The 116,540-nt window shown below is 55.6% G+C and overlaps 3 protein-coding genes across 8 annotated transcripts; 1 reads left to right on the forward strand and 2 right to left on the reverse strand.

The window, feature by feature from the left end:
* The first annotated feature begins 15,837 nt into the window (after nt 1-15,837).
* Nucleotides 15,838-27,307, forward strand: STXBP1 (syntaxin binding protein 1). Its single transcript, XM_041406787.1, has 18 exons — nt 15,838-15,901; nt 16,032-16,113; nt 16,836-16,912; nt 17,118-17,196; nt 17,303-17,406; nt 18,097-18,245; nt 18,596-18,680; nt 18,849-18,979; nt 19,458-19,565; nt 19,676-19,736; nt 20,305-20,370; nt 20,513-20,593; nt 20,689-20,827; nt 20,982-21,091; nt 21,201-21,302; nt 22,653-22,738; nt 23,389-23,543; nt 25,622-27,307. The coding sequence occupies exons 1-18, from the start codon at nt 15,857-15,859 to the stop codon at nt 25,702-25,704; spliced, it is 1,743 nt and encodes a 580-aa protein (XP_041262721.1). The 5' UTR covers nt 15,838-15,856; the 3' UTR covers nt 25,705-27,307.
* Nucleotides 27,308-27,488: 181 nt separating this feature from the next.
* Nucleotides 27,489-42,964, reverse strand: AKNA (AT-hook transcription factor). Of its 6 annotated transcripts, XM_041406978.1 has the most exons (22): nt 42,825-42,964; nt 37,146-37,416; nt 36,115-37,028; nt 35,552-35,626; nt 34,915-35,074; nt 34,585-34,742; nt 34,189-34,248; nt 33,987-34,087; nt 33,691-33,889; nt 33,482-33,609; nt 33,222-33,395; nt 32,850-33,051; nt 32,649-32,755; nt 32,267-32,496; nt 31,915-32,101; nt 31,488-31,661; nt 31,284-31,387; nt 30,960-31,118; nt 30,770-30,871; nt 30,158-30,268; nt 29,793-29,952; nt 27,489-29,537 (listed from the first exon to the last, which is right to left on the reverse strand). In XM_041406978.1, the coding sequence occupies exons 2-22, from the start codon at nt 37,303-37,305 to the stop codon at nt 29,261-29,263; spliced, it is 3,942 nt and encodes a 1,313-aa protein (XP_041262912.1). In that variant the 5' UTR covers nt 37,306-37,416; nt 42,825-42,964; the 3' UTR covers nt 27,489-29,260. The 6 variants fall into 6 exon arrangements, with proteins under 6 accessions (XP_041262912.1, XP_041262911.1, XP_041262910.1 ...); XM_041406977.1 differs by having other exon boundaries at nt 31,915-32,454; XM_041406976.1 differs by having other exon boundaries at nt 29,793-29,949; nt 31,915-32,496.
* Nucleotides 42,965-43,947: 983 nt separating this feature from the next.
* WHRN (whirlin) lies at nt 43,948-94,841 on the reverse strand. The gene is made up of 11 exons (XM_041406694.1): nt 94,115-94,841; nt 79,833-80,048; nt 68,167-68,292; nt 57,770-57,972; nt 56,750-56,786; nt 55,384-55,590; nt 49,114-49,185; nt 47,772-48,354; nt 45,785-45,963; nt 45,022-45,144; nt 43,948-44,383 (listed from the first exon to the last, which is right to left on the reverse strand). The coding sequence occupies exons 1-11, from the start codon at nt 94,712-94,714 to the stop codon at nt 44,201-44,203; spliced, it is 2,529 nt and encodes an 842-aa protein (XP_041262628.1). The 5' UTR covers nt 94,715-94,841; the 3' UTR covers nt 43,948-44,200.
* Nucleotides 94,842-116,540: the final 21,699 nt, after the last annotated feature.

The following is a 116,540-nucleotide window of genomic DNA, read 5'->3' on the forward strand; positions in this document are numbered from 1 at the left end:
GCTCCCAGCTCCCTGCTCTGCTCCCCCATCTCCCTCTGCAAAGGCTCCAGGTAAAGCCCCTGGATTGAGGAGAACAAACCACCAGTGCCAGCAGCACAAGTGATGCTCAAATGGCTTTGTCACACCCTGTCCTGGGCCTGTCCCACATGGTGGGGCTCTGAGGGACCCGGCACAGACGTCCCTCCCATCAGAGGCTGTGCAGTGCTGGAGTTGTACAGAATTGCAGACTGATAAAGTCTAATCATGCCAGCTAATTACATCTCACTGAAGAGATGGAAATAATGCTTATCTGCCTAGAGCTGATGAATTATCTACCCCAGCTTGGAGATGAAGGATTTCCCTGTGAATACAGCTGAGGAGAGTAAACACTCTCCTCATTTCAGGCAGCTCCTGGGATGGTGGAGATGGCAGCAGTGAGGTGAGGTAGTTCCCACATTATTCAAGCCTTCAGAGCCTTCAGTGCATTAGTCCATCACGATGAGCAAAGTGTTCCATACCTGTCCTTCCCCCTCCCAGGACTTCTGGATGATTCTGATGCCACAATCCATGGCTGTGACAAGGCATTATTTAAAACAGTTGATTATGTGGGGTATTTTTTCTGCTCACAGCAGTCAAACCAAGCCTGACAGGGGCTGTGTGCTCACTCCCTGCCCTCCTGCCCCTCAGCTGATCCCTGTGGATTCGGTGCCTGGGGGGGATGATCCCACCTTGTTCCCGTTGGATTTTCCATTGGCACGGTGTAGAGCCTGACCTCTCGGCAGCAGAGGTGCTGGATGCTCCTGCAGAGCGCCCAGAACAGGCTGTTCCCAACCTCTCCCCTCCTCCAGAATCCTGCTGGATTCCTGCAGCCGCTGAACACTGCAGGATAAATCTCCAGCCCGGTAAATGTTTATTTCCCTCTCACCGACACCAGGAGCGATCCGTGGAGTTTTCCTTCCACTCTCACTGACCCTGGCACAGGGATCTATTTCCACCTCACCAGATCACCGGGAAACCCGATCGCGGTGGAGGGGGGGGGTTGAGGGCAGGAGCTGCAGCCAAGGGGAGGTCGTGGTGTCCCTCGCAGCTGGGCTCAGGTCCCCATCCACAGGGTGGGGATGGAAACCCACCTGGGGTCACCTCTGAGGCCCCGACGTGTCCTTGTTAAGGACGCGCCGTGCCCCGGGGTCCGAGCCAGCCCAGGCTGGGCAGGAGGGAGAAGCAGCGGCAGAGAAGGGGGTGCAGGTGCCCTCCTGCGCCGGGCGCTGCTCGCCTTCCCCAGAACTGCTCTCGGTGCAATTAACAGCAGCGTGATTGCAGCAATAAAACTTTGCAGTGCTGATAAAGGCGAGGGCAGCTGTGCCCAGCCCCGCGAGTGGTGATGCCGTGCCCGCGGGCTGCTGCACCCTCCGGCCCGCTGCTGACTCCAGCGCTGCGCTCCCGATAACAGCGTCATTAAACACTGCTGAATCAGGCCTGCCTGAGCGCCTTCTGCTGAATCAGGGCTGCATCCATCAGCTCCAGCCCGGGCACGGAGCTCTGAGCGGGATCTGCCAGCTCCAGCCCGGGCACGGAGCTCTGAGCGGGATCTGTCAGCTCCAGCCTGGGCACGGAGCTCTGAGAGAGAATCATCAGCTCCAAACCCCGGCTCCAGCCCGGGCACGGAGTTCTGAGCAGGATCCATCAGCTCCAGCCCGGGTATGGAGTTCTGAGCAGGATCCATCAGCTCCAGCCCCAGCTCCAGCCCGGGCACGGAGCTCTGAGCGGGATCCATCAGATCCAGCCCGGGCACGGAGCTCTGAGCAGAGGGGTAACACTGACTGAGGGGCACCAGGCGATTCTCAAAGCCCCCAAGCCGGTGCCGGGGGCTGTGACAGGCAGCACAGGGCGGGGGGTCACCCCACTCTCACCCCCGCTGGGTGAGCATCCAGCACCCACCAGCGCCCCAGGGCAGGGAGGGGCCGGCGGGGCCGGGGGAGCGCAGGAGGAGGAGGAGGAGAAGGAGGATGGAGGCTCCTGCGGACCAGCATTCCCCTCTGCTGGTCGGCACTGGGATAACTGGTGGCCGCCAGCCAGGCGTTGGCAGGGAGCCGGGATCGGCTCGGTGCAGCCTGCGGAGGGTGCGACACACTGGCGACATTGGCACCGGCGTGGCACGGGGCGTGGGGTGCGGGCACCAGCGTGGGCACCGGGGTGAGCAGAGGGGATGGGCACGGGGACAGGCACGGGGACAGGCACCAGCATGGCATGGGACGTGGGATATGGGACATGGGACAGACACTGGCATGGGATGGGACATGGGACATAGGACATGGGACAGACACAGGCAGAGGCAGAGGCAGGACAGCCTGGGCACTGGGATGAGCACAGGGAACGGGCATGGGCACTGGCATGGCATGGGTGTGGCCCTGGCTCTGCCCCTTGCTGTGGGACATTGGGAGGAATGGTTTTCTGCCCCACTCCCAAACCCCGGGCAGGTGCAGGGGCTGCTGCTGGGTCACAGCCCTGGCATTTGCACCAGGGAAAGGAAAAATCCCACATTTGAGCAATGCTGAACAGCTGCAACTGGGAAAACCCAGAGCACCAGGCTGGGCCCTGCCTGCAGCTCAGCAGGGTTTGCCCAGCCCCAGCTCTCACTGCCCCAGCACAAACACCGGGCTCCTGAGATGATTAACCCTGAGCAGCAGTGCCCCAGGCAGCTCATGGGGACACAAACAACAGGTGACACTGTGTCCTGGCTGTCCCTACAAGCACCTTCACCTGGGACATGTTCCCAGCCCCGGGGCCAGGCATTGAACAGCCAGCATTGCCTCTGCCTGCACTCAGGGGGGTGGAAGTGCCTCCCCATCCCACATCCCCCGACCATGGATGCACTCTCCCCAGAGGATACTGGATACTCTCACACCCTCCCACGGTGTCCTAAAATCCCAAATATTCCAGGGGAGCCCCCAGGGAGGATGGTCAGCAGGAGCTGCCAGTGTTTCTTTCCCCCTTCAGCCCCAGGACTCAGAAGATTGTGGGGCACCCCCATTTCTGTCAGTTAAACACATGTCCAGCATCCTAACAGGTTTTAACTGAATTTTGGGGGTGAAAAAGTCCAAAATGAGGCCTCCTGGCCTAGACTCCTTAGGAGAGGACCAGGAAGGAGGAATCAGGATGTGGCCCCAAGGCTGCTGGGGAGGCATCCCTTGGTACCACAGACATCCTTACACTTGTCTGTCAGGAAAACCAGCCTGAGTCAGTTCTGACCCCAAGACCCGTCCCTTCTCTGGCCTCCCAGCTCCCTGCTACTTCCCAGAGTTCCATCCCACACCAACAGCCACTGGTGGAGGGCCCAGTTTCCAGACCTGGCCATCCCAATCTCCATTATTTGGACCAAAACAGCACAGGATGGAGTGAGGGAAGCAGCCACCACCTCTCCCCATCCACTCTGATGCTCCTTCCCAGCCCTGTGTGGAAAGGGGGCTGAGGAAAAGCACCTTCCCTTCCCTTCCCTTCCCTTCCCTTCCCTTCCCTTCCCATCTGTTCTGGGGGTGTCCAGCCCTGGCTCCTCACCCACATCCCCCCGAGCAGGGAAAGGCTTCTTGGAGGTCCCAAACCTGTCCTCAGTCCCTGCTTGGAGGGAGTTCTGGGGCATTTTGCACTCCAGGAAATGCCCTGGAGTGGGATCCAGCCTCTGGGTCCCCAAGGCCAGCAGGGTGTCAGGATGGGCTGCCTATGCTGGAGCTGTGTTGGCAGGAAGGCTTTCCAAACCATCCTTCTCCATCCCCACGGGGAGGATGTTCCCATCCCTGCCCTCCTGGCTCTGCCCTCCAAAGCCTCCATCCCCAGGCTGACACCTTCCCCGGGCAGTGTGGGGTGGGGGATGTGGGCTGGGGCAGCTTGGCTCCCAGTTTTCCAATGAGACAAGTGCCCCTCTTGTAGCCATGCACCTGAACAACTTACCAGCCACACTGCTTGTAACTGTTCTCATCAGAATTTTATCAAAGTACTGTAGGATTCACCAAAGATACTAACACATAAACTGTACTAAAACAAGAACGAAGAAGCTGAGAAACTGAATAGCAAGATCACAAGAACTAGACAACAGAAGAGTGTGAAACACCTAAACTATAACCAGTCACAGATACTGAGAAATAGAAACAGAAAACGAGAGAGCAAGACAAAAACACCAATGAAGACGTGTATAATTAGTAGTTTGTAAAATCTATAAAAGTGTGTGGAATATAAACAACAAACAGCTTCTGCTTAATCATATTAGTCAGTTATTCAAAAGCCCCAGACTTCCCACACACTCTTTCCTTATTTATATTTTCTACCAGGTGTGATGGATACAAGAGAACCACCAGGCTGCCAGGGAGCCAACTGTCCCCACGGGCAAGGGGACACACCCTGGGGACCCTGGGGACCCCTGCAGCGGGTGCAGCTCTCCTGCAGCTCCCTGGGGCTTTTCCTGCAGCCCAGCGATGCTGGGCCTGCCTGGGCAGCCTGGCAGGGAGATGGAGCAGCAGTATAAATACCTCGCTCCTAAATAGCCTCTGGTATTTATAGCCTGCCTTGGCACCGACTCCGGCACTCTGACAAACTCAGCTCGGGATTATTTTTAAGGAAGCATGGAGGAGAGCAGGTTTGGAGCAAAGGATTGTGGCTGGCGGCTGCTGGGGCTGGATGCAGACGGGCCGTTGTCACTCTGCTGTCCCTCGGGGCGCTCCTTTGCTGCCCCGTGTCCCCAGGCAGTCGGTGACAGGTGAATCTCTCTGCGGCCACATTCAGACGTGTAAATAAATGCGTGTGCACACACCTGCGGGCACAGCCTGCCTCTGCATCGCTGCCACTGCTCGGTGCTAGCGCCGCGCCGCTCCCCTCCTCCTTTCCCATTTCCCACTTCACACGCAGCCCAGGCTCAGAAGGGGAAGCACAGAAGCACCCAAATCCCTTGGGCACAGCACTGGGAGTCAGACGCAGAGTCTGGCAGCCAGCCCGGAGGGAAAGCTCATCGTGCTGTGCTGGCTGCGGGGTGAACACGCAGCCTTTGCCCCCAGATTTACAGCGCTGCCGTGCCCAGCGTGGAGGGGTGACTGATCCCCTCTGTGTGTGATGAGATTTTACCGGGAAATAAACCTGAGTGACCCCAGGGACCCCTCCCCACTGCAGCCCGGGGGGCGGGAGGGGCACAGCTCCACCGGGGGGTGGGGGCAATGCTTGGCTTGGCAGAGCTTTGGTGGCACAGCGGAGCCTGGGGCGTGGGGAGGGGCTGTGCTGCGGGGGTCATTTTGGATGTGGGGGTGCTGGGGGTGTGTCTTGTTAATTCCGGTTGCGGGGTGTGCCAGGTGTGTGTCTGTGGGTGATTCCTGTTACGGGGGGTTCTGTGTGTGTCCGTGGGTGACTCCTGTTGTGGAGAGTCCGTTCGTGTCCAGCTGTCTGTTTATGTCCCCCTGTCCGTTCGTGTCCTCCTGTCTGTGTGTGTCCCCTGTCCATTTGTGTCCCCCTGTCCATTTGTGTCCCCCTGTCCGTTCCCGTCCCGTGTCCCTGTGTGTCCCCTTGTCCGTGTGTGTCCATCTGTGTCCCTCTGTCCGTTTGTGTCCCTCTGTCCGTGTGTGTCCATCTGTCCCTTCATGTCCCTCTGTCCATTCGTGTCCCCCTGTCCGTGTGTGTCCCCCTGTCCATTCATGTCCCCCTGTTCATTCGTGTCCCCCTGTCCGTGCGTGTCCCCCTGTCCGTCCGTATCCCCCTGTCCGTGTGTGTCCCTCTGTCCATATGTTTCCCCCTGTCCGTCCGTATCCCCCTGTCCGTCCGTATCCCCCTGTCCGTTCGTGTCCTCGTGTCCGTCCGTGTCCCCCTGTCCGTGCGTGTCCCCCTGTCCGTTCATGTCCCTCTGTCCGTCCGTATCCCCCTGTCCATGTGTGTCCCTCTGTCCATGTGTTTCCCCCTGTCCGTCCGTGTCCCCCTGTCCGCGCGCGGGTGCCACCGCTGCAGTACCAGGTGCCGCCTGCCAGAGGGCGCTGCCGGCGGGCGCTGCGCTGCGGCGCGGGGAATGGCCCTGGCTGGGCGTGGCCGGGGCGTGGCCGATGACGCAGGCCTCCAAGCCCCGCCCCGGTCAGCTGAGCGCGCCGCACCGCCCCACGCGCTGTGGGCTGGGGGGGTCGGGGGTGCTGTCACCTTCCGGGGTGTGTTTGTTGAATTTTTGCGGGTGTTTGGGGTTTTTCTGCAGTGCTGGGGGAGGGGGGATTGGCGACGGGGCGACGGTGGAAAAGCGGGGGGGGGACAAGGAAGCCAGAGACGCTCGAGCCCCCCTCGGTTTTATCCCCCCGTGGCCCCCAAACCCCCAAAGGGCCGAGGGGCCTCTCCGACACGGGAGGCTGACCCCCGAGGGGGGCACAGAGGGGTGCAGATCCCCCAAACCCTCCCCAGCGCAGTGCCAGGCCGGGCCCTCCCGCTTTGTCTGCAGCAAATCCCGCTCAAACGCTGGCGTTTATTGCATTATTATTATTATTATTATCATTGCTATTATTATTATTTCCCCGGGTGTGCCTTCGCTCCCGCAGCCCGGGGGTGCCCCTGTGTGTGTCCCCCCCGCCCCGGGCATCCCTTGCCCGCGGGTCCCGCTCCCCCGCGCTGTTCCCGGCCGGAATAACGCCGGGAGCCGCGGGCGGGGGCACGGCACCGCCGTCCCCGCTCCGCTTCCTCCTTCCCGGCTGTTGCAAGGCGATATTTTCCCGGGGGGAAACGAGCAAGGGGGGGTTGTTCTCCAAAACCACCCGAGGATGGACGAGGAAGGAGGGGCGCTCCTTTCCCCGGGGCGAAATTAAGGCGAAAAAACTCCGCATTAAAGAAAAAAAATAAAAATAAGAAAATGAAAGGGCAGGAACCGGTGGGAACTTCCCCCCGCAGCCATGAGCCTTCCTCCTCCTCTCCTCCTCCTCCCCGCCTCTCGCAGGGTTTATTTCCGTGGCACCGTGGCCGGCCGCGGCCGGATCTTGGTGTTTTTTTTAATTTTTCTGTGTTTTTGGGGTGTTTTTGGCGTGCCAGCCGTGCCCGTGGCCGTGCCCCCGCCCTCCGCGCCCGCTGCAGATGGCGCGGCCGGGCCGGTGGTGTGATCGGGTGGGTGGTGATGGCGAGGGGGGAAACGGGGGGGATCCCCGTGGATCCGTGGCCCTGCCACCCTCCCGGTGTCACCTGCCGCGGGGATGGGGGGCTGAGCCACCCCCCCGGGCTGCTGCGGCGGGGACAGAGCCCAAAATGGACGGGAGAGGCAGGGAAATGTCCCGGAGTGGCTGTGCTGCAGGAGCAGCGCTGGGGAGGGGGGGCTCTGCTGGGCTTTTTTTGGGGGGCTGGGCCCCAAGTGGGGACGGGGCTGCCCCAGCCCGGTGGGATGCGGGAAGGGGGGCTCGGACCCGCCGCCCACGCGGCCCCTGGCAGGGCCACCAGCGGTGCCCTCGCCGGAGAGGGGACAGACCAGCGCCACTGCGTGTCCCTTATTTCCATTCATTGTCTCTGCGCCGGAATAGGCTGGGGGAGAGCACAGACACACACACACACAGAGGTTCAAGGCAGCATGAGGGAAATCTGACTTAATCCCCCCCTTCAGGGTTTAGTGACAAACCGCTCCGTTCTTTCCCTGAAAAACATCATTCCCGACTGGAGATGATAATGTGGAGCCGGGCAGCAGCGCCGGAGCCGGGCTGCCGGGGACGCGTGGGTGGCTGCGACGGGGGAGCCGCGTTTGTGCAGGCAGAATGCTGCAGAGGAGAGAGGGGTGGCACCGGGGGGGCACCCTGGGGTCCCCGCAGGGATCGGGGTGCTCCTCAGCACCCCACGGGGAGCTCCTGGGCTTGCTGCATCAGCCTGCCTTGGGGGGCTGTTCCAGCTCCCCCAGAGTTGGGAGCAGCCTGCAGCTCCCCAGAGCCCTGTCCCTGGGCACTGGCACGGGATTTCCTGGGCTGCGCCAGCCTGGCACTCCCCGGAGCTTTTCCTGCAGGAGATGTTTGCTCCCGAGGAGCAGGAGAGCCAAGCCTGGGGCTGACCCCGGGGCAGGACATCTCCTGTGGGCTCCTTCTCCAGCAGGAAGGGAAGGAGGGATGGATGGATGGGGAGGGTGCTGCCGCGTTGCCATGGCTCGCTCTGCCAGCCCCCCCTCCCGAGCTGCATTCTGCCCTGGCTTCCCTCCAGACCCGGATTATTCCTCTGACCAGCTGGTGCCATAACAAGACGGGGGTTGGAGGCCTCTGAAGAGGCAGGAAGCGGCGGGCAGGGGGGAGAGGTGGGCCAGGGCTGCAGAAAGAGAAGGGCAGAAGCAGATTGTCACCCCCCAGAGCTGTGGGGTGTGTGCTGGGGGGTGTCCCTGCACCTTCCCGAGGTGTCCAGCCACAGTGACTGCATCCTGCTGGACTGGCTGTTGTCTGGACAGGGTTGGAGCTGTGTGCTTGTCCCCAGAGGTGATGCCTGAGGACCAGCTCCTCCTGCTGTGTCGCTGTCCCCTCCTGGGGAGGGCTGGCCCCTCTGCCCTGGTGCTGGCTGGGAAAAATCTCACCTGAGCGTGGCAGTTCTGAGGACACCCATCCCCAAATCTTCAGCTGACCCCCAACTGCGTGGACACCATCCCCAGATCTTCATCTGACCCCCAGCTGTTCAGACATCATCCCCAGATCTTCACCTGACCCTCCCACTGCTGGGACATCCTTCCATCCTCTCATGCCCCTTGGATCCTCTCAGGGCCACCTTCCCCTGCCCAACTGTTCAGACATCATCCCCAAATCTTCACCTGATCCTCCCACTGCTGGGACATCCCTGCCATCCTCTCATGCCCCTTGGATCCTCTCAGGGCCACCTTCCCCTGCCCAGCCCAGTGGTGGCTCTCCTGCAGCAGCCTGCAGTGAGGAGGAGGAGGCTGGTTTTACTTCACTGAGCTGTCAGCAGCCAGGAGAGACAGGCCCTGCTGCAGGGGTGACACCTGTGCAGCGCCTGCCACCACGCTGGGCTGGCACAGGACAGCAGGACACGCAGCTGGATGTGATTCCATGGTGGATCCAAACCCTGCACCCCTTCAGCCTCCCCAAAGGCTCCTTCAGCTCCCGGTGCTGTCACAGGCAGGTGGGAGAGGCGGAGGAGCCCTGGGATAAGGAAGTACTTTGCAGAGCCAGCAGGAAAACACCTTTCCCCCAGGCCACCAGGTGATCCTCCCACGGGGCAGCCTCACCTGCACAGCCTCCCCCAGAGCTGCCCGTGCCCAGTGCCTCCTGCCAGGGCTGTGCCCAGGAGCCCCATGGGCAAATCCTGCCTGGACAGGGTCTGACACTGCCCAGTGTCACTGCATGTCCCCAGCTGGGCCTCTCCAGCGTCCACCCCTGCCCCGGGATGACTCAGGGACTCAGGCTTGGGTTGTGCTGCACCTGCAAGGGCAGGGCTGGGGCTGCTGCCAGCCTGGGGCACCGCCTGGGGACCTGCTGGTACCTGACTCAGCCCCTCTGTTTGGGGCACCTTGGGGCTGCCACCAGCCCCTGCTGGGCACAGGGAGCCGTGGAGGGTCAGATGCTGCTCGTGGAGGATGTTCTGAGCCTGTCTCAGTGCCCAGGGGACATTGCTGCTGTGCTGCCCATGCCAGGCCTGGCAAGGGCTGTGCCAGGCAGAGAGGAAGAGGAGGCAGTGAAGGGCACAGGGACCATTGGAGGGGTGCCCCTGCCTGCACAGGGCACAGCTGTGACCTCAGCCTGCTGCAGAAGTGGGTGGGTGAGGAGGAGGAGGTCTCTGCACCCTGTCCCCACCATGGGTGGGAGCAGACCCTGAACCCAGTGGCTCCCTGAGCAGCCCATCCTCCCAGTTCCCTCATTCCAGGAGTCCCTGTGGTGCCAGCCTGGTGTGTGGGTACAGGAATGGGCAAAGATGGGGCTGTAGCTCTGTCACCAGGCTCTGTTTCACCTCCGGTGTTGGATCAAAGTAGGAAAAGCTTGAAAAAATTGTTGTAAAATTCAACGTTCACCATCTCAGGCATTGCAGAACAATTTCAGTCTCCAGACCACAGTGTGCACAGGGGCTGAGAAACTCCTGCCCATATGTGCCCATGGAAGGTGACCAAGAGTGACAAACCTCAGTTTGGCAGGACTGCATCCACCCACCAGTGTCTGCATGTGCAAGAAGGTTGAAAAAGCCACCAATGGAGAGGATTTAGACTCTTTCCTTTCAGAAAGAAAGAAAGAACTAATATCTGTGTCTGATTCCTCTGCACCTCTTGGAGAAAGTAGCCCAGGAGAGATTCCTTCCTTCTTCCCACAGAATCAACACTTTGCAAAGGAGAATCATCACCATCACAAGGCTTTTGGTCTCACGCTGAGGAGCAGATGCTGCTCCCTCCAACTCACAGTGCGGGGAAGGAGCTTGGCTCTGGAGAGTGCAAAAATAGAGCAGGGCTGAAGGTGCTTGAATTTGTGGGCTCCCACATCCCCCAGGATGTGAGAGAACCTGGGAGTGTGCACACACCTCTGGGCACTTGTGCTAGAAGGTCTTTTGTGGAGCCCATCGGATGGTTTAGCCTTGGATCAGGGAGCAGCAAGGATCACTCAGCCATGACAGCTGCCCTCCAGCCTGTCCTGGTGTCCCTGAGGGGCAGGAGACCAGCCCAGCCTGGATTCCCACCAAAGAACCACAATTTGTTGGTGTTTTCTTCCGTTTTGGTTCAAGGCAGAGAAGAACGAGCTCAGAAAGTCGTGGCCACATGTAGGAATGTGGGGGTCACCTCCCCTCAGGGACAATGTGACACTGTGTGGGTGCTGCCCTGCTGCAGGACAGCTCTGGGCTCCTCTGGGCACTGAATACCACTGGCAGGGACAACATCTGCTGGGGATGGAAACATCTGGAGCAAGAGGACACGTGCTGCTGAAGGGTGGTGCCCTCAGCAGGGACCTGAAGGGCTGTGGGTCGTTGATTGTACCCAAACTGGGAAACTCTGCTCAGCTCCCAGATCCTTGTGGAGACCCAAGGAAATTGTCTGGAGTTGCCACAGAATATCCTGAGCTGGAAGGGACCCACAGGGATCACCACAGTTCAGCTCCTGGCCCTGCAGGACACCCCAACCATCACCCTGTGCCTGGTCCTGCAGTGAAAAGCTCATGAATTCTCCTGTTTCTGCAGGGCACTCAGAGGCCTTATGGTGTGATCATGCATTTCATTTCCCTTTTTCACTTCTGGCTGTGTTACTCAACTATTACAGAGTTCAAGAGCTCCAGGTCTCCATCCTCCTCCTCCCTAGGCTGTGCAGCTCTCCCAGGGCTTTGCCCAGCAGGGATAAATGTGGACACCCTTCATGAGAGTGGTGCAAACAGGAAAAGGAGGAATTAAACACAGGTTACCACAATGGCTGGGACTAATCCCTGGGTTCCTGGGTGAGAAACGTGTCCTCCAGGAAGGCTGAGGGCTTCCAGGTGGGCATAATCCAGTGGGAAAAACGAGTGTTCAGGACTTGGGCTGCTGAAGGGGAGGTCTTTGAGACTTATTTGGGTTTTGGGCACAGCAGTGGCCAGACTCAGATGATCCCTGGGTGGTTCTTAGCTGTGCTGAGGGACATCAGCTGGGCTTTGTCTCCTCTCAGTGATTTCCATGTGCTGGGTGGTGCTGGTGCCCATGGAGGGCCATTCCTGCCACACTCTGGTCCCTGCTGCCTGTTTTATTTGGGGTGGCACCTGCAGAGCCCCGGCTGGGGCTGTTTGGAGCTGGGGACGTGCTCCACTCCGTGCTTGGATCAGTGCAACATTCACACTGGCTTGAGCAATTAGTTAATGAACCAGCACAAATGCAGTTGCCAGGCCAACCCAAAGCCAAACGTGTCCGTCTGGGAGATGCAGCCTGACAGCTTTTTAGGAGAAGTGGCACTCCAGCAAACCTCACCATGATTCCATGGATTCGTGGATTTCCATGATCCAGCTCCCTGGAGCTGCCCAGGGATTTGGGATCCCGAGACACAGGAGGGGGGAAAGCTCAATTCCTGCCCAAACATAAAGCATCTCCATGTGCCACTGCAGGTCACCGGTGTGGGCCTGGGATGTGGCAGTGAGGGAGCATTTCAAAGCAGCAGGAATTTCCAGGAGGGAAGGGCTTGGCCGTGGCTGCTGGCACTGGGGTGAGCACTGCAGCTGGGGTGTCCCTGCTGCAGCATCCCCAGCGTGAGGGATGGCCAGGACAAGGCTTTAGCACACCCACCAGGGGAGGTCAGGGCTGCTCATCGGCTTCCAGGCCTGTTCTGAAGCAGGATAATGGGCTTGGAGAAGCCCAAAATGGGTCCATGTCTTGGGGCATCCCAACATGGGTCCATCTCTTGGGGAACCCCAACATGGGTCCATCTCTTGGAGCATCCCAAAATGGTCCATCCCTTGTGGCATCGTAAAAAGGGTCCATTCTTGGGCCATCTCAAAATGGGTCAATTTCTTGGAGCATCATAAAAAGGCTTCATCTCTTGGGGAACTCCAAAGTGGATGCATCTTTTGGGGAACCCCAGCACGGGTCCATCTCTTGGGGACACAGCTTTGTTGGCGTGGCAGGGATGCTCCCTGCTTCCCCAGCTCCAGTGGGACACGTGGGGCTGGCTCTGTTTCCATGGCCAGGGCAGGGCTGGGGGAAGGCCAGGGTATAATAACGTGGGATAAGCCTCTTGGAGGGATGGATGGGCTCAAGTCTACTAGGCCGGCATGTCACCTGCTTGGAAACCATGCAGGGGGCATGCCTGTGCCATGTGTCACCCTGAGCATGAGCCTGGGTCTCCAATGTGACACCTGCCTGGTGGCACTTTCAGGGCTGTGCTGCTCTAGGGGTTCTCATTCACAGCAGAGATGTGCTGCCCCCTGTGCTTTACTGGGATGGAGGTTGTGGAGTTGGGATGGGGTGATGGAGCTGATCCTCTGATGCTGGAGGGGGATCCAGAGCTGTCTGTATTCCCTGTTCTTGGGAGAAATTGTCAGTAAAATTCTTTCAGCCTGAAGGAAACAGATGTGACGTGGTAGGTCCAGACAAGTCAAGTGTTGGAGGCACTGGATGAGATGCTCATGGATTTTTTTTTCCCTCTGAAACCTGGTTTTATCTCCAAGATGAAGAACTTGGCTGTGAGCATCACCAACTGATGTTAGATCCTAAAAACACTCTCTGGCCAGATGTTTGAGGACATGGACAGCGACATCTGGCCTGCTGATGTAGAGTGAGAGAGCACCACTTCTGGGAGGGGGCTGGGCATGGCTTGAAGACCTTGGGGCCTCAGGACCTCCCATTTCTCCTGAGAGTCCAGAGCACTCTCCCTGAGCTGGGGTTTAGTGGCTGCTGCAGGGACACCAGGAGGTGAAATTCATGGCCACACCTCCCTAAATGTGACACCAGTCTCCAGCTTTTGCTGGGGTTTGTGCCCTTTGGCAGGGCCCTGGACCTCTTTGGAGGATGCTCTGTGGATCTTTCCTGACCCTGCCTGGGCTCTGAGCTGGCTCTGGCAGCCTGTGAAAGAGCCAAAATTTACAGTCAGATCTGACCCCTGGTCGGGGCAGGAGAGGACATCAGGGTAGGGAAGGACCGTGCCTGGGGATCAGGGATTTAGGGGATGACACCCTGAACCTACCAAGCTCAGAGAAACCACCCTTAGAAGTGCCCAGCTCCTGCTCTGAGAGGCCCATCCTGGTTCCAGGGTCAGGCTGGGGATGTGACAGCACTTTTTGCAGCTGGGCAGATGCTCCCCCCCTCAAGCATCCTGCATGCAGCCCAACCCATCCCTGTGCAGGAGGGACATGGTGTCCCACAGAGCCACAATGTCCCTGCAGCTGCTGCCGCAGCAAGGACGTGCTGGGGGGGCTGAGGCAGCAATCTGGGAGCCCTTCTTGGGATCTCGTGCCCTTGGGCCCTCTTCCCTCATGGGAACACCATCCCCTGGGCCACAGGATGCTCTTCCCAGCCTCCTTCTGTCCTTCCTTCCCTGTCCTTCCTTCCCGAGCTGGATTTTCATTGCAGGGAGGAGCAGGAATTCTTCCTGGCTGCTGCTTTTTGCTGACCCCCTTCCATGGTGCACCAGCAAGGCACCTGTGCTTTGCTGGGATGGAGCCTGAGGAATGGGATGGGATGAGGATGGAGCCCATGGGACGGGGTGGGATGGGATGGGATGATGGAGCTGATGGGATGAAGATGTAGCCTGTGGGATGGGATGATGGCGCCTGTGGGATGGGGTGAGGATGGAGCCGGTGGGATGGGATGGAGCTGAAGGGATGGGATGGAGCCTGTGGAATGGGATGATGGAGCCTGTGGGATGGGATGAGGATGGGATGGGATGTGGATGGAGCCTGTGGGATAGGATGTGGTGAGGATGGAGCCTGTGGGATGGAGCTGATGGGGTGGGATGATGATGGAGCCTCGGTGCTGCCCTGCAGACAGTGCTGTTGTTGCTGGATGCTCGCTCTGGGGCAGGAGCCACGTGAGCAATGGCAGGAGGAGCAGGGATGTGCTGGCACAGCTCCTTCCCAGCTGTGCCCTGCTGTCAGGGCAGGAGCAGGGAGCAGCACTGGGATGCACGGGCAGCCCTCACTGCCAGCTCTTGTCCACACAGGACAATTCCTGCTGCATTTGGTGGGTGCAGGTGGGCAGCACAGGCACAGGCAGCAGCTTTGCCTGCCCAGTTCAGGTACCCAGGTACCTCCATCCCATCTTCCCAGCCTGGAGCTGCCCTGCTCTCCCCATGGGGAGGCCAAAGGACGTGACCAAGGACAAGGCCAGTGTCCTCCTGGGGCTCCCTGCAGGCAGATTTATTTATTTATTTATTAAGGGCACCTTTAGGCAGGAAAGGTGATGGGTGTGCAGTGCTAGGAATGGCTGTTTGCTCCAGGTTTTGCAGCAGGACAGACAGACAGCAGCACTCAGAGGCTCCTGTGTTATCCCTGTTGGCACCAGTGCCAGCCCTGGACCCTGCTGGGCTTTACCCAGGGAATCAGCACTCATGGGGTGACCCACAGGGAAGGCTCCCAAGGCTGAGGCTGGCAGTGTGACATCCTCACACCTTTGTTTTCTAATTTAGAGACATGTCTTAACTGGATTTTTATTGGGCATTTCCATCCCTGTCCTGGGGACCAGAGCAAACCCTGCAGGGATGAAATCCAGGGCAAAATGCTGTGTGAGGACTTGGCACTGACTCCTTTCCTCAGGCTCAGCTCTGTGAGGGACAGTGGTTCACACACCAGGATCAGAGGGGACCTGCAGAGTTTGGGGGGCACCTCTCTCCCCCAAACCAGATATTTGGGCAGCACTGGCAGCAGGGCAAGGCTTGAACCCCCCTTCCTGCAGCCCGACCTCAAAGGCTGTCCCACTGCCACCTGCTCATGTCCCTGAACTGCATCTCCCAGGGAGCTGGCCCGGGGCAGGAGCAGGGGATTTGGGGGTGGGTGGTCCTGGGGTCCCAGGGGTGCTGCTGTCCTGCCTGGTTGCATAAGCCCAGCAGCCACGGGAGGTGAAATGGGATTGTGAGGGATTACAAGGAACAGGCTCAGGCCGCTTGATTCTTGTTTCTAAAAGGAGCTCTTAAGCTGCTGTTGTTTTCCCAGTACTTTGGATTAGGGCTGAACCTCGTAGGGTGGCCCCCAGGCTCCCCAGAGGGACCCCACAACCAGCCTGGGGTCTGTCTGTGAGTGCCAAGCATGAGAGAAAAACAGGGCTGGGGGGTGACCACCCCTCCCTGGGTACCCCAAAACCATCCCCATCCCCTCCTTCATCCCCAGTTAAGGCACAGTGAGACTGGCACAGTGTGACCCTGCACATGGGTGGGGGTTTGGTGCCCCCAGTGCAGGCCCTGCTGCTGCCAGCAGGCCCTGGGGTGCTGTAGGAGGGGCACTGGGGTCTCACCATTCCCCACATCCTCTTTCTTGCAGAGATTATGCACGATGTGATCCGGAAAGTGAAGAAGAAGGGGGAATGGAAGGTGAGCACCAAAGCCAGGGAGAGCCAGGAGCGGAGGAAGCAGGGAAGGGGGCAGGGTGGGGAAGGTCCTGCTGTGCCCCCAGCTCACAGGGTGCTCACGGGGTGCTCACAGGGTGCTCACCTGTCCCCAGGTGCTGGTGGTGGACCAGCTGAGCATGCGCATGCTCTCGTCCTGCTGCAAGATGACCGACATCATGACAGAGGGCATAACCAGTGAGTTCCCCCTCCCTGCCTCCACGTTCCCTGGGGGAAGAGCCAAATCTCCCTCTGCACCAGGACACCCACAAAGGCATCTCCAGGCTGGCACAGGGCAGTTGGCACAGCCCCCAGCCAGCCCTATCCCACTTGGGATGGAGCCACTCCACCTCCCATCGCCCATGGACAGCTCCTGGTGCCAGGCTGGAGTTCCACAGGTGCCTCCTTGCCTGCTGGGGCTGGAGCAGCCAGAACACCTTGTCTCCTGGCAGTCCTTCAGTTCCAGGAGGGGATCGGGTGTTGGTTTTTATCACCCTGATAATTAAATGGCTCCTTGAAACACTTGGGAAGGAGAAGGAAATGCCAGGCTGGATCCTGGGAGGTGTTGGGGATAGTGGGTTTTTGTCTGGGACAGCAGAGCTTTGTGCTTAGGTGAAAGGGGATGTGAGGATAAACCAAGGAAACAAGAGCAAAGACAGATCCCCTGGGACCTGGCCAGGAGCCCACATGCACAGCTCCAGCAGGGACCACGGGGCTGGGATGGGGTGGGCAGGGGTGCCCAGCTCCTGGGGGGGCAGGGATGAGTGGCTGAGGGTGTTTTGGATGTGGAGGGGCTGCCATGGGAAATCCAGTGGCCGTGGGATACCCAGCCATGACGGGGTGTCCAGCAGCCCTGTGTGGCTGAGTGCCCTGCCCCAGCCCTCCCTGCCATGAGCCCTGATCCCTGTTCTCCCCCCAAGTTGTGGAAGACATCAACAAGCGCCGGGAGCCGCTGCCCAGCCTGGAGGCCGTGTATCTCATCACCCCCTCCGAGAAGGTGAGTGCATGCAGGGCACAGGGACAGGGCCTGTGGCCAGGGTGAGGTGCTGGCACGGGCAGCTGTGCCCATGGGGAGCATCCTGGCTCCAGTGAGGCCGGTGGTGCCAGCAGGATGATGGGATGGAAGCGCAGAGCTTGCCCTGAGCAGGAGGGAGGCTCACAGTGCCATCCTGCCCAGCCCAGCTGCTCCCTCTCTCTTCCAGTCCATCCACTCCCTCATCAATGACTTCAAGGATCCCCCCACCTCCAAGTACAGAGCTGCCCACGTCTTCTTCACTGACTGTGAGTACCCAGAGGGGGGGACAGTCACTGGAACAGTGCCAGCAGGTGGGGAGGGATGAGGGATGGAGAGATGCTGAGCACCACCCTCCTCCTCCTCCCCTCACAGCCTGTCCTGATGCCCTCTTCAACGAGCTGGTGAAATCCCGCGCTGCCAAGGTCATCAAAACCCTGACAGAGATCAACATTGCCTTCCTCCCTTCCGAGTCCCAGGTGAGCTGGGCTGGGCTGCAGGGTGTGGGACAGCCAGGGGGGCTCCAGGTCCCTCTGCAGCCCACAGGGTTTGTGTAACAGCCGTGCACCCCCAGCTGGCTGCTTGCTCTGCCTCCCTGTCTCCTTAGATGACTTCCCGGGCTGATCCCACGGGGGATTTAGCGGGTGCTGTGCCTTGGTCCTGTGCCCACAGCTGTGCTGGCCAGCTCTGCCACCAGCCAAGGACACCAGGGAGCTGGCCCTGGGCCATCTGCCCCTTCAGGGGATGGTGCCAGACCTGCTGGGTGCCATTAACCCTTCAATGCTCAGCATTCCTAGGGAGTGACCTCTTGGCATCTTCACATGGTTTTTACTGGGGCACAGCTGGGGAACAGTGTGTTTCTGCTTGGCCACAGGTCTCTGTTTCCCTGCCTGGGAGCAGGTGACTGCTGAGGGCAGGGGTCTTCTGCCTCCTCTGCCCAGCTGGGAGGGACACATGGATAGGGATCCTACCATGGAGCTGGAGCTGGGGTCCTGGGAGCAGGAAATTCTGAGGGATGCCCTGAGCATGGCTGAGCTCCAGCTGCTTGGTCCCAGGCTCAGCTGGGTCCATCTGGGCATGAATCTGGTTTCCAAACCCAGCTGGGGTAGGGCAGCTCTCCTGCAGGCAGGCATCCCTCCCCTCTGACCTCCCTGCCTCTGCACCCCCAGGTTTATTCTCTGGATTCAGCTGACTCCTTCCAAAGCTTTTACAGCCCACACAAGGCCCAGATGAAGAACCCGATCCTGGAGCGCCTGGCAGAGCAGATTGCCACGCTCTGTGCCACCCTGAAGGAGTACCCAGCCGTGCGGTACCGCGGGTAAGGCCAGCATGGGCAGCCAGGGGCATGGATGGGGCCAGCGTGGGCATCCAGGGGCATGAATGGGGCTGCTGTGCCCAGTGCTGGTTAGAGCGTGGGGTGGCCTGGACAGACAGCCATGCTCAGTTTAAACAGGCTCAGACTTGATCTGGGGAGCTGAGGGGGTTGGAACCCTGAAATCTTAAGTGGCACCAGGGCAAAGTGGAGCTGGTGGAGGAGAGGTGGGAGTGGGCAACAAAACCTGCTCGGGTCCCTGCTCTCCCGTCAGCCAAGGATGTTGCACAGGGAAGCCAACATCTCCTCCCTATGCCATGCCCTGTGGGGCTGAGCTGTCCCCCTGCCTCCCCCAGGGATTACAAGGACAATGCCATGCTGGCACAGCTCATCCAGGACAAGCTGGACGCCTACAAGGCCGATGACCCCACCATGGGTGAGGTGAGTGCTGCTGGCAGCCCGGGGGAGGGTACTGGGGTGATGCTTCACTCCTGCAGTCCTGCTTGAACTCTGCCCTGTGGCAGCCACAGACCCTGAGTGGGGACCCCAGAGCAGCTGTGGGGCTGAGGGAGCCCCAGGCCAGTGCTGATGGCTCTGCTGTGTCCGCAGGGTCCGGACAAGGCTCGCTCCCAGCTGCTCATCCTGGACCGTGGCTTTGACCCCGCGTCCCCAGTGCTGCACGAGCTGACCTTCCAGGCCATGAGCTACGACCTGCTGCCCATCGAGAACGATGTCTACAAGTGAGTGCAGTGCATCCCCAGCCCTCTGTGACAGCCCTGAGGTCAATCCTAGAGCAGCAGCTGGGAGCTCAGCATCCCTGCATCCACTGGGTCCTGCATGCACTGGGTCCTGCATCCACTGAATCCTCCATCCACTGGGTCCTGCATCCACTCTGGGTCCTCCATCCTTTGGGTCCTCCATCCATTGCCATCCTCCAGAAGGCCTCCACTGGGAGACACCAGTGCTGCACTCTGGCAGCCCTGGTAGGCAGGACAGGGACTAAAAGGGCTTTCCCAGCCTTCAGCCCTCAGCCCCTTGCCAACATTTTGGAGTTGAAAGGGTCCAAGAGGGGAAGAGGTCAATCCCAGCTGAAATCACTTCGCTACTGGCACAGCCAGGAAGAGCCATCGTGTCCCCCACCTCCCTAAACCCAGCAGTGAGGGGGCTGTGTGTGCCCTCAGCCCTGTCCCCCCTGTGACATCCCTCCCCTCACCCCAGGTACGAGACCAGTGGCATCGGTGAGGCCCGGATCAAGGAGGTTCTCCTGGATGAGGATGATGACCTGTGGGTCACCCTGCGCCACAAACACATCGCCGAGGTGTCCCAGTGAGTGGCCCTGGTTTGCTGGCTGGGTGGGACACTGGCTTGGCATTGCCACCCAGCCCACTGTGAGGGTCCCCTCCCCACTCACAGCTCTGCCCTCCTCCTCTCTCCAGGGAGGTGACCCGGTCCCTGAAGGAGTTTTCTTCCAGCAAGAGGATGAACACGGGTGACAAGGTGACCTGATGCATGCACCGAGCTGGGGACGGGCTCAGCCACGGGCTGTGTCTCCTGGGGACACTGTGCCAAGGAAGAAGGGTGGTCAGGTTCCTGGCAGGGGGAGATGGCTGTGGGATGCCAGCCCTACACCTGGGGCTGGATAATGGGGTGCTGTGGGAGAGCTCTGCACCCAGCGATCAGTTTGCCCTCAGCAGAGGGTCTGTGCACCTCCTTCAGCAGCTGCTCTGTCCCCGTTCCCTGAGTTGGTGGCAGTGAGGGGACCCTGGTGGCATTAGGCTGTAAAGGTGGCCAGGAGCTGAAAGGACCATCTGAGCCCCAGCCAGGCACATGAGGCTCCCAGAGGGAGATCCTCAGGGGGTTTCACACCACCACAGCCCAGTTTGCAGAGCTGCACACCCCTCCTGCCTCAGCTTCAGGGGAGGAGACCTGGCAGTGACACATCAGGTGTCACCAAACCCCCACAGGGGGCTCACGTGGGGACAGAAGTCCTTGGCAGGGTCATCCCCTCTCTGCTGGTGGCCCCCAGGTCCCTAAGGGTGAGTGACCATGTCCCCTTCCCTCACAGACCACCATGAGGGACCTGTCCCAGATGCTGAAGAAGATGCCGCAGTACCAGAAGGAGCTCAGCAAGGTAAGGGGAGGGGACATTGTGTGTTCAGTGACTGAGCCCACCTGGGAGCAGGAGGTGGCAGCTCTCCCCTGGCCATGGGTGGTGGCACAGGGACCCTCAGCTGCTGCCAGCCCTGCAGAGGTGACCACTCTTGTGTCCCCAGTACTCGACCCACCTGCACCTGGCTGAGGACTGCATGAAGCACTACCAGGGCACTGTGGACAAGCTGTGCCGAGTTGAGCAGGTACCAGAGAGCTCCCCACATTGCCACGGGAACACAGGGGGTGCAGCTCCACCCTCCTCCCACATGGAGTGGTGGTGAGCACGTGTTCCCTGCAGGACCTGGCCATGGGCACTGATGCTGAAGGTGAGAAGATCAAGGACCCCATGAGGGCCATTGTCCCCATCCTGCTGGATGGCAATGTCAGCACCTATGACAAGATCCGCATCATCTTGCTCTACATCTTCCTGAAGAACGGTGAGGAGCAGGGCTGTGGGCAGGCAGATCCAGGTTTGGCCAGGACAATCCAGCTCTGCCTCCCTGACCAGGCTGAGTGTCCTGAGGTGGCAGCAGAGGGGCTGTGTCCCCTCTGAGACATTCCTGAGAAGAACACCCCCTGTTGCATTCCCAGGAATCACCGAGGAGAACCTGAACAAGCTGATCCAGCACGCTCAGATCCCGGCAGAGGACAGCGAGATCATCACCAACATGGCCCACCTCGGGGTGCCCATCATCACAGACGTGAGTGTCCTCCTCCCCTGCCCCTGCCCCTCTGCTCTGTCCCCCCGGGGTGGCTTGGGGTGTCCCTGGTGCTGCTGTGGCTCAGGGTGTCCCTGTGCTCTGTGCCCAGTCCACGCTGCGCCGCCGGAGCAAGCCGGAGCGCAAGGAGCGCATCAGCGAGCAGACCTACCAGCTGTCCCGGTGGACCCCGGTGATCAAGGACATCATGGAGGTGAGCCAGCAGCCAGGACAGATCTGGGGGGCAGGACAGGGAGTTCCTGAGCCACCCAGGAAGGGACCTGCCCAGAGCTGGGTGCTCCCAGCCCAGACTCTGACACTTCTCTGAACAGGTGTCCTCCAGGCTGCTCCCTGCCTGGGCTTGCAGTACAGTTGGGATATTTTGGGAGGCTTTCCTGGCCCCAGGTAGGGTGCACAGAATCACAGAATGTGATGAGTTGGAAGGGATACCAAGGAACATCAAATCCAGCCCCTGGCCCTGCACAATCCCACCCTGTGGCCCCAGTTCTGCCAGGGAGGAACACAGCCTGGGATTAAATCACTGCCTGGTTGGGGACAGGATCTCCACTTGCTGAAAAGGGATGGGAAACTCAACTGGTTCTCCATGAACGCAGGGAATCAGAATATCACAGAATTTCCTGAGCTGGAAGGGACCCACCAGGATCACCCAGCCCAGCCCCTGTCCCTGCCCAAACCAACCCCACCAAGCCCACCCTGGGCATCCCTGGCAGCGCTGTCCAAAGGCTCCTGGAGCTCTGGCAGCCTCGGGGCCGTGCCCATTCCCTGGGGAGCCTGGGCAGTGCCAGCACCCTCTGGGGGAAGAGCCTTGCCCTGATCTCCAGCCTGAGCTGCCCTGGCCCAGCCCGAGCCGTGCCCTGGCTCCTGTCCCTGTCCCAGAGCAGAGATGGGAGCTGCTCCTTCTCTTTCCCTCCTGAGGAAGTTTCAGGCTGCAGTGAGGTCTCCCCTCAGTCTTCATGCCCAGCTTGCCCAGCATCCCTGGATTACAAATGCAGTAACAGCTTGGTTGTATGGTTGGCTGGTTGTATGTGTGCCACTGTGGCCACCAAGGTTGGGTGGCCTTGTCAAAGCCTTGCCCATGTTCCAGCAGAGCCAGGGGACAGGCATGGCTCTGTACAGCTGTGTCTGTGTCCTCAGGAGCTGTCCCAGGAGCTCTGCACTGGGATAGCCCTGGCTCAGACCAGCAGAGCCACAGCTCCCTCGGGTCCCAAAAGCACAGAGCTCAGGTTTTCCTTTGTCACAACCCCCCCACAGGGTGGCTGCACCCCCAGGACACCCCTCAGCCTCACCTCCAGGACAGAGGGGCCTGCCCAGGCCAGCAGCACCTCAGCAAGGTGTCCCAGGTGGCACTGACCGTGGGTGACAGTGACCCTGGCAGCAGGTGCCTCATGCTGGAGGGGGATCCCAGGCTGGAACCTCCAGCTCAGCACCTGCTCCTGAGCTTCTCAGGGGGGGGAATCCTGGGCACAGCCTCCAGAGAGGTTGTGGGGCCTGGGGCTGTGGCTGGCTCCTCGCTGACCCCGGGCCTGTGGCTGTCTGCCCTCAGGATGCCATCGATGACAAGCTGGACACCAAGCACTACCCGTACATCTCCACCCGCTCCTCCGCCTCCTTCAGCACCACTGCCGTCAGGTGGGTGCCCCTCCTGCCCTGTCCGTGCCCTCCTGCTCACTGTCAGCATCCATCGCACACAGCCCCAGGGGCTGCAGCCAGCAGCAGCTCTGGGGGCTGCTTGGAGGGCATCGTGCCTCTGTTTCCCCTCAAGCATTTCATGTCTGCATTCCTTTGAGGCACTCCGGGTCTCAGTTTCCCTCCAGACAACCTGTGCCTCTGTATCCCTTTAGGAATCCCTTGTCTCAGTTTCCTTCAGGCACCCTGTGCCTCAGTTTCCCTTCAGGCACCCTTTATGTCCATTTTTCTTTAGGCATTGTGCTCCAGTTTCCCTACAGATATCCTGTGTCTGTGTTTCCCCTTAGCAATCCTGTGCCTTCATTTCCCTTCAGGCATCCCATTCCTCAGTTTCCCTCCAGACATCCTGTGCTTCTGTTCCCCTGTAGGAATCCCATGCCTCAGTTTCCCTTTAGGAACCCCATTCCTCATTTTCCCTTCAGACACCTTGTGCCTCAGTTTCCCTCCATGCATCCCGTGCCTCAGTTTCCCTCGCTGTAACAGCGAGCAGCACTCGTGGCTGGAACACTGACTTGCCCTGCTGTAACAGCAATGTCTGTGTGATTAAACTGAGATGTGGTACCTGTCCTTCACCCTCCTCTTCCTCTCCTCAGTGCCCGCTACGGCCACTGGCACAAGAACAAGGCCCCCGGCGAGTACCGGAGCGGGCCCCGCCTCATCATCTTCATCCTGGGCGGGGTGAGCATGAACGAGATGCGCTGCGCCTACGAGGTGACACAAGCCAGCGGCAAGTGGGAGGTGCTAATAGGTGAGTGGTGGCCCCGGGGCTGGCCCCTCCCGCTGGCTGCTCATCCCACGCTCCATCCCGCAAGTTCCCGGCTCCAGACGCCTGCGGGAGCTGGAACTCTGCGGAAAGGTTTTGTCCGGACATCTCTTGTCGCCCCTGTGTGTCCCCTCCTTCCCCATCTGGGTCATGTCACTCCAAACATCCTCGTTTTTGCTTCCATTTTTTCACATCTCCTGGCTGGTGTTGTCTGAGCAGGGCTGGGTGAGAGGGGAGGAGGTTTGGCAGCCCGGATTGCTCCTCGGTTCTGGGGTCATTACAGGAAGAAAAGTGCAAAATAAAGAGGGGTGCAAACAGGAACCAGGTTTTTCAGGGTCATGCAACAAGACATGGTCAGGGCCAGCTCCCATCTCTGCTCCCAGGGGAGCTGTGGGTCAGGCACAGAGGACACAGTGGGTGCTCTACCAGCAAGGATCTGTTAAGGTCTCTAAAATTCCACTGGGAAGCACAGCTTGGATACACACCTTGTAGGGCACAGGCAGATGTCCTTCACCATCTGATCTGATGCCTGGTGGAGCCCATCCCCAGCATCTCTTCTGCTCCTTGGGAGCAGCATCCCAGTCTCCATCACCTCCTGCTGGCCCAGATGTGTCCCTGTCACAGGACACCCATTCCAGCTCCATCCTGCCTGTCACCATCTCATCCCTCCAGGGTGCATCCCCTGCATGCGCCTCCGAAGCTCCGGGCTCCACCTGCCTCCTTCCTCTTCCTCCCCCAGAGGCAGCTGCTGGTGGTGGTGGGGGAGCCTCGGCACAGCCATCAGCCCCGCTCTGTTCTCCTGCAGGTTCTACTCACATTCTCACTCCCACCAAATTTCTCATGGACCTGAGGCACCCCGACTTCAGGGACTCCACTAGGGTATCATTTGAGGATCAGGCTCCAGCAATGGAGTGAGCCAAAGAAACCAAGTAAAGGCAGCTTACTAATGAAAAAGAAACTCTTCCTCCCGAAGGGTTTTCTTTGATTCTTCTGTTCCTCCTTTTTAAAATTGTTGTTTTGGGGTTTGTTGGGTTCTCTGATTAGAAAATGCTTGCGGTTCCTCCGAGCAGGTGGAAAAGCACCCGGCGTCGCTCCATCACCCCTCAGCCATGTCCCCTGTCCGGCTCCTTCATGCCATGAGCTCCCCCTCACCAGGGCCAGAGGGGTCAGGGTCCTGCCTGCCCCACGGAGGGGTCCCAGGGCCGGGCAGGGGGACAGAGCTCCCAAATTCTGCCCTGGGAGCGGCTGGAGTGGGGCTGGGGGAGAGGGGCAGCAGTGGAGACCCCAGCACTCATCCTGGTCCATCCCCCTGGGCTGGGCACTGCTGGGACCTCCCAGCTCTGGGGTTCCCTGGGGTTGTAGTCTCACTCAGCTCAGGTTTGCTCTTGGATAGGCAGGAGCCTCGTTGGCGTTGCAGACCCCCAAACCCTGCCTTGGGGTTCAGCTCCTGCTGGTTTCACCAGTGAGTGCCATGCCAGCATGCCCTGTGTGCTGGTGTCTGCAGTGCCAAGGTGACTGTGGGGCTGAGCTGGTGTGGGCAGCATGGTGGGATCCCCACTGGCACCGTGCTGGGGGACCCCCGAGCGAGGGGCAGCGGAAGGCGAGAGCCTTTTGTTTTCCTTGTCCCGTCCCACCCCTCCCGGCCACCTTTGTCCCCAGGATGCTCTGTGCAGGTTGAGGACTTGGGAAAGGTCCCTCCACGCTGGCTGTTCCCTGCATCCCCCATCCCTGCACCCAGCAGTGCCTCCTGCATCCCCCGTGGGTCCTGCGGTGACCCCAATGCCACAACCCCCTGCACCGGCACCTCCGGGCCCCTGCCTCATCCCGCCAGCTCCATCCCTCGCCTCCATTCCTCCTGTCGGTCCTTTTCCCGTTCTCCCTGCCCCCACAGCCCACCCCGTCCCCATAGACTGCATTTCCTCGCAAGCATTTCCAGCGGTGCGGGGCTGGCGCCGCCAGGTAAGGGGGACCCGGGACAGCGGGGACGGGCCGGGACACAGCAGGGGGGTCCCAAAGCCGTCACTGATCCATCCCCTTGCACCCCTTCTCCTCTGCTCCCACAGGGTCCACGCACATCCTCACCCCACAGAAACTGCTGGACACGCTGAAGAAACTCAATAAAACAGAGGAAGAGAGCAGCAGTTAAAAGGAAACGCTGTCACCACTCGATGCCAACCCACGTCCCCGCTGGGCGCCCGGCCCCGGGTGCCACCCTGCACCCAGTGGGCCCAGCTTCTCTCTTGTTCTTGTGTTGATCCCCCCTCTCCCCTCCCAGCGCCTCCCCCATCTCATTTTATCCACAGGGAGGGGATAACAGCCAAAAAAAAAAATAATATATATATATATATTAAGAAAATGGATGCATTGTGTTTAAGAGAAAAAGGAAAAAAAAAATCTATATATTTGTAGCTGCAGCTGTGGGAAGCGCCCAGGAGCTCATTGCTGAGTAACCATCTGCCCATTGCTAGTGAATATGGTGGGAAAAATGACAGAAAACCACATTTTTTTGGGGAATGCTCTTCACTGGGGTCTTGTGTGGATGGGAGGACAGATGGACGGACATCCCACACTGCTCCAGCCACTGCTCAGGCTGGCACCACCATCTATCCCATGGCTTTTGGGGCAGTGGGTGCTCCTGCCAGATGTGCGTGCCAACATCTGGGTGGGATTTTGGGATGGGGGTGGTGTGGGAGTGCAGCCAGGACGCTTCACACCGTGGAAATTCCCATGTGAAAAGGGACCAAACCGGTCAGAACTGAGAGCTGGGGCCCGTCTGCTTGCACAGCCCTGCTGCAGCCCTTCCTCCCTCTGGGAATTCCTTCAAAAATATATATATATAAAATTAAAAGCTATTTTATATATATATATATATATATTTGTGCTATCTCTCCATGGATACCTCTCCATCCATCCCCATGGGAGCTCGGTGCCTGTGCCCAGCTCCGCTCGTGTCGTCCCGTGGTGAAGCGTTTCTGAGCGTGCCGTCGCCCTGAGACCCCCCCAAAACCCTCTGGGCCCTCCCCAAAAACCCTCCGGGCCCTCCTCAAAAACCCTCTGGGGCCCCCAAACCCTCCAGGCCCCCCCAAGCCCTCTGGACTCTGTGTATATTAATGACTGTGTCTTGTGACGTTCTTACGAGCTTGGTGTATAGTGATTTCCCCAAACTCTGATTTTAGTTGGGTTTTTATTTGACGCCCCTGGATTGCCCCCTGTCCCTTGCCTTTAGATGCACTGCAATATTTTGGGGTCTATGGTTTTGTTCTGTTCCCCCTGGAGGCTGTGACCCCCCTTTTCCTACCCTAAAATTGCTCTTTCTTGCCTCGTTGGTGGTTAGCCCCCCCCTTTCCCTTCCCTTCCCGTCTGCTCCTTGCCCATAAAGTTAAATATATATTTTTAGGGCAAAGGCTGTATCATTGCACTGATATTTGTTGGTTCCCCTTTGGTCTCCTAGCCCGTTTCTGTTCCTCTTTGGTTTAGCAATGCAAATGCTTCAGGATCTTGTATGTTGGACATTATTATTATTATTATTATTTTTTCTGTTACAGTTATTTATATAAAATAATTTATCAAAAAGGAAAACTTTAAAAAAAATTAATCTAGTCTGTCTTGGAACTTGTTTACCTTGAAATTACTGGAATCTAAATGTTTGAAAGTGTTGAAGCACAAACATGTATCATCTCTGTATATCTGTTCTTCTGTACTAAAGCACTCGAGTGACTAAATAAAAGCGATCTCCATCCCTAGTGCAACTGGGGCTGTGCTCTGCTGCTCCCTCAGGCCCAGGAAAACAGGGAAAAGGCATGGGAAAATATTCCCTCCAACCCCAAGGGAGGTCTCCTGGTGTGGTGATGCTAAACTCCCCGTAGGAGAGGCTTTGGGAAGGAAAATCAGCACACGAGTCATCCAACTGCATTTATTTCCTTCAAAAATAGGTGATTTCTTCGTACAAAATACCAGCCCAGTGGCTCTGCTGGATGTTAAAAAATAGGGGGTAAGGAAAAAACCCCCAACATTTGGTCCTGGCTACTGCATTTGGGATAATTAACCACACTTTCCACATGCTCCCATCACACCCTGCCTGTGCTGGAGGAGTCACAGCTTCCAGCTTGGAGCACGAGCATGAGCAGAGGCAACCAGAGACACATAAAACCTCTTTAAAATCCCCCAAACCTCTTTTAAATCCCCCAAACCCAGCCCTCTCACCCCAAAAAAGGAGGAGGAGACAGCCCCATTCCCAACCCCTCTGGGCCCATGTCAGGATCAGGCTCAGGAGGAGCTTGGAAGGCTCCAAGACCTGAGTCCCTCACTGATGCCCCCTCCTAATGTGGGTATTTGTACAACAAATAAAAGAAAAATAAATACATTTGACACTGGCACTTCAGGTAGGTCCTACAGATAAACACAGGTTGAGGTGCTGGGGGTGGAGCAGGGGGTTTGGCTGGACCCATCCCAGGAAAAGCTGCCCCAACCACATCCTTTTTCCTAAAAAATAGGAATTAACTCCTTCGAAACCCAGCTGGGAAGAATAGGGGCTCCACAGCCCCACACCTGCTTTGGTCCCAGCAGGTGACTTTTCCTCCACCAGCCCAGGTTCCCTGAGGATCTCAGGGGGAAAACCTCAAATCCTTCATTTTATTTTCTGCCTAGATGATGCTGTGGGTGGCCACATCCAGGGATGACCAGAAAAAAACCCCCACAAATGCCCTAGGGGTTGTGCTGGAAATGCAAATCAGAATATTTATATATATGTATCTGTAGAAAGATATATCTATAGAATCAGCTAGAGATCTGGACATACACAGATCTATTTATATCTGTCTCTCTAGATACAGACATAGAACTAAATATAGATATGCCTATATCTAGATATATCCATTTATAGATACACATATATCACCCATTACAGGTCATCAATCATCACTCCAAAGAGTGATTTAGCTGCTTACTAGCTAAAAAATTCACATAAAAAACATTAAAAAAAAAATTTCCCCAGGGAGGATCCCGCTGGGTTCAAGTCCAAAGGCAGAGGGCACAGGGCACAGCCCCCTGAGGAGGCCTGGAGGCTGGGAAAGGGGTGGGATAGGGAACCCCAGGGAATGCCAGGGAATTCTGCCCACACAGGCACAGAGGTAAACACAGCTGCCAAGGGGGCTCGACCCACACGAGGTCAGAGCACCCCTGTAAGTGCTCAGGGTGGCCACCAGCCTGGGGGGACACGGGGCCACCCCGCTGCTCCCAGGGGATGGTGCTGCAGAATGCTGGGGACTGCTGCCTAGCCTTCCCCCCTCCTGCAGCCTGGGGCGTCCTGGAGACAGACAGACAGACAGACGGACAGGCCGTGCAGGGACTGCAGGGAGAGCGGGAGGGAGATGGGAGCCAGGGCAGGAGCCCCTGGAGGCACCTCCGGCCCTGCTGGCCCCAGGTTTGTCATGGAGCACGCAGTGAGGGACACTGAGGGTCCGTCCCCTCTCCTGGCGGCACGGGGGGTCTGGAGGTACCTCTGTCCCTGCTGGCCCCAGGTTTGTCATGGAGCACGCAGTGAGGGACACTGAGGGTCCGTCCCCTCTCCTGGCGGCACGGGGGGTCTGGAGGTACCTCTGTCCCTGCTGGCCCCAGGTTTGTCATGGAGCACGCAGTGAGGGACACTGAGGGTCCGTCCCCTCTCCTGGCGGCACGGGGGTCCGGAGGGGCCGGCGGGGCCCTCAGAAGAGGCAGGAGCCGCGCAGGCCCCGCGGCCGGCCCAGCTCCGCGGCCAGCGCCCGGCTCATGCGGCTGGTGGTCAGCCTGACGCTCTGGGCAGCCTCCACAGCCCGGCCCAGGGACCAGTTCAGCTCCTCCAGCTCATCCAGGTCCAGGCTCAGGCAGCGGTGGTGGCCCCGGGGCCGGGGGGGACGCTCTGCCTGCCGGGGACCCACAGGGATACCGAGAGGGACCCCGGCCAGGGCTGGGGCTGAGGTAGGAACTGCTGGGGAGCAGTAGCTGGGAAGAAGAAGGGACACGGGCTCTGTGGTGGGGTCTGTGCCACCACTCCACCTTATTTCCACCCCTTTTCCCATCTCCTCCATGCCCACCCCACAGCACCACCCCCTAAACACAGCACCCCCCCAGAGGAGCTGGTGGCAGTGTCACCGCACAGCAGATCCCTGAGGTGGGGACAACCCCTCCTCGGCTCCCCCTCCATCCCTGGGGGATGCTGAACCCCCGGGCCCCCTGCCAGCCCCAGGGCATCCTTACAGCATGGAGGGCACGTAAGGCACGAGGGGGACGGGTGCCAGGCAGACGGTGGCAGCGGTGGCAGCAGGGGGGGCTGCCAAGTACCAAATTCCGGGTTGCTCCGGCTTCTCGGCTCCAGTGTGGGGGCCTGGGGGACAGGAGCCACCAGGGCCACGCTCTGCTGCAGAGAGAAAGGTGGTTAGATGTCCCCATGGGGGTTTGGTGTCCCCAGGGGTGCACATCGAGTGGCAGCCCCAGTGCCATCACCCCCTGTGCCACACTGGGTGGGCACAGACCCCAGGCATCGTCAGGGGGCTGAGGTTGTTCCTTGTCCCACCAGCCAGCCCCCATGCAGGGAGGAGCTGTGCCAGGCACTTGTCACCCACCGTGTGTGGCTGTGTCCCTGCTGCCCGTGGGTGCCCGGCAGGTGGGGCAGGACGTTCTCCTGGGGGTGCTGTGCTGGGGCTGCCGGGAGGTGTCACCTCCCCCAAACGCAGCTGTGGAGAGAGGACATCAGGAATGTCCCATCCACTGCCAGCCAGGGATGGTTGGAAAGAGCTGAGTGATTTGGGGGGGATGATGAGATGGGGGGTTCCCTGCAGGGAAAGGGGGGGTCTGCAAAGGTGGGCTCTGCACTGGCATCTGGGACAGGGCTGGGGACAGGTGACACTGCTCCCGGTGACGCCTGGAAGCCCAGGGAATCCCAGCAATCCCAGGGAATCCCGTGATTTTTCTGCCCACACAGACACAGACAAACACAGATGCCAAGGGGGGCTTGACCCGTGCAGGACCCCCTCGAGGTCAGGACATCCCCAGAGCGGCCCAGGTTGGTCCCCCCGGGGGCAGTGGGGTCTGGCCAAGGGACAGTGAGGAGAGCCTCAGGCCATGAGGAATGGCTTTGTCTGTCCTCTCCCTAAGCCTCTCCAGTTAATGAATTAAGGTCATTAGCAGCTATTAGAGGTGGTAGGGAGGGCTGGAAGGGCCTGTGGGCCACTCACCTGATGCCGTCCTGCCCCTGTGACATCGGGGACACACCGAGGTGCCCGGCTCTTCTCGGGGTGCCGGGGTGGCACGTGGTGTCCCCGCCTGGTACCGTGTCCCTGCCAAACCCCAGCGTGAGCATGGCCAGGGTCTCCATGGTGGGGGCGGCCACCTACAGCCCCACCACCGACCGCCACCAGCACCCACCTGCGTACTGTCCCCGGAATGTCACCGCCCCCGGGGACTTCCCAAGGTGCTTCCGCAGGGCGGGGGGTGCCCGGGGCCCGGCGGGCAAGGGCTCTGACTCGGAGGCTGCGGCGGAGGACAGGGAAGGAGGGTGGCATCCGCTGGGACCGAGCTCCAGACCTGCAGGACCCGCCCTGGGCTGAGCACTGCGGGGGCCGTGGGACCACCAGCACCTGGTCCCCACGGTCCTGCAGCCCCACCACATCCTGCTGCGTTTGGGGAGGGCAAGTGGCACGCAGGGGGAGCGTGTCCCCTCTGTCCCCACGCCGGTGGGGTCCCACTTACCGAGGTCCAGCTCCGGCTTGTCCCGTGGCAGAGATGCCGACCTCGCCCTCCGCGTCGGTGTGACCCCGGGGGCCACCCTGCCCCGCACCGGGGGGCTGGGCTCCCTGCACAGGGGACAGAAATACTGTCACCACCTCCACAGGCTGAGGCTGGGGGTGTCCCCACGCTGCCCCCCACACCCCCCAGGTCTCCCCTGCCACCTACCCCGAGGGTGCTGGGTCCTGCGGGGCCGATGGTCCGCTGGCCACCGGCTGCCTCCTGGCCGAGGTGACAAGAGGAGCGGCTTTTCCCTCGGGATGGCTGCGGGAGCGGAGCAGGCTCTCCTCCAGCCTCCGCCGCAGCCGCCACACCTCGTCCTGCAGCGCCCGGATGGCCTGGCTGCCCCAGGACACATGTCCCGCTTAGGGGGGCTGCAGCCAGCAGGGACCCCAGCAGTGCTGCTGGCCCTGGGGGAGCATCAGCGCCCCCCTCCCCATCCCACCACCGGCACCCAGCAGCTGGGACCCTCCCCAAAACCAAGCCTGGGCTGGATTGGGCTGGGGTCCAGTGCCCTGTGGGTGCCTTTGGGGGCGTCCCTGTGTCACCCAGGGGGGTCTGGCCTGGTTTGGGGCGGTGGGACACAGCCACTCACTCGCGCTCCAGACGGGAGCCCAGCAGGTCACAGTGAGCCGGGTCGAGGGATGGCAGGTCGGGGGACAGGAGGGTGGGGGATGGCGTTTCGGGGGAGGGCAGGGGGCTGGTTGGGCTCCTGGCCATGGCTGGGGGGTGGCCACCGGCACTGGCACAGCTCCTGTCCCCCACCTCCGAGTCCGTGTGAGCTGGGGAGGAAGGGGAGCACAGTGAGCTGGGATCAGAGAACAGAGACTGGCACACACCTCCCTCCAGGGAGGGTGACACCAGCACCACATGGAGGTCTGGGAACCTCAAAAACCTGAGCCAGGGCCCCCCAGATCTCTCTCCCTCGCCGAGTCCTGTGTACTCACGGCCATCAGCGTCGGGGTCCGGCCCCACCTCGCTACCGGCGCTCTCGGCCCAGCGAGGGGGGGAGCTGCTCTGAGAGGGGCTGCTGGGGGGCAGCTGGGCTCCCCCTGTGCCCCCCGGGGGGTAGATGCCCATCAGTGCTCTCTCAGAGGGAAGTGGGGTCGTCTGTCTCTTCCGTGGGGTACGGAGGCTGCTGGGGATGGGGACGGAAGGTCCCAGAGAGCCCGGAGCCCTGGGGAAGGGACGGGTCATGCGGGCAGCCCCCAGGGCTCCCCCAGGCCATGGGCACTCTGACATCTCCAACCCTGCTCCCCACACCCTCAGTGCCTCTCCCACCATCCCTGCTCCTCTTCAGCGCCCCAAATCCCGCAGGCAGGGCCGTACCCTGGGCCGGGGGGATGGTGCTCGGGGGTGTGCACGGGGGGTGACACCCTGCTGGCCTCCGAGCCCACGAAGCCACTGTCGGTCTCTGGGGACACGATGCGCTGCTCCTGCAGAGGCACGGGGACAGCAGGGTCGGTGCCCAGCAGCACGGGAGGCTCTGGGGGGGCTCTCAGGTGGGGACCCGCAGTCCTAGAGACTCACCTTGTGGGGCCCGTGCTGGGTGGCACTGCTGCCTGTCCCACCGAGGGACAGGGGCACCCGTGGTGGCCCAGGGACCCCCAGGGGGGGCTTGGCAGAGGCTGGTGGCTCCTCAGGGGCGGCAGGAGAGCGGTGGCCCTGTATGCCCTCCAGGTTTGGGGGTTCTCTGGGGGGAAGCGTCGCAGTTCTTCTCTGTGGGAGGTGCCTGTGGGAAGGGGATGGAGCGGGAATGATGGGGAAGAGCAACCCCAGACATGGGGAAATGCCCTGGTCCAGCTCTGCCATGGGGGCCGTTAACCCCGAGGTAAAACTGGAGACCTGATGTCAAACCTCCTGCTCACCCCCGCCTGGGGGCCCGACCTCCACAGCACTTACAAGGGCAAGGGCTCGAGGTTGGGCCCCTCCTCGAGTGACCGTGTCCTGCAGGGGACCTTGCTGGGGCCACCGTCCCTTGCCGTGGGTGCATCCACCTCCTCCTGGGACCCGCTCCCCGCCAGGCTCAGCCGCTCCAGGCTCAGCGACTCCGGCAAGGACTTGAAGTGCTTGTACCTGGGGAGACACGCGGACAGGAGCAGGTGGCTTTGGGGACATGCTCCGTGCTCGTGTCTCCCCTGCCCCACTGTGAGGGCACTCACTGCTCCAGCAGGTCCCCGAAATCCTCCTCCACTTGGCGCTGCTTGTGCCAGAGGGGCCAGGGCAGCCCCCCTGCCACCCCCTCGCTGTCCCCTGCTGTCCCCCGAGGATCCTCCACCAGCGCAGGGCTCTGTGAGCACACCACAAGGGGGTGAGAGGGATAAGCCCCCATAAATGCAGTGGGGTGGGGAACCTTCGCACCCCAGCTCACCTCGGGGCGTGAGGAGTGAGCGGCTGGCGGTGGGGATGGGGCTGGGGGGCAGCGGGTCTGCGGGGGGGGCTGCGGGAGGGACTGCGGGGGGGGCTGCGGGAAGGGCTGAGGGAGGGGCTGCCGCCTGCCCCCCGGCTCCAGCCGATCCTTCAGCCCCTCCAGGCGCAGCCCCAGGCGGTAAATCTCCCCTTCCACTGCTCTGCAAGACACCAGCCATCAGTACAGGAGGGACAGCTACTCCCCGGGGACTCTCCGGGGGCTCTGGGGAGAGGGTGGCAGGGGCATCGCGCACGTACCGGTCAGGATCAAACCCCGCCGCAGCCTCCGGGAGCTGCTGCCGGCCCCGCAGGTATTCTCGCTCCAGTGCATCCTGCGCGTCCTTCAGCATCCTCATCCTCTGCGGCACAAGAGCGGTGTCCGGGCCTGTCCGCTGCGCCCCGGGCACCCCCCGTGGTCCTGCCGCCCCCCTGGCTGGGGTCCGGGAAGGGACTGACGCACCTGGAGCTGTTCCGAGGGTGTGGGGGTCCCTGCACGCACCCAGCTTTCGAAGGATTCCACCTGGCCGGGGTTGTACGGGCTGAGCCCGGCCCTGCTGTACCCGCCCCGCACCCCACAGACCCCCCCACAGAAAACACCCCAGGGCTGCTCCAGCGCGATCCCGCACTGCAGCCCCCTCCCCTCCCCTCCCCTCCCAGACCTCCTCCGCAGCTGCCCCCCCAGCCTATCCCTATAGCTCCCCCGCAGAACTCCCCCCAAATCCCTCCCTGCAGCCCCCACAATCACTCTCCCCAAAAGCCCTTCTCCATGCAACCCACTCGAAGCCCCCCTCCTCACAGCTCCCTGTTCCTGCACCTCTCCACGCCCCAGCCCCCCAGCAGCCCCCCCGGTCCTTACCTGAGCCTGCAGCCTGCGGCTCTGCCCCGCCAGGGCCCGGGTGAGCCGGGGGCCGGGGCAGCAGCACGGCCCGGGGCAGGTGGGGCAGCCCCCCCCGGGCGGAGGAGGGGACCGAGGTTGGGGTGAACCCCCCTGCTCTGACGGTCCCGGGGCTGCAGCTGCGAGAAAACACGAGGACAAGTGACACTGCAGCAGCGGTGACACCAGCGTGGGGAAGGGGCTGTGGGGGACAATCCCCCCAGAATAGGAGCAGGAGGGCCGTGAGCCAGGCAGGGGACACGGATCAACACACCTGCGAGGTGTGGGGCTGTGGGATGTGGATCAACACACCTGCACCTGGCGAGACTGAGGCTGTGGCCGGGGCTGTGGCCGTGCCGAGAGCCGCTGTCCGTGCCTGCGGGATGCTCAGGGTCATCACTCGGCTCCCGGTGGCCACGGTGCCCATGGCGAGGCTGCGGCTGGGCTGTGGCGGGTCGGAGAACAGGCTCACCTGGGCAGGGAGAGCGGGTTTAGGCAGCCAGCCTGCACCCCGAGCCACCCACCGTGCCCCGGGGCACCCTGAAGCACCTCACGGGCACAGCAGTGGGTGCGGTGAAGGTGGGGACACGCGTGCGGGGGGCGGTTGGCACAGCCCTGCCTCAGTTTCCCCACCCACGCGGTGACAGAGGTGACACGGGGACGCGCTTCCTGCCATCTCAGAGATGTGCCCCGCCATTCCGGGGACAATCCGGCACAGCCACCGCCCTGGCACGGAGGGGACGCTGCCAGGCGAGGGGTGAACGATACTCTCCGGGCTGCTGTGAGCTCTGCGGTGGCCTCAACCCCCCTCCCTGGGCTAAGACCGCTCAAACGCAGCTCCCCGGGAGGAGGAAGAGGAGGGGGGCCAGGGGACAAAGGCACAGCACATAACCTCAGGGAAGGGGAGCAGAGAGGGGAACCCCCCCAGGCATCCCGAGCCCCCACCCACCCTGGCACCCAGGCGCAGCTGGTCGATGGTGTTCTCAGCCTCGGCGTACTTGGTCAGCAGCTTGTGGTAGTCGTCCTGCGGAGAGGGGACACCAGTGGGGGACAGCACGCGGCACGGGGATGCCCGAGGGGTGGGTGCTAAGGGGGGGAGGCAGCCCTGTGTGGGGACAGCACGGAGGGGGAGTCCCATGGATGGGGTGCAGGAACGCCCCCTCTAAAACACCCGACCCCTCTGTGCAGATGTGACCCCCGTATCTCTGCGTGGGGAGAGCCCCCTCTCCTCCCAGGGAGAAAAACATCCTGAGGGTGACAAGCTCTGTGGGGGTGACCGCCATCCCGGGGGGACACCACGAGCACCCTGTCCCCAGGCTGAGCACTGCCCACATCCCCGCTCCTTCCCTCCTCGGCAGCTCCATGCAGGACGGGGAAGGCGCGACAAGCACCACATCCCCATGGGGGTCCAGAGACAGTGACACCCCCATGTCCCCCGCACGCCCTGCTCCCCCCACCCTGGAGACCCTCCCAGCACGGCCCTGTGGCTGAACGGGGGGAGCTGGGCGTTACCTGGAGCTGCTGCACCAGCGCCGTGGCTTGTCTGGGGGACCTGAACTCCTGCGGCAGCCCGGCCGTGCTGGGGGGCTGCGGGGCCGCCCCCTCCCCGCTGCTCAGCAGCACCTCCCGTACGATTTCGGCCGGGGATTTGAAGCCGATGGGGCCGCGGGGGCGGGCGGGCAGCACCCGGCCCCGGGGGGGGCGGTAGCTCTGGTCGAACTTCACCCGCGCCTCCACCTTGGAGAGGTCGGGCAGGGGGTGGTTGAGGCGCCCTCGGCCGTACTGGGTGCCCTCGGTGCCCGTTCCCGAGGGATCCTTCATCCCCTTGGCACCCGTTCGCCTCCGGGGGCTCAGGGACCGCGACTGCCGTGCGGGCTTGGGGGGCACCACCGCGGGCGCTGCTTTCTTGGGCACTCGGGATCTGCCGTGCCCCTGTGGTGCCGCGGGATTCCCGGCGCCCCGGGGCTGCCCGGAGGGTGCCAAGCCAGCAGGTGCCATCGCTGTGCCAGGGACACGCTCGGGGCTGGGGCCATCGGTGGAGAGCTGCACGGGGAGGCTCCCTCTCGGGCTCCACTCCTGCCTGTGCCCCCCGATGGTGTCCCCGGCCGTGCCCCAGCCCCGGTGCTGGCTGGACGGGGTGCCAGGGCCAGGGCTGGTGTCCGAGAGCGCTGAGGTGTCCCCCCAGTCCGTGCTGCAGCCCCGGGGCTGGCACAGAGCCCGGCCGTCCCTCATCGCCTCGGGGCTGTCGCTGGAGCCCGAGCCCCAGCGGCCCCCGGAGGACAGCTCGGGGTAGGGGTCCCCATCGCTTTCTGCCCCCCAGGGCCCCTCGTCCCCCCCGGAGCTGCCCCGCTCCTCGTCCTCCTCCTGCCGCCGATGCCATCGCCCCTCCTCTGCCGGGGACCCCTCCTCCAGGTCCTCACTGTCACCTGCAAAACACCGGCACCGCGGGGCTGTCGCCACGTACACCCAGCCGGTGCCCCCGGCCCCCCCGGCTCCAGCAGCTCCTGGGACATTGGGGACCACCCCTTCTGGGCAGGACTCACCCCCCGGTGGGCTCCTGGCACCCTCCCCCAGGCCGATGACCCCATCCTCGTCCATCCGCCTTTCAAAGTCGTCTTCTTCCTCCTCCTCCTCCTCCTCCTCGCCCTGCAAGCGCGTCAGCTCTGTTTGTGTCCAGCGCAGCCATGGTGCCGGGCTGGCCATGGCCGCGGGCGCGCCGGGCCCTCACTTGTGTCGCTTCATGGCCCGGCGGCCGTGGCGGCGGGCTGGGGACCTCCTTGTCGCGAATGTAGGTCACAGCATCGCCGCCGCGTCCTGGGGGGGGCCGGGGGAGAGGGAGGGATGCTCAGCGGGACATGGTGGGCTCTGTCTGAGGTGTCTCCCCCACGCTGGCAGGGTCTCCCCTGTCCCCCAAATCCCGGGGACAAAAGCAACCGCTGATGACAGGGGGGACACCCTCGGATCAGACCCCCCCCACTCTGCATCCCACCGCAAAGCTGGAGCTGCCACATCTCTGCCAGCCGTGAGGTCCTCGTGGGGAAGGGGCCCCTCAGGGCCACCCCAAAAGGTTTCCCACCCCGGGAACACCCAGCCCATGCTGGCACCCTGTGGATGTCACCCCAGCTGGGCAGCCACACCCTGGGGACCACCGACAGTGCTGGGGAGGCAGGAGCACCCCAAAGACCACTCTGGATGTGGGGTCAGAGCAGAGACCTGACACAAATTCCCCCGATGATCCCAAAGCATGAGCTCCCCCCTCACCCTCACCCGGGGTTTCCACCAGCAGCTGAAGAAACGCCGGAAGCCAAAACCCCAAATGTGGGGTGTGGCAAGAAAGGCCACGGGGTTTTCCAGCTAGGGTCCCCTCTGCTGGATTGGAGCCCCACAAGCACAAATTTTGGCCTGGGGGGCCAAACCACCAGTCCCATGCAGGGGACACTCACCCTGTACCAGCAGCCGTAGGACATCCCCATCACCGTGACCCCGTGGGGACTCCTGAGCCCCCCGAAACCTTCCTGTGCCTGTGGGGCAGCCGAGCTTTTGCAGAAGGAGGAAATGATGTTTCCTGCAAGTTTGCAGGTGGCCACAGACGTTTAAACCCCATCCTGCCCTGCGCAGTGGGGGCTGAACCCTCTTCCTGCAGCATTTTCTATCAAAACCTTTATTTTTTAATCCAGTTCAGAGCAAAATGCTGTAGGAAGAGAGGGGAGGGAGATCCCTGGGACCATCAGCAGTTGGCCCAAAAAACATCAGCACGAGGATGTCCCAGGAGACCTAAAATTAAGCTTTAAACCCCCAAAATTCAGCTATCCTTGGAAATTCCCCCAGATTTCCAAAGGGAGGGTGCAGCTGGCCCCATCCTGGGATGCTGCTCACACTCCCAGCGATGCTGTGGCTGCACCCAGGCACTGTGGCCTGTCTTGGCACATTCACAGGCAGCCAATTAAGCCAGCTCGTTAATGTGTAATTAGTGGCACACAGAGGACAGCTTGACGAGCTAATGAAACCACAGCACGATCCCGGGGGTGGTTGTTCTTAGCCAGAGGGTGCTGCGGTGATTTTGGGGTGCTGCTGACTCAGGAATGGTGGGGATGAGGAGTAAACCTATCCACAGCACCCACATGCTCTGGGAAAAGTCTTCTCATCCCCTCCCAAGCCTCTGTTCTGCAAATTCCTTGGGTGTTTGTGAGGTTGGAGGTTATTTTCCAGCACCACCTGGAATCAAGGGCATCATCCTTGCACCAAACTTGCACCCAGCCCTGCCTGCATCCTTGGGGCATTCCGAGCAGGAGCAAACCCCAAAGCATCCCTTAGGGTCTTGCAAGCTTCCTGAGGGGTTTGCCTAAGGTTTCCCCCTGCTTCACTGAGTGGATAACTCCATTCCCCACACCTGGAGATGCTCCACAGCTTCTCCTGCCACTGGGAAGGACAGGGCTGCCCATGCGATTCTTCAGACCTGAGCTACTGAAACCAAAGAGGGATTTTGGCTTTAGCTCCACCCTGAGCTGGGATGTTTCCAGCCCCAAGTCCTTACACACATCCCAGAGATCCCCACCAAGTGCCTCCCATCCCACCTGGAGCCCTGTGGGATGCCAGAGCCATGAGGAGCCCCAAATACCACGGCCAGGATTCCCCAGGAGAGTGCTGCGTGAAAGGAGCCTGGGTGTAGGAACGTGCTTTCTGTTCACAGAGTGACCAAATTATTCTTTGCCTACTTAAAAAGGCAAAAAGCCCAAAATTTTCTCTCCTTAATTTGGTAAAAAGACACTTCACCAGACCTTGAGAACTTCACCTCAAACCTGGGGCTGCCCAATTAGACAAAGGCCAAAAAGTCCCACCTAAGCAATTCACTAAAAAAAGAAGAGAACAAAGGAAATAATTGCTTTTGTGGAGTGTTTTAACAAAAACAAAAACCTCTTACCCCTAAATCAGGTTTTCTCTATAAGAGCTTTATTATTTTGCCTTTTATTAAAACTGTTTCTGTTTCCAACAATACCTCAAAAACCATTCTACTAATTTTATACCATTAAAAGTAACGAAGGTATCTCAAGTGTAATAAATTCTCTAAGAGCTCATAAGACCTAACTCAAAAAACCCCATCACCTGGGGGGCCTGTTCTCTTGGGAAGAAGGGGGTTAAAACATTCCCAACCCATTTCTGGTGTTTCTTTAACCCCATCCCAGGCAAGGGATGGGGATTTTGCATCTCTTGAAGGAGGCCATGGCTGTCACCCGTTTCTGAGCAGTGGTTCCCCCATGCACAGCCCACAGCAGCTGCACTCTGCAGGAGCCACTTCCAAACCAAGCCACAGTTATTGCTTTCCCAGAAAATCCCTCTGCTGATGGTCATGGTGGCAAGAGCAAAAAAAAAATCTCAGATTCTTTTCTCCCCTCTAAGTGATTTTCTCACTCTTATGGGAGCACAGAAAAGCTTGAAAAATGATGTGGCTTCGTGCTCAGCAGCCACAAATCAAACAGAAACAATCCCAAATGTGTGTGCAGAAATATATCCATATATTTTAATTTTCCTCTTGGAAAGCCAGGATTTTTGCAACACGCAACTGGGAAAAAAGCTAAAAATAAATTTAAAAACCTCAGCTAGAAAACCCTGAACTCTGCTCTGCCCCAGCCCCTCAACCTCTCTCCTGCCCTACAAATCCCAGCCAGGGCTGTCCCAAATTGTGGCTCAGGGCAGAGGGGTTCAGCTGAGGGAGGGATGCTGCCAGCAGTGCTGGGTGCTGCCAGGGGTCTGTCTGTCCCTCCAAGCCCCCGATCCTTTCTGCAGGCAGCGATCCCATCCCTGTCCCGATTGCATCCCTGCTCTGATCCCATCCCTGCTCTGATCCCATCCCTGCCCCGATCCCATCCCTGTCCCGATCCCATCCCTGCCCCGATCCCATCCCTGCCCCGATCCCATCCCTGTCCCGATCCCATCCCTGCTCTGATCCCATCCCTGTCCCGATCCCATCCCTGTCCCGATCCCATCCCTGCTCTGATCCCATCCCTGTCCTGATCCCATCCCTGCTCCGATCCTATCCCTGTTCTGATCCCATCCCTGTCCCGATCCCATCCCTGCCCCGATCCCATCCCTGCTCCACTCCCTGCCCGCGGCAAAGACCGAGGTGTGAGGCTGAGCCCGCCCAGCTCATCCCGTGTGGGCAGGGGAGCAGCAGCCATCAAGGCCAGCACGAAGCCATCGTGGCTCCTGGGTTTATCAGTGGTGACAGCAGAGGAGACAGGAGCATCCTCCGCCCCAGGGCTCGCTCGGTGACACAGGAGGGGGGGACAGGGCTGCTGTCACTCTGCCTTCACTGCCTTGTCAACCCCGGGCAGAGCAGGGGGGATGGGGGGGCTCTACACCCCACACCTCCATCCCCACATTCTCTGAGTGATGTGGAATTACCTTCCTGCCCTGTGTCCTAAAATCCCTTGCCTGGGATGGGTTAAAGCCCCTCCTGCACATCTGTGCACATCTGGGATGCAGGGGGGGCTTAACCCCGTCCCAGGCAAGGGATGGATGTTTTGCATCTCTTTTAGAGAGGTTTGAAGGAGGCCAGAACGGCCTCGGGCTGAAACTTGGCAAGGGATGTCTGCGCTCCAGGAGGGAGAAATTCCTGGTGTATAAGCCCTTTTTTTAAAGCCCACAGAGCCCCGTTTTTATAGGCATGAAAGAGGGCAGAGAAGCGGAAACGCTGCGTTCTTAGTTTGCATTATTTCCTACTAGAACAAGGGAGGGACCATCACAGCGAGGAAGAGTCTGACGAATCTCCCTCATCCCCTGAAAGCACACGCCTGTCACCATCACAGCAAAGCCCACGTGTCACCCCAATTCCGGCAGCTGGAGGGGCCATGTCCCCCTCCAGCCCCCCATACCTGCACATCCCCACGGAGAGGCATCAAACACCATGGAAATGTCATTTTCCCAGCACTTGCACCGAAGCAAAGCCCCAGGACGTGACAGAGAACTCCTCTTTCCTCCCTCCTCCCTGGCACTTCCTGTCCTCGCTGGGGACACCCCGGTGCACCCCCGGGCCGAACCCCCGCAGGGCCGGGGGCGGATGGCCGCCATGCCCTGAAGGACAGACAGACAGCCTTAATCCTCGTCTGGAGGGCGCTGCCGCTGTCGGTGCCACGGAGATCCCTTCTTAGCACAGGGCAGAGAGGCGGCGGGGACACGGCCGGGGGATTGTGCTGGGGTGAACCAGCCACAGCTTCCCCGTGCCACGGCCTCAACCCCCACAGCAAAGAACTGCTCCCCTATATCCCATCCAACCCTTCTCTTTGTCAGTTTGAAGCCATTCCCTGCGTCCTATCCCTCCATCCCTTGTCCGAAGTTCCTCTCCAGCTCTCCTGGAGCTCCTTCAGGCACTGAGAGCGGCTCTGAGCTCTCCCTGGAGCCTTTTCATCCCCATCTTTCCCAGCCCGTACGGGCAGTGCCTGCCCTGCCGCGCTCCCCGCCTGCCCTTGAACTTTAAGAAGCGATTTAAGCCCTGCCCGGAAGGTACCGAGAGGCTGCGGCTGAGCACGGGACACCCGCGGGCACCAGCGGCTGCCATGAACACGGCTGCCCTTTAAATAAAACACGGAACTGAAGCTGAACGCTGCCCCGGCGACTTCCTCGGAGGAGCCGCCGGCAGCTCCCGGCCCCGCAGCCCCCGCCGAGCCCCGGCCGTGCCTCCGAGCCGCCTCCGCAGCCCCTGACGAAACCCTCGCGGAATCCTCCGGCCCCGGCGGGGAGGAGGCACCGCCAGAAGAAAAGTTCTGACAAGTTTCCTCGGGGCCACGAAGGCTGCGCTGGCGCGGGGAGGACACGCCTCGGCCGGGAGCGGCGTGTCCCGCATCCCCCGCCGTGTCCCGCATCCCCCCGCCGTGTCCCATGTCCTCGGCCGCAGGGACCCCGCCGGGGCTGGGGGTGCCCCCGCTCCGCCCAGGGACTCCAGCAGCTCCCGCCTGCGAGCCAGCCCTGCCCGAGCCGGGCTTAGCTGAGCCGGGCTCAGCAGAGCCGGCAGCTCTGGATGCGGCCCCGGGATGGGGCCCGCGGGCTGCGCCTCCAGCTGTGGCTCCGCCGGCGCCCTGGGGGTCCTCTCCTTCCTTCCAGCTGCGGCAGGCGGCTGCAGGGAGCAGCCCAGCCATTCCCGGCCCCCTCGGGCACAGCTGGGGCACATCTGGCCCGAGGGCACCGCTGGAGCGGCGCCCTCACCCCGCGAGCGCCGCGCTGCCCACCTGTAGGGAGGGCCCGGCCGGCACCGCCTCGGCCGGCGCTGGGCGGCTCCGGTCCCGATCCCGATCCCCGTTCTGCTCCCAGTCCTGGTCCCGGTCCCGGTCCCGGTCCCGATCCACCCCGGCCCGGCCCCGCCGGACAAAAGCGCGGCCCGCGGCGCCAGGGGGCGTGGCCTCCCCTTATTAGCATACCCACTGCACTCCGCCAATCCGCGCGCGGAGCAGGAGGTCGTCAGCATAAACCCTGCCCATCTTTTATTTGCATACCCCGCGGCTGACGGCCAATCAGAGCCGCGGCTGAGGGACTCTCATTGGCATAATTTATGCAGCGCGGGCACCCCCTGGCGGGGCGCTGCCCATTCCCGGGATGGGGATGGGGATGGGGATGGGGATGGGGAAGGGAAGGGAAGGGAAGGGAAGGGAAGGGAAGGGAAGGGAAAGGAAGGGAAGGGAAGGGATCCATGGGATGGATGATCCCAAAGATCCTTGGCAGGGATTCAGATGAGAATGGGGAAGGAATGGGGTAGGAATGAGGAGTGATTGAGATGGGAAAGAATGAGGTGGGATAGAATGAAATGGGGATAGGACTGGGCATGGGATAGGATGGGAATAAGGACTGGATGGGTCAGGGATGGGATGGGATGGGATGGGATGGGATGGGATGGGATGGGATGGGATGGGATGGGATGGGATGGGCACAGGGCATCTCCTCACCATGACCACCACTGCACTCCCACCCACCCTGCCAGCCCTGGGAAGCTCCCAGGATATTAAGGAAAATATCCTGGCACCCCTGCCCCTTCCTACCCCCTCATCCCAGCCCCAAAGCACCCCCCAAGCGCAGCCTTTTTTCTACCCTGATAGATTTATTGAAAAATTAAAAGCACAAGCTCTGTATATATAAATACAACGACATTGCCAGCGATTTACAAGGCCTCCGGTTGCTCTCTCTGCATCCCCACCCGTGGCTGGCACCACCCACCTGGGCACCTTGGGGACCACCCAAAGGAGCAGCAACCCCCTGAAACTCCCTCCAGCCTGAGCCACGGGCCCACCTTGTTCTGTGTGTGGCACTCAAATGACAGCGGGGACACCCAGACCGTGCCATCCTCCTGCCCCGCTCACAGCCTGACCGAGGGGGAGAGGACATTCCCTACCCCAGAATGGACAGGGATGGAAACTTGAAGGGATGTGCCCGTTCTCAGCCTGCCCTACCCAGGCAGCGAGCCTGCAGCGGGCGCGGGGACATTTGGGGACAAGCTGGGGGTGTGTGCGCGTGCGGGGCCGTGCGCGCTGGGACGCTGCTGTCCCACCTCGGCGCCATCCTCCATCCCCATCCCAGCGCTGCCCATCAAAGCAGCGCTGCCCAAACCCCTCCCCTAAAGGGCGACGTTGAACTCTGTGACCAAGAAATCGATGTAGTCCTTTTCCTTCAGCTTAAAGGCCTCGGCGATGATGCGGGCGGCCTCCCGGTGCTCCTTTCCTCGCAGTCCTGTGCCGTTCACCTCCAAAATGACGTGTCCCACCTTCAGCTTCCCGCAGTTGTGTGCCGAGCCCCCCCGCTGCAGGAGAGAGAGGGGTCAGCTCATGTTCCCACCACTCCCTGCATCAAGCGGGGGGGGAAAAAACTGGGAGATATTTCATATCCGACGTGATGGATGTGAAATATTTCACTTTTTGGAGAGAGGGGATGAATTTGGCTTCTCCCCTGCTTGCTCCTGGAGCGTGATGCCAGCTGGGATGGCCAAGAATAACCAAGGCAGAGTCGGCTCTGCTTTTTTTTGCTGTAACTAACTTGAATTTTGCCCCAAGTAAACAGCAAATAGGGAGACAGCTCCAGAGGGCTCAATCCCCTGGCTCCCATCCACCATTCCCCCTCCTCAATCCCCCATCTGGCAGTCTCCAGACATCTGGAGACAGCAGCCAAGCTTTCACAGCTGCCCTGATCCCCTCGGAGATGTCTGGAGCACACAGCTGGCTCCCAGGAGGTGTGTTCTGGGATGGGATCATCCACGGGACACAGACGCCATGCTCAGCATGGCAGAATGGTGCCTGCGGAGGTGCAGGGCTGTAGGGGGGACAACCCCCAAAATCCCCCTGGCCACAGCTCCAAGGCTTTGCCCAGCCTGCCCAGGGAGGAGAGGGATGGGATGGGATGGGCTGGGATGTGCACGGAGCTGTCCCATCCCAGCTGCCCTACCTGGATGGTGACGATGCGGGGCAGCGGCTGCCGCGTGTTGGCACCGCCCTCGATGGCGATGCCCAAGGTGGGAGCGCTCTTGGACACCCGGATCAGACACGACGTGGGCTCCAGGAGCCCGGGCTGTGGGGACAGATGGCAGCACAGCTGAGGGGGCCTGGGCACCGTGTGCCAGCCATGCTCCCTCTGCCAGGGCCCCACAGCAGCCAGGGACATGCTGGCTGCCACCACGGAGGGACAGACAGAGCCCTGCAGCTGCTTTCTGACTCCTGATCTAAAATCCCAACTCTGGGTAGAGTTGGAAGGGAAACTCTGGGAAGGAGCAGAGCAGCTCTCTGCCTGCCTGCCTGTGTCCTTCACCCTCACCACCACCAGAAACCCTCTGAGTTATGTCTGATACCCACTGCCACCTTCCCTTTGGGTGACAGGTGACTTCACTCATGCGACTTGTGGATGTCCCTTTAGAGCCAGGAATTCCCTCACGACCCAGGTAGCTGCTGGCTGGAGCTGGGAGGGATGGGATCTACCCAGGATGGAGTGAATCAGCCCTACAGTGCCCCTCTCAGCCACTCCTGACCGCTTTCCCCACAGCTCAGCCCCCAGAGAACTGACTGCCTGCGGCAGAGAGGAGAAATACCCCAGCCAAGCACGGACGAGTGGCTGCTGCCTGTGGGCAGAGGGAGTGGAACGGGCTGGCCAAGGCAGTGGGGCACAGCCCTGGGTGCCCCCTCCCACACAGAGCAGCACCCCAGACCCCCCTCACCGGCTTGGAGGCCCCTTCTGCCGCCCCCTCGCTCCTCGTGGCCTCCTTGGGGCTGCGGCTTTTCCCGGGGCCTGGCTGCCGGCTCCTGTCCTTGCCGCTCGTCTCGACCTCCCCGATGTCCACCCCGCTGTCCTCGCTGAGGGTCTGCCCGCTGTCCGACAGCTGGGAGAGCGTGGAGGCTGGGGAGAGACGCGGCATTAGTGGGCGGGCAGTGCCAGGGCCGGGCCGGCCGAGCGCCCACGGCCACGGGGCGAGGGCAGCTGCCACTCCCAGGGCTGGGCAGCCTCCCTGGGATTCACACCGGGGCTGCAGAACAAGGTTCCCAAGCACAGCCCTGCAGAACCATGGAATTGCTCAGTTGGGAAAAGCCCTCTCAGATCATTGAGTCCAACCACAAAAGCAGCACTGCCAAGGCCACTTCAAAGCCATGTCCCCAAGTGCCACATCTACATGGCTTTTAGATTCTTTCAGGGATAGGATCTCCACCACTGCCCTGGGCGGCCTCTCCCAGTGCCTGACCACTCTTTCAGTGAAGGGATTTCCCCATTATGCAACGTGAAGCTCCCCTGGCACAGCCTGAGGCCATCTCCTCTTATCCTGTCCCTGTTTACTGGGAGAAGAGATTGATCCCAACCTCACTGCAGCCCCCTGTCAGAAGAGCAGAGCTGTGCACAGGCAGCATCCAGAGACAAGTGGCCTCAAACTCTGGTCTGGAATCCAACTCAGATCCCAAACTGGGATGGAAGGAGAGAGTGATGAATTCAGGGACCCTGCTGGAGGCACGTTTATGCAGCCCATGCTCCACAACAGGGTCTGGGAGGAGACAGGGACCAAGCCAAGTGAAGAGCTGCTGCCATGTAGGAGCTTTCTGTCCTTCGAGGATGAAGACCAAGTGCAGATGGAGGCTGGAAATGTCAGGAGCAGCGGCGGCGCTGCATTAATGCACCCGCGGCGCTGCATTTAATGCACGCGCCTCGCCCTGCGGGCAACGGGCGGGCTGCAGTGACGGCGCTGTGCCACACGAGGGCGACATTGCCACTCGTGTCGCTGCCGCAGCGCGGGGGGGCGGGAGCGCTCCGGGACCCCGGGACTGCCCTGGATCCCCCTTCCCTCTCCATCCCTGAGAGCCCCTGGATCCCCCTTCCCTCTCCATCCCCGAGGGCCCCTGGATCCCCCTTCCCTCTCCATGTCCGAGAGATCTCCTGGATCCCCCTTCCCTCTCCTTCTCCAGGAACCCCCCTGGATCCCCCTTTCCTCTCCATCTCCGAAAGCTCCTGGGACCCCCTGGGACCCCTCCTCCCTCTCTGTCTCCAAGGGACCCATGGGGCTCCACACACTGTTCTCTCACCTCCACTTCTTTTTCCTGGGATAAATGCGACTCCAGAGCTGAGTGTGGGCACAATTAGATTTTTTTTTTCTCCCTCAAAATGTACAGTTAATGGGAAAAGACCACAATTATTACTGGTCCCTGAGGTCACAGAATGGGTTGGAAGGGATCTTAAAGATCATTTCATCTCACCCCTGCCATGGGTGGGGACACCTCCCACTAGACTGAGCCCAGTCCAGCCTGTCTTGGGCACTGCCAGGGATCCAGGGGCAGCCACAGCTGCCCTGGGCACCCTGTGCCAGGACCTGCCCACCCTCACAGGGAACAATTCCTAATTCCCAGTATCCCATCCATCCCTGCCCTCTGGCAGTGGGAGTGTCCTGTCCCTGTGTCCTGTCCCTCCATGCCTTGTCCCCAGTCCCTCTCCAGCTCTCCTGGAGCCCCTTCAGGCCCTGCCAGGGGCTCTGAGCTCTCCCTGGAGCCTTCTCCTCTCCAGGTGAGCACCCCCAGAACCCTCACCCTCCACAGGAGAGATGCTCCAACCTTTGGATCATGAGATCCATCACAAGACCTGAAGCCTTGCGATGTGTGTCCTGTCCCATTTATCTCCCTCCCAACACCCCAGGGATGGATTTCTCCAGGTGCTAAGGTGACACCCACCTCTGGCCTGGGGCAGGGGCCTCACTTCGTTGACGTCGGGCTCGCTGTTGGGCTGGTGCACCTCCACCATGATGAAATGCTGGTTGGCCGCGGCCTGGGGGCTGCCCTTGTCCGGGGGAGGGGGCGCGGGGTGTGGGGGCGGAGGAGGAGGGGACGGGGCCGGGGGGCTCTGGAGCCCCTCTGGGGACGGGCTCTTCAGCCTGGTGGGGGACTGGACCCGGGGGAAGGGCCCGATGGGGTGCTGGCTGAGCAGGGAGAGCGGGGCCTCCGCCGGCCGGCGGGAGCCGCGCGGGGACGGGGAGATGGTGGCGTAGATGGCGCTGGGGGCGGAATCCTCGGTGGACGTGGAGGCCGTGGAGGTCATGCTGACCGTGTCCTTCTCGGGGGCATGCGGAGGGGGAGAGGGGTTTCGGGGGGCCACGAAGAACAGGCCAGACTGGGAGGACTCGGAGGAAGGGCGCTTGGGCTTGTCCTTCCCCTGGAGCCGGGGCTGGGCAGAGGAGGGGTCCAGGGTCTGGGGGGCTGATGGAGGAGGAGGAGGCTTGAAGTTGGGTGGTTCCTCTGGGAAGGAGGAGAGATCATCCTGCCAGAGCAAGAACAGTTTGTAGGACACCATGCCCAGGCTCAGAGTCAGTGCATGTTCATCTCCTCACAGTGACCATGGCTGAAGGAGCTGGATGTTATAGAAACACCTTCCTGGCCTGACAGTGTTACACAAACACCTTCTTGACCCTCTGACAGTGTTACACAAACATCTTCCTGACCTGGTAGTGTTACACCAACATCTTCCTGGCCTGACAGTGTTACACAAACACCTTCCTGGCCTGACAGTGTTACACAAACACCTTCCTGACCTGACAGTGTTACACCAACACCTTCCTGACCTGACAGTGTTACACAAACACCTTTCTGACCCTCTGACAATGAGAATACCACTCACAGATGAGCACAGCTGCAGAACAGCTGATGGGCCAAGAAATGTTTATAATATATTGTAATTAGGAAATAGTTGGCTTCTGATTGTGATGGTGTGAATTATAACATCTGTATTGTCTCACCTTTCATGAGACTGAAAATAGAGTAAAAGCTTTTAAAATGGCTCTCAGTTACCACGTCTGGGTCAGAAAGGAGCCTAACCCAACACAGAACAACCCCTGCCAAGCTTTGCTTTGGTTCCACAAGGCTGCTCCTATCCAGCCAGCCAGATCCTCTCCTGACCCACCTGAGGAGCTGTGCCCAGTCACTGCCCTGCAGGTGGGTATGGCCCAGCTGCTGCAGCTGGGGCACAACCCAGCACCCCCAGTTTGCCTCCTGCTCCCCCCCAGCTCCGTGCAGGCCTTACCAGGGACACATCTGGCAGGGTGTTGATGCTGCTCTGGTGGCAGTCCCCAGCTCCCTCCAGCTCTGACGTGTTCTGAGAGGGCACAGAAGGAACAGAGAAGCATGGCACAGCAGCACGAGCAACCAGCACAGTGCCAGGGGACGGGCAAGGGATGCTCCAAACCCCTCCCCATGCAGGGCCAGCCTTATCCAGGGGTTTTTACCTCCTTGGGGTGCCTTTGTTGGCTCTCCCAAGCTAAGGGATGTGCTCAGAGCATGCTGTGGACCTGACATGCTGGGGTTTCCTCTAGGCCCAAATCCTGCTGAATTTGGAAGGAGGGAAGGGACCAGCCCTGAGGGCTTCAGTTGTTTTTTTCCCCCAGAGGAAGGACAATAGAAATTTAAAACTCTCCTTCCATGCAACCCAGAGCAGTGGCTCTCAGATGCAAAAAGAAGCTGGCTTTATGTCACCAGGAAATGCCACACCACGGTTTTGAGGAGATCACAGCTCCAGGAATGCAGAAGGGATTTCCTGTGGGAATCACTGGCTTTATGAGCCCAAAACTGTCACCAGGAAATGCCACACCACGGTTTTGAGGAGATCACAGCTCCAGGAATGCAGAAGGGATTTCCTGTGGGAATCTGTCAGTAGGGATGGCCCAGGGAGAGGCCATGGATGCAGCCAGGCAGAGCAAACCTGGTGACATCAGGGGTGGGGCACAGCAGAGCTGGGGTGCAGCTCTGCCCTGGGAGCTGTGCCCAGCCCTGCTGAGGGAATCCTGTGCCAGGGGGGAACCATCCCCAGCTCCCCTGGTGGCAAACCCAGCCTCAGCCTCCTCTCCCTCAGTGTGTGCTGCTCTGGAGGGGGCTGCTGCTGCTCAGGGAGGCTGAGCTCGGCTCCTGTCACGCTGGCAGGGCTGTTTGGATGGGGCAGGGCACAGTTTGTGTTTAAGTGCCTGCTATTTATTACAGGGTAAACAGCTGATTAGCTGAAACACTGGTGCATCTTCATCTCCCCCAGCTGCTGGAGGCTGCTGCTGTGCCTGGGAGATGTTCATGTCCCAAAATAGACACGGGAGACAATTAAGACCATTAGAGGAGCAGCAAAAACATTGATGTAAAGTGCATTTATCCCTGTGGCTTCTGAAGGAGCCCTGGGGAGGGAGAATACAAAGAAACAGCTTGTTCAGGGACTGACAGGTAAAGGCCTGGCTTGGGAAACCTTCCTGTGGCACAGGGTGGTTCCATCCTCCATTGTTCCAACATAAGGACAGGGGGCTTTTAAAAGAGAATCACAGAAGGATTTGGGTTGGAAAGGACTTTAAAGATCATCCAGTGCCACCCCTGCCATGGCAGGGACACCTCCCACTGTCCCAGGCTGCTCCAAGCCCTGTCCAGCCTGGCCTTGGGCACTGCCAGGGATTCAGGGGCAGCCACAGCTGCTCTGGGGAATTTGGCAGCAGCCAAACTGTCCCAGCTGTGTCACTGCTAAAATGGGAATAATCTGCCTGATGCCCCCTAAAACCTGCCAGGGCCATTTCCCCCAGCCCTGTGCCCATCACAGGCCACGTCCCAGCTCTGGCCTCGCAGCAAGGACCAGCCTGTCCTGAGCTGTGGCTCCTCTGCAGATGCTGGCTGGGCACAGCAGCTGTCCCTGTGCCCCCCAGTGCCACTGCCAGCTCTGTTCCCCCCAGCCAGGGACACTGCTGCTCCTCCTCAGGGCACCTCTGGCTGCAGGATATTTGCTTTTCCTCACTCCTTCAGGGGGCAAAAGCAATTAAACAGTGATTGCTCTGGGCCATAAACCATGATGACTTTCAAGCACATTTGCTTTCAGGAATTGGCTATTTCGAGGCTCTGCCTTCCTGGATTTCCATTGAAAGACTCACAGAAGCCACTGCCCTGAAAAATGAGTACTGAGAAGGCTGCTCCCTCCTGCTCCTCTGCCCCATCTATTTTCCAGTTCTTCATGGGAACTGGGGCCAGGTGAGGCCCTTCCAGCCCCTCCTCAGAGCAGCTGGGAAATGTTTGTCCTTGTCCTAAAAAGAGTCCCCAGCAGGAGTGATGGAGCTGCAGAGCATGTCTCAGACAGGCAGTCTTCATTTGCAGATTAAAGGGTGGAGAAACTGTCACTTCCCCAGGGAACACAGCCCAACCTTTAATTAACCTCTCAGCTCCAAATCAGTCCCCTAATTTCCAGTTACTGCTAACAAGAGAGCTTTGCTGAGCCACTCCGCCTGAGTGCTGCAGGGTGTCAGTTTTGAGCAACTGCCCCAGCCTGGGGATAAGCCCAGCTTCCCTCCCCTTCCATCTCCCACTCTGGAATGCAGCCACAGGGATGGAGGAGGCACAAGCCTCTGCTCCAGATTTTAGGGGTCTAAGCATGCATAATAACCTCCACACAGTGGTTTCACTCTGTCTTTATCCTCATCCTCTGAGAGGAGCATTCCCAGCACGTGGGAATGCTCCATGTGGGATATCCCAGGGAGCTGGAGCCGGTTCACCTCTGGAGCCAGCTGGAGCAAGGCAGCACCTCTGGAACCACCACCTGCCTCCAGCCCTGGGAGGAGAAGGCACCTCTGGCTGGCAGCAGATTTGCTAGGAGGTGGTGGAGAGGAAAACCAAACTCCAGGGATAAAAATTCCTTCATCCCAACACTGAGGGTTGGGCAGGAGGTAGGGACAAAGGGAATGCTAGAACAGTCAGGGATTCCCACTGCTCTGGTCAGACATACTGCACCTGATTATTGCAGTCTGTGGCTGATCTCTGCCCTGCAGGACTCATCTGGAGGCCCAGCATTCCCAGGAGGTGCTGATGACACTCAGACAGTGGCTGGCACTGTCAAACATTGGCTCATTGCCAAGCATCCTTCAAGCATTCCTTGATGGAATCACTCATCCCATGGCAGGGCCTGCCCAGCCCCACCCTGTTTGGTTTTGGTGGAAGTTTGTGGCTACAGCTCTCCTCACAGAGAGCAGAAGGCACAAGTTCTCCAAGGATTTTTCCTGGGGAAAGCAGTGAGAAGCTCAGAGAAGAAGAGAAAACAATTCTTATCTCTACTTTTTGTGCCCGTTTTTTGGCACATGTGGAATGTGTTATGGAGATTGTTTACCCAAAGTGATTTGTTAGTTGGATTCTGTTGAGGGTTGTTTGGATTCCTTGGCCAGTTGGGTCAAAGCTGTGTCCTGGCTGTCTCAGACCTCATGGGTTTTCTTTAGTATGGTATCTCTTTAGTACGTAATTTATTATAGTATTGGTGTAATATAGTATAGCTTAATAAAGAATAAAGAAGATTTCAGCCTTCAGAAATCATGGAGTCAGAGCACATTATTCCCTACACTGGGGTCGCCCTGCAATGACACAAGTTCACTCACCAAGCCATGGGACAGGTGGCCTGCTCTGGTGTCACTGAGTTTGGTCACAAAGCCAGAAAGTCTGTGTCCCACGGTCTGGGGTGCCTGGGACAAACTGGGAATGCTGCAGCATCCTCTGCTGGGTAAGAGTCATTCCCACAGGGATGCAGCTCTTGGGGCGGGTTCACAGCTGCTGGTCCCACCCTTGGCTCTCTGGGCTGTCCTGACCCTGTGATTTCCTCCTGGCCAGGAGCAGGGAATGATCCCACACCCTGGAGCCTGCAGTTCCCTCAGCCTGCTCCCAGCCAGCGGCTCTGGGGTGACACAGGGCTTCCTGGGGCTCCCCCACAGCTCTGCCCAGCCCCTCCAGAGCCTGGGTGAGCATTTCTCACACACAGTGCTGACCCCCTGTGCACTGACCCCCTGAACTGCAGCATGGGGCTCTGCACACCCTAGGACCATGAGGAAAATTCTCCCCTATCCTAAGGATGTGTGCTGGGATGTGAGCAGCCTGTGAGAGAGCTGGGGCTGCTCAGCCTGGACAGAGGAGTCTCTGTAGAAACCTTGTTGTGCCATTTCACTGCTTGGAGAGGGCTGTACAAAAGATGGGGACAGATTTTTTAACAGGGCTTGTTGTGATAACACAAAGGGGAATGGTTTTAAACTAAGAGAGGGTCAGTTTAGATCAGATAGAAGGAAGATGTGTTTTAGAACAAGGGTGGGCAGGCCCTGGCACAGGTGCCCAGAGAAGCTGTAGCTGCCCTGGATCCCTGGGAACATCCAAGGCCAGCTTGGACAGGGCTCTGAGCACCTTGGTCTAGCTGAAGATGTCCCTGCTCACTACAGGGCAGTTGAATGAGATGGGCTTAAACGTCCCTTCAACCCAAACCGTTCCATGATTTTCTGGTGTTTAGCCAGGGTGCCCACACAGCACAGCAGCAGGCAGGCAGGGAGGGCAGTGTGGGATCTGCCATGCTCAGCTCTGCTGCTCCCTCCAAAACCCCATCCCTGAGGTGTCTGTGGCACTCAGGTGCCAGCTGGGTCTGGCTCAAGCTGAGCCGTGTGTGCACTGCAGCACCAAGGACTGGGGGAAGGAGCTGCTCTGTGCAGAGGCACTGAGGAGCAGCAGAGGGACACGAGGTGGCCATGCAGCAGCAGCCCGTCCCTCCCCTGCCACCCCCCTGCCCCAGCCACTGCAGCCCTACCTCCATCAGGTCTATGAGCCACAGGAGCCGCTCCTGGGATGTGCCAGGGGAGAGCAGAGGGAAACAAGCACAAAAGGGAAAAGGTGCCATCAGGGAGGGTGCAGAACAAAGCAGCGAGCTGAACAAACCCCGCAGGGCACTGCCCCTGTCCCCAAACCCAGCCCCAGAACCCACCCCCAGCTGCAGCCAGGGAGGGCTGGAGGGAGCCCCTCCTGCCGGGGTGCTGGGAGGGAACAGCAGCAGGGGCTGAGGGATCAGTCTGGGAGCCCTGCCCACATCTCTCCTGCTATCCAGGCACCCATCCACCACCAGCTGGTGCTCTTTGCTTGGCAGCTGTTCCAGCAAATGGGCACAACCATGGCAGTGGCAGCATTCCCATCACCCTGGATGGGATCATCTCCATTCCATGGAGCAGGGCGTGCTCTCCCATCCATGGGGACAGGTGCCACATGGCCAGGGAGGCCCTGCAGGGCACAAAGGACACGTGCTCTTGAAGGAAGCTCTGCCCACTCCCTTCCCTGTGCCACAGCAGCACCCTGGTGTCCCTCCCAAAGCTCTGGGCTCGTGTGCCAGGTGGGGCTGGGCCACTGGTCACACACTGGCCCAGGCAGACACGTTTGGCACATGTTGTGGAGCACCAGGCACACCTGGAGCACGTGGCACAGCCCCAGGCATGGGCACAGCACAAGAGCAGGGTGTTACACTCAGCACACAATCCTGGCAAACCTGTGCCAGCCCTCAGAAAAATTTTCCCAGCAGCTCCTTGGAGAGCAGAGCAAAACTCACTTTGTTTATGCAGATCCAGAAAGGCTCTCACTGAAATCCTCCTGACCTGAGCAGGTGGCTTTCCTGTGGGCACTTGTGGATTTAACAGGACAAAAGCACAACTCTGATGCTCTGACTCTCTCTGAGGTCTCTCACAGGCAGGCAGAGCCGCAGGAAAGCCCCCTCCCCTCTCCCCCACGGGCTGTGCTGGGTGGACCCTCCCCAGCCCCATCCCACCACCGTGGGCTGCTTTCCTCGCTGAGCACAGAGCCCATTGTTTCTCCTTCCTTCCATGAAGGGTTTAATTTCCAAGGTTACTAATGCATTTATGATGAAAGGCATTTTATGGTGAGGAAATTAATTTGGGGGCTGTGTGCGTGCACAGTCTGAGGTGATTACAGTAACTTAATTAGACGGTGCGTGCGACAGGGGCCTGGCAGAGACGTGGGAGTGCTGCTGCTGCGTGCTGAGAGTGGGTGGCAATGGGATGCAGCTGCCTGGCCACTGTGGCTCCCACTGGGATGGGGGGCAGGCAGTCAGCACCCTTAGGGGGTGATTTAGGAGCTGGTGAACAGCAGCAGGCATGGCATGGCAGTGGGCAGGGCTGGGATTTCTGTGGGGATGCAGCTCCAGTGGATTTCTGGGAGCAAGGCAGGCTCTGTGCCTCACTGGGATTAGGGTGATGCCTCAGGTTTTAGCTTTTCTATTTTTCAGATTCTGCAGGCAGCCCTCAAGCAGGGGACAGAAGCACCTCAATGTCAGGGCACAGAGACACCCAGCACCTCATGGCATCACCTACAAATCACCCAGATTGCACAGAAAAAATAACAGCTCTGAGAACCCATGGGGGAAGCTGTTCAGGGCTTGCTGTGGGCTGAAATGGCTTTACAGCACTCAGGGAGAGCAGCTGGCTGTAGGATTGCCAGGAGGAGGTGCTGAAAGGAAGGGGATCGGGCAGGAGGGACCTACCCGTGCCGAGCTGACGGTGGTGGCAGTGAAGTGGCTGCTGGAGGACGAGACGGTGTCGCTGTAGGACATCATGGAGTAGGAGTCGGCGCTGGGCCCCGCGGGCTGCCGGGCCTTCATGGACTCGATCTCCCTCTTCAGCACCAGGTTGTCGAAGCGGTCCAGGTCTTGTGGGGAGATCACCCCCCTCACCTCGGAGAGCAGCGAGAACTGGCCAGGCACACAGAGCCAGAGCCAGGTTGGAGCACAGTCATGTTCCTGGGAAGCTGGAGGTCTCCCTCCCCCACAGTCAGCAGTGGCAATGGCAGGTGATGGAGGAGGTTTGATCCTAAATGTTACCACAAGCTCCTCTGCCACTGAACACCAGCCTCCATCCCCCAGAATGGCCCTGGCACAGGGTGCCCAGAGCAGCTGTGGCTGCTGTGGATCCCTGGCAGTGCCCAAGGCCAGGCTGGACAGGGCTGGGAGCAGCCTGGGACAGTGGGAGGGGTCCCTGCCATGGCAGGTGTGGAACAAAGTGATTTTTGAGGTCACTTCCAACCCAAACCAGGGTGGAATTCTGGAACTGGGACCACAGGAGACAGCCCAGCTCCCCATCATGTGGAAAAGGCACGTTTGCTCCACTGCCAGCTTGAAACAGAGCCTAGTGAAGAAAGAGCCACTGGCAACCAAAGGAGCTCCAGGGGGAGACAAATTTGGCTGCAGATGAAAGGCTTTTTCCCTTGGAGAGGGATTTCTGGGGGGAGGTCCTTAGTGTTTCCTCCCAGGCAGAGCTGGCACAGGGATATGGAACCAGACAAGACCTTGACTATCCCAGAGACAGGGAGAGTTGTGGCTGGGGAACATGTTTTGCCAGCAAAGAGTACAAAGCTGTTATCAGTGAGAGCCACCTGTGAAACCTCCCTGTTTAATTTCCATTTAAAAGCAATGTGCTTTGCAAGGAGGTGTGGAGGAGATGCTGGCACAGAGCTGCAGGCACAGCACGGGGTGAGTCCCTGTGCCTGGTGAGCTGGGCAGGGCTGGCTCAGCTCTGCCTCGGGCTGGAACAGACCCCTGCAGCTCCCAGGGCCCACAGACAGCCACCATGAGGCCAGTCATGGTCACTTCTGCAGGGTGGAGGGTCCCCACTGCCCTTGTCCATGGGTGATCATTGCCCCTTGCCCATTAAGAGGGCACCAGATATGGCACAGGAGAGGGGACACCACTGTGTCACTGTAGAACACAGCTGCCAACACAGCATGGGGAGGAGAAAGGCCATTAAAATCCCAAACCAGCATCCCTGCTGTAACCAGGAGCATGGGCCTTCCTTCCCATGGTAAATAAACCACAATTGCAGTGATAATTTCACAAGGCATCAGGAATGTCTTACCCTGGCTGCCACGTCCATAGCATGGTCACCCACTGCCCTGCGAGGAGGGAGAAGATCAGTTAGCACTGAGTGCCTGTCACTTGTCACCCAGTGCAGCACATGGCACCTTCTCTCCTCTCTGGAGAGCCAAAAGCTTCAGGCAGGGGAGAAGGGGAAGGGACTGTGGATGTGACAAGTCGGTCAGAGACTGAAACAGATAACTTTCCCTGGAATCATTCTGGGAGAAGCTGTGAGAACCTCAGAGAAAAGAATTAAAACAATTCTTAAGCCCCTGCAGCTGGAGTTTGTGAACATGTGGAATGTGTTCTGTGTGATGTTTATGGAAAGATGATGTTGGTCTTAATTAACCAATTGGGTGACAGGTGTTATTAGAACCAATCAGGTTCGGGGTGAATGATGTTGCTTATAAAAATATTAAGTTTTTAATAAATGAGCTTTTATGGCTTCTGAAAATGCATGGGGAGTTGTGTCACATTCATTCCTGTTCCTGACTCAATGGTGACATCGGACAGCACAACATTGTCCACACCTGCTCCACCCTACAGGCCAGAGACGCTTCCCTGACACAGGAGCCAGACCCCAGAACGGGGAGCTCCATGGACAGGGTGGGGGTCCCCATCCTCCCAGGGGCTCTGAGCTGACAGACCCCCCGAAAAGGCCCTGTCTTAGGTTGGAAATGGGGGTGTGTGTTCTATCCCCATCTGTCAGAGCTGGGGCAGTTCTCCTCTGTTCATGGGGCAATTTTTTCTTTCTCTCTCCCACAGCCAATCCTCCCTCCAGGAGATCTCTGCTGTCCATGGCCACTGAGTGTCCCTGCATGGCTGATCAAATTCCAGCATCCCATGGGGAGATGCTCCGCCCAGGGCAGGAGCCAAGCATTCCTACCTGGATACAATCTGAGCCTGGAACAGCACAGCAGCCTCTGCCCACTGCATTCCCAGAGGAGCAGCTTTCTCCTGCCCTGCACTGCCAGAGGAAGAGCAGGCCCATGTTCAAACCCAGACAGCCCCAGGCCCGTACCCCGCTGAGCTGAGCAGGGTCTCCCCGAGCTGGGAGCTGCTGATCCAGCGGGTCTCGTCCACGGTGGTGCGGGCGTGGGGCAGGCGCCCGATGTCCTTCACCGTCATCATCAGGTGACGCGAGGACTTGAGCAGCTTCACGGCCTCGTCGTGGGGGATGCTCAGGAAGCTCCGGCCGTTCACCTCCAGGATCTGGTCTCCCACCTGTGGAATGAGGATGGACTGAGCCTGGCATGTCCTTGGAGCTCTCCTGTTGGGAATTACACTTTCCTGTCCCAGCAGGGAGGCGCTGCCCAGTCTAAGCCAGCTCCAAATTGGGACGGGGATGGAGTGACCAGGGACAATGCTGCTGGATGGAGATCATCCCTCATGCTGGCAGCCAGTGAGGACCAGTCCGTGAAGCCTGGAGGGGCCTGTTCAGGACCCCAGCTCAGACTGATCTGCCTAGTCTCCTCCACCAACCCCAAAGAACATCCAGGCCTTCAGCCCAGTCCCTGCTGCTGCTGGGCTGCAAACTGCAGCATCTGGGACAGCTGCATTCCATCTCTCCTCTCCTATTTCCTCCCCTAAGAGATTTCATTCTGTGGGCAAGGCCTTTGCTGGAACCAGGTGTTACTGTCATATTTTCTGTAAAAATCTTTTGCTAGGATTTCTGTCCTGGGAAGCTGAGAAACCTCAGAGGAAAAAAAAACCAAAAAAAACCAAAAAAACCCCCAATATTATTTCATTTGCTTCTCCCGTGTTTTGCTGCTTTAGAATGTAATAAGTGATTGTTTCATTGGTTGCACGTGAATTGTTTTTACTTATTAGCCAATCACAGCTAAGCTGTGTCAAGGCTCTGGAAAGAGTCAAGTTTTTCTTTAGTATCTTTTAGCCTTCTGTCTGTATCCTTTCTGTATTCTTTACTATAGTTTTAGCACAGCATAGCATAACATAACATAATATAACATAATCCTTCTAAAAACTCAGAGTCAAATTCATCATTTCCTTCCTTTGTCTAGGAACCCCACAAATACAAGAACCAGGAGCTTCCCTGACAGCCTGGCCTTGTTTGAGACACAGCACCCATCTGGTGTTTCACCCTTCATCCCAGGTCCTCTTCCTCTGTGCTCCCAGGGCATCCAGGGCTGCTCCTCCTCACTCCCGCATCACAATTCACCCTGCTCCTGATAAACCACATTTTTGAAACTGCCCTTTCCTACATTTCCTTAACCACAGCTCTCAGCTCAGCTCTACCAAAACACAGCATGGATTTTCTTCTCTGCCTGGCCAGCAAGGAGACACAGGGAGAGAAAAGTTCCAGAGAAGTGAAACAAATGATCAGTGGCAGATGAAGGTGCCTGTGAAAGGACAGATGGAAGAGATTAGACCAGTTAAATTTAGAGAGGAGATCATGTGGGGGGCTGGATGGAGCTATACAAAATAAGGCTGGCAATAATGAGAAGCCAGAGAAGGGCTCCTGTTTGTCCTTCCCTCTGCTCAAAGGACAGAGGAGGCTCAGGGAGGCTGGGAGGATGCTGGGAGTGGGGCTGAGGGGAAAAAGGACCTGCAGCAAGAGCATCATGGAGTCATTTGGGCTGGAAAAGGCCTTTAGGATCATTGACTCCAGATGCTGCAGAGCTCAGCTCCATGTTCAGCTCCATCCAGGGACCCTGGGTGGATTTGCCTCATTCTTCACCATAAAATTCAATGGTTTGTGTTGGAAGTGACCTAAAAAATCCCAGAAGTGCGAAGGGAGGGATCCCAGGGGAAGGCAAATGACACAAATGACCCCAACCATGGGGCTCCACAAATATCTCAGGTTCCCTTTGAGCTCTGTCAGCTTTAAATCCACTGTCAGAAAATTGCTGGCTACCTGTGTATTCTTCGCTTCTTTGCTGCCAGGGTCAGGATTTAATCACAAGATGATGTTTCTTGTTCAGACTCAGATGTTTATTAGTTCTTATCTATGACACAGTCTCACAAACCCTCAGTTCTACAGCATTTCTTGCTAACAAACTAAAAAAATGGAGCCCCATCTCTCTCTCTACAAGGCCTTTTAAGGATAAAATGTCCAATTAAGAAATGACACCTAAATTATTTTTACTTTTAACCCAATAACCAACCACCCATGCCCGCAATGTGGACTTTTCTATCCAATTAAACAAAACCACCCAAACCCATGGAGAAGAAGGGGAAGGAGATTAATGTGAAAAAGAAGGTGAAGAAGCAGGACCAGCCTCTGCCCTAAAACCTCCATCTTGCTTTATCTATATCACTATATTCTAAATCCTTAAACTCTAAGTTTCTCACCCTGTGGTATTAGACACTTCTATTCAAACTCCACACCCACAATCCCAGTTCTGTCATTCCATTTTGGAAGCTTCCCCACAGCCTCAGTGTTCTCCTGGGGGTCAGTGCCTGTCAGCACAAAGTCTGAAATTCTCAGCAGCCAGGGTTCCTACAGCTACCAAGGGAAGAGGGGAGGGGAATTAAGCCAGGGCCTGAAGTGCCAAGAGAAATACCCACTCAGGTGCACAAATGTCATCTCCCAGGCCTTTCTGATCCATCAGGAGTCCCCTGGAGTGCATTTTGCTGCACAAACAAGGAGCACTGAGTTCACTGCAGCACCAAAACAATAAAAATCCAAATTTGATTAGGCAGTTTTATTGCAATTATGAATCTTTAATGGTTTTCCATACCAGGGATTAAATTTTCATGATTTTTTTGGTTCAGGACAGTTACACAGGTTTAATAATCTTTAATTTCTCCTTTTAAGGGTGAACCAAGAGGAGCCTGGCATGCTCTTATAACATCAGGGAGACCAGAGGGGCCCTGAATTTTATGCTAATTAACATAGATAATAATTATATTTTCCCCCCAGTGTCAAGGACAAGTGGAAAAGTAACAAAAAAACTGCAGTGATGCAAAAGAACCATCGACTAAAACAAAAGCTGACCCTGAGAAATGATTTGCTGTATTCACAGCTCCAAACAGGCACAGAATAAAAGAAGTAATAATAAGACACACACACACACACAAAAAAAGTTATAATACAACACAGGAAAATGATTGCCCTGGATATTTCAGGAACTACTTTTCAGTTGTGCTCAGCTAATGGTGGGTGGATACCCAGGATGTGCTGAATGCTTGAACACCTCTGAAAATGTGGATTACTCTAATTTCCTAGGGAAAATTGTAGCCTGAAATGCAGGGGCTGAACACAACACGCAAAAAGTGACAGACCATGAGAAAAAGAGAGTTTAGAAATTACACCTCAATGACAGCCCTGGCTCCTTCTCCTTCTGGAGACAGTGGGGAAGGGGAGGTGCAGTCAAGGGAAACGTAATGGGCTTCAGACAAGGGTTCTGAGCAGCAGAAATAATCAGAATCTGCTCTGAAAAATTCTCTTAAAAAGAAACAGAATTTGCTCTGAAAAATTAACTTAAAAGTAATCAGAATTTGCTCTGGGAGAAACCCAATCACACAGACAGAAAAATAGGCAAGAGATTTTAAATATGAGTTAAGGTTAAAAGACACCAAACTGAGCTGGGAATAACAGGGCCAAGGGGTTGATGCCAGATGGGTTGGCACTGGCACCAGTCCTGTTTAATGCCACTACAGTGCCAGCAGAGAGGCTAAATGACACTGGAGATAGCAATAAAGTACAAGGAGCCTCTCTCCAGCACAAATAATTACCAAATGCCCTTAAGAAATTAAAGATATGGGCAGGAAATGTATAGATCAATTTGGAATTGACTGAATGAAGGCTCGCAGTAAATAAGGATGTGCTCAGCTTCTCCAGGAGGGAAATGGGGCAGGGTAGGTGAAACAGATGATCCATGTGGGAAGGGTCCAGGACAGACCTGGGAGCAGGACTGTGGCATTCACATCCTCTGAAAAATCCCTTTGCCCGGGATTTTTCTCCTGGGAAGCTGAGAGGCCTCAGAGAAAAGGAAAACAATTCTTATCTTGTTTGCTTCTCCTGTGTTGTGCTCATGTGGAATGTGTTTGCAGATTGTTTACCCACAGCTGATTGTTTCATTGGGTTCTGCTGTGAGTTGTTTTCACTCTTTGGCCAATCAGGGCCAAGCTGTGTCAGCACTGGAGAGAGTCAGGAGTTTTCATTATTATCTTTTTAGCCTTCTGCAAGTATCCTTTCTGTATTCTTTAGTATAGTTCAGTCTAGGATTCTTTAATATAATACAGTATCATAAAATAATAAATTAGCCTTCTGAGAACATGGAGTCAGATTCATCATTCCTGCCTTTGTTGGGGCATTCCCAGCAAATGCAATACAGGACAGGGAATGAGGGGGCCATGGCTGTCTGAAAATGGCTCCTTTCCCCAAACACTGCAGCCCAAAGAGGGGAGATGCAAGCCCAGGGAGGGAAGGGCTCTCTGGGGGTGGCAGTGCTTGTGGCACTCATGGGGGGAGGTTTTGGCGGCCTCCCAGGAGAGAAGATTTCTGTCTCCATCAAGGTGACACCACTGCAAGGACCAGGAGAAATGTCACATCTTGGGTACCAAAACCACAACCTCCTGAGTGACTTTGTCACTTAGCAGCTCATTCCCAAACTCTGAGGGAGCCCCAAAGTTTTTACTTCATCTTCTTTTTCCAGGGTATTTATCTGTGTCCAGACCTCAAAGCTCACTGCAGGTTTCCAGGGGTGGCTTTGGGATGAGGGGCTCGTGGGAGTTCAGGGTATTTATCTAAGCTCACTGCAGCTTTCCAGGGGTGGCTTTGGGATGAGGGGCTCGAGGGAGTTTGCAGATGACACCAAATGTGTCCAGGGAAGGGAAGGGAGCTGGGGAAGAGGCTGGAGACCTCGAGAGGCTCCGTGAGCCCGGAAGGGGCTCAGCGTGGAGAAAAGGAGGCTCAGGGGGGACCTTGTGGCTCTGCACAGCTCCTGACAGGAGGGGACAGCCGGGGGTCGGGCTGTGCTCCCAGGGAACAGGGACAGGAGGAGAGGGAATGGCTCAGGCTGGGCCAGGGCAGGCTCAGGGTGGATGTTTAAGAAAAAAATCTTCACCAAAAGGGTGAAGGGACTCCAAAGTCCCCATCACTTGGAGGATTTAAAAGCCATATGGATGTGGCACCTGGGGACACGGGGCAGTGGTGGCCTTGCAGTGCTGGAGGAATGGTTGGACACAATGATCTTGGAGATCTTCTTCAGCCTAAATTATTCTTTGTTCTCTGACAGCCAGTGCTGAGGTAAAATCATTCAGCTCTTCGTGTTTACAGTCTCCCTTTCCCTCTCCTCTCATATCTGGATAAATATGGATGGTGATTTTCACCCCAGCCCTCGTTCTGGGAACTCAATATTGAGTTGTTTGCTCAGAGCCAGCTCCCTGGAATCTGCTATTTCTGATTTAAAGGTCAAGGAGAGCAAACAAAAATGGCTTAAGGAGGAAAAAGAACCCCAATCTTGACAAAACACAGCACCAGAAAAAATGAGCAAGGAAGAAATGAGGGCCAGCAGAGCCAGGAACAGCATCAGGAGCTCAGCTTGTGCCAGGCACCACTGGGGACAGCGGGAAGGAGGCAGGAAGGACAGGAGCTGAAAGCAAACGAGGCTGACTCACCTCCCTCCTCTGCTAACCCCCACTTTTTCACTCTCAGAACTTCCTCAGAGGCAGCAGATTTTCAAGCATGCCCAAAGAACACATTGTCAGAAGTTTCATGAATGAATAAACATCAAGAAGGCCAAGGCCAAGCCTATGAATATTGAGTTATTGACCGAGTGCAGAGCTCCAGCCTGGTTCTGGCTGCAGTTCTGCCTGCAGGACAGCAGCACCTGAACCAGCACCAGCAGGGCTGCAGCTCCTCTGGGATCCTCATCTCAGGATCTTGGTCCTTGTTTCTGAAGCTGGCAAAAGTTTCTGGGCCCCAGATAAACTTCCTTGGTTTTGCCTTGCTTTCAGTAGCTTTTGTTTGTCCTTCCATCAAAATCTAAGGCAAGTGTAAAACATTAATTATTTATTTTAGTTATTATTTAAAGAGTCCAAAATTCTGATTTGGTGCCATAGATACAAGGAGGTAAAAACGAAATGTCTGACAAAATTACAGATTGGTTTGGGTTAAAAGGGACCTTAAATCCCACCCAGTGCCCCCCCTGCCATGGCAGGGACACCTCCCACTGTCCCAGGCTGCTCCCAGCCCTGTCCAGCCTGGCCTTGGGCACTGCCAGGGATCCAGGGGCAGCCACAGCTGCTCTGGGCACCCTGTGCCAGGGCCTGCCCACCCTCACAGGGAAGGATTTCTGCCTTGTCTCTCATCTACACATCACCTCAGAATCAGCTCAGTTCTGGTAAGAGCCTCAGTGAAAGCAGCAAAGCCCACAGAAGGATCCACTCCTGGGAAGCCAGCAGCAACCCTCCCATCAACCCAGCCAGGTTGTGTTGAGCCCACATTCAGAAATCCCACAATATTTCCATTTTAGAGAGCAACACTCTACCTGGGAATCACATTTATCCACCAGTTCTTGCTTCCTTGTGGCATCACGTCCCTTCCACCACCACCTGGAGCTGCAATCTACACCCGACCATGTCTAACAACAGGACATAAAAGGCCTTTTTTACCTCCAAACCTCCAGGCAGCACTGGATTTACAGCATGTAGCATACACAAATCAGGGGGGAAGCAGCTGTGAGCATCTGAAATCACACCAAGCCTGACATCCAGCACAGCACGAGCCTGCTGGACACACAAATCACTGCCTGGAGAGCAGAGCAGCGAGGGGGAGATCTCCAGAATCAACAAGCAGAGGCTCAGGTGTGCAAACAGCAGTGGCAGGACCCGGGGGCACAGGGCAGGGAACTGGCACTGCTCTGGTGTGTGGTTATTTCCTGGCATTCCAAGCAGGCATGGAGGGATTCAGGCAGGAGTTCTGCCTTTGGGACTGTCCCTGTCACACCTCCTCTGCTGAGCTCACTGCCAGGGGGATGCAGAAGAAAGAGATTTTTCCTGTGCAGCACACCCAGGGAACAGAAAAAAAAAACACTAAGGAAAACAATGCAGCTTCTTCTTTCTCATCCTGTTTTTAAACTTTCAGCCCTCTGGGGTTTAGGGGATGGATCCTGACTGTGGCACAGAGGAAAAACATGCTGGTGTCACCCATGGCAGGCAGTCCCTCCACTTCCACCTCTACAAACAAATTGTCCTGTGCCTCTTCTTGCCCCTGTCTCAAAATCCTGTGCCCCAGAGCACTGCCCTTCTTGCTGATGAAGCCACCAACATCCCTGGGACACAGCTGGGGACCAGCCAGGGGTGTGGGCAGAGGTGCCAGCCTGCACTCTGGGGCTCTGCAGCAGCATTTCTGCAGCCTGGACTGCACTCTGCCATCTCCAGGATGCCCCTACAGCTCCCTGTGCCATCCCCAGTGATTCCCCCCAGGGCCCAGGGCCCATTTCCCTGCTGGGCACTTGAGAAAGATTCATTAAATTGATCCAAACCTCCAAGTGCAGCATTTTGATTCTGTGACCCAGGGAAACAGGAGCCTGCAGTGCTCAGGACAGCTCAGCCAAGGCTCCATGATCCCTAAAAGTCTCCTTGGCTCAAAGGGAACTCTGGTGGCCTCAGAGCCACCACAACTCAAGGGACAGGATCGTGTCTGTCCCACCCTCTCCACCACACTGTCCCCAGCTCGTGCTGCCAGCCTTGGCAGATGGAAGTGACTTCATGGGGCTCTGAGCAAAGCTGAGGCTTAGCCCTAAACAGCCAAGGGCTGAGCAATGGGGAAATCACAGACTCACAGAACCTTTGTAAGGTTGTGTTTGAGGGTCCCAGGATGAAGGAAGAGATGAGAAACCTTGATTCTATGTTTCAGAATGTTGATTTTTTATATTATATTATATTAAAATGCTATACTAAAATTATACTAAAAAGAATAGAGAGAAAGGATCTATCAGAAGCTAGAAAAGAAAGTAAAAAAAATGAATAACAAAATCTTGTGACTACTCACAGCCTCAACGCAAGTAGCTGTCATTGGTCATCAAGTAAAAACAATTTCATATGTTTAGTAAACAATCCTCCAAATCACATTCTAAAACAATAAAACATGGAGAAGCTGAAGCTTCCCAGCTTCTCAAGAGAAAAAATCCTAACAAAAAGATTTTTCATAAATATGTCTGTGACACCCTTGAGGGTGGAAAAGACCTTTGGGGTCAGTGAATCCAAGAAATGTCTCACTGCACAAACCCAGAGGGGATGAGAGCAGATCACCTCTCAAAAAAAAAAAAAAAAAAAAAACACCAAAAAAAATCCAAAAAACCCCCAAAACCCATGAGGATTGAAAGGACATTTCAGGGTTTAACATCACAACTGACATAAGGAATAGGAAAAAACTGACCCTCAGAGCCCATGAGACTGCACTGGAGGAAGTGATTGGAGGTCATTGCAGGGAATTGGGTCATTTAGAGGGAAAAATACACCAGAAAAGAAACTGTGGCTGCAGTAAAATGATCCAGCCTGTGGAGGCTGAGTGTCAAATGTGCCCCATTCCTGCCTGGCACGGAGACACCTCCAGCTGCTCCCTTTCCAGCTAGTTCCACTGGTGAGCACGCACAGTGCCAACCCCAAACGTCCCTTCCAGCTGGGGTGAGCCACGGGAGCAGCCTGGGATCTGCAGGGCAGCCTGGAGCAGCTCAGAGGCGAGGTGTGTGCACGTGGGGGCTGACAGAGGTGTAGATCTCCCTTCACAAAGCTCTGCTGCCAACTGTGCCCAGGGCAGCCTCAGAAGGGCCCAGCCCAACCCCAGAGCACCCCTCAGGACCCTGTTTGAGAATGGGTCACTGAGCCAGCCTGGTGGATCAGCCCCGCTCTATTGCTGCCTAATGATTATTGCCTTTTTTCTTTTCTGAATTCTCTGTATTCTTTACACACATATTTGGAGCTCTGTAGCCTATTGCTGCATTCCTCCTTGGTTTTCCCAGTGTTTTTCCCTACCTTTTCCCTAGGCAGAAAGACAAAACACATTCTAAAGCCCCTACCCCATCTTGGTTCTCCCTGGGAACCAAAAAAAACCCTCTTTGAGACTCATTTTCATCAACAAAGTTCAGTTCCATCTGAGGGGGGAGGATTTTGAAGGGGCTTGAACTGGGGGGAGATTGCATCACCACTTGTGCTCCTAATTGGTGGTTTTGTCAATTATGCTTACTAAATTTATAAAAACTGTGTTCACCCCCTGGGGGAGGGGCTTTTGTGGACATTTTCCATATTCACCTCTAGAGGCCTCCAATAAAGATCAGCTTTTCCATCACCTCCTGTACTGCCATTATCTCAAAGTGTGTTTCATTTATAGGTTCTTGAGGCATCACTAGCTGAGGCTGATCCTGCTGGTTAACTCAGGATCCTGGGACTGCCAGGAGGAGCCAGCACACCCCAGCTGAGAGCTGGCCCCTAAAATGCTGCCCTGCAGGCAGCTGGGAGCACCTGGTGCACAGCACCCCAGGGGCTTTGGGTGAGAGTTGCAGGAACAGGGCACAGGAGCAGGATCCTCAATGGAAAACTCTTCCCTGCCAGCCCAGGGAGGTGTGATGCCTTGGAGTACTACCTAGAACAGAGGCTACAGCAGATAAAGACAATAAAAGTATTTATTAAAGACCTTCAACAGCCACACCTTGGGCAGTCAAAGCCTCACAGAGGCTGCACCCAAGCTGGACAATGGTCATGAGTTTTTCAGACAGATATAAATTCAGTCCATTTACATATCAGGGGTTAATTCTCCAATTATAGCTTCAGGTAATGAAGTAATTTACCCCCAGTTTGCTTCCCCACCCCCAGCTGACTTTTGCTTGTACTTTTTGGGGCCTGAGGCAGTGAGGTGTCCTTCCACCCCAGGTGACTTCTGTTTGTACTTTTTGGGGCCTGAGGCAGTGAGGTGTCCTTGAGCTTCAGGCCTGGAGGAATTGTTTTGTCTGCTCGAAATGTGAAGACAATTAACTAACACTTTATATGGAGTTTAGAGTTACAGGAATTGTTTTGTCTGCTCAAAATGTGAAGACAATTAACTAACACTTTATATGGAGTTTAGAGTTATGCACTAATGCAGCACAGGGTTTGAAAAATGTAAAGGTGAAAATCTGAAGGCATCAGGTGAGAGGACTTTGTGATGAGGAGACTGTGGGGGCTGATTTGTCTGGAGATGAGAGGTCTGAGAGGGGATCCCATCAATGCATATAAATACCTCCAAGGGGTGTCAGAGGACAGTGCTAGAGGCTTTTCAGTGACAGATGAGGAGCAATAAACTAAAACACAACAAGTTCCACATCAACATGAGGAAGAAATTCTTTCCCTGAGGGTGGCAGAGCTCTGGAAGAGCTGCCCAGGGATGAGGTGGAGTCTCCTTCTCCAGAGACATCCCAATCCCGCCTGGACACGTTCCTGGTCACCTGCCACCCTCTCTGGGATCACTCTCACCTTCAAGCCAGTGCTCTCTGCCTCGGAGCCCTTGTCCACACCCGTGATGTAGATGCCCAGGGAATATTCTGCCCCTCCTCGGATCATGAGGCCCAGGGATTTCCCTTCATTCAGGACCAGATTCACCTGCAGGGGAACAGGGAGAGACATTGATGTGGTGTTCAAGTGCTGCCCAAAGCAGAGGTGGGCCACAGCCACAGAGCTGGGCTGGAGAGCAGCTCCTGTGGGATTGAGGAGACAGTGGGAACCAGGAGGAAAAGCTCTGGAGGCTGAGAGGTTCAGCTACGTGAGGAGCAGCACGTGTGGGTGGATTTTCAGCCACAAATCAGCTGATCCACAGCAGTTTTCCACTCTCTCCTTTTACAGGTGCATTCCTGGTGTAGAGACCTGAGAACAACCCCCAAAACCCCAGGAGCAGCAGTGGGGTGGTGCCAGGCAGCACTGGCTGTGAATTCCCCCTCTGGCATTGCTGCCTGAGCAAACAGAGCCATGATCCCCTATTGGATTTGCTGGGAATGCCCCAACAAAGGCAGGAATGATGAATCTGACTCCATGTTCTCAGAAGGCTAATTTATTATTTTATGATACTGTATTATATTAAAGAATACTAAACTATACTAAAGAATACAGAAAGGATACTTATAGAAGGCTAAAAAGATAATAATGAAAACTCCTGACTCTCTCCAGAGTCCTGACACAGCTTGGCCCTGACTGGCCAAAGAGTGAAAACAACTCACAGCAGAACCCAATGAAACCATCAGCTGTGGGCAAACAGTCTGCAAACACATTCCACATGAGCACAGCACAGGAGAAGCAAATGAGATGAGAATTGTTTTCCTTTTTCTCTGAGGCCTCTCAGCTTCCCAGGAGAAAACTCCTGGGCGAAGGGATTTTTTCAGAGAATGTGAATGCCACAGTCCCCCTCCACCCAGCCTGGCAAGAGCCCAGCTCCAGCCTCTGCCCTTCCCTGTGCAGAGCCACTGCAGGCACTCCCCACAGGCCAAACCCCTCAGGGGTAATCACGTGCCTGATTATCTCCAATTAACAACACCTGGACAACCTTTCCATAGATCCAGCACATATTGCAGAAGCCATTTCCTATTTCCCACAACCTGCTAGGCAGCACCTGGGCAGATATTGTCCCCACCAAATGCTGATTTGCAAACCCACGCTCCCACCTGCCTTCATCCACCCTCTCCTCCTCACAGGGCCTGCCAATATCTGGGTGTTCAGGTGGGAATTTGGAGTGCAGAGCAATCCTGTGCTCAGCTCCCTCAAGGACTCTGCATTTAAATTGGCCTTTGTTCACTCTCTGCATGACACTTTTTAAATGAGTAATTCCAGGGTTATTTTTTTGCTTTGCTCCCAAGTTTTGAGTCACTTCTGGAGAAAAGCAGACAGCAGGATAAAAACAAATGAGAAAAGCCAGAATGTGTTTCACACTGATAGAAAACACCAGAAACAAGCTGTTTGTGAAGGGCTTTTATATTTAAACCCCTTCGCTGCAGTCAAATCAAAATCTTGCACATTTACCTGGATGGAAAAATAATTCTCAGCTTCAAGTCAGTAATTAATCCATCTTTCTAGAGGACACGGCATCAGAGAAGGAATTCAGGCCAGCCTTAGAGTGGCTGGTATTGAAAACCCATTTTCTGTCTTGGTGATAGAAACACAGAAATCAGCAGCAGGACACAAATCCACCAAAGGCTCCAAATTTTGGATTTAGAAAAATGGATGCAAAGCTGGAATAAGATTTGTAAAACATCAACTACCTGTACCAGCATCCTTCTGTGGAAAAACCTGATGTTCCCTGGGTTTCCTTTCCCTGCTTTAAAGGGCAGAAAGTGCTGGAAACAATTTTAGCATGGAAGGATTATAAAGGAATTATAGAGACCTTCATGCTCCAGGCTGGAGAGATGAGCTGGTCACTGAACCCACCCAAAGGAGCAGCTGTCTGTCACATTCAAGAGTATTTTGGTTTTCTCTTCACAGAGAAACCTTGCTCTGGACCACACAACACTTGCTTGAGTGTATTGGAAAATTAGGAAAAGATTCAACTTTTCTGAAGTGCTGTTACCTCCCCGTCTGTCTGATGATGTTTAGGATTTCCCTAATATAAGTTTTTCACCCCACCATGGCTATGCCTCTCAAAAAATCCCCAAGTTTGGGAAAAAAAATACAAGTCGGAGAAATGCAGCAAGGTGCCTGGAATCACAGATCACATCAGAACAGACTGGGAATGCCAAAATTCCCTCTGAAAGTCCCTGAATGACATTTCTGTGTGCTGGGGTTAGCTCCAGGAGGGGCAGCTCTGCAGGCAGACATTTCCATTTCCCTTTAACTCTATCCTGGTAAGCCGAGAAGCTGCTCCCTCCACCTGGGGAGAGCATCAGGTGGAGTAAGAGATACCCCCTGTCCCTCTGCTCAGGAGGTGCTGCCACGTGAGCTGCTCTGTTTTGTCTGACCAAAATGTGGAGACAATTAATTAACACTTCATATGGAGTTTAGAGTCATTCACTAATGCAGTGGAGGGTTTGAAAAATATAAAGGCGAAAATCTGAAGGCATCAGGTGAGAAGGACTTTCTGATGAGGAGCCTGTGGGAGAAGAGAGGTCTGAGAGGGGATCCCATCAATCCATAGAAATACCTCCAAGGGGTGTCAGAGGATGGTTTGCCCTGCACTGAGCAAACCTGCACTTCCAGAGGCAGGAAAGGCACGGATACAGAAATCCTGCAAGCACAAAAACCAGCAAACCCTAGCTGTGTGTGCAAACCTGCTGGCAGCCCAGAAAGTTGGGTAGCTCAGGGCTTAATTGCATCTCTTAATCAGCTAATAGCTGCAGCTCCCTGGATGAACCCTGCAGCAGGAGCTGCCAGGAACAGCGTGGCAGAGAGCAGGGAGCAGCCAGCTCAGGGACTCACTGCGGATTTTGGGAATGCCTGGGGAAGGGAGACAGCCTGGGGAGGGAAGGTGAGGCCTTTGGGACTACCTAAAAACAGAGGCCAGACAGAATTTAGGCAATAAAAACCAGGTATATTTATTGAAGTGCCTTCAGGTACATTTTGGGCAGACAAAGCCCTCAGGGCCTACACCCAAAATGGACAATGGGTCACGGGTTTCACACTTTTATAAGTTTGGTCCATTTGCATATTGGGGTTAATCTGCCAATTACAGCTTCAGCTAATGAAGGAATTGACCCCAAGTTTGCTCCCCCCAAAACTCACTTTTGTTTCCATCTCTGGGGCCTGAGGCAGTGAGGTGTCCTTGATTGCCAGGCCTGGAGAGGAATTGCTGTGTCTGCCCAAAACGGGAAAGCAGCAGCTCACACTGTGTGTGGAGTGTGGAGTTACACACTAAAGAACTGCTGGGTTACAAATATATGGAATATATAAAAGCTCAAATCCTAAGGCACCAAAGGAGCAAGGCAGGGACAGGCTGATGCCAGGAGGAAGCAAAGGCTGGGCCACTCCATGCCAAGGGCTCGGGGACCACAGGGGACAACTTGCACTCTCCTTCCCAAGGGTCTGTGTCTCCAGTGATGGCACAGTCAGGGGTGGTGACAGGAGGGGTGGCCCTGCCCTGCTGGCTGTCTCATTGTCACACTCCTGCCAGCCTGGCCCCAGCCCACACATGGCTCTGGGGTGACACTGAAGCACAAGCTCAGCTGTGTCCAAGGAGGGAGCCAAACCTGTGACCAGGCTGATGTTCCCAGTGGCCCCCAATGTTCCCAGTAGTGATGCAGGGTCCCTCTGGGAGCCTCAGCACAGCATTCCTTGGGCCCAGCCCCTCTGCTTGGGCTCTTCCACTCAGGCTGGCACCCATGTGATTAACACTCCAGTGCCAAGGCTTGGCCCAGAAAGGGCATTTTGTGCCAGTTCCACTTCATGCTTCTACTCTCCCCCTTGGCTGAAGCCCCCTCAGGGAGAGCTGGGATCACCCTGAGCTCCTAAACCAGTCTGTGCTGACACACCAGGCAGCAAACAGGGGCAGCTGTTGTGTGGGGGAAACTGAGGACATCCCAGATAACAGAATGGTTTGAGTTGGAAAGGACCTTAAATCCCATCCAGTGCCACCCCTGCCATGGCAGGGACACCTCCCACTGTCCCAGGCTGCTCCAAGCCCTGTCCAGCCTGGCCTTGGGCACTGCCAGGGATCCAGGGGCAGCCACAGCTGCTCTGGGCACCCTGTGCCAGGGCCTGCCCACCCTCCCAGGGAAGGATTTCTCCACAATATCCCATCTAAGTCTATCATCCTTCAGCTTAAAGCTGTTCCCTGTGTCCTGTCATTCCATGTCCTTGTCCCCAGTTCCTCTCCAGCTCTCCTGGAGCCCCATTAGGTCCTGGAGGCACAGGGACGCTCAGGCAAGGCCATCCCCCACACCTTGCCAGGCATCCCACAGCACATCACTGCCCAGTGCCCACCTCCTTCCCTGTGCCATCCCCAGGCTGTGCCCAGCCCCAGGCGACTCCTGCGTGCATCACACAGAACCATTAGGAAGTCCAAGGTCACAGTTTTAATTTCTGTTTCAAGGCTGAAACATCTGCCATCTCCTGTAGCAGGAAATGAAGGAAAAATAAAAATAAATGCCATCATCAGGGAGGCACTTGCTCTGAGCTGATTCCTGCACAGGATTGCTTCTGTCTGGCTTTATGGAATTACCTGTTGACAGATTCAATTTTGCCATTAGAAAAAGGCCTTTCAGGCAGGAATTAGCCTGCCCCAGTAGGGCTCAGCACCAGCTGGGTGGCTGAGGAGGTTCCAGCCATACTGGCAGCTATTTCCAGGCCATTACTGCTGCCACACAACACAAACAACACCTCAGGAGGCTGGCAGGGCTCATCCTCCTCTTGTTTCCCAAGGAAATCCCACAGTTTGTGTCTAGACATCCTGCACACAGCGAGTGTGGGAAGGCAGAGCTACGTCACAGCCTTTACCTGAGTCCTGGGGGCAGCCGGGGGTGCCAGGGCCACCAGAGCTGTGCCAATGTCACCCCCTGCCCAGGGCAGCTCCCTAAGGCAGGACTTGGGCTGGCACCCAATGTCCAGCACTGGGGACAGGGAGCAGCTCCAGGGCTGGGAGGTGACACAGAGCTCAGGGACAGTGACCAAACCTGGTCCTGGGCCCCTGCCAGCCTCGTCCAGCTCCTGCTGAGCCCAGAGCTGCCTCCCCCAGGGCAGGGCTTGGCAAACACCCACTGCCACTTCTGGGTGCTCCTGCTACTTAAAGTGATGCCTCAGGTTTTAGCTGTTTTATTTTTCAGATTCTGCGCTGCTTTAGTGTGTGGGTCTGAGCTTCGTATCAGGGGATGGTGAGCTCTGCACAGAGCAGGGAGACAAAACAATTCCTGCTCTAGCAGGAGACCAAGGACAAATGATCCAAATCTCAGGCCCAGGAGCACAAACACCGTGGGCTGAAGAGAGAAAAACAAGCAGGATGGGACTGCATGGGCTAAAGCTGGAATTGGACAATGAACTGCAATGTGCACACGGAGCAGAGCTGATCCCAGGGAGAGACCCCGTGAGCGCTCGTGCATTTTGGGACCGTTTTGGTTCATCTTGGGTGCAGCCCTGGCTGGGCTCTTGTGCTGCCCAAGGTGGATCCATGGAGGAGATCCTTTTAATAAATCCCTGCTTTGTTCTTTAGCTCTGTTTAGCCTCTGTTCTAGGGCAGCCTGCACAAGGCATCACAAGTGCCCAGAATAACCAAGAGGTGGAAGTGCTGCCCTCAGGGTGGGCTGGGGTGTGACACAAAGGGCATTTTTGGGTAAAACTGCTGGGACAGGGCTACAGAATGCTCAAGGCAGAGGGGTGACTCCTGGAAGCAATGAGAGGCAGGCTGGCTGTGGCTCAGGACAGCCTGGTGTAGCTGAAGATGCCCCTACTCACTGCAGGGGGTGGATTAGATGGGATTTGAAGGTCCTTTCCAACCCAAACCATTCCCTGCCTTTAATCCCTAGGACACTGGTGCACCACTGGCTCCCATCCCATATTCCAGTCCCACAGGGAACTAAACCAGCCCCCCACCAGCCTGGATATCCTTCAAGCTGTAAACAAAACCAAACCCCAGCAAGGTCAGAGCAAGCAAACAGTGAGAGACGTGGGGAGCTGGATCATTCACACTGCAAATGTCATTACAGACTAATAGACAGAAATCCTTCCTTCTCTCTCCTGCATCTCTTATCCTTCATGCTCAAGTAGTCACCAGCAGTGTCTCAAACATTCAAGCCACGCAATATTAGCACACATATTTTATTTTTTTTTAATAATAATTACTGCTACTTTTGGCTCCAGAAGTGCCTGAAGCTGAGGAGATGCTCGCACTCTCTTTATTATGTTTTCTTTCTTCTGCTGCACCAAAAGCTTGCAGGAATAAGCAGCTCCCCTGGCAATAAGCACATTAAGGCACCAATTCAGCTGATGGAATGGTGCTTCTCAGAGAACTCGCAGCCCAGCTCTGCCAGAGTGCTTTGCATACTTCATCTTCCTCCAGCTCAGCAGCACCTCCGAGTTTTTGCTGTCTGAGGGTTTCCAAAGTGCTTTTAATGAAATAAGCTGTCAATCCCACAAGTCCATCAATGACAATTCACAGCACAAATGGTTCTTGCTGCTGCTGTGACAAATCCAGAGGACTCCAAGCCTGGACAGACAATAAAACTCCAAGTGCTCTGGAGCAGAAGGCGAGCATGGGAAGCAGGTCCCAGCTTTCCAGCAGGCAGTGACATCCTGGGATGGGGCTGGGGGCTGTCACCTGCTGCTCTGTCTGGCCTGGCTCCAGCAGCATTTCCCAGAGCTTTGCACTATTGCAAGCCCTTCCTTTCACACTTCCTGAGCACTGGTGACTCCCCCTGTGGGCACAGAGCTCTGATGAGACACTGCATTCACCAATTCCAACAGGAAAATGCTAAATTTGGGAAATACAGCCTGGCCCACACAGTACAACCATGGGAAACAAGGATATCTAACACCTTGCACAACCACAGGCTGAACCTGCAGTAGAACCTTCATCCTCACCTCCCCTCTCCAGTCCTAGCTCAGGTCTACACTGAAAACCTGGCCCAGATCTCAGCATCCCCTCTGCTCCCCCAGAGCAGCCTCTGACCCCAGCTTGGGGCAGCCTGGATTCTGCCTGGAAGGGGATGGGGAAAGCCAAACAAGCTGCCAAATCCCAATCCCCAAATTCCTTTGGTGGGGATTCTTCCACAGCTGGAATGGAGGAGCCCCAGTGTCCACAGGGAAATGTGGCCAAAGCCCCAGGCTGGGAATGCTGCCTCTGGAGCTGGAGCACACTGCCCAAAGGCACCTGAGGGAGGCAGAGCCCAACCCCCTGTCCCACAGCTCATCCCCCAGGGTGATCCCACAGATCCTGGATGGCTCAGGCTCAGTTCCACCATCACACAGCTCACAGTGCTGCTTTCCATTTCAGGCCTTTGCATAACAAATCCTTCAGCCTCAGGATAACCAAGCCTCAAACTCAGTGACAAACACATCCTTCCAGGAATGCAGGTGGGCTGGAGCGAGAGGCAGCCAGACAGGGATATTCCAGTGCCTGAAGAATATTGTAAATGCAGGCCACTGACGAGGGGAGAGAATGATGAATCTGACTCCATGCTCTCAGAAGGCTAATTTATTATTTTATGATACTATATTATATTAAAGAATACTAAACTAAAGTATACTAAAGAATACAGAAAGGATACTTGCAGAAGGCTAAAAAGATAATAATGAAAACTGGTGACTCTCTCCAGAGTCCTGACACAGCTTGGCCCTGATTGGCCAAAGAGTGAAAACAACTCACAGCAGAACCCAATGAAACAATCAGCTGTGGGTAAACAATCTGCAAACACATTCCACATGAGCACAACACAGGAGAAGCAAATGAGATAAGAATTGTTTTCCTTTTCTCTGTGGCCTCTCAGCTTCCCAGGAGAAAACTCCTGGGCGAAGGGATTTTTCCAGAGAATGTGAATGCCACAGAAGAATGCCAGCTGCCTCCAGCAGCCTTGAACTGAACCTTGGCAGGGCTGGGAATGTTCCTTTGACTCCAGAGGTGTTGCAGCTGTGCTGAGCTGGGGCAGTGGATTTGCTTGTGGGGTTACATCACTCCAGCCTCCTGCTGCAGGGCTGGAGTTGCTCTGCTTCCCCAAAGCCTGCTTGAAAGCTTTGGTACATTCATTCCAGGACATTCAGACTGATTGGAAATAGGAGAGAGTGGGATAAAACAAAATAACCAACTAATTCCCCCTCAGAATGTAAAACCACCCACAAATCAAACAGTGCCTGTCACTTCTGGTTGACTGGGCTGAATTAACCAGGGATGTGTTGCATTTATTTACATTTTTGTGAACAGAATAACCCCACTTCCAGCAGTTAATTCTTTATCTGTAGCTACCCATAAATCTACACACACAAATAAAAAGGGAGCAAACTGGAGGCAGGTTGTTCCCCTGTTCTGGGACAGGTTTCCACCCCTGCAGGGTGCTCAGTAATTAAAGGCACAGAAGCTCAGCCCATCCATGCCCTGCAGCCTGTGTGTCACACCAAAAATCTCCCACCAATAACCCCTGCCAGCACAGCTCTGCTCGCTGCCAACCTTGCCTCAGGGGGAATTGCTGCCAGCACCAGCTGGCACAGCAAGGCCCCTCTGGACACGGAGGGGTCTGGGCAGCCTCGAGCATTTCAGAGTGCTAGCAGGCAGTAATTTTCTTTTTTTTCTGCTCTTACAGACGGGAGATCAGGAGTGGAGATGCTGCAAAGTGCGTGCCAAGCCTTGTGCACTGAAATTGTGACCAATGTCCCTGCTGGCATGTCACTGGGAGTGAGGCCAGGGGAAGGTTGAACACTCCCTCTCCATCACTGAGAGCTTCAAAGATTTCCTGCAGTTGTCATGGATTCTTCCCGGGTTAACAGAGGGGCCTCCAAACCCCTGTCCTGGGCTCAGAGTGTGAAATCTGCTGGGGAGACCCAGAGGAGACACCAGGGGGATCAGAGGATGGAGCAGCTCTGCTGGGAGGGAAGGCTGGCACAGCTGGGATTGTTCACCTGGAGAGGAGAAGGTTTGGGGGGACCTCAGTGTGGCCCTGCAGGGCCTGCAGTACAGGAAAGCTGGAGAGAGACTGTCCAAGGGCCTGGAGTGCCAGGACACAGGGAATGGCTCCCACTGCCAGAGGGCAGGGCTGGATGGGATATTGGGAATTGGGAATTGTTCCCTGTGAGGGTGGGCAGGCCCTGGCACAGGGTGCCCAGAGCAGCTGTGGCTGCCCCTGGATCCCTGGCAGTGCCCAAGGCAAGGCTGGAGCAGCCTGGGATAGTGGGAGGTGTCCCTGCCATGGCAGGATGAGCTTTAAGGTCCTTTCCAGCCCACAGCAGTGTGGGATCCCCTGAAGAAGCCAAAGGGCTGCCTGGTGGTGTGGAACAGCACCAAGGACTGGCAGGACACAAGCTCAGGTTTGGGAAGAGCCACTCCTCACACCTGGGCACAGGTGCACACACCAGGAAGGGCAGGAGCACAGCCAGGGCTGGCACATCTTCCCAGGGCTCACAAGTGGCCAGCACCACAGGAGGCTGGGACAGGGGACACAGCTCCAGGTGTCTGAGCCTTTCACAGCCACACCCAGCGAGCACTGAAGGAAGGATGTGCATCACAGTTGTATTTTCTGGAAAAATCTCTTCACCAGGATTCTTCTCCTGGGAAGCTGAGAAGCCTCAGAGAAAAATGAAAACAATAATTATCTGATTTTCTTCTCCTGTGCTTTGCTGCTTTGGAATGTGTTTGGAGATTGTTTACCCACAGGTGCGTGTTTGATTGGTTTCATGTGAATTGTTTTTACTTAATGACCAGTCACCATCCAGCTGTGTTGGACTCTCTGAAGAGTGTCATGGATTTTTCATTATTATCTTTTAGCCTTCTGTCTGTATCCTTTCTGTATTTTTTAGTATAGTTTAGCATAGCATTCTTTAATATAATATACATCATAAAATAATAAATTAGCCTTCTAAGAACATGGAGTCAGCACAGAAACAACTCCCCACAGCTGCCCAGAGCTGCTGCTGCTCTGTCAAGGTGACCCTGGGTGGCAGGGGGTGGGGACACCAGCCAGCAGAGCCTGCTTTTCTCCTCTCCTTAAAATAAAAATAATAGGCCCTTCTCCCTTGTGGCCCACATGAATATTTCATCAGCAAACTGCCTCACCCTGTATTAGATTTTTCTCTCCCTCTGGCTGAGATGGGAAGCTCACAGACCCTTCCACAGCATTTCCAGGAGCTGAGGACATTTTGGGCACAGACAGAGTGATAGCAGGACAAAAGGATGGAAACAGTCAGGGCTCCAAGCAATACTGTGTCTCTGGGAAGGCAGTGCTGACTCCTAGGGCAGTACTCTGATATTCCATGGGGGACAATGAGGAAACAGCACGACCTGCTTGTATAGGATGAGGTTCCCTGTCTCTCTGTCCCTCCCTCCAGGGGCACCTGAGCACTGTGACTCCGCAGTGACACCTCTGCAGCCTGGCTGGCCGTGGGAAGTGTGAGGGAGAGGAGACATCAAATCCCTGAGATCAAATATTGCAGCTCCAACAGCCTGTGCTGGCTTCCCTTACACCACTGGCTGCTTAAAGGAGGGCAGCTCCCAGCAAGGGAGCAGGGCTGGAAATTCGATGTGCTGATGGTTTCCTGCTGTCAGAGGCCCAGGATCTGGCTCAGCACTGGTCACGCTGCCCTGGTGTCACTACAGGAGCCATTCCCTCCCCTGCTCCTTTTTCCCTCACCGGGGTTTTCACTCAGGCTGCCTCTCCCCAAAAAGAAAAGGAAAATAATCTGGTTTATTTCAGAGTATTTGCAGAGACGAATTGGTGAGGGGTATTTTTTTAATAAGACAGAACTGTCAAGAGACCCAGGAAAGCCTCACCTGAGGAAAGGAACACCTGAGGAAAGATCTGAACTGCAGGAAGAAGGCAGGAATGCACTCTGAGATCCAGCCCTCCACAGGTGACACAAATTAGAAGAGACCTTAAATCCCCTCCAGTGCCAGCCCTGCCATGGCAGGGACACCTCCCACTGTCCAAGGCTACTCCCAGCCCGGCCTTGGGCACTGCCAGGGATCCAGGGGCAGCCACAGCTGCTCTGGGCACCCTGTGCCAGGGCCTGCCCACCCTCCCAGGGAACAATTCCTAATTCCCAATCTCCCATCCATCCCTGCCCTCTGGCAGTGGGAGCCATTCCCTGTGTCCTGTCCCTCCATCCTTGTCCCCAGTCCCTCTCCAGCTCTCCTGGAGCCCCTTTAGGCCCTGGCAGGGGCGCTGAGCTCTCCCCAGAGCTTTCCTGTCTCCAGGCTGGACATGGATGTCAGTCCTGACATCCTGCTGGGAAAAGCCTTAAACCCCACTCATGTTTTGGTGGCTGCTCCTGGCAGGACCTTCCCTGCCAGCCCAGACTGGGCAATCCCTCCCCTCCAGCCCAGCTTCTCCCTGTGCCAAACAGGAACAAAGCCACCCCATCCCATCCTCCAGAGCTCCTGGGGGCAAAGCTACACCCAAGGGAGAAAACCAGGCTGCTAGAGGAGAGCCAGCCCAGCGGAGAATGACCCAGGTGACAATCCCAGGGGGACAAAGAGGGCTGGCACCTGCATGGGAAGAGGCCCCCAGGGCTGTGTCTGATCCCCTTTTGCTCACCTTCTTCTCATCCCCCTCCTGCAGGAGCTGCAGGTGGCTCCTCTTCTCGCTGTCCCTGCGCAGGGAGCTGTTCTGGTGGTGGGGCAGCCCCGTGGGGGGGGACACGCTGCGGCCCTGGGGGTCCACCCAGGTGTAGATGTGGTTGGTGACATAACCCCCCGGGATGCGCCCCACCGAGTGCACCGACAGGTTCAGCTTCTTGCAGCCCTTCAGCACCTGCAAGGCAAGCCAAGGACAGGGGGTTAATGGCCACAGGGCCACCTGGGCTCCAGGCAGACACAGCTTTGTGCCAGAAATCAGGGCAACCCCGAGGAAGGCAGGAAATGTTGAGGGCTCCATGGATATCAGAAGGCTAATTATACTATTTTATATTATATTATAAATTATTACATTATATTATTTTATTATAAATATATTATATTATAATTTTATATAATTATATAATTTTATACATTTTATATAAGATTTATATTATAAATATACCATATTATTTTATATTATCTTACGCTATATTACATTAATCTGAACTGAATCTGCACAAGCACTTAACTGCCCAGAATCCCATGACTGTCTGCTGACCAACAGCACTTGGCCCTGAAAGGCCAAAGAAACAAAACCCCATCACTTTGGGTAAACCATTTCTATATTGCATTCTACTGTGGCACAACACAGGAGCAGCAAATGAGATAAGAATTGTTTTGATCATTCTTTTCTCTGCTTCTCTCACTGCTCCTCTCAGGTTCAGGGAATGTGAATCCCACAGATTTGCACTTCTGGAGGCTTCAGGATCTCCAGCTCCTCTGCAGCCATCAGCTGAATGATGGAGCTGCATAAAAAGCTGGGATTTTTCTGTTCTCTCCTGGCTGCAACAGAGTGAAGGCAAAGCTGCTGCCGAGAAAACACAGAGAAAAGCTTTCCCATCAGCCAGGAAGGAGCAGAGTGGAGCAGAGAGGGGAGGTGAGGTGGGCAGAGCCACGGCCAGGATGGCTGAACCTGGCACTGAGCAGCTCCTGCAGCTCTGGAGAGGAGTCAGAGCAGTGCTGGAGGACAGCAGCACTGACCCTTGTCCCAAGTCCTCTCCAGCCCCCTCACTTCACCTTCCCCTAATACAGGAGCCCCTTTAGGCACTGGAAAGTGCTCCAAGGTCTCCTGCAGCCTTCTCCCCTCCAGGCTGAACGTGGATATCAGCCTCTCAGTGACTGTGCTGGCAGCAGACACAACCAGTGTGGGAAAAGGCTCAGCTCAGCCCCAGCTCTGTCCCCACAGCCCCAGCCTCCGCCACTGGAAGAGCTCCTGGTGCCTCCAGGGAACATGGACAGCACTCCCAGAAATTCAGCCACTGAGTTACCAGCTGCCTGCCCCAGCACAAGCACTCAATTAAGGAGAGGAATAATTACTAAATACATACTCACACTTAAACCAGCACACAGAGAGATGACCTTGGGGGCCAGAGGAGGTGATCTGCAATCGCTGCCCTGCCCCCGCAGCTTCCACTGTGAGAAGCTGACACAGAAACTTCAATTAACATGGAGGAGTTCTCCCTGGGGACAGCTGTAAGTGCTGATCCCTCCAGAGGCCTCAGGGACACCAGCACTGCAGATCTGCTCTCAGAAAGGAGGTGTTTGGGGTTTTTTTCCCATGTGTACATCATTTTGATGAGCTGCCCTGCAAGGTCTGCTGTCCCCACTGAGAAGAGAAGCTGCTGAGCAAAGCTTGTGCCTGGGAAGGACTAAAAGCAGCAGCTCCTCAGGAACGGGTAAATTGTCAGGAATAGTGGGCTGGCTGCATCCCAGCCCTGGCCTGGCAGCACTGCTGCTCCTCCCTGGCAGAGCACAGAGAATCCAGCTCAAAGCCCAGCTCAGCATCTCCACCACACACAGCAACCTGGCTGCAAACCTGTCACATGCTCCCAAGGTCACCATGTGCCTGAGGGCTGCCACAAGGACTGCAAAACCAGTGGGGACACCCGCAGAGCATTCAGCCCCCTGGGCTGCTCCCCCCTCCAGCCCCTGTTCCTGCAGCTTCCCAGGCCCTCAAACACATCCCTGCTGGCATCTCCTCCCTCCCTGGGCACTCGGAGCCCAGCTGGGCTGCTCCCCATGCTCCATCCTGCCCAGGTCTCTCTGGGATGATGGAGCAGGTTCTGAGCCCTCTGCCCATTCCAGGGGACCCCTCTCCCATGGGCACCGTGGCTGTGGCAGGCTTCAGGGCACAGAGCAGCTTCCTGAGCCAGGCTCAGAAGGGGCTGAACTCCACAGAAATCAATGAGCTGGCGGTGGCAGGGACCCTTCTCACCAACCCCAGAGCTACGAGGGCAAGGGATCCTTGTCAGATGGGGTACAGAACCCCCTGAAATGTTCTTTGTTCATCCAAACTGGAGCCATCTCTATAAAACCTCTTTGGAGACTGCAGAACATTACTGTACCCCTGTGCCTGTGTCCAGTTCTGGGCCTCACAAAGGAAGAACTGGAGCATGTTCAGGGCAGGGAACGGAGCTGGGAAGGGTCTGGAGCCCCAGGAGAGGCTGAGGGAGCTGGGAAGGGGCTCAGCCTGGAGCAAAGGAGGCTCAGGGGGGACCTTGTGGCTCTGCACAGCTCCTGACAGGAGGGGACAGCCGGGGGGTTGGGCTGTGCTCCAGGGAACAGGGACAGGAGCAGAGGGAACGGCTCAGGGAGGACAGCAGCAGGAATTTCCCCATGGAGTGGGTGACTAAACATTGGAGTGCCCATCCCTGGAGGTGTTTAGGGAAAGACTGGACATGGCACAGGGATCCCCTTCCCTCCCTTCCCCAGAGAATCCATCCTGGCAGGGAGGAGAAGGAGCACAGGAAACCACGGGGTTTGTACCACACACGAGAGACTGGGCATGGGAGAAGGGACTGGGCACGGGAGAAGGGACTGGGCATGGGAGGAGGGACCAGGCACAGGCTGGTTCCACCCTGGGCACCCTGGAGTGTCCCAGCTGCCCCAGGGACAGGGCAGGGGTGGCTGATGAAGCCTGGCAGAGCCATTTAGCCTGAGCCAAATGTCATCCCCTGGCAGGGCAGGCACAGCAGCAGAGCTGCTCTCTGGAGGCACAGGGAAATTAGCAGGGATGAGAGGCCAGAGATTTACACCGGGATTTTTATGTCTCCCTGAAGCTCCCTTGACAGGGCCACCAGGAAGGAGGATCTGGGCTCAGGGAGATGTTTTATGCGTGAAGGTGACAGCAGAGAGCCCGAGGGGGGGAGAGCAGCTGCACAGAGCCAGGGCTCCATCCAAGGGGGGCACGGGAGTGAACGGAGGCTGGGAATGCCAGCAGGACACTGCTGGTGACAGTGTCTCCCAGAGAGGCAGCACTGCAGCAGGCTGGGGACACTCTGCAGAGTCCTTTGTGCATTTACTGAGGTCCCTCCTGTACTCAGTGAGAAGGAGTTTCCAGTCCAGCACAGTTTCCTTCCCAAAAACCCTCCCTGCTCATGCCCAGGGCTGCAAGAGGAGCCCATCAGAGACCCTCACTCACTTAGCAGCCCCTCAGGACACACCTTTTGGACCAGTCACCTCCTGACCTGCACCTTTTGGAGACCCTTTGGGTGATCACAGCTGGGGGAGAACAGTGACACCCACAAAAGATTTTTAAGGGACTTTTAGAAGGGATGTGTATAAATAGGACAAGGGGGAATGGCTTCACGCTGAGGGATGGCAGAATTAGATTGGAGATTGGGAAGAAACTCTTCCCTGTGAGGGTGCAAATCCCTTCCCCAGCCTGGTGACCACTAAAGTCAGTTCTGCTCAAACATCTGAGCTGCCAGGAAGTTCTGTGTCCATCAGGCAGCAGCTCTTTAAGCTGCAGCTGCCACGGCTGGGAGAGGAGATGAGAGTGAAGCAGCTTTGCCTCAGTTTCCCTGGGACAACAGCACAGCAGATGATCCACACTGAAGGACAGCGGCCTGGGGACAGGATCTGGCACACAGCTACAAAACCTGTGTGCAGCCACGCTCTGAACCTGACTTTAACAAAGCACTTGGCACCAGGAGCTGCAGAGTGACGAGGCACCAGGTGAGCCAAGGGGGAGAAGCTTCCACCTGCATCCAAGCCAGGACAGAATCCAGCAGCAGCTGCTGTGCTGAGCTCCAGGAGAGCAGAGTTTCCATCCATCTCCCTGCACAGGGAGAAATGCTGCACTTCCCTTTTATTTTGGGGTTTTTCCCCAAGGTTTTACCAAGGCCAGACCCCAGCCCTGTGTGCAGGGAGGGCTCAGAGCAGGGCCCAGGTTCTGCTCCAGGGCCCAGCAATGGGACAGGAGGAATGGGCAGGAACTGATCCCAGAAAGTTCCACCTGGACATGAGGAAGAACTTCCAGTGCAGAGACTGAGCAGTGGGACAGGAGCCCAAAGAAGGTTTCCCCACTGTGTTCTCCTCCCTTGGAAGCCTTTATCCTGCTGGTCCCTGTGCCCTGCTGCTGCTTTGAGCACTTCACTGTCCCCATTCCCAGCGAGGTGCCACAGTGCCACCAGGCTGGCACCAGCCCTCCCATGCTGATTTTGCTGCCAGCCCTGCTTATGAGGGCAGAACAGCAAGAGAGAGGTCCAGAACCTGCCCCCAGAGACCATCAGCTTCCTGGGACAAAAGGAGGAGCTTTTAAGCAGAGTTCTAATCATAGAATCCCAGGGTCACTGAGGTTGGAAAAGACCTCCCAGACCATCAAATCCAACCTGTCCCAAATCCCCACCTTGTTCCCAGCCAGAGCACTCAGTGCCACCTCCAGCCCCTTCCCCAGCTCCGTTCCCTGTCCTGGACACGCTCCAGCCCCTCAAGGTCCTTCCCAAATCGACAGGCCCAGAACTGGACAGAGGATTTGAGGTGGCCCCAGCAGTGCCCAGCACAGGGGGACATCACAAGGGCAGGCTCTGGGTGGGAATTCTACAAGGGAAAACTTCTTCCTCCCAGACACACAAATTGTCCTATGTGCACTGACTGCAGAGGTACCCACAAAGCCACAGCAGAACTCATCCTCTGAGTTTTTTGGGACATGAAGGGCACTGAACCTCACCCAGCTGCCCCTAAATAACCAATCCCACCTCCTTAATGCTCTGGGCAGAATCAGGCAGTGCAGGCTGCATCTCCATCTCCTTTCTCAAGCTATTGCAGGGATTTGCAGCCTCAGATAAGATTTGGCTTTGCCCCATCTCTGATATGTTTGAGGACCATGGGGTGGCAGGTTTAGGGCTGGCAGCAGAGTGTGCAAGCTCAACTGCCAGCAGCCCAGCTTACAGAAATCATTGATATGAATCTGGAATCAGTGCCAAAACCTTTAGCAGAGAAACAGTCACCAACTGCCCAGAAATGTCAGCAGAAGCAGCAAGTGCCAGAGAGAGGGGCAGATTGATTCCATGAGGCCACTGATCCCCTAACAACACTATTTAATTATCAAGCCCTCTGAGAGGGAAGGAGATCGTTTAAACTGATCAAAATAGGAAACACACATCTCGTGTGCCACAATTACCTCCAAAAACCCCAGAAAACCCAATCAGCTCCCAGTACACCCTGTTCTTTCCTGGGATCCAGAGAGGCAGCTGCCACCCTTCTGAAACCCTGCAGGTCTGACACCACTGAGGGCTTTCCTCTCCCATCTTCACCCTTTCCCCCTCTTATTCCCCACTTGCCAAGGGCCCTGAGAGGCTGTGTAAAAACACCTCCAAAACCCCCCCCAGGAGCACAGCTGCCAGAAAGGAATGGCAGTGAATCACCAGGATGCTCCTGGCAGCTGCCCGAACCTGCCTGGGGCAGGGACAGCCCCTCACCTCACCTTCTCCTAAAGGAGCAGCCGGGGAGCTCGGAGTGGGAAGGTCTCAGTTGGATACTGGGAGCATTAACCATGAGCCATCCTCCTCCTCCTCCAGCTGCTTTTCCCAGCCTGGAGCTGTCCTCAGGTTTGGCTCTGGGATGATGGGCACGGGATAATGGGCATGGGATAGTGGGTATTGGATAATGGAATAATGGCTATGGGATAATGGACACGGGATAATGGGCATCCCTCTGCTGGTGAGTGCCAAAGGTCAGTGCTGAGGTTATCAGCCAGCAGAGAACCAGGAATTTGGCAGCACGACCCCAAAAAGTAAGGCACAGGTTTAGAAATAAAGCTGCAAAGGGAAAAAATGCTAAGACACTGATGCCTCAGGTTTTAGCATTTCTATTTTTCAGGTTCTGTGCTGCTTTAGTGTGTGGGTCTGAGCTTCTTATCAGGGGATGGTGAGCTCTCTGCACAGAGCAGGGAGACAAAACAATTCCTGCTCCAGCTGGGGACCAAGGACAAATGATCCAAATCTCAGGCCCAGGAGCACAAACAACGTGGGCTGAAGAGAGAAAAACAAGCAGGATGGGACTGCATGGGCTAAAGCTGGAATTGGACAATGAACTGCAATCTGCAAATGGAGCAGAGCTGATCCCAGGGAGAGACCCCGTGAGTGCTCGTGCATTTTGGGACCATTTTGGTTCATCTTGGGTGCAGCCCTGGCTGGGCTCTTGTGCTGCCCAAGGTGGATCCATTGGGGCCTTTAATAAATCCCTGCTTTATTCTTTAGCTCAGTCTGGTCTCTGTTCTAGATCAGCCTGCACAAGGCATCAATTCCACAGGAGGGAGGCAGGGGGAGCTTTTACAGCGCGTTCCGGCACCGTGCAGGGCCGATGGCAGAAGTTTGTCCAGCCGCTGTTTCCTGCTCCATGCCAGGGTGTTCCTGCTGGTCTCAGGGGGGTTTAAGCTTGTGGGATTGGATGGACTGAGCAAAACAATCCTGCTGCCAGGGGGAATGAATCCTGTGGCTGCTGCGGAGGGGAGCAGGAACTTTTACAAGAGAGGGATTGAGCCACATCAGCTGAAAGGCTCCTGTGCCGAGACAGGACAGCAGGCACGGCATTTCCTGCCCCCAAAACCATCAGCTGCAGGCAGGATGGATAGAAGGCTATTGCAGCTCCCACTGCACACCTGGTTAAGGCCAAATTTGCCAGATGAAGCAAGGAGAGACTGTCCCCTGCCCCAGAGTTCTGAGAGAGATTTTGGAAGAAGTGTTGTCCAGAGCAGCTGTGGCTGCCCCTGGATCCCTGGCAGTGCCCACGGCCAGGTTGGACAGGGCTGGGAGCAGCCTGGGACAGTGGGAGGTGCCCCTGTCCATGGAACTGGAGGAGCTGTAAGGTCCCTCCAAGCCAAACCAGGCTGGGATTCCAAGATTTTAAGTCTATCCCAGCCACATGTTGCCTGAGGAAGCACAGGGAGCTGCATGTGAGCAGAGGAACCGGGAGCCTGGAATGCTCTGACTGGGAGGAACAGAGAGAAGTGGAACGAGGAGAAGGTGACCCAGAGGCAGGAGGGGAGAGCAGGACACAGGAGGAGGCTGAGGGAAGCACAGATGGAGGAACAGCAGTGGGTACCAGGCTCTAGGGGACACAGGGGTGACACTGGGATGACACCAGGGATGCAGGGGTGACACAGTCTCCCTGCAGGAGGACAAACAGGAGTTGCAGGAGGCTCAGTCCAACCTCTCCCCCTCTCCCAGGGCAAAGGACAGCAGTTGGGCTTTCAAGTAGAGGCACTTATGCAAATCAATGCAAATCGATGTGTAATTATGGTGATTGCACACATTTAGCCCCAAGGCATCGGGAAGCCCACGTCCCTTTCACCGGGAAAGGTCAAGTGAAATCTTAGCTCCAGCACCTTCCCCCCAGCCCTCCAAGGGCTGACAGCTCCCCATCCCCATCTCCACTCTGCATCCTCCCACCCCTCCACGCTGCTCCCTGCCCAGCCCTCAGGCAAGCCGGGGACGATTCTTAAAACAGAAAATTCCACATAATTGTGGAAACAAAGCAAACCCAAAGCTGTTTGGGTGTTTTGAGGGCAGGGGGGAGGCATAAAGGAAATGCTGATTAAAGCACTGCCTCCTGCTTCCTCGGGTCTTCTCTCTCTGCTCCACTCCAAGCAATGCTGAAAGGAGTGATGTGAAGCACCATATTGTCTAAATGTGACAATGCCATCAGACAAGGCCATACTGTCTAAACAGGGTTAATTCCTGGGTGGGAAACTTTGGATGAATCAATGTTGGAAGTGAGGAAGACGCTGGGTGAAGCACCGAGGACATCCAGAGCAGAGCCCCCTCCAGCCTCTCCCAGCCCCAGGGGCTCCGAGGCAATTCCTGAGCCCAGCAAGGGGCAGCTGGCAGGACCAGAGCTCCTCCAGGGCTCTGCTTCACCTGCACTCACCAAGCACCTGGTGCTCCTGGCAGGGAGAGCTCAGAGCATCCAGCCCAAAGAACCTGAGGTAAATCACAGCAGCAGGTGATTTGTCACTTCAGCTGAGGGCATTTGGAGCTGAATAATTCTCTGTGGCATTGAGGAAAGTGTCAAGAAAATCCATCCTCATCCCTGAGGACAGGGGAACTGGTAAAGGATATTTTAATTCACCAGCTCTGATGCTTTTGTTTTCTTCCAACGGCCACTAGAAGGAAATAAGCTTTTATCCTCCAGGTTATCTTATCAATTTCTCTGCTGAGGCAGAACTGTTTATTTACAAGGAGCCCACTAAATAACATTGATGCTGCAAGAATTCCAGGATGCCCTGACAATGCTAACCCTGATGAACAAGCCAGTCCTGGTGCCAAGTCCTATCATCCCTGCATTATGAGAAGAGGAGAGATTAAGGCCCTCATTCCAATCTTTTGCATCAGTATAAAGTCGTTTGATTTCATTAGGGCTGATTGTGATTTGCTGGTGAAATGAAGGGAAACAGATGACTAAGGAACTTGCCCAGTGAGGGAAACCAGTGGCAGAGCAGCAAATACAACTGACTCCTAAGCCAGGTGGAGCAGCCAAGCCCACGTTCCCACAGCCCCTGGCTGGGTGTGCAGCTTCACCCCAGCCCAAGTCCCACCAGGAATTCCTTTGGAGCTCCCAGTGACCGTGGGCAGCTCCAGGTGAGCTCCAGTGCTCAAACCTGCTCCACCACAGCTCCAGATCTGCCCTGGAACCAGAAGCAGCCCTTCCACATCCATGCTCTGCCACTGCCTTCAGCCCTCCCCCTCAAGGAGCTTTAAAAGTCATTTTAAATGCAGATGCCTCCAAGCTCCAGAGTGACCATTTTCCCTCCTCCTTTTTTCCAAATGAAGATCCTGGTGCCTTTACACTCCCCACGCTGTCCCTCTGAGTCCAGCTGACTACAAGAGCTGACATGGAAACTGTTTGCAGGACAGAAGGACACAGCAGGAGTCCCTGGCATCACACAGCACCTGCCTTTTAAGCTGTGAGTGCTTTTTTTTTGAGTGCAGTTTTGGGGTTTTTGTTTCTAAGCAGATGCAGAGATGCAGGAAGCGATTTCCACTCTAACTATTGGGGTGGATGCTAGTCACATCCTTCTTTTCCATGCTCCAGCTCCCCCAGCTCCCTGGGGAAGGGGAGAAGTTTCAAGCCTCTTTCTTTGGTGCCTTCTAAAAACACAGAGCCTGCGATAGGCACGCAGCAGTTAAAGGAACAGGGCTGAAGTGTTCACAGAACCAGGGATCAATGCATTGCCTGCACCCCTCAGCACCCCAGCCCTGCTCTGGCTGATCAGCCACAGCTCCAAGCACTCGGAAGGATCAAAACCCAACCAAACCAAGCTGCACTCACTGCCCTGAGCAGTGCCCCCCAGTGCTGTGGTGATTAAATAAGCAGCGTCAGGTCATGGTGATCAATTTATCAGGCATCACAAGAAAAAGCAACATGAAATTTGCTTTATTGGAAGCGGGCTGGAAAGAAAAATGGCTCTCAATATGTTTGAGGCTTAGGGCTGCACATCTCTGCTGTCGTTTCTCAGAGGTCTTTTGGCAATCCCACACCTGGGGTCCTTTCTTATGAAATATTACAATCTCTAAAGAGATCACTTTGTTTGCCAGCGGGAAAACCCACAGTAATAGGACATAAAAGGAATTTTAATCTCCTTTTAATTATTTTTAAATGCCCACTTGACACTTCCATCAGAGCAGGAGATGGAAGGGATGGAGGGAGTGAAAAGCTCTGCTGGAGCAGAGATGGGGTGGCTGGGGATGAGATCCCCCTCTATCCCTGGGGTGTGATGTGGTACCCTTGATTCAATCTCCTTCCCTCACAGGTCAGGGAGAGGAGGAGACTCCCTGGATGTGATCCCCCTCCCTTCCCAGGCAGGACTGTCACAGGGACACAGGACAGGCTGGCAGTGCCACATCCTGGACCCCTCTGCCTTGTCAGCCTCATCCCAAGCTTTCCCCAGCCCCTCCAGCCTCTCTGCACAGATGAAATACCCAAGCCAGGGCACTTAACTGCTCCAGTTCCTCCAGAATAAACTCAATTCCAGCCCAGTGACTTTGGCAAAGCCATCACAGATTTACACCAACACCAAAGAACCAGACTCCCCAAGCCCAGCACATCCAAATTAGTGGAGTTTTGGGGATTTTGCTCAAGCTGATCCAGATCTGCCCAGCTGTCAGCAGGAACAGCTGGGCCAGTGGTGGGACCAGTGCAGCTCTCTGGGGCTGGTGTAGCTCATTAAGCCAAATCCTAAAGCAGGGATTTTTCCACTTTTCACTTTCTCTCATCCCCTCCCTCCCTAAATGTCTTTTTATTCAAAGAACATAAAAACCTACAGCAAAACAAGAAAGGTAAAGGGTGGGGGAGAAAGGAGTGGGAATTTAATGCCAACCCCAGAGCACTGAGAAAACACCTGCCTGGTAATTTTGATTGTCTAAAGCCACAAACACCTTGTTTAAGTCCTCTGGATAAAAGGCTTATCAATACAAACTTTCAGTACAAGTGCTAAAATATAGCAGTATATGCTCAAATATAGCAGCATATACACCATAAATAGTAAAATATGTATATATATATATAGTGTATAGACATAATATAACACTCTAAATAGCAAGGCTGATAAAAGCCAAGTGAGCTCTAAAAATATGGCAGACAACACAAACTTCTCCACTTACCCCATAATTCAAATGCTGGTGATCTTTTGCTAAAGTGCACTCATGAATGCCACAATGATGGAGCCGTAATTGTAATGGAGTCATTTAATTTGGATTTGGATGGCACAGCCGAGCTCAGAGGAGACAAGGCATAAAACTCCCGTGCTCACGTAAAGGTTAAGGAGCTGGTCATTAAGGGAATTGATTTGGAGAGCTGAGGTAATCTTGTGGTTGAAGTCAGAATGGCACTTTTTATCTAATTTACACTGGAAACATCTGCAAACACCAGTGCAGTGGTGGCAGGCCAGCAGTGAGTTTTGGGCTGGGACATCACACAGGTCACTTAGCCCAGTGCTGTGGCAGCTCTCATCTGCTGCCACGATTCACTTTGGGTGCATCACCGAGCGATGCCTGAAAATTCCAGGAGTGAACAGAAATTGCCGCTACCCCACTGCCAGCATCCTGGAGAGAAGGGATAAAAGCAGCTGGGCTGTTCCTGCACGGCCAGACACGCACGGAAAGGCAACAGACCCAGCACGACTTGAAAAAGGCAGGCAGTGGCTGCCGTGGGAACGCTCATCCAAGGCTGCACAAGCAAATGCAGCCATGGCGTTTATTCCCTGCTCTGCCTGAGCAGCTGCCACAGCCACAGCCGGGCACCTGGAGCACCCCGGCGGGCACCGAGCGCATCCGCGGCTCGGGAAGTTTGTCACGCTCAGCCCGGGATCCTTCCCGAGCTCTGCACCGCCCCAAGAACGAGCTCTGACAACTTCTGTCAGCACGGCACGCCGTGCCTGTGAGGACAGCGGGGCTCCCCGGGCAGACAGCTGCTGGCCGCAGGACAGCGGGGGAAGAGGAGCCCGAGCACGGCAGGGAGCGGAGCTGAGCTCCATCAGACACGTTCTGCCGGGGGAGAACAGCCCCTCCTCTGGGGCTGAGAGTGTCTGAGACATCAGCCACACAGCCAGGGGCTTGTGTTAACGAAGTCTCTCTCCTCAGCTTTGTCTCTCTCCGTTACGGCGTGCGCTCGACTTCCAGGACCAACCCAGCTCTGGTTTGTCACAGAATAATCTGAGTTGGAAGGCATCACAAGGATCATCGAGTCCAACTCTTGAGTGAACGGCCAAGAAAGGGATCAAATCCCCAGTCGTGGGGTTATGAGCACCAAGCTCTGACCAGCAGAGCTGATGTTGGCCATCCAACGCTGCCCCACTGCAGGGCAGACCAAGAGCCACAGTGGGGAGGGCAGGACACAGCGAGGCTGGCTGTGCCTCAGGAGGGCAGACACCACAGCCAGGGGCCTTTGCAGAGCTGTCAGTGCCCCAGATCCCAGGTTTCAAAGGGAAGCAGAGAGCACAAAACGAAGCCATCACCCATCACCACCTCTTGTCCCTGCAGCTGTGCCACTCTGAATGACACCCAAAACATCGGGCTGAGGTATTTGTACCTCAAACCTTCAAATGCTGCTCTTGAGCATTGCTGAAGGTGATCTCTTCATTTCCCCCCTCCCAAATGGAGCATCTGAGGGCAAATTAACACTTGGTTCATTTTAGAACCTCAGAAGGATTTAATAGAGCTGTACTGTAAATCACTCTGCCACTCTTCACAAGCAAAATGTTTCCACCATCACGACGTGGGTCATAAAAACCCCCCTAGATGTAGAAAGAACCCAGGAGCTCAAGAAGGTGCCTGCAGAGGGCAAGTGATGAATTTGTTGCTGAAAGAAGTTCAGCTCACAAGGAGACAATTTCTAAGCTGCTTTTTCCTATCAGGATCATATTAACAAAATATAGCTCTTGGCAAGCCACGTCCTCCAGGAATTATTTCTGTGCAGGAAGCACTTAGTTTCACTCAAAATTAATAATGTCTAAAAGGCATCAATTACATTATATTAGAGAACAAACAGAAAGTGATGTGAATTACCCAGCAGAGTGGGATGAATTGGAGATGAAGTCATGGAGTAGAGCATTCCTGACACCTGGTTCCTCTCCATCCCAATGCCATAACAAAATATGTGGGGCTTGCAATCTCCAAGCCACAAAATTGCAGACTAACAACTGAAAGCTTACCCTGCTGTTGTCCTATCATTAGGAACACGAGGAAAATAATTCCTACAAACCTTTACTCTGCTGTCAGGATTGCCAGGGAGTCATTTCCAGCCTGGAAGTCGTGCCCTTGCCCAGGGCACTGATTTAAAGCCGGGGCAGGGAACACACAGGTCGGCAGGGAAGAAGTGTTCAAAGCTGTGCAAGATTAATGTGCTGTCAGAGGAAGGCTCCACATGGAACAGGCTCCCAACAGAACCACTTTAGCTTATAATGGAAAAATTAAAGCACAAACAGCTGGAGAACAGCCTAGTCACGCCAGATCCCAGCTCTCCACACGCTGCCTACAAATTGCTGCTCTAAAAGTCGATTCTCCAATTCGATAGGTTTGTGCCTCGGGAACATTCCGAGCAGAGCCCACCGGCCACAAGATCAGCTCTGGGAACGGTTTGGGACACTCAGACCTGGGTTTGCCTCAGAACCTCGCGTTTCAGGCGAAAATCCCACAGTTTATGGAGTTCTCCCCCCACATTACAGCTTTTATCGACAGCCCCCATGCTGCTATGGGCTACAACAGGTCTCCAGGGCATGTGGAGCCGTGCTGGGAGAGCGGGAGCCCTCAGTTCAGTTGTGTAACCGTTCTCCTTCTCCCCCTGGAACATTCAAAGGGGAATCGGGGATCTGCTCCTGCCTCGGGCAGCCTTTGGGGAGGTCTGTTCTGCTTCTCCGTTCCTCAGTTTCCCTATCTTTGCAAGGAGAAACCCACTAGAGCGGCTGGAGTACGTCCCTTAAAACCCGGCTCACGCAGATTTCCAGCTTCCACGAGCTTCCCAGGCTGCAGGCGAACCGCGAGCAGGCACCGCTGCATTTCAGAGGCGCGACCAAAGCGCAGGACAACCCTGCCGTGCCCGGAGCCACCCCCGCAGCCCGGTCCCTGCCGTGGGTGGCACCGCTATCGCCACCGCAAACTTTCCGGCCGGGCTCCGCGCACGGCCGGTCCCGCACGGTGTCGCCGGCGCGATGCAAACCCGGAGCGGCTCCGCTCCGCCGAGGGCTGCGGGCTCCCAGCGCCGCGTCCCGGGGAGCGGCACCGGGGGGCTCCGGTCCCAGCGGCTGACGGGGATGGAGCCGGGGAGGGACAGGGATGGACGGGATAAGACCCAGGGAGGGAAGGGAGGAGCGGGGAGACACAGACAGGCACCGGAGAGGCAGAGCGGGACGGGGCGCGCAGCGGAGCTCGGGACAAGGCGGGATGGAGGAAACATCCCCCGGAGCCTAGAGCGGAGCCGCCTTACCTTGACCGCCTCGGCGTGGGTCACCCTGTCCAGGGACTTGCCGTTGACCCCCAGGATCTGATCGCCGACGCGCAGCCCCTCCCGCTCGGCCAGAGAGCCCGGTTCCACCAGCGACACGTAGATGCCCACGCCGTGCTCGGCGCCGCCGCGGATGCTGAAGCCCAGACCCTCGTGGGCTTTGCTCCGGCGGAGCGTCACTTGCCGCAGCTCGCCCGGGACCACCGGCGGCGGGGCGGGGGGCGGCGGGGGGCGGCCGGGCGGCGGCAGGTAGGGCCCCTCGGCCGTGTACTGGTCGAAGAGGAGCTGGTCGGAGCGCGGCAGGACGAGGCGCAGCAGCGGCAGCAGCTGCCGGCGGCGGGGCCCGTCGAGGAGGGCGCGCAGGGAGCGCACCAGGTCGCAGACGTTGCGGCGGCCGTGGTAGGCGTTGAGGCAGAGGATGAAGCGCTCCCGCTCCGCCTCGCTCAGCAGCGCCGTGAGCGCCTGGTGCAGCCGCCGCACGTTCGCCGAGAGCGGCCGCGGCGCCGGCCCCGCCGCCGAGCCCAGCGAGCCCGACGAGGAGGAGGAGGAGTGCACGGACACGCCGTCCAGCTCCGCGCTCATCGCCGCGGCACCAGAACCGCGCCGGAGGATGGAGCGGCCGGACCGGGGCGCGCCGGGGAGGAGCGCAGCCGAGGCGGGCAGGAGCGGACCCGGGCGGGGCAGGAGCGCAGCCCCCCGGGCAGCACCGGTGCCGGCCGGCCCCGCCGCTCCACCTGTCCGTGCGCTCGCCCGCGGCTCCCCAGGAAGTGACGCGGCCGCCGTTGCCGGGAGACGGGTTATACAGAGCGGCCCCGGCGGCGGGACCGGACCCCCCCGCCCCGCCCCAGCGCCCGCCCCCGCGGGACCCGCAATTAGCGCGCCCGCTCATCAGCGCTCATCAGCGCACCGAGCCCTGCCCGCCGCTCAGCGCACAGCGGAGCCCGCGCAGGTGGGAGCTGCGCGGGATGGAAAGTCCTGGCACCCTTCCTCAGCCCTCCCGGGATGGACCGCGTCCATCCCGGAGCTCCCGCAGCTTCCCTCCATCCCAGCATGGCGAGCGCACTCGGGATGGAGGACACACGGCGGAGGATGCTGGGCAGGGATCGGTTTACACCCGAGAACAGCCTGCCCGGCACACGGAGCCGTTACCTGACCCGCGGGGCTGTTTTTCCATTGCCCGGTGTGCCAGGTGTGGGATTGTTGTTACCTCAGAGTGCTGGGCACGGTAACTGCTGAGTTATGGTGCTGGGGATGCACCCGTTCAGCTCAGCACAGGCTTTGTTTTAATCCCACCTAAACGAAATTCAGACACATTTGCTACTGACAGGGTGTTGAAGGGATCTATGATTGGGGGAGCAGTTTTAAAAAGGAGAAATTTAGATTAGATCTTAGAAAGAAATTGTTCTTAAGAAGTGAGTGAGGATGGGGAGACCCTGGCACAGGATGCCCAGAGGAGCTGTGGCTGCCCCTGGATCCCTGGCACTGCCCAAGGCTGGACTGGATGGGGCTTGGAGCAGCCTGGGACAGTGGAAGGTGTCCCTGCCATGGCAGGGATGGAATGGGATGTAAGGTCCCTTCCAACCCAAATCACTCTGTGATGTTGGGTTTGGAGTCCACCCCAAACTCCCAGCAATTAAATCCTCGTTTAGCAAACACAACCACGACAGAGAAGCCCTTCCTGTGAGGGATCCTGGTTGTCCACATCGGATGATCACGAAGCTGGCAGGGCCTCAGGCACACGGTATTGCAAACCAGGATAGGTGGGATTCAGGGAATCACATTCCCACCTGGGATGCTCCTGCACAGGTAGTCTCCCTCTTCTCTGCCTCCACACCCATAACTTGTGACCTCAGACCCAAAAGAGAAGCATCAGGATCAGGAATGAGTGCAGAAATCCAGGGACTGCTTTTCTGGTTGCTGGATGAATTATTTCTTACTACATGAGGTTTGAGTCTCTTTTATGTCTCTGAAGCACCTGAGCAAAGACCATTTTCCATCTCAGTCATTTGAAATCTTTCTGTCTTTGTTGAAGTGCCTTCCATCTGCTACAGTAGAGGAGGATTAAACCTAATTCATCAGATGAATCTTGATAGCAGTAGAATTCATTTTGTTCATGGATATGATGGAAGAGCTTAAACAGCTGCATTACAAGTAGCTTTATGTATTAAAGCTTTGTTGGAGCTCTCAATGCCTTGTTTAAAACAAAACTAAACAAAGCAGATTGCTAATTGAAATTCGCGTTCGAACTGGGGCTGATAAATAAGCAGATGGAGCAGTCAACATTACTGGAAAGAAAAGGGACAATATAGGACAGAGAAGCGAGTAAAAACAAAAATACGCCTACATCAGCCAAACAAAGTGAGAGGAGGGCAACCAAGGTACTGCAAATCTTTGAATTGCACCCAGACACGATGTGAGTGCTCAGACTCCTCTATTTAAAGCACTGCTGTTCCCACCAGCGCAGTGGCTGAGCTCCTCCAGCCTTTCTTAATCCTACACGAAGACTCCCAATGTGTGAACAGGAGCAGATGCAGAGAGAGCTGCCCTGCTCTGCTGCTCCAGCCTGGAGCAGCACATCCAGCCCTTCCCTCTTCAGCTGAGCATGGCAATGCCCAGAGCAGAGCCACCAGGGCTGCTCCACGGCCAGAGCTGCCCAGTGGTGCCACTTGGTCCTGAGCTTTTCACCTCTTCTCCAGAACATCACAGTCAGTTTCCCAGTGCCAGCACAACTCCAATCCTGTGTTACCCAGCAGAAACACACAGAGCAGCTATTTGGGATAATTCTGTTTTCTTGCTGTCACTACAGCCCTGGCAGCAGACACTGCTCATCCTTGGGGTGCCCATCCACTTGCTGCTGCCACAGGACAGCTCTGAGCCTTCCCTTTGGATGTGACCCCTGGTTTAGTTTCTCCTCAGAGAAGTTTTACATTTGGATTGTTCACACATTGGCAAGTTGGATCGTTACCATACACTCCAGACAGGAGCTCCCACTGCTTTCCCTTTGGAGAAGAAAAGGATTGAGGTCTTCTCATGGAGCCTGAGCTTTGAAGTGAATCTGATGGATTTCTGGGGGCTTTTTCCTTTTCATTGCTGTAAACACTAAAGCCAAGCAGTTGAGAGGGAGCAGCACATGGCCTTGGGAAAGAGCAGCTTTCCAGAACCAGAATCATTCCCAAATGCAGAACCACAGGGTTCATGCAGGTCTGGGGCTCAGGAGTGTTCCCACACCTGAGCAAAACCTCTCCAACCTTCCTCAGGCCAGGTGACGCTGCTGAACAAATGCTCCCATCAGCGTGCAATGGCTGTGCAGGGCTCCAAGGGCCAGAGTCTCACCACATCAAAGTGCTCCTTCAGGATTGCCTAGGAGGAAATGGTTCCCTTTGAAGGTGGGGAGGCCCTGGCACAGGGTACCCAGAGAAGCTGGGGCTGTCCCATCCCCAAGTGTTTAAGGTCAGGTTGGAAAGGACTTAGAGCAACCTGGGAAGGTGGAAGGTGTCCCAGCTCATGGCAGGGTGGTAGGACAGCGTGATCTTTATGGACCTCCTAACCCAAATCATTGGTGGTGAAGCTCCATCCCTGGAGGTGTCCAAGGAAGGCCTGGATGTCGCTCTCAGTGCTCTGGGCTGGTGACAAGATGGGGATCAGTCAAAGGTTGGACTTGGTGATCTTGGAGGTCTTTTTCAACCTCAGTGATTCTGTGATGATTTGGAAAGGGAGCTCTGCCAGGGGGGAGTTGGCAGCAAGTACTCAGGGCAGAGGATCAATGCCAGGTACAGACAGCATCACCTACAAACATCCTCTGGAGACAAGATTCATGGACACTGAGAGTCCACAATAATTCCTGGGACAGCTCCTGGCTGAACTGAACCTTTGATAACTGCAGGGACCTGACAGACACCAGCAAAGGGACCTCAGCACCCCCTCACAGTGGAGAGCTCCGGAGCAGTCGGGCACTGCTCATTCCCAGCTTTCAGCTCCAGCACCTGCCTTGCCAGCAGAGTCCCTCAAGGCCAGCAGGAGCCCAAAAGATGTTATTCTTGTGAGTTTTTAAATCATCCTTGCAGCACAAAATAATCCAACGCGTTTGCTAAGTGCCACCTGAATAAATTGCCTAACCTTTCCGCTTTAATCCGCTGTAATCACTTTCCAGAGGCACTCTTTGAAAAGTGAGCTCCGTGTTTCCAGAGCAGCTGTGCTCCTAATTAAAAGGCACTGTAGCAAGAAGCCAACAAAACCTAATTCTGGTTGGAAATGCCTTGCTGCAGTTGGAGGACTGAGGTGAACTGTGAGAAGGGCCAGGGAGGAAGCAGCAGCTGCTTGTGCTGCTTAAGAGAGTATTAGGAGAGGGCTGGCACTCGGGGCTGCCTTTGGCTAAATCCCTGTTTAGCAGATTGGCTCCCAATCCTCTGTCCCTGGCCAGGCTGGTTTGCACAGCTTGGACATGTGCAGGAATCAGCTGAGTGCTGCAGCTGAGTGCTCCCAGAAGGAGCCAGTGCAGAGGGAGAAGCATCCAGAGGCTTTCCAGCAGAATTCCTGGGTGCCTTGGCTTCCAGCACCATTCTTCCTGCAGCAGAGCTGAATCCAGCACAGTGCAGGGAGCAGGCTCAGGCTCATCTCAGCTGCAGATATAACAGGCAGAAGTTGGATTTGAAGGAAAGCTGTAGGAGCAGTGAGAAATCATCATTTCAAGGGAGATTTTTTGAGCTCTGCCTTATGAGCATGAACCACTCACAAGAGGAATGTTTCCAGTGAATGGAGGTTGCTGTGCTTCATCACACCGAGGTCAGTTTGACACATCCCAGCTGGGGCAGGTCCTGAAGAGCAGGGTTCAAGTAGGCAGAGGAGGTAGGAAATTCTGACACTCCTTAAATCCTTCTATATCTGCACATCTACAAATCTCCCAAAGCTCAGTGCCACACTCAGACTGTACCCTAAGCAAAGCCAGCCCCAAACAGCTTCATTTGAGTGGGAATTTGATGGTTTCCATTGTGCAAGAGAACATCAAAGATGAGAATTTTAGCACCAAAACCTAATGTTTCCATGGGGTGGACACCACGGGGTTAGAGTTTATCAGTCATTTAGATAGTGTGGATTGAAAACTGAATCAAATCAAACAGACAGCAGCAGTTTCACCTGTAAACCCAGCCATATTTTCATTTTAAGCCACTGGAATGCTGCAACACTTAGTAAAAACCTAAGTCAAAGCAACTCACATTCAAACAAACCTACATTTGCTCCATTTTCTGATGAAAAAGCCTGTTCAAGGAGCAGAAGCTCCCCCCTGACTTGCCTGCAGTGATTTCTCCACAGTGCCAACACCACTGAGTGTAACCCTGCATGGCAGAGCCGGATGATTTAAGAGCTGCAATCCTCCTCCCCTCTCCAGCAATTTCTTGCACTTATGCACTCTCCAGTCCTGCTTGAAATGCCTGAAAGAAAAAGCCACTTGCGTCATCAGCTTCTTTTTTTTCTTTTAATGCCCAGCACAAATCATGGCTAAGTCACGATGTGGGCCTAGGTGTCAGGGACAGGCAGAGCTGCCACTGGCACAGGATCAGCTCAGTGCCACTCTGATTTGGGCACCTGGGCTGTTCAGTTTGGTGTTTAAGGCCACAGAGCCCTGGGGGCTGCCTGTCCTTGGCTGGGAGAGGTGAGTTTAGTGACCCTGCTTGGTGGGAGGTGTCCCTGCCCATGGCAGGGGCTTGGAGCTGGATGAGCTTTAAGGTCCCTTCCAAGCCAACCCATTCTGTGATTCCACAATTCTGAGGCCATTTTAGGACTGGGGAGCTGTGCCATAGGGAGCACCTGCAGAAGGAGGCAGCCTTGGGCTGTGAATAATTTACTGCACAGGACTGGGTCTATTCACTCTGTAGAAATTGTCAAACAAGTCCAACAGCCCACAGATGAGCTGATGGCAGAGGACTGGCTGGGAAGTTGCAGCATGGAGGGGGAGCACAGACTCTTTGTCCTCACTGGTGCCTTCCTGCATGATTTGGGGTTAACTTTGTGCACAGGGAATCACAAGTTGCAAATTGATGCCTCCAACCCTGAATGTGTCCATCACTGCCCCAGCACAGTCTCCACCCTTCAGGCAGGGACTTCACCCTGCTGGAGGTCTTGGCTGCTCTTGGAGTGCAACTTCTCACACTCAGGCTGGGATGCTTTACTGATAGAACCATGGACTGGGTTGGGTTGGCCTTAAAGATGATCTTGGTTCAACCCCCTGCCATGGCAGGGACACCTCCCACTGTCCCAGGCTGCTCCAAGCCCTGTCCAGCCTGGCCTTGGGCACTGCCAGGGATCCAGCAGCAGCCCCAGTCTGCCCACCCTCACAGGGAACAATTCCTCCCCAATATCCCATCCATCCCTGCTCTGTGTCAATGGGAGCCATTCCCTGTGTCCTGTCCCTCCATCCCTTGTCCCCAGTCCCTATCCAGCTCTCCTGGAGTTCCTTTAGGCCCTGGCAGGGGCTCTGAGCTCTCACTGCAGCCTTCTCTTTTCCAGGCTGAGCACCCCCAGCTCTCTCCATCTCTCTCTGGACTCACTTCAGCAGCTCCACATCCTTCTTATGTCAGGAGCTGGCTGGGGAGTACCAAATGAATTTGGGAGAAGTACAGTCCCTTTCTGAAGAGCTCTGTTAATATATCCAACAATTTCACATCAGACCTGAGCACTGCAGAGCTCATTTGCACAAGTTCAGCTTCCCAGCAGGTGGGAAAATCAGGGGCTTCACTCACACTGGGAATTGACAAACTCACACAGAGCTAATCTAATTGGAAGGTATTTATCTCATTTGAAAACGTTTACCTAATTCAAATACATTTATCAGTCTGGTTGTGAAAGCCTGTCAGTCTGGCAGGATTTATGGGCCAGCTTCCCAAGCATTTCTGCCGTGTTGGAAGTGACTGCAGAGGTACAAACTATCCCTGCAGGTTTGCATCAGGAGCACAACTCTCCTCCAGAAGGAGAACTCAGCTTCAAGGTCTGATTTGCACAGATTTGAGGGGACAAACTCCAGGGCTGGAAGGGGGGTGCTCCTTACAGCTCCTCACTGAGACTGTTCCTTCCCTGTGCATCTATCTGTGCCCCAGGGGAAAGTGCAACACCAAAAATTCCCCAGGGAGCAGCTCACCCCTGCTGTGACAGCCCTGGAATGCTGCCAGGGCACCGGGACACTCATCCTCAATACCCACTCCCACTGCTGGGAGTTTTGCTCCCCGTTCAACCATTGCCACAGGAACACAGGATTGAGATCTTGGAGGCCTGGAACAATGAGCATCTCTCCTGGTAGGGATGATTTACACCGAGATTCCTCCACTCACTCAGAGGATAATGGGGCTGCAGGGTCACACTCTTCATCCAAAGCTTCGCTCTCATCTCCTCCAGCCTGCAAACCCATCTCTGCCAGGCTGGAGAGGGATGCAGAGCTCTGGGCTCCCTTATTACAACACTGCAGGAAGACAATCAAAAGAAAAAGTTAATGAGGTACTAATCATTATAGATTTGTAGTATATAATGCCATAAATACCCGCTGCCATCGATTAAATGTAGTGGGGCAAAGACATCTAATCTATCATATTGGCCATTTGATTTTTCAAAATTCATTTCCTACCATCAGGGAGAGGCTGGGAGATGCCAGAGGCCCAATCTCCTGCCCAAGACGCTGGCACCATTCCCTCCCTGCACCCATCACACTGTGGCCAGCCCAGACCTTCTGACAGGGCTCTGTGAGGTCCCACTGAAAATCCCACCGTGGGGAATCGGGAGCTTGGAGAGATAGGAAAAATAGGCAGGACAAGCTTGAACCCTGGGTCCTTTCTCTGTTTCTCTGCAGGTTTTTATTTGTTTGTTTCCAGCCCAGCCCTTCTGATTTTCTTGCACAGATGAGGCTTTTGGGAGAACAAATATTAGTTTTAACAAACAAACAAACAAGCAAACAAGAAGGAAAAATCTGTTCTTGATGTTAAAATCTGTTCTGAACGCCTTAAGTTCTCCTAAAGTGACAAATGGCCAAGAGAAAACAGAACAAAAAAACCTTTCAGAGATGTCATCACACTTCTGAAACTTGCCAGAAGGGAGGAAAAAGCGCTCTGGCATCTCTTAGGGAGACAAAGGTGATAAAACGCAGCTACAACCAGGTGTAGGTGATGGGCAGTGCTGTGGTAAAGCCTGAGTAACTCCAGAGCAGCGGGCAGGCAAAGTGGCTGCGCTGGCAGCCGAGGATGAGACTAATTAGGGCTGCGATCCGCTGCCCCACAGCGCTAATGCCCGTGGATAGATCGCTAATGCTCTCAATTCTTGCTCATTAGCACCGGCAGCAAAGACAAGACAAGCGTGTTATGTCATCGTTTAAATCCTGTCACATTTCCCCAATGACTCTGATTACATTTTTAAATATTCATTCTCCTCCCCCGAGGCAGGACTGCCTTGCCCTGGGAGCTCCAGATCCCGATTTGCTCTCACACTCAGGGTGAGCCCCAGCCCTTCCCTCTGTCCTCAGGAAAGAGCAATCCCCTGGTGGGAACATTCAAGGCATCAGCTCACGCTGCCCTAATTTTCCCCACGACTTTACATCTCAGACTGGAGTTAAACTGAGTCTTTTCCAGTCACCCTTGCACAAGGAGGGAGTTTGGGGCCAGGTATCTCTGGATGAGCAGGCACACTCCAGTTCAATAAGCACAAAACACCTTGGCAGCATGAGGATTTGATGGTTCTTGAGTCAACTGGCAGCAGTGAAAAGAATAAATATTTACAGACACATCCTGCACTGATCTGTGCCAGCTGGATTTATAGCAGCTCTCACTCCAAGGGGGGTTTCAGCCTTCTGCCCTCATTGCCCAGTGACCTGCTGGTGGGGCTGCGGGGGTTGGAAGGGCTGGAACTCCTTCCACAGGGACCCTGACCAGGGAATACCCAGGAACACTCGGCACAGAGAGCAGCAGGGGTGGGAGGGCTGTGAAATCTGCTCTCATGCCTTGAAACCCAGGGCAGGGCACATGGAAATTATCACAAACACACCCTGTCCAGGGAGAGGGAACATCTCCTCCTGAGTTCAGCACAGGCTACATCAGGCCCATTCACTTTTCCCTGCAACAAACCATTTCCACAACCGCTTTGTAGATGCCACAGAGGGAGAAAACCTGTCCAGGGGCACGTGGGACAGCCCAGAGCAGCTGTGCCATCCCCCAGCCACAGACTGAATGCCACATCCCATCCCATCCCATCCCATCCCATCCCATCCCATCCCATCCCATCCCATCCCATCCCATCCCTGCTTGCTTTCCCCAGCTGGGCTGTGGAATAGGTGTTGCTGTAGGATCTCTCTCCTATCTTCCCTTTAGCACTGTAGACAGCACCAGGAGGACTTGGTGAGGCTTTTGATGCAGAATCTCCTGGGAAAAGGATTAATTGCTTTTGTTCCAGCAGCTGAGGGTTTCAGAGCTTGCTTATGAAAGCAGAGAAAGGAAGAAATAACAGAAATAAGTGGATGGAGTCAGATGTGCATTAAGAAGAAGGGTTTACACTAGATGGCAGCTGATCTCACCACTTTGGATACAGGAGGTAAAGCCAGCAGGATTACTGTAGGGAATGATGTTATTCCTTCCCCAGGAGCTGCCTGTGTGGCCCTCCCTGAGCTCCCAGCCGTGCAGGAGGAGCAGCTCACCCTGCAGCCAGCACTGCTGGGAATGTTAAACACCCTTTGCATAACCCCACTCGGAATCTCTTTCCAGCGCTGGAGTTCCCTGCTTTGCTCAGCCCAAGCTGCTTCCAGAGCCACTTCCAGAGGCTAAACATGCCCAGACTCCCAGCTTTCTAAGGTTTCTCTCACTGGAAGCACAACCTCCCTCTGTGGAGGCAAAGGGAGTAACAAGGGCTCTGTCCCTCAGGGACTTAACTCCAAGAGGCAGCAAAGCTGCTGCAGGGCCATGACGTGATAATCCAGCAGATCCACCCCGAGCGCTGAACAGCACAGCACAGCACAGCACGGCACGGCCCAGCACGGCACAGCACAGCCCAGCACAGCCTGGCACAGCACAGCACAGCACAGCACGGCACGGCCCAGCACGGCACAGCACAGCACGGCACGGCCCAGCACAGCACAGCCTGGCACAGCACAGCCCAGCACAGCCTGGCACAGCCCGGCAGGCACAGCACAGCACAGCGGCCACTTGGGCACGTGGGGACACTCCAGCTCTGCCACAGGGGTGGCACAGAGACAGCAGAGCTTGTTGCTACATTTCTCTTCACAAAAAAAAGCAAGGCACAATTCTTCCCAAGAATATTTCTGGGTTTCACATTCTCTGAACACCAGAGAAGGAAAACACAATGCTTATCTCACTTGCCGTGCCTGTGTTGTGCCACAATAGAATGCAGTATGGAGACTGTTTACCCAGAGTGATGGGGTTTTGTTTCCTTGGCCTGTCAGGGCCAAGAGTGTGAGTGTGTCTGGACAGTCAGGTGAGAGTCACGAGAGAGTCATGAGAGGAGAGCACTTCTGGGCAGCTGTGTGCAGAGTGAGTGCTTGGCAGATTAGTTTAGATGTAATGTATATAGAATAGAATAATATAGTATAATAAAATAATTAATTAGCTTTCTGATAAGGTGGAGACAGATGCATCATTCTCTCCTCTCCAGTGTTCTGGAGAGGAGAGAACATTTTAGTTGCAAGAGAGATTTTAGAGAGATTTTTAGTTGCAAACAAGTTTCTGGTGACAGGACATTTGCTGACGCTTTTGATTCGATAGGATCTCATGCCCAGATCCTACATCAGGGGATGTCAGTCATTCCATCCCTGTGAGGACACGGAAGGTGCTGAAGAAACAAAATTAGTGGCCATGGTCTCAGCAGCCCACAGGGGATGAAGGGTTTGCAGGAACCACTGCTCCACACACATACACACACACATGGAATGAGTCAGGGAATTGCTGTGGGAGAAGAGGGAAGAGCTGCAAGCTGGGAAGAGGAGAAGAGGGGCTGAGCCTCAGACTGCTCTGGTGCAGCACATCCTTTCTCCTGCTGCCATCAGGAGTCAGACACCGGAGGAGAAAGCTGACCTCAGTCCATGGGCACAGTGGCCATTCCTGAATTACCAGCCTGAAACTGGATCTAGGCTGGATGGATGGGGCTTGGAGCAAGCTGGTCTAGGGGAAGGGGTCTCTAGGGGGTGGAATTAAATGGTTTTTAAGATCTCTTCCAACCCAAACCACTCTGTGATTGTACAACCTGAGCTAGAGCTGCCCACTCCATCCACTTTCTGCCCCTAAGTACCATCAATGAGATTCCCATTAAAAAAAGCTGGTGAATAAATAAAATCTAAATGGTGAGTGAGGAAATGATTTCTCTACAGAGGCAGAGCCAGCAACAAGTTTCAGCCCTCTCCTGAATTATTTTGCCTCTTCTTGGATCCCCCCTGGACTGGGGAAGGGATTTCTGCTCCTGGCAGCCCCACAGCATCTCTGTCACATGTCTCAGAGTGTAAGGTCACAGTCGTGCTGCTCTGAAGACATTTGCAGGCAAATTACTCTGCCTCTCCCAAGCACAGACACTCATTGCTTCAGCAGGAGGCAGCGAGCAGATTACATGAGGTAATTTAGTAGCTGACATTAAAAACACCTCATTTAGCCTGGAATAAAAATATCTTCATTCAACCTAAACTATATTAAGATAACTGAATTCATAGTAGGTTTTGAGTAGCTGCTCACCTGGGCAGCTGAATGAAGACTCCAAGTCACCATCTCCCTGTCACTGTGTCCTGCTGGAAAGCAGCAATGCCAGCAGGGACTATGGGAGCAGAAGGATCCTCATGGGGCCTAAACCTTCCTCCCTGGTACAACAGATTGAATTTTCCAGCTTTCCTGGATGAATTGCTTTTTACCTTCTCCTTGGTGTGGGCCAAGGCCTCCAGCTAAGAGAGCAGAGAGATGAATTTTGCTGCATCTCAAGCAGCTGTTGCTCTGTTTGGTTTAATGCTGTGCTGTGAGCAGAGCCATGGCTACAGAGAGAGTTTATAATATCCTGAATGAGACAAGAGACAGGGAGAGGAGATGGAATGGGATGCAGGGAGGAGGGATACTTTAAACACTGGTTTATCTGACAAATTCTGCAGTTATACATCCTCTACTCTGCTTTCCAGGAGACAGATGGAAACAATTTTTACATGGCTTAAGCAGAGGGGAAGCAAATGAACTCTTGTTCCCAGTGCAAGACTGTACAGCTGCCACCTCTGTAACCTTTGGAGACCTCCATAATTAAGGAGTTATCACAAAAAAGGAAAATATAATCCTTGCCTGACCCCATTTTGGGGGCAGCAGGTGCTCTGAGGTGTTTGGGATTCACTCAGGCACAAGCTCAGGAGAATCTTCCCCCAGCAGCTCCAAGTTCCTGCCTTTCAGCAGCAGAACCCAGTACTGTTACCACCCCTGCTCTCCCAGCAGCCCCAGAAATCACCACTGGCAATGCCCAGAGTGCTCTAATGTGAGATTCTCCACCTCAGTAACTCTTTTCCTATTACCCAGAAGAGTCAGAATTTGCCACTCCCATTGCCACGGAGGCTGTCAGCAGTTCAAGGTGCTGGTGCTCCCTGTAGCTGCCCAGGTAGGGAGTACTCCCTGGAGGTGCACAGGTGCTGTCCCAGCCCTCTGCTCCCACCACACCATCAGCACAGCACTTTTCAGAGAAAAACCATCAAACCAAAGCCCTGTGGCACCCTGGTTCCTTGGATCCCTTCCAGAGGCACACCAAGCTCTTCAGACTCTCTGGGTGCCCAGCTCATGGCTGGGGTGCTCCAGTTCCCACCCTATCTCTGAACACAACATCTGCCACAGGGATTTGGTCTGAGCTGACACTTTATGGGCCAGATGCTGCTGAAAGTGATGGACAGAGGGAGTTCCAGCCATGAGGAATTGCAGGACAAACTCACCCAGTGGAAATTGCAGCAGCACCTTTGGCTGCAACAGATCTCCCTGACTGAAAATCTTAGGATATCCTGAGCTGGAAGGGACCCACAAGGATCATCAAAGTCCAACTCCTGGCCCTGCACAGGGTAACCCAAACAATCCCACCCTGTACCTGAGGGCATTCTCCAAATGCTTCTTGAACCCCTGAGGACCAGACCCCAAAAGTCCCTCCAAAGGCTCCATGGATGGGGCTTGGAGCATGGAACCAAGCTCTGCCTGTCCATGGACTGCAGGAAATGCTGATAAACCAGAGGAGATGTCACTGTCCTTCTCGATTTGCTCCCTGGAGCTCTGTCAGGGAAGTCAGAAGGCATTTGGCATGTGCAGCTGAATATCAGACTTACAATGAGGATGTCTGGGCTCGTTTCCCAGCTTTGAGACTGACATACTTTGCAAGCTCAGTCAGTTCTCCTTCCTCCCCAGGCCGGATTTCATCCCACTCTGCACCTTCCCCAGTCATTTTGTACCTGCACAAAGCATTAACCCAGCCAGAACATTTTGCTCACTTAGATGGGTGTCACATCTAACACCAAGAGGGGAGTGCTTTCAGCATCACTTAATGAGGCTTTTCTGCTTTGCATAAAAACTTGGCAATGAGTTGGGCAGGATGATAAAGGAGGAGGAGAGCTGCCAGCTGCCAGGCAGGAGAGACAGACAGCTCCTGTCACCCCCCTCCTCCTTGGACACAAGCAGGGTGGGCTGGGAAGGCAGCCAGGTTGCTGTTTTGGGGCTCCAGCAGCCCTTGGGGTCTGTGTTCACACTCCAGCCCACAGGGGCTGTGTTAACCTCTCGTCCCTGCTCTCCCAGCAGCCTGCCTGTCCCAGATCCCAGCATTTCCCCACTGCTTTGCAAAGTTATTACTCTCTATTATTGCTCCCTGCAAACCTCCAGCTCTTCCAATCCACACAACCCAAGGCTGGTGCAGCCAAATTCTCCTCCCTGAGCTCTGCCAGGAGCACTGGCTCCTGCCTTCCCCTCTCACAGCCTCCAGCCCCCTTTCTCCTACCATCAATAAACATTCCCAGGGATTCAATTTTTCCATATCCAAGTTCCTTCTTGTATTACCCTGCAGGATTTCTAGCAGGGAAGATGCTGCTGGGTGACCCCTGCTCTGTTGCTTGGTTATTTTTCCCTTTTTCCTTTTTTCCCCTTTTTCTTCTTTTTCTCTTTGTTCCCTTAGCACAGAGAGGCTCTCAGAGCTGCAGAGGAACCTCAGGCTGGGTGGGCCCCATCTGCAGCTCCCTCTGGGCCATTGGGGACACCAAAGGGCAGAGTCCCCAGTGCCACCTCAGCTTCCCACCCCTCCTGCTGTCTCCTTGCACTGCCCACAGCCTTCCTGCCTCAGGATGAGCCTTTTCTTCCCAAGAAAAGGCAGATTTTTAGTTGCAAACAAGTTTCTGGTGACAGGACATTTGCTGAGTTTTGGCACAAGTAATTACAGTTGGAATTAATTTGTCTCTGTGAGTGCTCAGTGCTGGGGCTGAGGCTGCAGCTCTGTTTGCACCACCCAGGCTGTTCCTGCAGCTCCTGAGCTGCTCTCCCTGCATGGTGAGCCCTGTTCCACAGCATTTTAGCAGAGTTTATTAGGAGACACTGCCTAGCGTTTGATCTTGGAAGCTTTTCTGGTACAACCCAGAGCATTTAAGTGGAAAATTAGATGCATTTGGGATGTGTATAAAAATACAGACCCATAGGCCAGGAGCCTGCTAGCATTGTTAACCTTGGAAATTCTGAATTACCCTTTAAGCAGGGGACTTGGCAGGGATTTTAACCAGAAATGCTAGAAAAAAGCAAGGCTTGCTCTCACATGGGTGACTATGCAGCCTGCAGTAAATGTAAAGGATTTTTTTTTTTTTTTGCAAACACCACTGATCTTCCTTTGGCTTTCTAAGAACCAAATAATTTCCCTGATTTGGGGCATAGGGACACATCCTCCAAAACCAGGACTGTCTGTAGTGTTGCACATTTAACTATCAACCTGCTACAGCAAAGGTCCTCATTCCCCAAGCACCAGACTCTGGTCACCTCCTTCTGAAGGCACAGAAAAACCCAAATTTTAATAGGCTGAGTGCTCGCTGTTGCTATAAACAGCAACGCAGAGCAGACAGAAGCTCAAGTCTAAGTGTCACATCAGGACACCACAAAAATCCCCAGCACTGGGGGGTTGTGGCACCAGAACAGCAGCTGAGACCTTTCATTTGATAAATAGCACAGGATTCTTTAGAACAGCTTGGCAAGAGAAAACCCTTAAAGCCCAGATTTAAGTGGAAAATAGCATGAAAGCCAACGTGGCTAATGATCTGACAAGGAACACACAAGGATAATTTAGGACTTCTTTAAGTAGAATGCTTGATTGGCCACCAGAAAGGCTTTAAATCATGTAGGTGCTCCTTGGGAAAAGCATTTGTCATGAGGCTGTGGTGGGAAAGTCTGAGTGAGGTTGGGGAACACAGAGATGAAGAGAACAGAGGTGATCTGGAGAAAGAAGAGATGGCAGCAGCCACTGACACTGCTGATTGCAAGGGACAGGGAGGACAGTACCACAGCCAGGGAAGACACTTCATCTGCACATCCTACCCTTTTGTCAGGGTAATTTAGGAGTTCTGAGGCAAAATCAGTCCTTAAAGGAACTCCATCCATGTGTTCCACCTGGCTCTAGTTGCCCATGGCAGCCCCACCCGGGATGTCACCCCCGACTCTCACTGGAGAGCTCAGGAGATGAATTTCAGCTCAGCCCTTGGCTCAGGCTGTGCTGTGTCATGTGTGGGTTTGTGCCTTGGGTTTCTGACTGATTTTCTGAGGACCTATCTGGAAATGAGATTTCTGGATATCTGGAAATGATTCCTGACCAACCTAGAGCTCCTCTCCTTCTCACACCGGTGCTGTGCTCTCCTCGGTGAGTGCCCTAGGTTGGAAATGGGCGTGTCTATTCCATTGCCATCTGTCAGAGCTGGGGCAGCCTCCCTCCTAAATAACAGTTATTCCTGCTCCCATATCTTTACATGACAGCCCCTTAATCTCAAAATTATAATAATTCAGAGGGAGGGGGTTTACATTTTTCATTTCAAGGGAGGCTTCTTCCTTCCTTAGCAGACACCTATCTTTTCAAACCAAGACAGTGAGGATGCTGCCCTTTGCTCCCTGTTCACACTTTCTGGAGCAACAACTCTTTTCTGCTGCTCCCAGCAGAGCTGCAGCAGGGATCTCATGCCCTGAGGTGCTGTGATGCTGTGCCCAGGCTGTGGGATCGTGTATGCAATGTGAGATGGCAAAGAAAGGGTGAGGAGTGATCATTGATGAGTTGTCCTGTTACGTTCCAGTTTCAGAGCCTGGGCAGCAGCAGTCACTGGGTGAGAAGAGGCAAGTTAAGAAGGGCATGAAAATGAGGTGTTTGCCAGCAGCCAGGTTCAGCTGTGAAGAGGAAACTCCTGACCTCTGATTTAATGAGAAGATGCCCAACCTGTTGGCTGCTATTTTTGCTTTGCTGTGCAGGCACCTGAAGCCAGGGGCTGCCTCCCCTCTTGTTTCTGGTGGTGAGATGTTTTGTGGGACGTGTGGGGCTTGGCTTTCCCTGCTCTGCCTTTTGCCCGGGAGATGTCAGGAGCCAGCTCTGCCTGGAGCATCACCTCCACTGCCCTCTGCAGTCATGGGATGGTGACAAAGCCCTCCCACAGCAGCATTTGCTCTTCTTTGATGCCATTTGGGCAGTTTTGGGTGCTCCTTTTGAATAGCCAAGAGCTGATGAGTAACTTGATGTTTCACACGTGATTACGGTCCTCACAGTCTCAATCAATAAATACAATAAGATTGAACAGGCTGGCGTTGTGAGCTCTTTAAAATCATATCCTCTATTAGAGGCAGCAATCGATGGTGCTTATTCCAGTTTAGCAGTGATTATGTGCTGGTTACTGCAAAAAGCCACCTGCAACCCAAAGTGGGGACTGTAACTTCCTGCTGGTATACAGCACACCTGTCCTGCTCTATAAATATAAGTTTTTAATTAAAGTGGATAAAGTGCTTCAGAAAACACGATGTGCTTGTTTAAATACCAACCATCAGTCATGGCAGAGCTATTTAAACAGGGACATTTGGGCTTTTTGCAAAGAAATGTGTATCTGGTGTCTCTCCTAGCTCAGTGCAATCCATCCTGAGTGTCAGCCCTGAATTCCACGTGCTCTCTAAATGAGAGGGAGAGGAGGAAAGGAATGTTCTATGTGTATATACAGGCTATAGATATGAAATGTTTGAGTTTGGTGACAAACATCTTTATTGAAATGGAGGAAATCACACAGAAAACAGACAAAACTGGGGGTTAACCTCAGCACACTGATGTGAGGAACAGCAGGGAGCTGGAGCTTGGCTGTTGGGGGAGAAAATTCCAGGTGTGGATGTGGCAGATAAGTGCACACCTGCTGCTTTGGATCTTATCTGCTGGAGCATTGGAGATAGACAAGCTGAATTACTCTTGAGCAAAATCCCAGGATTTAGGCCTCCTATACCAATAAACCAGGATCTGAATTGGAGAAGGGATTTTACCCATCATAAATGTGTTTTTCTGTATGACAACAGTAAAACCAGTTTTCCTGGAGTGATGGACAAAGTGTCAGTGGTAGGAACAAGCAAAACTGGTCCCATTCCCATTGCCAGGCTGGCTGGAATGGAGCTGGAGTCTGGACACTGCCAGAGTCCTACCCATGAGCAGAAAGAGATGGCAAAGATAAACTCCACAGGTTTTTTTCCCCTTTTTATTGCAAATTCACTGTATTTTATTTTGTGGTGGGCAGAACAACCAAGGCAGTGAGGCAGGAGCTGTGCTGCTGCTGCCAGATGTTCCAAAGGTAGTGCACTGGGCTGCTCCAAGAGGTGGGGCATGGGATCAGAGTGAGCTGGGCATAGGGACACAGGATGGGATATTGATGGGCTCTTCCCATGGGAGGGAATTCAAGGCTCCTGCAGCACTCAGGGCTCACTTTGACCTTGCTTGGGGGCTGCAGGGAAGGACTGGCAGCGTGGAGCTGATTTTCAGCTGGGAAAAGCAGCAGCTTGTCCAAGGGCTGCTGCTCCCCAGAGTGGGGACTGAGGGCTGGGGGATGTGTGGGTCAGCTCTGTGCACTGCAGGAATGGGAAGGGGAGCAGTGGGGGAGTCTCACCCCTCTGGGATCACTGCTGGAAGAGCTGCCAGTTCCTCCACCTGCATCCCAGACTTTGCAAGCCCTGACTCCACCACCACTGCAATGTGTGCTAGGCTTTGGGACACCCAATCTGCTAGTCCTTCTCAGGATTCCTCCTGGCCCAGACATGGCTCTAGAAAAGGCTCCTTCTTGGAGTTCAAGGGAGCCTTGCTGCAGTTCCCAATAAATTTCCAGGCCCTGTGGGTGTTTTGCCTCTGATGCCAACACTAATCCAGGTCAGCAGATTCCATGGTTCCAACTGGCCAGTACCTGGGTGTCTCAGTGATCTCCTTGACTTGGATCTAGTTTTTTGTCGCTGGCTGTAAATAATAATTCTCAAACTAAAGAAGTGAACTGTGGCCCAGCAGTTTGAATTGGATGGATGGACTTGCTTTGACTTAATGGCAGCAGTTGGCATTTCTTGTCCCATCTGTCCCTGTGAAGACTCCTGCTCCACTCCCAGAAGGAGCACAGAGCAGCTGTGATGTAATTCCTCATACACTGGAGAGCCAGAGGGCTCGGAAGGGTCTGTGATCTGTGGATTCCCAGTGCAGATCAGAGTTGATGGAAGGGACAAGACCTTCTGAGCTGTAGAAATACCTGAGCACCTTCCTACAGCTGAACTGCACTTGAGAGTACCCAGGAGACACCTGGAAGTGAAAAGAGCCCTGGTACTGGTATGCTCCAAGTCCTGCTGGTGTGGATGGGGACTGGGTGTAGCAGAGGACTCCAATCCCAAACCAAATATCTCTTTTTCTGCTTCTGTGCCTGTGGAATATTTTAAAATTATCCCTTGAAATGTTTCTTGATGCTATAAATAGCCTGCTTCAGAGGGTGAGGCCCATCCTTTTTCCCTCTCAGCCATGCTCCTCCCCAGCTCCGTGGATGTGCATTTGGCATGGCAATGCCACAGCTGATCAGGGAATCTACCCCAATGCAAGGAATAATTCGGTTCCGTGGGTGTGAGCAGGGCCCATCCTGGGGTCACTCAGTGTTTCCTGTCTGGATCAGGAGCTGGGAGCAGATGACTCAGCCCATGTGCTGGAGTTATTCACTTGTGCCTCCATGGAAATGACAGTTCACAGTCCAGCTGTGGATTTTGTGGGGTGGATTTGGGTATCTGGTGCTTCAGTGTCCTTCAAACATTGCAGCTCTGTTGGATCCCTGTTCCTGTGGGGGGAAGGCAGCTGGACCCAGCAGGCTGCACCTCTAGCAGTAGCCCTTCTGCATTCCAGGGGTTGTATATGGAAAACTGCAGGAACAAATCCAGGGAGCTCAGGGCTCTGGGGTGCAGGGGGAGCAGGCCATCACTCAGCTGCTGGATGCTGAAGTAGCCACACTCTTTCCCATGTCCTTCATGCCCAGAGCAGCCCATCTTGTCCTGGCTCCAGGCCCTGCAAAGTCATTCCCAAAGTCTTCTGGAAAGAACTGGTCAGCAAGTAGAGGTGGGGAGGGGCAGAAAACGAAGTCACATTACTTGTGTCTGTATCTTAGAGCTGTAAAATCCAGCAGCCTTCTCCTCCTTTGCCTCCTGCATTCCCAAAATAGCTTAATCATATTTTGGTTGGCTTTTTCCTAGGCATTGCTCCGTTCTGGGGGAGTTACAGTCCTGTAGAGAAACTCAAGCCTTTGCAATGCAAAAAACCCCCAGGCTACTTGCATGTGTGAGGTGATTTATTGTTCTTGATAATCAATTTTTTACTGCAGCTGTTTCAGGTTAATCCCGCTATTAATATCCTGAAACCACCGAAGTGCAATCCCATTACACAGAGCCCAAACTCTGCTCCTGAGCCCGTGGCACAGTCAGGCAGATCATTGCAGCCCCTGCTCCAGCAGCTCTGAAACTCAGTGACCAAATGGCCCTGGGCTGCTTCGGTGGTGGCCACTTGCTGGGGAACTCATCCTGCCAGCGTGAGGCTCGATGCCAGGCAGAGCATGAAGCTGCTGGATGAGGGAGTGGAAAAATAGATTGATTTTATTTTTCCCTGCAGCTGAGAGCTGTCTGGCAAATAGCAATGGAAATCAAGCAGGATGGAGCAGGGGTTTGATCTGGGGAGGGGAGAGCAGTGGGAGAACCAGGGGGTAATTCAGGTAAACAGGGTGGACTTGATTTTGTAATTAGCTGGGTAATTAAGAGTCCGAACTGGGCAGCAGCCTTTGGGTTGGTTTTGACAAAATCAGGACCATGGGAGGGTCGTGCAGGCTGTGGGTTTATTTTTGGCTTTTTCCCATAGTCCTGCAGGAGTGGATGGGGACAGCAAGCACAGGGATGTAGAGCTTGGATTTTCAAAGGCATTAAGGCTAAATATAGACATTGGTTATTAAGATTTTTCCGTGAATGTTGTAAACAAATTAGTTCCACTAGGTAGCTATCTGCATGCCTAGGTGCTTATGTACCTCTGAAAAGCCTTCCTGGAGGAGCTATTTGTTGTCTGGCTTCAGTCTCCAAACTTCCTGAGCTGGGAGCGAGGGAAGTTCACCTTCCTGGGGTAATTCTGAGTGTTTGGTTGAACTTGTGCAGTGAAGAGTCTATCGCTCCACTGCTTTATGGAGAAAAATCTGCTTCATTTAGCAGGCAGGAGCCCTGCAGCTGAGTGATGTCTACAGTCCCACGAGGAAGCTGCACACCAGCAGCTCTTGTTCTACATCTCCTCAGGCCCCAGAGACCGCAGGGATATTTGCTGGAGCTCCAGACATTGTCACTTCCCGGCATCGCTTTTGTTTGAACAAGAGGTGGAGAAGGATCCCCCAGCACCCGCAGCTCCATCCCTCGTGGCCTAGAAATTCATCAGCTGCTCGAGGCTGCTTGGCATCACTGCTGCAGTGTTTTGTTATTGTCACACATTTCCATTTCTCCCGAGCTTATGATAAGCATCCAAATTAAACTGCGGCCTCTGATGTTTTTGATATTTCCAGGCAATATTGATAATGAAGCTTGTGCTGTGCTGTGTCATTTACTCAAAGAGCTCCGAGCACCAAACAATCTCCGTACACAGGGATTGTCTCATCCATCACTGGAAGTCAGCGTGCCTGTACCACGGTGCACAATGACATTACTCAGTGATTTGGGGCACAGGAAGCGGAACACAGCAGCCAAAAGATCTTTTATGGTGGGGAAAAAACCCCAAATTTTCTGTGTGTTTCTCCCCTGTGGAGTGGGAGTAACACTCTCATGAAGGACAGGAAGAAGAAACTTTGGTGCTGCCCGTTACAGGAGATGCTATTTATTGCTGTATTTACTCCAGGAGCTGCTTTGCTTTACTGCCACATCCAAAAATCCTGGTGCAAACAGTCTGTGGTGGGTCTATGAGAGCCCTCCCAGGATGTTCCCTGAGGGAGGAATCCCAGTGGATGGGACACACGGATGCCCCATGGGGAACACTCTCAGTCTCGTGGCCATTTATCTTCCCAGCCATGTCCTTTGCAAAGGACACCTGACCTCTGATTAAGGGTGGAGGCCAGGAGATGTCAGGGCAACAGGAATGGAGATTTCCTTTGGTGGACAAGGAATTAATAAGGCTGCTGACACTTCATGCTGACAGAAGAACATATAAACAGGGCTCCCATGCTGGCTTGTACAAAATATCCTGATTTATATGAAACTGAGCCTGGTGGGTGATGTAAGGCACTGGCACAGCCAAGTATCACCCCAAAGCAGCTCTCTTATCCCAAAGGAGGATAACAGGGGCTGACACAGAAATATGGCTTCTTAAACTGCTTTTAAAAAAATCAATTCTTACAATATCAATGTAAGTCCATTCTGGTGTAATTCCATCACTGCAATTGGGTTACTCTGGGCTTTAAATCGTCCTTGATCACAGAGCAACTCCAGATGATAAATGGAGCTTTCTTTCTCATTTTGGGATATTTAGGCCAAATTCTTGGCACAGGTCAGGTACAGACAAGTGGCACCAACTTGTGCATTTCAGGGTTTAATTGATTTTTCTATGTAAATTCTACTGCTATGCTGTACTTTGATTTTTAATACTCTGTTTATAAATTGAAAAATTCATCCAAAATATGAATGTTAGTTAATAATCACTCACTGACCATATTTTAATAATCAACCAATGATGTTTTATCAGCATCCAGCAGCTGCATCACCTCAGTGCATTTCTGTGAATGAATTAAACCTCAGAAGAGAGAGATCAGCTCAGTTCCCAGGGGTGAACACAAAACCTCTTTGAAAGAGCAGACAATTGCACAGCATAACAGTTTAACTTGGGGAATGGAGAATAATAACAGATCCAATTGAAAGTGCAAGGGAATTTAGAGAGGAAA

This window comes from Onychostruthus taczanowskii, unplaced genomic scaffold (assembly GCF_017590055.1).
Source record: "Onychostruthus taczanowskii isolate IOZ18803 unplaced genomic scaffold, ASM1759005v1 scaffold25, whole genome shotgun sequence".
Classification (NCBI taxonomy): domain Eukaryota; kingdom Metazoa; phylum Chordata; class Aves; order Passeriformes; family Passeridae; genus Onychostruthus; species Onychostruthus taczanowskii.

Excerpts from the sequence above, each read along its gene's own strand:
- WHRN (XM_041406694.1), bottom strand. The coding sequence starts at position 94,714 with ATGAGCGCGGAGCTGGACGGCGTGTCCGTGCACTCCTCCTCCTCCTCG. Across the intron at positions 56,787-57,769 it reads ACCCTGCTCAGCTCAGCGGG|GGCAGTGGGTGACCATGCTA; the intron begins GTACGGGCCTGG and ends CCCTCCTCGCAG. Across the intron at positions 45,145-45,784 it reads CAGAAGGGGCCTCCAAGCCG|CCCGGGCTCCTGGAGCCCAC; the intron begins GTGAGGGGGGTC and ends CTGTCCCCACAG.
- AKNA (XM_041406974.1), bottom strand. The coding sequence starts at position 37,305 with ATGGCCAGCCCGGCACCATGGCTGCGCTGGACACAAACAGAGCTGACG. Across the intron at positions 33,610-33,690 it reads CTCACTCCTCACGCCCCGAG|AGCCCTGCGCTGGTGGAGGA; the intron begins GTGAGCTGGGGT and ends GTGTGCTCACAG. Across the intron at positions 31,388-31,487 it reads CAGGACCCAGCACCCTCGGG|GGAGCCCAGCCCCCCGGTGC; the intron begins GTAGGTGGCAGG and ends TCCCCTGTGCAG.
- STXBP1 (XM_041406787.1), top strand. The coding sequence starts at position 15,857 with ATGCACGATGTGATCCGGAAAGTGAAGAAGAAGGGGGAATGGAAG. Across the intron at positions 17,197-17,302 it reads CCACGTCTTCTTCACTGACT|CCTGTCCTGATGCCCTCTTC; the intron begins GTGAGTACCCAG and ends CTCCCCTCACAG. Across the intron at positions 17,407-18,096 it reads TCCTCCCTTCCGAGTCCCAG|GTTTATTCTCTGGATTCAGC; the intron begins GTGAGCTGGGCT and ends CTGCACCCCCAG.